The sequence below is a fragment of the Sceloporus occidentalis genome, unplaced genomic scaffold (assembly GCF_023333645.1).
Source record: "Sceloporus occidentalis isolate IW3139 unplaced genomic scaffold, rSceOcc1.0.p SCAF_94, whole genome shotgun sequence".
NCBI lineage: Eukaryota > Metazoa > Chordata > Lepidosauria > Squamata > Phrynosomatidae > Sceloporus > Sceloporus occidentalis.
Window position 1 is genome coordinate 508,250 of NW_028317074.1, and position 135,802 is coordinate 644,051.

The 135,802-nt window shown below is 40.8% G+C and overlaps 4 protein-coding genes across 6 annotated transcripts; 1 reads left to right on the plus strand and 3 right to left on the minus strand.

Moving 5' to 3' along the window:
- Window positions 1-9,871: 9,871 nt before the first annotated feature.
- Window positions 9,872-14,517, minus strand: LOC149284356 (thyrotroph embryonic factor-like). Its single transcript, XM_089496785.1, has 4 exons — window positions 14,394-14,517; window positions 12,374-12,662; window positions 10,445-10,691; window positions 9,872-10,087 (listed from the first exon to the last, which is right to left on the minus strand). The coding sequence occupies exons 1-4, from the start codon at window positions 14,515-14,517 to the stop codon at window positions 9,872-9,874; spliced, it is 876 nt and encodes a 291-aa protein (XP_089352911.1).
- A 20,023-nt stretch (window positions 14,518-34,540) lies between these two features.
- On the minus strand, window positions 34,541-56,116 carry LOC149284357 (zinc finger CCCH domain-containing protein 7B-like). Its single transcript, XM_089496786.1, is given in 22 exon segments — window positions 34,541-34,708; window positions 35,474-35,610; window positions 36,061-36,169; window positions 37,713-37,818; window positions 38,328-38,427; window positions 38,834-38,848; window positions 42,103-42,174; window positions 42,977-43,158; window positions 43,421-43,521; window positions 44,980-45,179; window positions 47,509-47,670; window positions 48,566-48,710; window positions 49,323-49,372; window positions 51,099-51,384; window positions 52,534-52,700; window positions 53,489-53,531; window positions 54,177-54,230; window positions 54,569-54,649; window positions 54,736-54,894; window positions 55,187-55,384; window positions 55,933-55,972; window positions 56,064-56,116. Coding segments are annotated over 22 exon segments (2,628 nt in total).
- Window positions 56,117-78,123: 22,007 nt separating this feature from the next.
- On the plus strand, window positions 78,124-87,523 carry LOC149284358 (ran GTPase-activating protein 1-like). 3 transcript variants are annotated; one of them, XM_089496819.1, is made up of 15 exons: window positions 78,124-78,235; window positions 80,405-80,532; window positions 82,108-82,167; window positions 82,265-82,444; window positions 82,725-82,859; window positions 82,950-83,108; window positions 83,376-83,489; window positions 83,576-83,675; window positions 84,365-84,449; window positions 84,867-85,053; window positions 85,652-85,768; window positions 86,100-86,202; window positions 86,288-86,376; window positions 87,168-87,289; window positions 87,454-87,523. In XM_089496819.1, the coding sequence occupies exons 1-15, from the start codon at window positions 78,124-78,126 to the stop codon at window positions 87,521-87,523; spliced, it is 1,761 nt and encodes a 586-aa protein (XP_089352945.1). The 3 variants fall into 3 exon arrangements, with proteins under 3 accessions (XP_089352945.1, XP_089352946.1, XP_089352947.1); XM_089496820.1 differs by having other exon boundaries at window positions 84,867-85,047; XM_089496821.1 differs by having other exon boundaries at window positions 84,867-85,032.
- Window positions 87,524-109,404: 21,881 nt separating this feature from the next.
- Window positions 109,405-122,275, minus strand: LOC149284359 (small G protein signaling modulator 3 homolog). The gene is made up of 16 exons (XM_089496774.1): window positions 122,156-122,275; window positions 121,864-122,059; window positions 121,535-121,680; window positions 121,113-121,340; window positions 119,619-119,673; window positions 119,228-119,355; window positions 118,753-118,908; window positions 117,502-117,556; window positions 116,406-116,455; window positions 116,025-116,177; window positions 113,306-113,376; window positions 111,784-111,832; window positions 111,273-111,358; window positions 110,897-111,019; window positions 110,030-110,096; window positions 109,405-109,476 (listed from the first exon to the last, which is right to left on the minus strand). The coding sequence occupies exons 1-16, from the start codon at window positions 122,273-122,275 to the stop codon at window positions 109,405-109,407; spliced, it is 1,755 nt and encodes a 584-aa protein (XP_089352900.1).
- Window positions 122,276-135,802: the final 13,527 nt, after the last annotated feature.

Here is a 135,802-nt window from a genome sequence, read left to right on the forward strand (position 1 = left end):
GGAAAATGCAGTTTCTATTAAATTTTACAGGATCATTTCTTGGCTACTGCAAAGAAAACATGTACCTTTAATTTACAAGGTATAGATAGTTGTTTCAGTTGTTAAAGCAAGAGTGCATACTTCTTTTCCTATTGTGAAGAAGCGAATCTGTCTCTTGAACCTGATGGTTACTAGACATGACCAATAGTATTGGTAGATGCGCTCATTCACACTTAAAACATTTTCACAAATACTATTCTTTGTAATACTCTTTGTAATGTGGAACGTGGCTCAAGCTAAGACTCTGTGTACTGTCTTATGTGCTATCTCTCTGTAAGTTGTGGGCCTCTTTTGCTGCCTTTAATATATAGTCCTTTGAAAGATCTGCTCAATGGATGGTTATATCTAGTAAAGTTATATATGTGCTCATAGAATGGGTCCCGTGTCTTTTAGTAAAAAAAAATCATGGGTAGAGACTGGAAAAATGTATTCGATAAAGTATTTCAATAGAGAGGTAGTATAGCTTTGCAGTTGCAGATAGACGGGCATTCTCTGCATTGGGAATTGGTCTTTGCATTGTTAGAAAGTTAGTATCTTCCACAGAGAAAATCTTCGGAGACTGGTAAAGGATGCAATCCACTCATTGTCCTAATGAGAAATGGGTCCTGTGCTTTACCCTGCTGGAAGGTTTATGAAGATGAATTGTGTTTTGCCAGTTGAGCTTTACATTCAATCTAGTTGTTTTCTGAGTGTTATCAGCGTTATATAATATGGGGTTGCTCGTATTGTGTCTAAAGTACAATATATCATGTATGCAGCGGTGATATTAGGTTTATCTTTGGGACAAACTCCTGGTCTTGATGTGGGACAGTATCTTTGTGTTGCTGTCAGCCAGTTGGTATGTCTGAGTAATGATGTCCTGTTATATGTCTGGAAGATAAAGGCTTTAATCTTATCCATAAAACTGATATCCATTTGTTTATTTTCCTGGGTTCTCAGTATTACTGGAGATAGCTGCCACCTTCTGTCTGTGAAGCAGGTAAAGCCAAGTGGCTGCTTCGGCCGCATTGACCCCTTGCCGCCCACTCTCACACTAAGGGACACGTACATTATGACACTGACCCTTTTTGAAGAATTTTAAAATTGGACCCTGGAGAGCAAGCACTTTTGTGTCACATTCATTGCCAGTTTTATTTATATTTTTTTCGTGTAAAGTTTAGAAAAGTTGGTTTTAATATGTTGGCCCTAAGTGTGCAGATTGAATCTGGACAAGCTACTGTATCAAAAGCTTTTTGCGCATATATGTTTATCTCCAGTTTGGAGTCTGGGGTTGCTGGGTGTTGTGATGTTGTCACTGCAGACATGGCTTTTCTGACCTCTAATGTAGATTTTTGAAAGGGTTTGTGGATTGTAAAACCTCAATGCCTGTTTGTGGATTGCTGTGTAGAGCTTTTTGTAGAAAGAAGCAAAGGCCTCATTTATGGCTGTATCACTGGGTCTTGTTTTTTGTTACATGGCAAACTTGGTAATAGAGTGTCAACTCAGTCTGCTTTCACTCCTGAGGATATATTTTTGGGATTATCTACCCTCTTTTATGCAACAAATGGTCATCTACTGTCCGAGGAAGTCTCTGAATGTCTTCAAATGATTGTTATTAGTGATATAGATAGAGAACATACTAGCTTGTGGCCTAGCGTGTTTGTTGCTGGTTGCTATGATGTTGTGGAGGTCACAATGTTGTCTATTCTCGAAGATGTTGAATGTGTATATAGGCATTTGTACTGTATACAGGGTGCAATACTCACTGGAGATTTATAAAATGCAAAGTGCGTTAGTTATGTCATACATTCTGATGTCTTGTTTTGTGGTACTTGTTCTGTCCATTACCAGATCCAACATTGCTCATATAATGACGAAACATTTCAGTAGAGTTGCTGGTACACAGAAAATCGCTAAGCAGTCATTGTATAGGAGATCTGCTGATAATCAATAGCATGAGTTAGGTTAGCTGCAGAGCAGAAAAAGAGTTGGTTAAAATATTGGGACACACTGCTTTCAGTTCTCGTCCATGGCCTGTGATATGTACAACAGCTTGATTAAAAACATACCTTATTGCTGTTTTATGCTAGCTACTGTAATATCCATGCACCACTTAGCTGGAATATTACTTATTGAGAAGGCGTTATTTTGCTCTTTAAATGCAAATGCTCTGAAAAATACCCCTCGTCTTATATTCAAAGTTGTCTCATAATCTGACCTCAAATAGAGGTCTTACTATAAGACTAAGATCCAGTTCCCTTTCTGCACTGCAGATCCTCCTGTCTGGCAGCCGGTGAAAGTCTGCTCGATGTGCGCAGACAACCTGTGCTACTACCCGGCACTTCTTCCAGTGGAAGTACCCGCCAGCAGCAGTGGAGGTGGTCTACGCGCATCGTGCAGATGTTCGCAGACTGCCCCCACTAGACAGCAGGGAGTCTGAAGCATGAGAGACAAGTCTGGGCATGCATTGGTACGCCTGGGGAGGGCAAAGTGGCATATAGGGGGTAGAGTGGCAAATAAAAACAAGAATTTTTTTTCTCAGTTTTTTAAATATGAAAAAAAGTTTGCATTTGAATTAATATATGCTCCTAAAGCTTTTTCCCTATAGCTTGATCCATATTGGATGCAGCTATAAAAGTATTTAAAAAGTATAAAAAGTACTGATGCAAGTGAAAAAAACTGATACAAGTAAAACGTGGTAGTAAAAGTCCTAAAAAAGTAACTCAATGCGTTTCGCCATGTAGGCTTCATCAGGAGGCAAAAAGACCTCCACTAGAGAGAAGATACTACTCCTGATGAAGCCTACATGGCGAAACGCGTTGAGTTACTTTTTTAGGACTTTTACTACCACTTTTTACTTGTATCAGTATTTTTTCACTTGCATCAGTACTTTTTATACTTTTTAAATACTTTTATAGCTGCATCCAATATGGATCAAGCTGGTTGTTAATTAAGAATAAATACTTCTTTTTACTATACCTCCTATGTGGACAGTGGTTGTTTTGATACACCACACACACATTGATATTTAACCGTTGGACCCATTAAACAGAAGAACATATGGATGTAACCAGACCATCACCAGATATTACGGGCATCTTGACACTTGTTTAAGTGTAAGTATATCTCCATTTGTTGCGTATCTAGCGCTATACACAATAATACACTATCGGATCCTTTTCTGTTTTTCCCTCTGTATATATTCCTGTATATGGATCCCAAGGCTATCTCTATGATGTACTGAACAACACCAACACACTGTGAGTGGGAAATCTGCGATACGCAGGCCACAGTACACTTTTTTATACTCCTACACTATATATATTTTTTTCTCTGTTTTACTTTTCATTGAATGGAACACACGAGCACCCCCTAGTGGACTTTTAACTTTATGGAACCTCAGGTAAAGTCTGGTCCTAAATTAATGTGAGGTTTTGACAAAATATGGGGATGTGATTAGAGAATGTTTTAAGGTGAAATTAGAAGAGTTCAGTTGCTAATCAATTTGCCTTTGGTTTTCCCACTCTGCAGGTATAAACACAGAATGAACCTCTTAATGTCCAGAGGGAGGGACAACCCTTCAAGCCATGGGCCCCCAGAGGTTTCCTCCACAGGGGTTTTTTCCTCTCCTGAGTGCTTAAGGGTGACTCTTCATGAGTTCGAAGGTGGTCAGCTATGAGGCCTATTTTAGTTTACATATTCTAATTAAAAAATCGTATTATTTAAAGGAAGTAAATGCTCATTAAAATACAATTCGTTTCTTTGTCATTGTTTTTATGCAACAGACTGTCAGCTGTTACCTCTAGATTAAAAACAACAATACTACCGGTAATATATACACACAAATATTTGTGGCATTAGTCACAACAACTAATTATTCAGGATGTATAAAAGGTATCTTAAGTGACCAATTCTCCCTGTTGCACCCAGTAAAGAACAGAGTTTGTAAAGCATAAATAGAAAAAAATACACATGTAAAGTATCACAAAAGTCTGTATCCATTGAGTTCTGTTGGAGGGAGCGGAATACATCATTTGGAAAGATGCATACTTTGAAGACCACTTTAGGATACAGAAAGGGTTCTATATCCTCCCCCTGAGCGCCCTACATAAGCGGATGTGCATGGAATTTTGTGATTGCATTCTTTTTCATTCCATCTCATAAGCTTGTAACCAACAATATTACCCTATTGTTTGTGTCTCTTCTGTTTTCAGCTACACAACACTCTATGATATGCAAGAGTATTTCAGGCACTGTTGTGAGTGCAACTGACACTATATAAAATTTGTGGTTTTTTTGTATACACCCTACACCATTATTGTTTTTTCCCTTCTCTTACATGAGCGCCCCTCAACAGAATCTATTTTGAATCAACACCTGGAGAGAGGTGTTTTTAAGGTGGCAGCTACAAGAGACAGAAAGGAAAGTATTGAATTTTATCTATTTTTCACTTTGGATTGTACTAAGTTTTTTCCAAATCACTTTTTAGATTTAATTACTAGAAGTGGCCAGAAGGTGGCAGAAGAGGACTGTAAGAATGATAAAGCATATAAATGAAGCATACTTGAAGAGCATAATGTGTAATGCCCATTTTAAATATATAAATACTACAATACACCGCATTGTAATGTGTAAGTAACAAATACTGCGGCTTTCAATTGGTAATAACCAATAGCTGTACTGGAAAACAAAATGGGAAATATCCTATTTGTGTGATATCTCAAAACCCATGGGAATCATCAGAAATGACATCTCAGTAACGTGAACAATATATGCTGAAAATTTGGAAAAGAATTAACATTTTATAAAATGACTAACTGAAAAATATAAAGGTAGAAGTAGATACACAATGCATGAAATCTGAATAAGCAATCTTAATCATTGGAATAAATTGGCACCCCAAGAATGGACTGGTGAGTGCAAATAGGCCACTTAAAGACTAACACAAAGCCGTCAGTTTACTCATGGTCAGTCGATGGGTACCCCTAATTTTTCTTAAATATTAAAGGAATCCCCCAGGTGATTGAAAGAGCAAAATAAGTATAATCATAACTAGAATAGCATCGCACAAAACAATTTGCAGAGCAAACGTGGAGCTTATTCTGTGCAGCAAAGACACGCAATGCTGTATCAGTTTGCTGCACTGGGCAATTGTACATTTAACAATCACCAATATGGAGTTAAGCAATCTGCTGTGTCCCCAGTGCAGTAATCCTGAGCACAGGGTAAAAAACTTTACTTTAGGGACTGTCCTTTGTTACTGCTGCCAAAGAATGGCTGATGACAGAAGCAGGGTGTAAGGACACAGAAAAGGAGACCTAACTTAAAAAGGATTCAATAACGCAAATTCAGAAGGAAGGGTACCCTTAAATATATGCCATGTTACCTTCCATTTGCTTTAATCATTGCTAGGGGCATAGGAATAATTGCAGGACTACTTAACTATACTCTAACTGAACAGAGGTCAGACTAAAGATATGTATTTGAGTGGGTTTGATCTGCCTTAATGTCAAAGCATTTTAGCATCATCAGCTTATCGAAGGAAACAATCTACCTAACCACTCTATGAGAGCGACCACCTCTACATTTTTGTTTTGAGGCACTGCAGCAGCAACTATTTGAAAAGAAAGTAATAATTGATCGCTTGGAAAGCTTGTTTTATCCTCGACATGCCATTGGTCCTTAACAGTATGTTTTTCTGTGATGTGACACATAAATCGGTGAATTAAAACACATTTCCATTTTTCTTTGAGGGCAGTTACCCTTTATTAGACCAACACAAACATGTTCATATAAATTGTATAAAATGCAGTTTAAAAAAGGGCTACACGATACATACTAGCCATTTCTTATATCTTTCTCTGTACATTATTAAACTGCTATTGTTACACAACGTGTAGATATCTTCCAAAATGCTAAAACCTGAAATTAACATGTATATGGCATATTTCATTCAAGACATTTTTTTTTTATATACCTGATGCACTAACATACAAAGACACTTTCTAATAGCTTTCTTGAAATATTATACCAAGCAAACCCAAGCACTCTGTCATAAAAATCTCTAAACCTTGCCATGTCTAGAACTACAATTTAGCAATTCTAAGTTTTTGGTTCTTTAATACACAAAGTTAAAATGTAATAAGACAGGGTTTAAGTAATGCGTCCATAAAGTATGTTAATATATACTAGGAATAACCAAACATTCTTCTCATTTATTATCCATTCACTTAAAACAATAAAGCATCCGTATGTCAACGCAGTTAACTTAAACCTCAGGTGAATTGGAGCCAAACAAAACCTTCTGATTAAAATTTGGGGGGAGGGGAGGCTTTTATAAAGAGAAGAAATATACCAGTGAGCGAAGCCTTATTTTGGTATGCAATACCCACACAGCGACATGAAAGGAAACGTCACTCATGTAGCTACCAATAATTTGTTTTAACGTTTGTGATTATTTTAGAAATATCTGGTATAAAAAAGGGCTACTCATACTTAAGCTTCCTCATCCCTCTTGGTTTCTCTTCAGCCCCCTTTCAAAAAGAAACCAAATAAATCAGAAAGATAAGTTCACTGTTGCCGCACAATTCAGGTTTTTAAACACATACAGAATCACCATTATACTGTATAGGTATATTCAATAAACTGAACTTTAATATGTAGGTTGTGTGGCATTAACAGACATTTAAAAAAAGTTATACAGTTAATAAAGTTTGGATTTAATAACAGTCCATATCATTACTCCACACAACACAAAATATATGTATAGCATGTCTAGATAGTTTCAAGAAACAAAAAGTTTGTTTAGTAGCAAAAACATGTTCTCCAAACAAAAACAATCGACAAACAAGGGGTGCCTATATATTTTTCCACATTTGATTGCATCTACTAAAACATAGGAAATAATCAGTTTTGTCTTGATATATATATATATTAGTTTTAAACTACTTTTTTGTTTTGTTTTGTTAAGCTCCACAAAACCACCAGAAATATTACCAAAATGTTTTGATTTGGTAAAGATGCACTTAAAACCGCAAAGTTTACCGATAGGTAGGTATGTTACTGCAACCCCAAAACACCTTTGTAAGGGTTTATTAAGTTTAACATCCATGTCATCATGGAAATGCACCCATTGCCAAACCCCTTTTCAGCTCGGATTCTGGAAATATTTATTTTAGGCACACGAGAACTACTGCGTCAAAGCCGCATGATAAAAAAAAAAAGTCTAAATGGATCTCAGCAGGAAATAAGACATGGATGAGACATCAGAATGTCTGCGTTCATGCCAATACACACCTGGCTCTACCGACCAATGAAATGAATGCCATTTATTTGACATATCCCCCCCCCCTCTGCAACAGCACTGTTATCTGAGCCAATCACAAACCCACTGTAACATGGCCCAGCAAGCTTTACGGTCACTTGAACCAATGATCTACAAAAGGTTATACTTCCAAAAACCGCCATCTTCTACATGAAGGGTGTTCAACTTATTTGCACCAAACAAACTTCAGATAAATTGTACTAGGTGGAAAATAACCATCTGCTAGGGGTCCATGACCTTGTTGATAAACAAAGTGGCAAATTCCATTATATGCTATGAAAGTATGTAATTTATGCAATTATTGTGCATGATGGCAAACGTACCGAATGACAGTAAAGAACAGGGGGTACATTGATTGAATTTGCACCAGTGAAGTAATAGAGGCTGGTGAAAGCAGGACCTAGCCCAACAGACTAAAAGGGCTGTAAAGGAGTCTGGGAAGGAGATACTCACTAAACCGGTAACAAATGGTTATTTTCCACCCAGTATTTAACTGTACTGAATAATTAAGCTACATTTTACTTCCAAATTGATGCCGCAACATAGAAGTTAATGTACACAAGCAGCAACAAATGCTAAAAATGGAAATGATCCGCTTACGACACTTTTTATTAAAACAGGTCAGAAAAATATCCCTGAGAGATTTGGATATAGATTTTCATAGCCATATCCACAAGACTTGCTGCTTTGACAAGATTATTAAGTAGACAGACGCGTTACTGCTATTTCAAAGAGTGTAGAACACATTACAGTAGTTTCTAGTCCACTTGATAATTTTTTTTGCCCAAATGCAACTTTATTGTTAATTGCCTTATACACAATCACCAAAGTAGTAGTTTTTTTCATGTTCCAGTCCATCATCCATCCTGAATTAGAGTTATATGAAAGGAAGGGGGGCCCACCCCCCACCCATGAAAAATGCATGTAAGATGAGAGCAGTATTCCTTTTTCCAGTCATCAGCTTCCTCAAAACAGGTTTATTCATCTTCGTTTCCAGTGACATTGATTCTTGGTGATTAGGACTTTCATTCCGGGCAAGAACTCTTCTGTCTAGGTTTTATTTTTACTGCTGTTATCTGAGAAGTTGCTATTTCAATTGAAAAAGTTGGTTTAAAAACAAAAATAAATAAAAATTGAAAGATGTCACTCTGATTCGATGAAGTCACTTTAAACAAAAGCAAACAGATGTCAGTATGAGATTTATACACAGAGGTTACAATAATGATATAAATCAGGTAAGATTCTCATTGATTCATGCATGTTCCAGTTTCACAGGAAGTTTTCTAACACAATATTTAATCCCCGTAACAATGGAAGACCAACTGCCCTTTACACTTAAAAAGCAATCTTTAAAGTCACATGACATTTATTTTTCAAAGCATGTCTCTGTAGCTATGTATCTATAATATTTGGGCATGCAAAGACAGGGCTTGACAAAATTTCTTGTTAAATTTTAAAGAATTTTAATAATCAGGAGAGGGCAACATCCACGAGTTCTACTAAACGAGTCATTAATAATAGGAACCAAGGTGTTAGGTTGTTGAATATGTGGACATGGCTCGCCAATCACCGTAACAGGGAACACCGGCGGATCAGTGAACTACAGTCCGCGGCTCTCCTTCAAATTTACTCCAACAGGGAGAAGGCAGAGATGGTTTAGGGAATGGGACACGGTCACAGAACCCTACTAGTTGGTTGTCAAGCCAAGGACCTCCAGGCCACATTCCTTGGGATTTAACTGATGTGATTTCTCAATAATACCTATACCTTGTGCTTTCTGTGTAACGGTTTAGCAGATTTTGTGTAAACATAAGGGTTTATTTTAGAACTCAGAAGGGAGGGAGTAATATTATAAAACCTCGGGTGCTAAACTTAGGGCTAAAGTTATATTATTATATACAACCACAAAATGTGATTAGACATCAGGTGTCACAGTACATATCTATTGCTTATTTTAATGTGTAAACAGGGTTTTTATGAGCATTCTGAGCTGTGAAATTGAAGATTTCATAAAAGGAGAGATCCACGTTAAGAATAACAGTTTAAAGAATGTACTTTAAACAGATTGCAAAAAGGGATAGCACTGTGAATTGCAGTGTAAGGTTATAGAGACATTTAACAACACTATGCATGAGCCAAATAATTATCTTGATATTAAAATCAAAATACATTTTACCTTCAAAATTTGTGATATTAAAAAAATGACAACTCAAAGGTCAGGGCCTGAAACAGATTTTCATTTTGCTCCTATTAAAAACTTTTTACAGTAAAACTTTGATATGTTTAAGATGTATCAAGATGGCAACCCATAAAACGGGGCTCTAAGTTCTATCTCCCAACATGTATTTAATACATTAAACAAAGGAGTATTTCTGGGTCTATAACGGAATATAGACCATTACCACTTCCTTCCCAGCTTATTGATCACTTAGCAGGTAAATGATCAAGGACTGTTTCTCGAACAGCACGTCGTGTAATCTTGGTGACAGCTGGATAAGGAAGGAAAGGGGTTAACTTTTAGGAGGATGCTTACAGGTGTCCATATGTGCTCTCATATTTGGAGATTATGTTCTTGCATTTGCCCAGATCCTTGCGCAGCTCTGCTACCTCCAGACGCAGCGCTGTATTCTCTTTTTCGAGGAAGGCCGCCCGGACAGTTATCTGATTCTCTTTTAGTCGGCGGGCATCGCGGGAACGTTTGGCAGCCACGTTGTTCTTCTTCCGTCGGTTCCAGTATTTTTCATCCTGTAAGGTATGACAGCAGGTTAAAAAACTGTTCCGCAAGTAAGTGTGGAAACGAAGCAGAGAAACGGTAATTACGTAACTACAATCAGCACAGAATTATTTGGTAACAGAGGGTAAAATAGGGCATTTCTCTATAGCAAGATGGACGTAAACAGCACTTAAATGAATGGAAGGTCAAATACAGCCAAACATAAAACTAGGGTTTTATACAATAAGGAATTTCAACAGCCCTATAGACCAAACTTGTGATCTACACAACTGGAGGTTAACACGGTGCCAATCATTCTATATGTATACATAAAAAAATAAAAAACACTGGAAGAAGTGTAACTTAAGGCAGCCAGATAATGAATGTACCTTCATATCTTCTGGCACATAGACTTTCTTAGCTTTCTTTATCATAGGTTGGGGTTTGAGTTCCTCCTCAGCAAAACGTCTTTTTCTAGGATCAAATAGTTCCCCTCCTGGCACGCTGGAAAGCACCAAGTCTGTTGGATCAGGCTCGAAGTTTACGTCCACCTCTACTTTATCCGGATCAACAGGACTTTGAGGTTCATCATCATCATCATCATCATTGTCGTCGTCGTTGTCACTATCATCACCATCCTTTGAGGCAGGTTCTGCAATATGACAGAGTCAAGTAGACATTAAACACTAAGTTCTACCACACAGCGGACAAGGAATACAATGAAACTTGATACAGTGCGCCCTGTAAAATAGGGCTGCAACTAACGATTTTTAATAATCGATTAGTTGGCCGATTAATCGGATAAAAAATGAATTTTTTTTTAATTTAAAATGTAATAAAAAAAACGTACAATTTACACTTTCATCTCTTTATTGCAATGGCCTCTCGCTATTCACCTTCTTATTTTACTGACATAAAAGCTACAAGAACCCAAACACGGTGTACAAAGTTATTAGTAAATATTAATTCATATGTTAACTATTTTTCATATTTAATAAAAACTGAGAAAAAAAAAGCCTTGTTTATATTTTCTTTTATTTACCAAACTGCCCCCAGTTATGCACATCTGACCCCCCCAGCTTGCCACTCTGCCCCATATATGCCTTATACCTCTTATATGCCAGAGATTCCACTGTGCCCCTGATATGCCTTATCCTCCTTATATGCAACTGAGCCCCCGATATACCTTTTACCACCAGATATGTCTTATGCCCCCCTGATATGCCTTATAACTTCCAATATGCCACTCGCCCCCATTTATGCCTTATACCTCCCTATATGCCACTGTGCACCCTGATATGCCACTCCGCTCCCCATAAATGCCCTGCACCACCCTGAAATTCTCCCTGATTCACACTCTGCCTCCCCCAGATATGCCACTCTGAAATTCATTATACCCTCCCATACTCCACTCTGCCTCCCCCCCCTCCCATACTCCACTCTGCCTCTTCCCCCCCTCCCATACACCACTTTGCCTCCTCCCCCCTCTCCCATACACCACTTTGCCTCCTCCCCCCTCTCCCATACACCACTTTGCCTCCTCCCCCCTCTCCCTCCCCCCCTCCCATACACCACTTTGCCTCCTCCCCGCCTCCCATACACCACTGCCCCCCCTCCCATACACCACTGCCCCCCCCGTCCCATACACCACTTTGCCTCCTTCCCCCTCCCACACTCCACTCTGCCTCCTTCCCCCTCCCATACTCCACTCTGCCTCCTTCCCCCTCCCATACTCCACTCTGCCTCCTTCCCCCTCCCCCTCCCATACACCACTCTGCCTCCTTCCCCCTCCCATACTCCACTCTGCCTCCTGTCAGCAACGGAGGTTCACAAAACACAAGGGAGTCGGGAGAGAGGCAGAGCAGTGTATGGGAGGGGGAGGAGTCAGAGGGGTGTATGGGAGGGGGGAGAGAGACAGAAGTGAGAGACCGACCGACAGTGAGGGGAATCCAGGTCCCCTGCAGCGTTGCGGGGGGGGGGGGGGGGTGTCTGGATTCTAGTGTTATAATCCGATCTCTGTTTGAGGTCGGATTATATAAGGATAAAAATTATATAATTTATATTATATAAGGATAAAAATCAAATAGTTGACAACGATTTTCATTATCGATTAGTTGTTTCAACCCTACTGTAAAACCAACCCAATAAACAAAAACAAGAGGGTCTCTTGTATGTTAAATTGCAGGCAATATATGTTGCTGTAAAGGTTTCCCATTATGATATACTTGATATTTATAGAAAAAATAAATGATACCTCTTAAAATGCATACAACTCTTATATGGTGTTGAAAAAGTTACCTTGTGCTTTAGAGGTCTGGAGCAAAACAGAGGGCGACACAGGTGAGGCAGAAGAGGATGCTGGCTCTTCTTCATTCTCCAGTTCAGCTACAGACATGAGTGGATTCTGAACACCTCGGGCCAGCTGTGCGGGACTGCCTGGGATGCCGTTTTCCAGTAGAAACTCATCCAGGTCCATGTACTCCAGATGAAAAGATTCTCCATCATATGGGATTGTTTTGTCCCAGATGGTGGGCATGAGTGAAGCAGAGGCCAATAGAGCATTTTCATCAAGGTCATCATCCTTATCCAATTTAGATTTGTCTTTCTCTACAAAGGGGAACATCAGAGTATGAGTTATTCAACCACCAGAGACATGGCATGCACATGCCTCAATAAACAGCTTTACGTGTCTGAGGAACTAAATATCATAAAAAACAAAGGGCCCATCTAGGATAATACTTTACTTGGTTAAATGTCTGGATTAGTTAAAACAGTACTGCCCATAAAATACTCTGTTGAATTATGTAATTGAGGTTGTACAACCAAGAACCATATACAGGGCTTTATATAAAACACGATCAGAGGACTGTGTTCAACATAAGGCATAACATTTTAGCACGAAACAGGACTTGAGGATTCATCCAACCATGCTTGTGAGCAATAATTCAGAAGTCCATAAAGCTGAAAAAAAACGCATAGTAACGGCTGCTGATGCTAGACTCTACCCTTCTCATAAATTCATAGTACAACAGACTAATTAAAAATAATCAAAAAGTAATTATACCGCAACTACCATAAAATTGTATTCTGCCAGTAAATGAATGAAACGCGAGACGCTTATGATGAATTGAGGTCAATGACCGGGAATTTTCCCCGCAAATCAGCTTCATCTGGGATTAGTTCAAAAGAGGTCATGAAACTCAACCTGTCAAAAACAACATGGTTGCATCTTGCAGAGATAAGATTGTTGAATTTTTACTGCTACATTCAACCATATAAGTGTTTAAGTCGCCCATACTGTCCCTTTGCATACAGCAGGTGCCAGGAAAGTAAAGGTTAAAAGATCCCCTTAATATAAGATATTTTTCTCTATTTGGGGGCACGTGAAGAGATGAGTTGGCACACGTCTTGCACATGCGCAGTTACCAAGGATACAGCCATGCATGTTCTAAATTAAAAGTAATACCCTTAAAAGTCTACCCCCAGTATGAAGCGTCTTCCCCAGTGAACCTGGGACCATAAGCAGCATTTGCAATGTCTTACAGTCTAATTGTTACACGTGGTTTATGAATGGAGGACACATTCATTCCGCAGCCGCATTCATTCAGCGGGTACAACGCGGCACGCTTGCCTTTCACAGGTAAAGCTCTTTATGGCGTCCAGATACTACGGGGCAGCACAGGCGGCTTCATACTCCAATCGGACAACTCCATTCAAATGAAATAGTGCATTGTTCATGTCCATGATTACTATTTATTGTTGTATATAGCGCCATCATATTCTGCAGCGCTGTACAATGGGTAAACCGGACATAAGTAGCATACAACATAACAATTCGACAGAAGGGGCAAGGCCCTGCCCAAAGGAGCTATCTAAAGAAGAAATAAGTTACTGCCATGTCCTGACTCCCTTCCACCCAAAACGGATAAAAAAAAGCAAGTGTTGTTTCTGTTGACAATATCTACAGATGTAGCGGCTGGCTTTATGTCAGCTGTCAGTCTACTTATCAGGGTTCTGAACCCCTGCTGGGGCCGCCTCTCTGTGGGTAAAAGCACCCTGAAGCCAGCGTTAAGATGTAAACGGGATCATTCTCCTTCGAGACACCCAGGCCTGTGAACCTAAAAGCTCCCCGAGGTAATTGCCGCCCTGCGCTAAACGAGCCTGACATGCAATTGAGTATCGGACAGTCGGCCATGGTTTGTCCAAAAATAATTAGAACTCGTATGTACTAAAACGTTTTATTTATACGACACGGCCTACAATTCATTTGTCGTGACCTTGGCAGTCAACGGGTTAAAGAGGCGTTCTGGACGGGTTGCAGTGTTTACGATCTCTCACCCGCGTCTCCTGCATCCACAAAGTTCTCTATTAACTTCCTCATCACCAATGGGAACGAAAGGCCGTGAGGAGCGCCCGGGACGGCGGGGGGAGAGCCCTTTACCGGGGAATCAGCGGACGACATCGCGAAAACCCGCCAGAAAGACACCGGAGATAGAGGGTCTCCAAAGCTGCAGCGATGACTCTGAAAACTCGAACACCTGTTGGCTTGCTGGAAGATAAAATGCTTATGAGCTCCAGGGATTCTTCCGCACGCAGCCAATCAACGCAAACCTTTAGGTCTGACGCAAACCAAGGGCGAGCATGCGAGTCTTGACGGCGTCACATGGGAGCCCCAATATGGCCGTGCAAGGGCCAGGTCTAACTGCTTATTGGCTAAAACCCACTAGTGCTCATTTACATGATCCACAAACGAGGATGCTTATTAGCAGAGGAAGCCATTTATGCGCCACAACCCCGCCAGAATCACGAGACTGTGCTCACGTTCTGCCCCGAAGCGCACACACGTTTCTAAGCCCGCCCGTCACTCCATAGCGAATAACATTAGAGCACAAACGTGAGCGACACGGGCGTATTTCGACAGGCAGACTGCGATTGGCAGGCCGAGCTGCAATGCCCACCCCTTGTTTGCCAAACACAGCAGTCACAGGGCGGCAGCCGCACGTGTAGTGCGGCTAAAACTCACGTGACTTTCCAGCCAAAGGGGGACTTTACACCGGGAAGAATGTCGGAGATATCTGTAGTTGTAGGTACTAGCATAAAGCCGTTATTGCCGCGTCTGCTAATGGCATTCGTATGCGGTTCATGGATCACATACACACAGCTTATTTCTCAGAAAAAACTGCCATGAGACAAGTGGCCAAAGGTCCCGAGAAAAGAGAGCAGGCCATAGAGTGTCAAAACCTCTAACGTAAACTGGGCAGGCACAAAGCCGCCGTTATTATTATAATTTGTTATTCAATAAGCACGTGATCACACACCTCAGCTTCCTCCCCAATCCTTGGAGGCCCTCAGAACTATGTTCTTGTAATTATTACACATTCTTTAAAGTGACACAAGGGTAAAATGAGGGTACACATCAAGTGAACACCTGGATGTAGAGAATACACTGTGCCGTTACTGTGCACACACAAGAGGAACCACACCTAATAATGCAGATGCCAACATGAAGATCATCTGCCAAAGGCTGCTTGAGGAAGCATCGCCCTGGCACCAATTCATAATACCTTAAGATTAAGGAGAAAGCTGTAGACAGAGTCCCAACTGTCTGTGAATCTATTAAAACACATCCCAGGTGATTATTCATGGTGCTTCGGGTGGCTTGTGTTTTCCTTATAACCAAGTTTCAAAAAGGAACTCATTAAGGTTCCAATGTTTTTCTTGACCACCTCCACCCAGGGGAGGGCTGGCAGCCTAAGGCCTGGGGGGGCAAGTCTAGTCAAGTGGCCCGTTGTGCCACCGAATCAGCACACCATCCATGCCCATCTTTTCTAACGCATATTGATGTAATGTGATGGGACCAGGAGTAAAAAAAATTATGTTTAATACATTAAAAAACAGCTAATCGTAACAAAAAAGATAAGCATCAAGATAACATTAACAAATTACAGTCCAGAGTGAGCCAATTTTGTCCCCAAACAGCCCGCCCTGACACCAGTACACGCTCTGCCACACCGACACCTAAACACACACCAGGACAGGCTCTGCCACACCGACACCCAGACACACACACACACCAGAACAGGCCCTGCCACACAGACAGCCAAACACACAGACTCCAGGACAGGCTCTGCCACATCAACACCCAAACACACACCAGGACAGGCTCTGCCACACCGACACACACACACACACTGGGACAGGCTTTGCCACACAGACAGCCAAACACACAACACCAGGACAGGCTCTGCCACACTGATATCCCAACACACACACCAGGACAGGCTCTGCCACACTGACACCCACGTCCAAAATGCTTTCCACACTGGTTTGCTGTTTGTTTGTTTTTCCCCCTTGTGTATTGATACCCCAGCCAGCCCCCCCCCTTTGGTTTTAATGTATTTCCCCCCCACCCTTGTGTATTGCCCATGTGGATATGTGCACCCAGCCAGCCCCACTTTGTACATTATGCCCTTTGTGTATTGCCCCATGTGGATTTGCGCCCGCAGCCAGCCCCCTTTGTACATTATGTCCCAACACCCTTGTATATTGATTTATGTGATGTCCCCAGCCAGCCCCCCTCCCTTGTGTATTGATGCCCCCCTTTGCATTGTCAATGACCCATGTATATTGAACCCAGCCACCCACCCCCACCTTTGTGTATTGATTTATGTGGTGCCCCAACCACCCTGTTGTGTACTTATACCCCCTAGCCACCCCCATTTTCTATTTAATTGTTGACCCATGCAGACCCCCCTTTGAATATGGCTCCCCTTCTGCCTATTACCCCAACTGTTTTTTTTATTCTTTTTAATACGTTTTTGCTGTCATCCTTCACTGCTGCTGTGCTCCAGCAGCTGTCACGAGGAGCTGTTCCGTGTGACTCCGCCCCCTTGAGCGGGCCATCACATTGACAACGTGACGCGTCTCTCAAGGGGGCGGAGTCACATTGAACAGGACACTGTGCGGCACTGTGCAGGCACGCTGGCCGCTTAATGATTTTAAAGCGGCCAGCATGTCTTACCGCCGCTTTAAGACTCGCAGCCACATCGGCTGCAGTGGCATCTCGGTGTGCCGGCCAGTTCGGCCGGTCCACCGCGGATGCTGCGGGCATTAAAGATGGCCCTGGCGTGGCCGAATCGGTCACTTAAATGGGCGGCTGCGCGGCCGTTTAATGTAGATTCAGGGCGGCCTGGGGGGCAATTGCCCCCCTGCCCAGCCTGCCCCTGCCTCCACCCAAGTAAAGCCACATTGTCCCTTGAATACCCCAAGATGGTAGCTGTAACCCTGGGTTATTTCTCACTTCCTTGGCAAAAATCTGTTCTGATGTTTCAGATGCAGTGCAGCCAGATTGTATATAAACAAAAGTTAAAGGGAAATTCCAGCTAAATTGAATATAATTTAATAAAGAAGACAGCCAAGTGTCACCTTTACATTAAACAAATCATATATAGTTCATAGAGGGATTCATCAGAGTTATCACTGCCAGCCACCTCAAGCTGAAACTCCAGCGATGGTTTCTGAACTAGACCTAGAGTGGCAGGTCCCAGGGTACGGCCATGTGCTTCTGATCAACAGGCCAGTTACACGGGAGATTTCTGATCTCCCCAACCAGCCCATATACACTATGGCGGGCTGTGATGACTGGGCATGGAGCACCGACATATGACATCACATCCAGCTTTCCTGCCAGCGACTGGCGGGGAGCAATATGCTCAAGTTCTGTAGTGGCAGCGTTTTCACCAGGCCTTTTATTTATTCTTTTAACCGTGATGAATGCATATTAAAGCTCTTACAAAAGTACCTTTATACAAATGCTCCTTGGTGGGGCTGTATGGTGCATTAGACTTCCTCTGTAACAAACACTGAGTACTGCAGTAATATTGCATCAGCGCTATACTGCGGTATTCCTGGTGTCTTGTTACCGAAATCTTTTGTTGAAAGAAGTAATGTTTCCTGTCGTCTACTGAGAAGAACAGTCTCCTGACTTTTGCTCCAGACTAAGCCGTGTATAAATGTGACCAAAGCACGTGATAATGGTCTGTGAAAGGCTCCTCTGTAAAAGCTTGTGTCATGATTAACTCATATAACGTAGTGGATGCATGGAAGGGTAACCCAGCAGAGGTGGTTAGTTTCTTTGTTTAAGCATTCAATGAGTTAATCTGAGGTTGATGTAAATGTGTTTTTGTGCATGCCCTCTGTATCAGTTCTGGCTAGAGGGGTCATCTTCCCAAAGGACCCCTGTGGTGATTCATGGCCTAACAGATAAGGACCCTGAGTTATAGGAATTCCATTCCTATCTTAAGTGGAGGGGTTTCCATCACCTTTACCCCACCATAACTTATTGGCACATCAAAGATGGGACCCGATTCTTGGGGATGGTGTCATATAATCAGTCATGTGGTCAGAGGGGCGTTTGCTTGCAAAAGTCTGATTTAGGGACAATGCAGCGACCTCAAAGCAGAACTCCATGATATACTCTGATCGGAACAACATCGTAAGAAACCATCTGGACTTAAGGGGTTCCCACAGGCCTACTTATTGGAGAAACTCGTGAGTGAGGGTCCTGTGTTTTGTATGTCTTGTTTTTTTTGTAATTCTGGCACTGTGTAATCTTTGTCTTTTTGTTATTAAAATATTCAAAATCTAAGTCTGTCTTTGGGCTCTAGTATTGATATCCACGAACCCTAAGAGAGGATAACACGTTACCATATTGTTATTAAGTTCTACAGGAGATATAGATATAGATATATAAAGGTTCTAATTCGGATTTCTCACGAATCCGGTATCAAAATCGTGAGTGGTGGCAGACTACCTGGGGGGATACAGGCAGGATTTGGAGGTTAATTTGGTGTAACTTATGCCTTGTTAAGGGGTCAAGTTAGTAAATCCAGAGGCCTGGTGCTATTAACCCCTTCATGCCCACGCCCTCCACACAGTCACGGCTTGGCAAGTAGTCCTGACCGTGACTTTAAATCCATACATTATGGATTTACAGCATTTGATTTTATCTCATCTGTTCATAAAAAATGCATTAAGAAATCTCCCTGCTTGTCCTACATGATAAACTATTCTCTCCCCTTTTAAGCATCATTGTATATCAGTGTTTAAAGGGACACTGCAGCCATTTATTACAGCTGAGAATCTGAGATCTGTCCTTTCTAACTGAGAACGTTGGGCATGAACGTTACTATTCACCTTTTTTTCGGACGCTCAGTGCTGGCATCATATTCCGTAGCGCTGTACAATGGGATTACTTGGGAGTATATACGGTTAAACCATTATTGCCTCATCGCCTGGCATGGTTTCAAGCTAGATCCCCTCCCTGTACACCACACCCTCCCCATTCTCTGATTCCACACCTGGATAAGGCTCCATAAGTAGGTCAATGAGATGAATGTGGAGTAAACACCACCCTGCCCTGTGTGGGATCATAATGTACCAGTGACCTAAATAAGCATGTGGCTACACCCACAATTTATATTTATCTTCAGTATTTCAAAACTGGCTGCAAGGCAAGATGGTATTAATTCAATAATAAAATTCCATCTGCTACTTAAAAAAATAATAATTTGACCTGTAATAAATATAAAGTCACGGTCAGTATTTTTTTTTTTTTTTTTTTTTTTTTTTTTTTTTTTATTAGGGGCGTATCAGACTAAGACACAATGCAGAACTAGCGGCAAACGTATAATTTCAACAGGAAAGCTTTCCTGCCGCAAGCAGCCAGCTAGCGGCTCAAACCGCTGAGAAACAGAAAAGGATTGAGGTTTGACTCTCTATATCAGTTCTTGTCTGCGGTCAAATTCCATGTTTCTATGAAGCAGGTAGAGAAACAGGAAAAAGCAGGTTTGAACCAAACATTTTCCAGAAAAAGTCAGGCCAAAAAAAAAAAAAAAAAAAGGTAGATTTGTGACATAAGGCACACAATCACAATATAAAACACCTTGTGTATAAGTATGTTTTACGTTTTTGCATGCAAAAAGAAGTGCAGTATAGTATATACCACTGAAATATGTGTAAAGGCTGCTATAGTATCCATCCCCCAAAAGTACTAGCAGAGCCATTTTATTTTCAAACATATTAGCACAACAAATACAAAGCACTGCAGATTTACATTTGTTTGTATGATGTCACAGCGATACAGTCGGTGTTCTGGGGAACTCACATGTAAAGCAGCACCGGTGGAGCAGGTACAGGTTATTAACAAAAGGATTCCCTTGTGAGTGAAAAGAGGTCACTGGGTACAAACTCCACACAAGCCAATGTAGCTCCAATCGAGGCAGCTCCTTTACATATATTTATAGAAAGAGGTTACTTTCCGGCTATATGTAGATCAACGGGCCATACTCGTGTACACCAGCAAACATCATGTATATGATCCAATGCAATACACCGGAGAAACACAATGAAAATAACTGCACCATGGTCGGCGACCACGTTATTGATTTTATTCAAATATATGCATTCTCTCCATTTAACAGACCTCACTTTTTGCCTACAAAAATATGGATGAGTTTTTTGTTTTAACAATTCCATTATAACCCTGACTCCTTCTGCCACTCCTCTCACATTGGCTAGTTTATCACCACCTTAAACTGCTGCGATCAGCACCTTATCACTTAGATGGAATGTTAGTCCAATAAAACGGTATTGCTTTATACTGCAGCGCTCATTTTTTATCCTATATTAACGCGGCTATATAATTTATACACAGTAATAATTCAGGGCAGTATGTGATTCATACACCTTGGGGTATATTTTCTAGGGTAACAGCCCTCCATCAAAGACCTTAAAGGCAAAGCTTAATGAAAGTTTTAAAACCTCAGCCCACATACCTTCTGCCATAGCCTGCAGACTTTTGGAAAACTACACTCCACCACAACAAAACATAAAGCGACCACCCCATGGATCCTTGTGTTTTAACTCCGGAGCAAAGACATTACATCTGTGAAAGGTTTTTAACAAGTATTTGTTGTGACTTCTAACACTCCACACCTCCATGTACACGGAAATCATCTAGATAGATGGCTGTCATTAACTGTGTGGGGTAAAATGAAGCGAGGATCGCTCTAGCAGTGATTACCTGTCCCTTGCTGGGGGAGGGGGTAATCCAGCAGCGATTTCAGCATTTCTGGGATATCCAGGAACCCTTTGACGGTCTCGGTCTCAGACATTTCGGGAGAGCAATCAGAATCAGCACACTCGCTGTGAAGCGGCGATAGAATGTAGAAGGCGAGAGGCCGGGCTCATCGCCATTGGGTGACCAGAGGGTCTGCCCCCCTGAGAGGGTGAAGGGGCGGGCATGGTGCGGCGAGCCAATGAGGAGACAGGAAAGAAGAGCTGTTATCTAACAGTTATTGTGTAAGAGACGTGCACGCGAGTGTCCCGGCACTGACTGCACAGTCCTAGTTCCACGCATTACGCTACAATATTCCACTTGTGGCTGGAAGCAGAGGGTGCAGTGAAAGTCATGCCAGCCACGCCTCTGCCACGCACACGCCGTAACACCTCGGGTGTCGGTATATTATTTCCCACCCAGTGATTTATTCTTATTAATAGATGAAAATATAGAGTATTGCTTGTTTGTTTGTTTTTTTAATTCTGCCTGCAAATTATTGTTTGACGTATATTTTTAATGGATATATTCATTTATAAGAAGTGATGCTTTGTAATTATGGGCACATGCCCCTTTCCTGACCATAGTGTCCGGTCCTTATAATATAATTCAACAGTGAATTCATATCCGCAATCAGCTGTTCTGAGGGTTCCAATGGCAGCAGGTGATCTACCCCTGGTAATGCCCTCGGCAACAATAAATCCCCGTACCTCACTGCAACGGATAATTATAACAGTTATTGACAGGTTGTCAGGCCAAGTAATTAAATATGGCTACTAATCATCTATAGCAATAACATGTCCAGCATTAGTTCCAGTACAGGCGCAAATATAACAGAGGTCCTCTAACAGGATTAGTTACATATTCACCCTACATTCTCCATGAAACATCTTGAGACCACGTGGAGAAACAAATTAGCCTATTAGAAAAATCCAACACTAATCTGCACCCCCTTTAATTTTCTATCCATATGGTTCGTTATTAAATCACAAGATCGGTTCCACTAGTTGTTTGATTGACAGCCTAGTGTTTGAGAGTACACAGAGAACAAAACCTTTGCCCCAAGTCCTGCCTCCTGAAATCTCACATGTATTCTTCACGTGTAGGTTACCACATCGCACTAACCTGCGCTACTATTCACGTTCCTCCCCATAACTCAATCCTCTTTCATAGAAACATGATACCTACAAGTTCCTTCTAGAAAGAGAATCTTTTTTCATTACTTTTTTTTTTTTTTTTAATTCTCATCTGTGTGCTTCTTTTCTATTTCTTTTGACATTTTTTTCCAATTTAATCAATTGTTTTTCCAATGTAATAATTTTTTCCCCCAATTTCCCTTTTGTAAATGGTATAGCTGAGTGAGCCATAATGGGCTGGTGCTGTCCTCGAGCCCAGTACCTGGCTTTTCCTGCCTCTCCCAAAGGCAAGGTGAGTAAGTGATTGAAAAAGTGCAGTGGATTATAAATACGATAAAACAAGGTCTAGCCGTTATTGCCATAGCTGTTGGATAAATCTAAGAATAGGAGTCATGAGCTATAATGGTGTCAGGCCCAAACATATTGACATTGGGACCAATAATAAATTTAAGCTGACAGTAATCCTATTTTTAAACAAAAGCAACCATACGGGAAACATTGTCAGGTCTGGTTGACAATCCATTTCCTTTCAGGGATAACTTTTAAAGAGCTATTGAAGAATATCACTCCATGATATACATCCATAGGTTGTATGTGTAACAACAGACGGTGAGCAACCGTCCCCATGACTAAAGGCCTAAAGTGACTTACCTAGGTTGCCATATTTAAATAGGAAGACAGGGACTTCTAGAGCCAAGCTGGTGTTTTTACCAACCAGACCAGAAATACGACAGCAATGGGGGCTACCTCTGGACTCACAAAGAGTTATAATTCAAACCCCCGCTGTGGGAAAAACACTGGGCACTACACTTATTTTTGGGCATTAACAATTAAAGTGAAGCTTAACGTGTAGATTCAGTTATGGGCGATCTAACACCCCTACAAATGCTAGCCCTACTTTTGCTTTGTAAACATATAAAAGGAAATATATGTAAAAGCAAGCCCTGAGAAAACAGAATCACACATATATACCGTATTGTCTCGAATATAGGCCGCACTTTTTCCCCCCACTTTAAGTCTTTAAAGTGGGGGTGCAGCCTATATTCGGGGTCTAGCGCCCGACGGCCGGGACATGCAGTCCCGGGCGCCGGGCAGGCAGCAGGGTTAGGATACAGATCCCCCGCAGCGGTGCAGGGAACCTGCATCCTACTCTCGGATGTGCTCAGACAGCCTCCCCTGCCAGCACTTCCCACGGGGGGAGTGCCGGCACGGGAGATTGTCCAAGTGCATCGCGCAGACGTTCACCGTGAACGTGAACGACCTCCGCTGCCGGCACCTCTGCTCGATGTGCTTTAACAATCTCCCTTGCCGGGAATTCCCACGGGGGGAGTACCGGCAAGGGAGATTTTTAAAGCACATCTTGCAGACGTGCCGGCAGCGGAGGTTGTTTCTGCTCGCATCGCCGCTGCCGGTGAATGTCTGCGTGAACAATCTTCCTTGCCGGTACTTCCCACGGCGGAAGTGCCGGCACCGGAAGTTGAAGTGTTATGTGTAGATGTCCCCCGCCGGCCCCGCAAGACCCCGTGGAGTCTGCACCCTTAAGTCTGGTGGGGGGGGCACCTTGGAGACAGAGTGGCAGCATATCTGGGGGGGGCAGAAACCTTTTTCATTAAAAAAAGCACCTAACTTTTAGGGTGCAGCCTATATGCGGGTGCAGCCTATATCCGAGCCAATACGGTATATACATATAACGGATGTGCAAGAAACTGCATTATTACACACAAAGTTATTTCCCATAAAGCGATGGATAGACAAACTAAGGCAGAACAAAGAAAATAAGTGACGTCAATATGGGCATGTCTAAAACCAGTCTCACTCTGAATTAACAAAAGTGAAAAGATTCCAAAGAAATGTGTGAATGCTAAGTAAAGACATGCAGATAAGGACACAAAATATGTCACTAAAATGGATTTCTTAAGGGTCCTTCATTTTCAATACCTACTGTTTCAGCATGGGCTCCATGGTATGAATTGCATGACCCTCATCAACAAGGGCTTTGGGTCAATTTTAGGCATGCCCATACTGGTATAAGCGCACATTAATTTGTTTGTGCTACTCTGCTTAGTTAAGGGCTTTTGTCACGTTTTTGATCACCATAAGCAACTTGTAAGGCAGAGTGAGACAGATTAAGTCATATCAGCAAATCCTTTAGGAATGAGAGGAGCACAGGAGAATAGACATGAGGTGGAGTGATATCAAGTGTAGGCTGGCTCATGCCGCTCCTAATTCTCCAAACGGATGGCCCACTTGTGGAGACGGGCTTCACTCACTGGCCACTTTATTAGGTACACCTTGCTAGTACCGGGTTCGACACCCTTTTGCCTTCTGAACTGCCTTCATTCTTTGTGGCATATTTTCTTCAAGGTGCTGGAAACATTCCTCAGAGATTTTGGACCATATGGACATGATGGCATCACGCAATTGCTGAAGATTTGTCGGCTGCACATCCATGATGCGAATCTCCCGTTCGACCACATCCAAAGGTGCTCTATTGGATTGAGATCTGGTGACTGTGGAGGCCATTGGAGTACAGTGAACTCATTGTCATGTTCAAGAAACCAGTTTGAGACGATGTAAGCTTTGTGACATGGTGCATTATCCTGCTGGAAGTAGCCATCAGAAGATGGGTACACTGTGGTCATAAAGGGATGGACATGGTCAGCAACAATACTCGGTAGGCTGTCGCATTTAAATGATGGTCAAATGGTACTAAGGGGCCCAAAGAAAATGTCCCCCACACTATTACACCAGCAGCAGCCTGAACCATTGATACAAGGCAGGATGGATCCATGCTTTTATGTTGTTTACGCCAAAGTCTGACACTTACAAATTGAATCGAGACTCATCAGACAACATTCTTCCAGCCTTCCATTGTGCAGTTTTGGTGAGTCTGTGCGAATTGTAGCCTCAGTTTTCTGTTCTTAGCTAACAGGAGTGGCACCTGGTGTGGTCTTCTGCTGCTGTAGCCCATCCGCTTCAAGGTTCAACGTGTTGTGCGTTCAGAGAGGGTATTCTGCATACCTTGGTTGTAACGAGTGGCTATTTTAGTTACTATTGCCTTTCTGTCATCTCGAACCAGTCTGCCTATTCTCCTCCATCAACAAGACATTTTCGTCCACATAACTGCCGCTCACTGGATATTTTCTCTTTTTCCAACCATTCTCTGTAAACTCTAGATATGGTAACGCGTGAAAATCCCACTAGATTAGCAGTTTCTGAAATACTCAGACCAGCCCATCTGGCATCAACAACCATGCCATGTTCAAAGTCACTTAAATCCCCTTTATCCCCATTCTGATGCTTGGTTAGAACTTCAACAAGTTGTCTGGACAACATCTACATTCCTAAATGCATTGAGTTGTACATAATAAAGTGGCCAGTGAGTGTATGGCGATTAGTAGAATGTGATAACTTTCATTGGAACATAAAAAAATAGTCCACCTCTGGAATCATCCGGGTCATGACAGCACCCCCCACAGCAGCAGGCACCTGAGGGGGGCTTCCCCTACCAGATTGGCCTAGGTACCCCAAAGGTGTTACTTTATTTCTGTTAAAGCCATTTTCAGTTTTCAATAAATTTGAGACTGGCTTTTCATACACGTTGCGTTGGACTTTATTGGTGATTCTGATATAGATTTGTATTTGACCATAAGAAGCTCCAGCCAAAGCAAATCTTATGTTCTGTACATTTCATCATGGACTGCATTATAAATTAAACCTTGTGGGTGCTGAATATGCCCAAAAGCAGGCTTAGTGGGTAAGTTTGTTAAGTTCCAAACATACAACATTTTTGTTTCATGCAGAGATGATCTTCTCTGGCAAATAGACACAGGGTTTGAATTTACAGTACCTGTACCAGACATACCCGTAGAACACGCTTGGTAGGCTGGGGGTAGGTTTGTCACATTCTATGCAAAATGCTTTTGATCCCCAAATACCTGCATTCACAAGTTGAATTTGCTTGTACACTGCTAGGTTCTATGCAACACTTTTCAGTTCCCACAGTGGCAGTATTTTTTTCTTCTACATAGCAATATACCGAACATAGACTTTGCTAGCAAAATGTATACATAATGTGCCATAGTTACCTGCAGGTTAACTTGTCACCTGACTATGTGTGGCAGTGGCCATGGCCACTGTCCACTTTGTGTCTGTCAGTCAGTGCCACCAGGGATATGCTGGCACAGGGTTGGTGGGCAGACACACAGAGCAAGACTACACTCAGGCCAGGGCCAGGGAGGTAAGGGAATTAAGACACACGAAAGTATGAATCGGGGCATGCTGGGGGAGGTTATGAATGTGAAATAACGCAGGGTATAGAGATGGAGGTGGGTGGTTTTGGTGCAATAGAGAGTGATGATGGGGGCAGGTATGAATATAGTGGTTGGGGCACATGACTTATATGAGTTACTATGTGAGTGTGTGTGATGACGAACAAGGGCATTCATACATACACACACACTCTCTAACCACCTTACTCAATCTAAGACCTTACACCTACATACCTCTTACACACCTTCTCTAAACACTATACACTTACACACATTCACACACAGCCACTCTACACATTAGACAAAATCGTTTCGGACAATATTTTAACTTTCTGCACTAAAATAAACTACTATTACTTTATTACTTAACTTGAAGTATTGTATATGAGTAATGACTATAAAGCTCAGCCTCTGCTAAGGTAACTTTCACTGCATCACACTCCAACTCTTATCAGTCTGCTGCTACTGACAAGTTAAAATGGCGTCAGCACACTTATACACCGATCAGCCACAACATTAAGTCCCCCTTTTGTCGCCAAAACAGCCCCAAAACATGCCCGTCGAGGCATGGACTCCATTAGTATCTGGCAGTAAGACGTTAGCAGCAGATCCTTTAAGTCTTATAAGATGCGAGGCCGGGCCCCAATGGATTCATCCTGGCCACCTTCTTCCATTGGTCCGTGGTCCAGTTCTTATGCTCACGTGCCCTTTGCAGGCGCTTTTGGCAGTGGAAAGCATGGGCACCCTGACTGGTCTGCGGCTACTCAGCCCAATTTGCAACAAACTGATGCACTGTGTGTTCTGACACCTTTCTATCAGACCAGCATTAACTTTGAGTTACAGTAGCTCGTCTGTTACATTTGATCACACGGGCCAGCCGCAACCCCAATGTTCATCAATGAGCCTTTGCCACCCATGAATCTGTGCCAGTTCACCGCTTTTCCTTCTTTGGACCACTTTTGATAGGGACTAGTGACTGCAGATCAGGAACACCCCACAAAAGCTGCAGTTTTGGAGATTCTCAGACCCGGTCGTCTAGCCATCACAATTTGGCCTTTGTCGAAATCACTCAGATCCTTACGCTTGCCCATTTTTCCTGCTTCTGACACTTCAACTTCGAGGACAAAATGTTCACTTGCTGCCTAATATTTCCCAACCCCTGACAGGTGCCATAATACCAAGATTATCAGTGTTATTCACTTCACCGGTCAGTGGTCATAATGTTATGGCTGATCAGTGTATACCTTATGCTAGTCACTTCCCCTTGTAAATGCTGGTTGGTCATAGAGTGACAAAACGTAAGGAAAATCTCCCACAGATTGTTGGACTCATCAATCACAGCCATTAACACCCCTCGTATTTTTGGCTACTTCTACCTATCAGTCATTAATATGTACCCTCCTATACACAGTCCCTTTACCTCATCAAAGAGCACCGCAATATTCGTTAACAAACAAGTTTGTATGAATCTGGATTCACAAATCTACTAGAAATACATACACATTTTTAATTAAAATTGTAAAATGTATAGGCATTTCTGTTATTCTATATGTTTCTCAGTTGATCTACACTTAAAATGCATGTGATATTCAGTTTATCTCGGTTTCCATAATGTCATTTAGTTTATCCCTATTATCTAAACCTGCAATACAGGGCTTGCATGTGTTATTTAGTTGATCTCTATGTTTTCATGCAGTTCTAATTTGATCTACACCCACAATGCAGGGCTTGCATTTGTTAATAAGTTAATCTAATTTGATAAGCAGCCTGCAAGCTTGCCAATGCCACCTCCTACTAAGTACCACCTAGGTCTAATGGACCCACGGTAGGTTCTGGTCTACTTCTGAACCATTTAAAGTAGGGCTGCAACTAACGATTATTTTAATAGTTCGCCGATTATTTTTTCGATTAATCGGATAAAAAATGCAATTTTTTTTAATTTAAAATAATGTAATAAACGTACAATTTACTCTTTCATCTCTTTATTGCAATGGCCTCTCTCTATTCACCTTCTTATTTTACTGACATAATAAAAGCTACAAGAACCCACTGTGTTTCTCAAACTAGGTTTTAATACAAAGTTATTAGTAAATAATAATTCATATGTTAACTATTTTTCATATTTAATAAAAACTGAGAAAAAAGCTGTTTATATTTTCTTTTATTTACCAAACTGCCCCCAGTTATGCACATCTGACCCCCAGCTTGCCACTCTGCCCCCATATATGCCTTATACCTCCTATATGCCAGAGATTCCACTGTGCCCCCGATATGCCTTATACTCCTTATATGCCAGTGATATGCAACTGAGACCCCTGATATACCTTTTACCCCCAGATGTCTTATGCCCCCCTGATATGCCTAATATCGATATGCCTTATACCCCCTATATGCCTTATAATCGCCCCCATTTATGCCTTATACCTCCCTATATGCCACTGTGCACCCTGATATGCCACTCCGCTCCCCATAAGTGCCCTGCACCACCCTGAAATTCATTATACTCCCTGATTCACCACTCTGCCTCCCCCAGATATGCCACTCTGAAATTCATTATACCCCCCATACACCACTCTAACTCCCCCAGATATGCCATTCTGCCTCCCTGAAATTCATTATACCCCCATACACCACTCTGCCTCCTCCCCCCTCCCATACTCCACTCTGCCTCCTGTCAGCAACGGAGGTTCACAAGACACCAGGGAGACGGGTAGAGAGGCAGAGTGGCGTATGGGAGGGGGAGGAGCCAGAGTGGTGTATGGGAGGGCGGTAACGGAGGCTGTCTGTGCGATGCAGATCCCCACCAGCTGACAGAGAGGAAGATCCTCTGCAGGAGACCTCGATTCTCTGTCAGTCGGTAGGGGTCTGCACAATGCGCACAGACAGCCTCCATTACTCACATTCACTTACGCTGAGGCTTCTATGAAGCTGCAGTGAAAGTGCCTGTCAGCAACGGAGGTTCACAAAATACCAGGGAGTCGGGAGAGAGGCAGAGTGATGTATGGGAGGGGGGAGGAGTCAGAGGGGTGTATGGGAGGGGGGAGAGACAGAAGTGAGAGACCGGCCGACAGTGAGGGGAATCCAGGTCCCCTGTGGCGTTGCGGAGGATCTGGATTCTAGTGTTATAATCAGATCTCTGTTTGAGGTCGGATTATATAAGGAGAGGAGTTTTTCAGAGCATTTGCTCTGAAAAAAACCCCTTTTTATAATCTATAAAAATCGATTCGACTAATCGATAATGAAAATCGTTGACAACGATTTTCATTATCGATTTTATCGATTAGTTGTTTCAGCCCTAATTTAAAGCACCTATCCCTACCCTTCTCTCCCTTACATGTACACAGATATACGCATAACATTCACCTCTAATGTCTTCTGGAGCTGTGTCCCCCCAAGCAGTAAAAGAAGAGTGAACCAGCATCCAGCTGTGATGTCCATACAGCAATGCAGACCACTCGGTCAATCGGTTTGATCAATCATGTGTTTTTTCTGAACAAACCAAACACTTAACAGTTGCCTCTTTTACTGACATTATCCAAGGTGCCTGCCACGGCACGCGCTGAAGAACGGAATCAGTTTTGGGAGTAGGAGGGTGTCAGCCTGGAAGCCAAGAGCGAGAATAAACTTTTTCGAGCTTAAATATGCCTCGAACAGACTTTTATTCTAATGTCAGCATTCATAATGGAAATAAACAATGACACCATTATTGATGTTATGTCTTCCAAAAGCAGCTTGCTGCAAGCAATGTTACTTGCGTAAAAGTATTATATGGCAATACACCACAACACTGGCACATCTCCAAAACTATTATGCTGTTTGTTTATGAGGCATTCTTTCTTTACGACATGCCAAAGATATTTGCCCACCTTGGCAGTTCTCCTATTATGTTGCATTACAACCTGTTAACATTTTTATTTTGATTTCAAGTAATGTACATAAAATAGCCCAAATTAGTGAAGTTAACTGAAGAAAATTATTTTTTTTTAAAAAAAGTTTCCTTCTGGAAAGGAGTACCTAGAACAGTTCACAATACTGTGAGTTTTGGCCAGGGATCTGTAAAGTGGTATAACCACTTCCCTCTCTCAGCTACTAATGCCGCTAGCTATAGAACCCTGCACACTGATTGCTTTTTCTGATACATTGTTTGATTGCCTGCTTGCCTTAAGTCGTGTGTGACTGTGTTGCCCAGATGCTATATTTTGCCTTTTTATTTTTACATCCCAAGTGCATTGTTTTACATTTATCAACATTAAACTACAGCTGCCACACTCAACCTTCCCTCTAATTTACTTAAATCATTAGCAATTTCCCATCAGGAATGTTTACCTTGGTGCATCATCGACACAAGACAGGCCTTTTGTAATATTGGTAATAAAATAATTTTAAAACATGGGTCAAAATAACGAGGCACCCCACTAGTAACAAAACCTTACAGCCTTCTGTCTCTTATCACTCAACCATTGCCTTATCCATGCCTTACTCAAACACTAATTTATTTATGTTTCTACCATGGGGCAGGGTCAACACCTTACAGAAATCTAAATTAGCAATATCTACTGTTCCTCTTATTTCCTTTATGCAAAGGTAAGACAATTCACACCTATGATATATGTGTGTGAAACAGTAAATACAATTTAAACAATAAAACAGTATTGCCCCACAGTAAATAGTTTGTCGAGACAAACTAGCAAGCCATGACATTTCAACAGAAAAGGGCCAAAGGGGGGTTCAGAAGGCTCAAGGCAACCGCACAGCTATGATGATATGGCTCAAAGTAGGATATTTAGTTTTTACAGAGGAGATGCCTTAAAATGGCAAATGAGGCAGTAAAGGGGACAACACAATGTTTTATGGTGCTGCAAATTATTTAGATCAGCTACAGGCTGAATTTCCTTATACATATAAGTTGTTGATAGTTTTATTGTACCATGAGATTCTCTGTATTTTTATTTTACATATATTTTATTGAACTGTATTGGATACTCCCCTGCTCTCTAGATGAAAGTTGAGTATAACATAGCTTTCTGGATTAAGTGCAATCTAGTAGCGCACTTTACCACTTGCAGTATATTGGTACCTTTTCTACACCTGGCGCTGTGTATATTTCCCTTTTTTTAATTTTTTTTTTGTAATTATTTTACTTCTCCAGGCAATGAACCCATATGGTTTCTAATCTTGTACACCATTTACATCCGGATATTTAATAACCTTTACATTAATTTCACAACAACTGACATTAAGAATTATTGGCTCTGTTGGAGTCTTCTTTGGGAAACTGTACTGTAATTCAAGCCAACTTTTAATCTTCTGGTGTTCCTGGTTAAATAATGAGATTATTTTTAACTGTATAGCACAGAGATGCTAAACCAGCCTGGTCAACCTGTAACATTTCATTGCAGCCAAAATCGTAGGACATATTTGTTAGATATCTACCTAGAAATTTATAAATGCATATAGGAACCATATATTGGTATTTAGAGAACAGGCTTACCCTACTCCAATATGGAAGACAAACTATCTAGAACTTGGATGCAACCAACAGCAGGTACATCCCCTACCCAAGAAGAGAAAGGAAAGGCCCAGAGAAAAGGATTCCTTTTTTTCCTGGAGAAGGATATTACCTGCCTGGACTTCACTGTGAAGCTGGAGGGTGGTTTTTTTTCCCATGAGTTTGGTTTAGCTGGGTCTGTCATGGGGTTCATATCCCCTGTGACCTCTGTCGTAAACCTGCTGGTGTGATTGTGAGATAGAGTGGAGTAAATGTATTTTCTTGGCTACATTATATAAAAAAAAAAAAAGTAAAAACATGTTAATGTCCATTTATGACTATATTTCACATACCAAATTTATAACTCATGTAAAACTCATTTCCAATCTGAAAAAAATATAATTCCAGTTGATGCATTAAATGATAAATAGAATTTATCTTTGAAAATACACATTGCAAAAAAAAAATTCATATTGGTTGGTTAGAATATTATCAAAACTCTTGGCTATATAAGTAATCTCCAACACAATCATACAGACTGCCAAACAAAAGGCACAAGATATAGGTAAATTTAATTATGATGAACACTTTGATGGTAATAGTTCCCCCTTTCACACTCAAATGTGTTTTTGTCCCCACAATGCAGATATTTCCATGTGCTGAATACAGACTCTTAACATATTGTCAGGAAAACAAAAAATAATATAAACATGCTTATTCCTGCTAATCAAATTAAGAAAATATTTAATGAAAATTAATTCTGGTGTATTTTGTATGCTTCAAATAGTTTCTTAATTATATATGTAACATGTTGTCTTATTGTGAACTGTAATATTTTCAAACACTGCTTTAAATTTTAGTACAATACACAATACAGGAAAAAAAATCCAAGAAAGAATTGTGAAAAATCAATTATGGAATCTCTTCTTAAAAATTAACACACAATAAATTCAGACATATGAGATTACAGCAGGATTAAATTGAGTTTTTACTTAACAAGAACTAGATCCGCTCGTGCGATGGGTTTTTAGAGAACAGTTCAGTTCTTGGATGAGTAAAGCCCCTGATTCAACAGCACATGCATAGACTCATAAGAACAATACCAGAATACTACTTGTGTTGCTTTAAAGATAGGGACGTTGGACGCCATTTTTCCTAGGCTACAAACACTATGCATGTTCAATAGAACACTCAAGACACAGGTTATTAAACGAGGATGTTAACAGACTGGAATTTGTAAACCATGTGGCTATTTAACAGCCGCATTAGACAGTTTCACATCATTCTATGGGAATTTATGAATAATAGCAGTTAGTGTGTGTATTCTTTCTTCTTCAAATGGGTTAAATGATATATATAGAAATGGCAATACTTCAAAATAAATTCATCTTAAACAAAATATCACATTTAGCATAGACAAAATAGGTATTTAGATGTTGTAGGACTGCTTCTATAAAACGCATATATTTTGTTTATCTGTGAACTTTCTAGCCAATAACCATGATTGTAATTCTAGATCTCATTTGGAAATCCCACACTAATGAAAGGAAGCAAATAATAGCTTTGATTACCTCATTTACATGTTCTCCTCTAAAATGTAGGGCTTCGTGAAGCAATAAAAGAAAACCTGTTAAATCTCAACTTTTACCTATACATCGAAACTACTACCATTTATTATTAATATTTTCTTTTTTTACAGACTCTTTAAGTTACACAATTCTCCCACTACTACCAAGTGGCAACTCCTAAATTGCTCTGATGTTTAGACCAAAGTTATAACACACATGTATGCACGTTAATTCAGGAACCAACCCTAATTATGACAAACTGCACTGGTACAAAACAATGGTCTCAATACTGTGGATTGGAAAGAAAGAAAGAAAAAAAGCAAGATCAGAGACTTAAAACTATAGATCTTTGTTTTGAAGCAGGGGCATTTGTAAGACTCATGTTCAGCAGGGGCCCCTAGAGAAGGATTACGATGGTTTTTTGTCTTTTTTTTTTTTACTGGTGCTGATTCCCGCTGCCTCTGTTCTCCATTCTTCAACATCCGTAAGTTGGAAGGTGCATTTGCGAAAGTCACAGCTACTTTGTTCCAGGAGCATGTCTTTATGTGCTTTGGAAACCCTCTGCTCCAGGCGTTCTTTCAGTTAGCAAATGGGAAGCTGGCCTTACTGTAATATCTTTGGGTCTCTGTACCAGGAATGAAAGTAGAAAAAAGGTAATTTGGGATGCAAGATCTACAAAACTGCAAGCCACAGACAAAGAATAAATTAAGTCATCCCAACCTTGAGGTGTACCACATTTTTTGATGTGATGACTACCATTCTCTATCCAAAATAAAATATAAGTAAAGGGAAAATGTCCCTGATTCTAAATGGGGGCTAGGACAGAGTTTTGGGTCTATTTTTTCATATTTTGCCTAGCATGAATTGATTTCCTTAACAAATGTTCAATACGATAAGTCTATAATCTCACCTTTCACGAAGTTGGAATTCTCCAGGGAGAAATCAGAAATTCTAAGTGCTTTCATCTTTTTCCACAGTAGCTAGTTTCTCTTTATGCTTATCCGACTGGATATGCTTCTGCCACTGCTTTTCACTATTGCTGGTCTTTCCACACAGATAGCAATGGAAACTAGTCTTTTCAGGGAAAACACGAAGACAAATGTTGCTGTTAATCTTTTAAAAGGTATATCACGATGGGTTTTAATTGTACGGACAGGGTTTCTATAGGAAACCACAAAGAAATAGGACTTTGCAGAAAAGAGAACTATGTAACAGGTGTCCACGTCAACCTGTGTTCAGGTAATGGAAATGGACTAAGCACAATTGCCCATCGTATGCAATAATTATAGTAAGGTTTGGAACCCAGATATGTAGAGATAAAGTGTAAAACACAATGTGAAACAATGTTCCCCTCATGCCTACACCACAATCTGTCATCCCATCCCTCTAATGTTTGATTTGTATCCTTGAACTGTAATTATCCCAAACATAAAATTTTGTAATATATGTTCTATATTTGTACTGAGCCAGAGAGTCCCTGTAAAATCTACCACTCACTTATTGCAAGCCAGTGTTTTATTGAAATGCTTTGGTTTTATACGTTTTATAGCTTCTTTCTATTTTATTCTTTTCCCACCCTTAATCTGCCACATAAATGTTTTCTATTTTTCCCACCCCATCTTTCCTGTGTATTTTACCAAGGAAATATAAGCCTCTCATCCCTATGTAGTGTTGAGCCTTCCACATCAAGCAAAAGGCTGTTGTCTCTTGGACACTGTAATTCACAAGCAATAGGAGAGAAACATGTACAGATATTTGTCTGTATATAGTATTAATGGCAGCTCCCCTTCGCCTTGAATGCCTATACACGGTTTAATGGTTGTAGATGAAGAAAAGTACCATATCATCTGCATAATCTGTTGGCATCAGGATCTGCTTCTCTGCTTCCTTCTGAGGAATGGGTGCTCCTGCCACAGCTTTGTCTGCTGAGCCATTATTCTTTGCACTTAACTCAAAAAGCAGCTGAAGATCCAAGACTGGAGAAGGGACAGCAAAGCGTTAGGAAAAATACTTTACAAGATGACAAAAGCCAACGTAACAGCACGTGAAATAAAGAATACATTTCTAGCTATATATATATAATATATACATACATATACACACACACACACACTTTTTATATGTATCTATCTACCTATAAAGTACTGTGCTGGCGACAAAAAAAACATTCCAAACAATAAAATTCTTACTACTAGTAAAGACCTTGATAGAATGTAACAAATCAACATTTCCTTACCGGAAAATGTAAAATTCAGTGTAAAGAATCTATAAGTACTATTATAGGTATTATATCAAGAAACACCCCAGAAATGATTGGCAGCAAAGGTGCATACCTTGCCTCTAAAAATAAATACTAATATTCTTCAGAACTGTGCTCAATGTGCACTTAATGAAGCATCCACATCCCATCAATTAAAACCACTCACCCTTATTCTCCTTCATAAACGTCCACATATCCTTCTCTTCTGTGCTGTGTGCAAAGGTGCAGTTCCCAATATAATGGCATTTTCTTCCATTCTGAACATGAACACAAATCTGTGTTTGGGGAAAGATGGGCAGCAAAGCAGTTATCACACTATAAAAGCCAAGGGCTGCACACTACATACAGGACCTACTTGCCTAACCCACTTCACCTCAAATATCAACTATGACATCATGATTTGGCAAAACAGCACAGAATAAAAAGATTACGGTAAGTCTGCAGCCTATTCACTGTTACAGAGCAATATTTTTTTATGTACCTGGATAACGGTTCATCCTGAATACATATTTGTTTCCTCTTTTCCAATTTTTTAAGAAGTTACACAAGTTTTAATTTGGCATGTTTGTGCACCATATGCCTGTCAGGGCCGGCCCGACAATGGAGCCAAGTGGGGGTAACCGCTCCAGGCGGCACTTTTTAAGGGGCGGCACTTTCCCGCCCCTTTTTTTTTTTTTTTAAAGCGAAAGAGAAAGAGAAAGGGGCGCCAAGTGGTTTTCGCTTACCAAGCTGTCAGTACCCGCTCGGCGCCCCTCTCTCTCTCTCCTCTGCGGCGAGTCTCCCTGTTCGGTCTCGGTGCCGGCTTGTAATGCTGAGTGCGGGAAGATCCGGCCCTCAGCATTACAAGCCGACACCGAGACCAAACAGGGAGACTCGCCGCAGGACTGCTGAAAGGTAAGTACAAGGGGGGGGGGGGGGCGGCAGGGACTGAGGGAGAGGAAGGGTAGATAACGGGGGGGGGGGGGGGGCGGCATTTTAAAATTCGCCCCAGGCGGCATTTTGCCTTGGGCCAGCCCTGATGCCTGTGCACTATACAACACAAGTGTCTTGTTAATAGCAGTTACGTGTACGTGGTTGGAGACTAAATGTAGTGACACAATAGCCTTTTTGGTACGTATCTAAACTAAAAATCTGATTGCTTGCTTGCTTGCTTGCTTCAGAGGGTACCCAACATTTGTTGACCTTGCGGTAATAGTGGCAGCTTGCACCGTGTAAGCTGCAGTGAACACAGGGCTCCTCCTGAGGTAAGCAGGAGTGTGTATGTATATGTGTGTCGTTTAGAGTAAATGTGTTAGTGTATGGCAGAGGAGTGTGCGTGTACGTGTTTAACGTTAGCATTTAGAGTTTGTGCTGTTAGTGTGTGTGTGTTACCGCATAGTGTTAGCATGAGTGCATGTCAGGATATGGCGTTAGAGTGTGTGTATGTTAACGTATGGTTAGCTTAAGTATGTGTTAGTATCTGGTAACGGTGTGTGTGTGTCAGTGTAGGGTGCTTAAGTGTCAAGGTTAGTGGTACAAGGGAGAGGAGGGAGATAGTGTGTGTACGCATATGTAAATGTATGGCGTTGGAGTGAGTGAGTGTCAGAGGGAGTTTGCACATTAGTATGCTCATGTGTTCTCTTTATGGGGATGGAAGAAATGCTGCATTGAGGCCACACTAACCCTAGGCTCACCCTGTCTGTTAGTCCGATGGAATTTCCGTATGAGGAAGACTGCTATAGTACTGAGAGTTTGTGCCATTTTTTTACACTGGCCCAAATATAAGGCATCAATGAATAACTTTACACACACACGCGTGCGTAAATCCAAGACTCTTACATCATACTGCTGCGGAAACAAGCGAACAGATGGCAGGGGTCGGACAGGCATCCACTTTTTCTTGGACTTTGACATAACAAGCAGGACTCTTTTGTCTTTTGACCAGCTTCCAAGAAAAAACAGGAAGTAGTTTAGTGTTTAACATAAAATGAGTTTCATAATGAACAAAGAATACATGTAACATTTGCATTGGTGCACTTATTGAACAAATTCCACAGTGTAATATTATCTGGTTTTTTTTAATTCTGTTTGTTCTTCATGAGTAAAAATTTTTTTACTTCTAAGGCACATATTGAAAGGATCTGCTACCGGTACCAAGCGCTGTGTAGGATTAGAGTGATGCAGACCAGATGATTACATTTTTTAAAAAGATTTTTTTTCTTCTACCACACTGTGTTTCTTGTAGTATTATCTATACATGTTCGTGCATATAACAAGCCTCTAGTGTGTTACACATTGCATCCTTGGCCACGGAACAGGGGGGACCACAATAAAAACACATCCCTTCCATTTGATAAAAAATGTTTTTCATAATCCAGGATTTGCAGAGATCACAGAACTTTTAACCAGGACACTTATTCTTGGAAGATATAGGGATACATTATTTTACCATACCTGTGCCTGGCTTTTGCTGTGCAGTATTTGCCATCTCGATCAGCTTCAACTTCTCGGCCATTCCGCAAACACTGCCCACAGACAAACTTCATCTTCATATCTAGGGGCTAGTGACGGGAAATGTGAAATGTTACCGGAAGAGATACAAGGCAGCTGAAATCGCTCCTACATGGAAAGGATGTTATCCTCGACTGTTGTTCTTTCACGTGAATAACAAGCAGCATATACATGGAATACTTGTATACAAATGCATACAGAATTACACAAGCTGAACCGGGTAGACAGAAAGTCAAACATATATAGTACATAAGACTAATGATTAATATAAGAACATTTACACCTGTACAACAAGATATTTAAAAACATGAGCAATGTAAAAAAAGAGATAAGTGTACCCTGAACAACCTGCAAATCTGAAGAATTGGAATGGGCAAGTTGCAGAAAACAAACAAGATCTACTTTTGTACATGTGTAAACATAATATGTGCATTATGTACTGCGTGTACTTACGCATTTAGTTACTACCTTCTACGCCAATAAAAGGTGTTATTACCACTATACACCAAAGTCCTATAAGCAAAGATTTTCTCTCTTTTAGCTAAAATTACAGTGTTCTATACACTGTTGATTAGCATTCCTGGCTATATCTCATCTTGTTCCAAAAAAAGTCCTTTATCTGCAAGCCTGGAGGCTGCTGTTAAGTTTTTTTTCTAAAATGGGAGCCCCAGGCATTGTCGCCCCCCCCCCCCCCCCCCCCGTCCCATCCACTGGAACAAAAATAAATAAAAAGTTTTAAAAAAGTGATCGGTCCCCAAACTTTGTCTTCTGAGGCCGTAGTCCAACAAGGGGATGTGCCACCCCTTCCTTCCCTCCCCAAACCTAAGCCTTGGGAAGGCCGCATCTTCTAGGATCTCCCCAAGAGGAGACCCACTGAAGTCTTCGGTGACCCAACAATGCTTAACTTATTTCCGAAAACAAAAGAACACTAGTGCACTGATTAAAAAAACCCAAAGCGTGCAGTGAGCAGCGCCAGTGCCATATGCAGGTCCGAGGCAACGGTCCGAGCACAAACAAGGGATGACCTTCTACTTCCAGCTATAACAAGGCTAATCTACTCTCAGCTAGGGCTGCAACAACGAATCGATAAAATCGATAATAATCGATTATGAAAATCGTTGTCAACGATTTTCATAATCGATTAGTTGAATCGATTTTTATCGATTTATAAAATTATGTTTTTCAGAGCAAACGCTCTGAAAAACTCCCGTAGAGAGATCGGATTATAACTGTAGAATCCAGACCCCCCGCAAAGCTGCAGGAGATCTGGACCCTCCCCTGCCACCCGGTGAGGGTCTGTGCAAAACACGCAGATATCCTCCGCTTCTTCTCCCCTCCACTTCCCGCCGGGGTCTCTATTACTGAACCCGGCGTCACGTGACCTTCCGGTGCGGCTTCCATCATGGAAGCCCCAATGGAAGCGGAGGGGAGAAGCGGCTGTCTGCGCGCATCGCACAGACCCCTACCGGCTGCCGGAGAGGATCCAGGTCCCGTGTAGCGCTGCAGGGGATTTGGATTTTAGTGCGCGATGTGCACTGTGTACTGCCACTTCCACCTGCCCCACCAGGGGTTAATATATCAACAGAAGAAAAACAGGACAAGTAAGCAGCACTGGGTAAGTATCTTTATTTTTATGCTCATTTGCCCTGTGTTTCTTCTGTTGATGTATTAACCCCTGGTGGGGCAGGTAGAATTTTTGCGGGATCTATTAATTATGTGCATTTGTGGTTTTTTTTTGATGTCTATAATATTTGATTTATTGTCCATATATTTATATTGTATTGTGTATTTTTTTTGTCTATATTTAAATAAATATAAAAAAATAATTTTAGTGATGTCAGTTTTTCTTATATCGGGGTGGCATAAGACATATCAGGGGGCACAGTGGCATAAAGGGGCTATAAGGCATATCAGGGGGCACAGTGGCATATAGGGATAAAAGGCATATCGGGGCATGGTGGCATATCAAGGGTAAAAGGCATATAGGGGGCTATAAGGCATATAGGGGGCTATAAGGCATATAGGGGGCTATAAGGCATATCAGGAGGGCACTGTGGCATATATGGGGCTATAAGGCATATCAGGGGGCACAGTTGCATATCAGTGGCATATAGGGGGCTATAAGGCATAAGGCAATTATTATGTCAGTAAAATAAGAAGGCGAATCGTGAAATGCCATTGTAAATTATAAGTTTTTATTTTAAATAAACGAAAAATTTGCATATTTTTTTTTACCCGATTAATCGAAAAAATAATCGGCCAACTAATCGATTATGAAAATAATCGTTAGTTGCAGCCCTACTCTCAGCACATTATAGCCAATATATCTGAAAACAAAAATAGGCTGGTTTGTGAACAATACAAAATTACTCTGTGTATACTGATTTATTGTCGATTGCAGACAGATTATCTTGGTCATTAGATTTCACCAGTTAAAACGACTGAATTAGTAGCATTTTAATAGATATTGTGGCAGATGCCTGGTTGTTTAATCTCCGCAGGACTAATAGTCTTCAGACTAATACAGAGACGGGAAAATCTAGCAACTCTTAGATCAGGGGATGAGACTAAACGGACCTTTACACAACTCCTGATATTTGTCAAAAACCCTTATACATCAGACCAGCCAAGAGGCATTTGTCCCCATGGCCCGACATATCCTTAGTATACAAGAATCAATCATAAAGCCCTGTTAGATCTCAATGCGTATGGAATTCTGTTTCCCAAGTCGAGGCGAGTGCACTACCCAACTAAACATTTATTTTCGCACTAAGAAGTATGTATATCAATAGACATTTATGCACAAGATGTTAAAAGGGTTAATGCTCTTGGTGCCTCTGCCAGAGAATGTGCTTCCGCGAATGTGAAACAGAATGCAGTGTGTGGAATAGGTACATCCCCGGCCCTGCAGGGTGGGACAGGCTTCACACCGTGTAACATGTAACTTTATACCACCTCTGCAGGACCAAGGAATATCAAGCCTTTCCCTGTCAAAAATGCATAAGACAAAAAGGTCCAGCATGCTTTTTTTAAATAAAAGGGGAATTATGTATTCCAGATCTATCTAGATATACGATTAAAATAACATTATGCATTCATACTGCTACGCTAGTCTTTATGGATCATATTAATGTTATATTGAAAGGATCTGAATATCTCAAAACATTCTTTATTGTAACCCGGTGCAGTCATGTCCAGCAAATAATGAATTGTGTCTGGCGTGTCTTTTGTCTCTCACTCTCTCATGTAGTTTCAGTCGATGGAACAAAAAAAGCTTTTGTACTACAAATTGCTCTTTTTTTTACCAAGTTATGCATATGCAAAGAAGCAGGGGCAAGAAATATGGAATGCCCTACATTTTAAGGTGATTTATTTATGTTGAGGCTAAAATGGACCCAACTGATACAAGTATGAGCATAAATATAAGAGAGACTAGCAAAAACACACAGAATACCAAAATATAAGCAATGGAAACAAACCCAAGTCTTGTTTTACCTGTCAAATTCTAAGTTTCTATGTTTACCCAACATACCATAAATGAAAAACAGTGTCCTCCAATAATGTATAGAAGCCGATGGAGCCACGCACGAGTCCAATCTGAAAACTATAGCAAGTCTTGGACTGCAGCGTCCTAAATTATTAAAGCGTCACTTTATTCATTGCCTAGTCTTGGAAGTAGCCATTTATATTAAATGAAAGGCAGGCATTTGTCAAGTACAAACCTTGGCTTTGGGTTCAGACACTTTGTAGATTTGCTCAGAGTCTTGCACAATGGCATCATGTGACATTCCTGTTATGAAGAGACATGAGAAAGGTTAATGACTTGCACATAAGAACACCTTGAATGACACATTCACTATGCTTTCGATGTCAGTGGTGAAAGCATTATTATACTTTTTAAAAACCCCATGTCTTCCAAAGGTACCATTACTATATATACATATTATGCAGCCCCTATTAATTTTCTGTTCCATGGTAAAAAGCTCTATTACTTTGGTGATGGCTTCCAAACTAAAATGCATAGGTGTAAAATCATGGGTGTAAAAATGTACTACACACAAGAAGTAATGATTTGCACTGACATATATGCAAACGTGAGGAGTACACAATGCCATTTGCTGCTTGTACAATCTCAAATTATTGTATGCATAAGCATGCAGAAAAATGTGGGGTTTAGAAGAAGAAAAAAATAAAATAAAAAAATCCCAGCACTAAACCCTTTACACTCTTGGACTTAGCATCTCATAGGATGAAAAGGAACTGAGGTAGGTCATACTCACAAGCCACCGATTATTATACTTAATATGAAGGAAAACATTGGAGTGTTTCTAGCTTAGTGGTTATTAAAGGTAATCACAAAGGCACAAATTGTATGTACCCCAATCCTAGTCCTCAGGTAAGTTTGGTTGGGAAGCAATGAGAACGGACTTGTGTCCAATGCTTGCTGGCACATATAGACATAGTATGAATTGGGGAAGTTGGTTATTCTGTTATTCTATTTCTAATTCTGCTATGCTGTGAAGGGGTACTGCACACTCTGAACTTAATATACTCCGAATAAAAAAGGAAAAAACGAACTGTTAGTAAGGTACCATATTGCCTCTGCAACTTCCAGACACATAGTTCAATATGGCTGTGTGCAAAATTGCAGGCGTCTTCTTGGGTGCAACCACTCTGCTGATCGTGTCTACACATCTCCATCTGGAAACGCGGCTGCAGCTGCCGAATCTTGGAGTACCTTACAGTACTCAGGTTTAGCACATGAACCAGACACCTGTCCATAGAAAGAGCATTTATGAGCACAGGACCGATACTAAAATAGTAACTAGCTACATCAAAACATATTCCCCAGCCTATGAAGTGGTTTAGCATTAACCAAAACAGTGCAGGTTTTCTCTTAAAGTGTTAACAGAACGGTAAACTAGTAAAAGCCGTGGTTTGGTCCTGTAGTCTAAACATCTGCATAAATAGGCTCTTCTGGACCATTCTTACTAACTAATGTTAGATGCCAGCAGGGGTAGGCGTGCTATACTTACTTGTGGTCTGAGAAGCGGTGCTGGGTGTCCGGGTTTGTGCAGAAATCTGGTTTCTCAATACTTCTCTTACTGATGATTTGTGGTTTGCTGTCAAAACAAGCCTGAAATAAAATAGCCGAGATTCAGAGTTCATAATGCTATATAAACAGGGGAGTCTGTTAGAGAAAGCAGTAGCCAACACAAGATGCTGACAGGTCACTTTATCACAAGATGATACAGAAGAACCAGCTGTTGTAACATTAAATGAATAATGCAATGGGTCGTAATTTTAAATTTCACTAAATGTATGTATTAAAATTAACCATAGCTTGTGCCATTTGTTCTTCAAATCGCTGTTAATTTTAGAAGATATTTAGAATGGGATTTCTATTTGTTTTCATGTTTCTTCACCAAATCCGATGCAACAGGGTCAGCTTTTGATTAGAGAAATCCTGAAACTCTTTCTGGGCAGGTTCTCTACAGCTGTGGCGACTATGAATTACTGATTTTGGGGGCATAATAGCAACCAATAAAGTGTTCCTGCTGACTAAACCTTTTTTAACGTGTGCATTTTTCTAATTGGAAATTAGATGTGTGGCCATCCTTCCCCCCGTGTTAATTGGGACCTTGTTGAACCCGGCCAATTCAATTTACCCCATCAAATCATACATTTTTTAAAAGTAGACACCCCATGGGCATTTAATATGCCAGTATTTTAACTCTTTCCATGCGAGAATTGTTTTAAGCTAATATGCTAATTCTAGGACTTGCTCACAAAAATATATTTTTTATATATATATATATTTTTTTGCCTTTTTTTTAATTTTTTTAACATTTTTTTTCAACTTGAAGGTTCCCCTGATAGTGACATCAGTGGGAAATTATTTTTACATTTTACTGGTTTTTTACTATTTTTTTCCAATTATTAATTTTATTTTATTTTTAATTTATTTTTTCTAATCACACTGTGATTAGAAAGCTGAGCTCCATTGACTTGCATGGTTGAATGCAGTACTTATATTCAACCTGCAAGTGGAGCCAGAGTTCTCTAGAGGGTCAGGAGACCGTCTAGCGAACCTTTTCATCTTTATTTTTTTTTTTTCCCATCTTGCTGATGGCGAAGATCACCGGCAGCTGCGGCTGTGACCGCTCTCCGGAGCGGTCACAGTCCATCCCCAGGTAAGTGTTTAGTGTCGCTGGATGCCTCCTGATCGAGGCATTCCAGCGACACCATTTAAGTTTAGGAGGCGATCATTGATCACCTCCTAAACGCTTTTAAAACGGGCGTCCGCCGCCATACATGGCGGATGTTGACGCCCCGGGGAGGGGCCAGAGACGGCCCCTTTCTGCCGATAATGGCGTTGCTGAATGCCTCGAGGTCGAGGCATTACAGCAACGCCGTTTCGGTGCAGAAAGCGTAAATAGATCGCTTTCTGCACCCGTTTTTGTCGTTATCGACTTGAATTTCCGTGACGTGCCCGGACCGGCAATTGTCATCAAGGGGTTAAACAGATTTAATATTTATATACAAACTTGCCACTGTGTGCAGAAAGCATTTGCCAATCTGTATTCCTTATTACCAGGCACAAAAAGATGAAAGCGCCTTTCTGTTCCTGCAGCAAACGGGCCACACTGCCTAACTTTGCTCCTCCAAGTCCCTGGAAAAGCTGACCGCGCTGCAGAGTTCCTTTTTTCTCCTCGTTCCACACGTCTATCTCTTCCTGGTAATATGCAAAGGTGCAACTGTCCCCGTATTTACAGTCCTGCCGGCTCTGAATATCTGCACATGAACAAAATATTCAAGCAATTAATAATTACTTTTGGAATTAACATAATATAGTGTTATATTAAAGTAAAAAAGCTTAAACATATATGAATTAGCTAGAAAGTGATAAGTATTTCCCCAATTGGAAGGAATGACGTCACAAACTGTGTATAAAGAAACAAATTAACCCCTTAATGACAATTGACGGTCCGGGCTTGTCACCTGAAAACGAAGGATTAACGACAATTGACATGCCAGGACCGTCATGACTTTAAAAGGGTGCAGAAAGCAATCTTGGTTCGCTTTCTGCACCCAAACGGTGTTCTTTTAATGCCTCGACCTCGAGGCATTCAGCAACACCGCGATTGGCACTAGGGGCCGTGCCTGGCCCCTCCCCGGGGCGTCAACGTCCGCCTGTTTGAAAGGTGTTTAGGAGGCAAACCTCTAAAACTTCAATGGTGTCGCTGGAATGCCTCGATCAGGAGGCATTCAGCGACACCAAACACTTACCCCAGGACGGGCTGTAACCGCTCCGGAGAGCAGTAACAACCGCCACTGCGAGTGACTTCGCCAGCCGCAAGATGGCGGCGGCCCGGTAAAAAAAGATAAAGTTGAAAAAGTTTGCTAGATGGTCTCCTGACCCTCTAGAGAACTCTGGCTCCACTTGCAGGTTGAATACAGGTACTGCATTCAACCATGCAAGTCAATGGAGCCCAGCTTTCTAATCAGTGTGATTAGTAAAAATAAATAAAAACATAAAATAAAAATTATAATAAGAAAAAAAGTTTAAAAAAAAACAAACAGTAAAATGTAAAAATAATTCCCACTGATGTCACCACATGTGACCTTCAAGTTCCAAAAAATTTATTATTTTTTAAAAAAAAAGGCAAAAATAAATATATATCTATATATTTATTTTTTCCCCCTAAAATTAGCTTAAAACAATTAGAAAAATGCACACGTCCCAAGTGCGGCCTTTTAGTTCCCCCAAAAAACGACAAACCCATACATGTGGGGTTGCTGAGCACATATTGGGGTGTCGTGTGACAGCGACATGTACCAGGAGCTGTGTGTGGGGGAAAATACACAAAAAATACTACTGCAAACTGTGAAAAAATGCTGGTGGTAAAATGTGTGCATGCAAAGAGTTAAAATACCAGCATTTAAAATACACTGGGGTGTCTAGTTTTCAAAAATATATGGTTTTATTTGGCACACTGAAATGGCCGGGCTCAAAGATGTACCCAAATAGATGTGGATCACCAAATGCCAAAGTTCAACACTGAAAAATGCGCATGCCCCAAATGTGGCCCTTTTGCCCCCAAAACAGCCAGGCAAAATCATTCAAGTGAGGCATCGATGTACTAAGGAGATGTTGCTGAACACATATTGGGGTGTTTTATGATAGTGACATATACCAGAACCTGTTAATTCATACCTGAAGTAAAATGTGTGTGGAAAAAAAATGTCTACCACAAAGTTTGACAAAGACTGGCGGTAGAATTAGTGCATGGAAAGAGTTGAAATTCTAGCATTTGAAATACCCTGGGTTGTCTTGTTTTCAAAAATATATGGTTTGATGGGGTAAATTATATTGGCCAGCTTTAAAGATACCTGAAATAGCACATGGGGGGAAGAATTACCAGATTTGGAAAAAATGGTTTTGAAATAGCAAAAAACTACCTGTACTTATTGCCACATAACGTGCAGAAAAAGGCAAAAGAAAATAAAAAAAAAAAATTGGGTATTTCTAAACTCAGGACAAATAGTAGAATCTATTTAGCAGGTTTTTTCATTACCTTTTATAGATGAGTAAAAGATTTTTAAACAAAGTTAGAAAGCAATTTTTTTCTAAATTTTTCACCCTATTTTATTCTTTTTTTTAATAGTAAATAATATGATACAATCAAAACAATCTAAAGAAAGCCCTTCTTGTCCTGAAAAAAAACAATAAATAACTTGTGTGGGTTCAGTAAACGGGAAGGAAGAAAATTACAGCTAAACACGAGCAGCGCAGAAATGTTAAAAACGGCCATTGTCACAATGGGTACAAAAAATAAAATCAGCCTTTGTCACGAGGTGTTTTTTTAAAACAAATTCTAAAAAATAAAGAAAATTAAATATTTTTGAGTCACTTTTACTTTAATTTATGTTGAGCAGTTTCCATATAGAAGTAATTCCATTTAACTTGTTTAGCTTTTATACATGGTTTACATTCATGTTTTTTAATACAATACAAAAGACCCTATCAAGAAAAATTTTTAAAATATACAAAGGTCGGATATTTATTTATTTTTTTTTAAATATGGCCGAATCAGAAAAGATCACAAACTTTTTAACTAACCTTTGCACAAAATGTAAGGACCTAAAAAGTTAACTTTCATTGGCCTTGGGCGAATCCGGAGCCAGGTCTTATTTTCGGAGTTCTTCATGCGGGCCAGCAGCAGGTCCTTTTTACATTTGTGTTCGTATTTTTCCTGGTGCATATAATCTAAAGCCTTGGGGCCTGAGGGAGAGGACAAATTGAAAAATCACACTATAAGACGCGACCTATAAAACGCGCCATTTAAGTTATTTAAGGTTCCTTATAACTATACTGCATGCACGAGTATGTTTTGATAATTTCATTTGTGTGGGTTTTTTCTTATTTATATTGTTTAGTGTGCAGTCACTCCTAAAACACATCACAGTGTGCGCTGAACTACTAAGGTGTTTCAAGGTTATCTACATCTATATAAAATTGCAATGAAAAGACCCAGAAAATTAGTGTTAGGTGTGAGACCAGATGGTGTTTTGGCAATTCTAAGTTTTTGGTTTTTTTTACTGAAGCCTGAGCCAAGGTTATGCCTTATGAAGTGCCAACCCCACAGATTATATTGAAAGAAGGGCTCAGTTGGCCCTGTATTATGCATCAAGGAGTATTGTTGATCTGTGAATTATGGAGGTCCAGATTATCCCTTTTTACAAGAAGACATTGTTGGCATTCATAATACACAGTAAAGGTGATAAGCTTAAATTGCAACTCCTCTTGCAATCCCTGTACCAGATGCCCAAGGTGGGGTGGGTTTCTAGCGCCCCGGGTAAGTTAAGTGCCCCCCACCATAGTTTTAGTTCTCTCTTTCACTTTGCCTACTTCTGTACTAATAGCTCCTAGCCATTCAAAACATTGCCTGCGGGAGTCAGAAACGGCTCTGTGCAGGCTGTAGCACTTATACTACTCTATCAATGCATGCATGATCTGAGTGGACTTGCTCTCTAACACAAGAGAGAACCTATTAGAGTGGCACCCCCACCTCCAAACCAGCAGAGACTCTGCTACTCCATATGGCGGAGCTAGCTCTAGATCATGCCATTTTAATGTCTGCAGTCAAATTAACGAGACAAGATTGAACAGTCAGTACCTGTCTTCACGTAGCACTGTTGACATGCCTGTTTGAAGTCATAGGTTTGAGCCAACGGGTTGTTTGGCACAGTAGGAGAGACACTGCCTGTGTGCACCACAGGGTCTACCATACGAGACAAGTTATTAAATGTGGTCACGCCGTGCTGTAGGATGGAAAATAAAAGATGTAAACAAAAATGTTAATCTATGCGCATTGATTTCTTCCAACGCTCTTATTTTGCATGTTGCTTGTATTTAGAAAGCATGTCCCACAGGGGGTACTACAGTGTGCCTGGGACACCCTTGAACAGCAAATGAAGTACTTTCATATAGATTTAGTTACACAAAAAATACATTGAGAGGAAGCTGCAGCTCCCAGTTCCCTCCTTGGGATGAGGTTCTAGGCTAGAAAGCACTCCCATTGAAATCTACTGACAGCTTTCCAAGCATGAACACGGGGGGGTCTCATTAGACCCCCCCTTCCCATCTGAAGCAACTGCAGAGCCAGTGCTGGAGATGACTGGCAGGAATAATATAATGTGCTTGGGGTGGGGAAAGAGAAATGCATATGGGGGATACCGCCTCTATTCAGCACAGATACATTCAGAGCTGGGAAGACAGGAAGGTACTAGAAACATGACAATCTGCTTCGAGTTACAGTGCCTGCTTGCAAACCACTTGTATTTACATTTTTGTTTAACCATCTGAATCTCCAGACTGCATAGGTCGCCTGTCACATACGCATATCCGATTGTTGAGGTGTTAAAATTACTCACCTTGTTATTCTTGCATCCTTTCGATAATGATGATTCCAAAACTTTGGGGTCTGTACAAACAATAATAATAATAAACAAGTATTAAAAAATAACCACAAGTAGCTACTAAATTGCATATAGTATGTATATGCAGGTGAAGATATTTGAGTAGCCCCACATTCATTAACAATGCAAACCTTTGGACAGCTAAGAAATGGCGTATTATCTATTTGTGATAGAACGGTTATCTGCTTTTTCAATGGCGAGAAGCTTAGGCTGGGTGGATATGTAAATATACATTATAGGAAATCCTATGAATTGCAAAGGGTTCTTTTTAAGTGTATTTTCAAGTTATATATAACAATGGCTAAGAATGGATTTTCATTGTAATGGACTAGAATACCAGTAAAGTCGCTGCAAGAGCCTCCTCAATATTAACTTTTACGTTTGTGAACATCTTCATCAGTAAAAACAGTTGACCTTAATGGATAATATGTAGTTAATGTGATTTTTTTTTTCTTCATAGGCCCCAGTGACTGCAAAACAATGCAGCCAAAAAGGAACAACTTTTAACAAAGTATCGTCTTATTAGAACATAAAAAGGGCTATAAAGAGCGGAGTAGATTTGCAAGAAATACCCAATGTTTTTATGCAAGCCGTAGGGCAATAAATACAAGTAGCTAAATCCGGTCATACTGCACCTATATCCTATTTGGGACATCTACGAAGACGGCAAATTCAATTTACTACGCACAAACCATATATTTTTGAACACTAGACACCCCAGGGTATTTAATATGCTGGTATTTTAACACCTTCTATACAGGATCTTTAAGAACATACAGCGCCAATTATAGGACTTGTTCATAAAAATAAACTTTTTTGGATTTTTTTTTTTAATACAATTTCTTGCAACTGGATGGTTCCTCTTATGATGTCATGATGACATCACTGTAGTATTTTCAAATAAATAAAAATCTAAACAAATTATATATATATATATATTTTTTTTTTACTATTTTAACATTTTACTATTCACATGGAAAGCTGGGCTCCTTTGACCGGTATGGTTGATTGCAGCATTCCAGTAATCAACCTGCAGGGGGAGCACATCGGTCTCAAGAGGGACCAGACAGACCTTTTTACTGGGCAAAGAGATCACATACCGTCCAGGAGGGTTTTTTTTGGTGTTTTTTGCGTTGCTTATTGCCTTGACATTGAGGCATTTAAACAACACCGGCTGAGCTTAGATCGTAATTGTTGATCACCATATTCCAAAGGGCGAATGCGATTGCTCCAGAGAGCACTGATACAGGTATTTAACATTTTTTTGGGTGTTGCTAAATGCCTCGACATGAATGCATTAGAGCAACCCTGGCTGAAAGAAGAAAGCAATCAATTGCATTCTAAACTAGTTTAACCCGATGATGTGTCTGGCACGTTTATTGTCATCAAGAGGTTGACGATGTGATCTCGATTCTTGAATACAAACTTTATTGACTACTAAAGATGTGAGGTGGCACACCCCAACCTATTTCTGTTGGCTTGCATTTTCAAGGGTAATGGCATAATGGTGTTTGGATTGATTTGATGTCTGATTACTCAGTACATATGCCCCTTTTGTGGAGGACAATCCTTTTGCATTTTACTAATATCTTTTTCCTAAAAGAGTGAAATACTTCAAGGTAGGGGGTACATTATAGATCTAGGATTATAGGTCGCATGCATGTCTTTCAGTGTAGCCAGTGCACTCTCTGTAGACCCTATGAAGATTCATTTGGTGTAATCAACACTTACCATTTTGGAAAGTATCCAGACAATCAAGGGTTTCTCTGCTCCTTTCAAAGCTGTCTAAAGTGTCTAGACGCGGCTCTGCAATCATTAGGAGATTTGTTTGGTAGGCAGACTTCAGAGGGAGTGCTGTCAACTTTCTGGAGTCCAACAAATCAAAAGAAGCCGGGGGCAATGGCGAAGGAGCAGGTTGTACAGTAACACCTAGGCTGGGGAGTAAGGGAGTCCCAGCCGGAAACACTGGTATTAACTGAGGTATCTGGCTGGAGAGGGCCGAAGTCTGCTGTTGGAGCTGTAAGAGAAGTTAAAGAGATTATCCCTTTGATTACATATGTGCTTCAGTGACAAAGGAGAACAAAGCACTATGATTTTATTTCCCCAAAAGTAGGTGGATTAAACTGGCACACGCAGAATTGTTGAGTATATTTTCCGGTTTTAAAGGTTCCATGGATCTACAGTTAATCTATATGGTATTGGAGAAAAAAGTATGGTATCTTGTGGATTAACAGAATTTCAGTAACATGAGTTTTTATTATCATGTATTGATTTATATGGCCCCTTCATATTCCACAGCACCAGTGTTTCTCACCCCTATACATGAGTAACATTTACTGCAATTCTTATACTGTGGGACAAAACAGTTTAAGCTAAATAATATGTTGACTAATTGTGGCTATAGCTATCCCTCAAAATAGGAAGATATAGTAATTCTAGAGCAGTAGAAAAAGGGTTGCAATCACCACCAGAAGTGCTTTTTTTTTTTTAAAGTAGTCCCCGTTGTGTATATGGATCTAATCTACTACTATCCATTTACTAGGGTTTTGCAGCGCAAGGAGGTTGCCACCTGGTGATGGGCATCACACGAGAGTGCAATTATTCATTCAATATTAAGCTTTTAAAGCTTTGGGTATACACATAAGAGTGGTGTAGGTTAGCCAAATTAAACTTGGTTTAAAAAGTTACTGCATCATAAAAGCTAAACCTGTAAACAGTGTATTTAATCTAACAAAATGTGTTTTTGTATAATCAAAGCTTATTTACAAAGACATGATTGCTGCTATAGAACATTTAAAAGGGATAGTCTGGTAACCCCTGCTCTAAAGAACAATGCATATTAACACTGTTAGTACTTTAATATGCTTTCATCCATGATGGAAAAATTTAAAAAAGCAGATGACCTCCTCCTGGGAGGTCCGACATTTGTTGGATGCCCCAAATCCAGTCCACAGAGCTCACTGAGACATGGCTGGAGCTGACTGGAGAAATGGGGAAAGCTCCTCCAATGCATTTGCAAAAAACATTATGAAGATATAAAGGGTCCATGCAGCTACCACAGACAAATAATTCTATATGATGGCTGGAGTACACATTTAAAAACCAAATCCCTTGCAATTGACCTCCACTGCCAATTTTTCACAAGTATCCACTGTGATTTCCTCACCAGTTCGGAGTCCAATAGAGAGTCCACATCATCTCCGATAACCTCACAGTCATTGAGAGTAGAGGCTGGAAAATCTGCAGCAGGCGAAGATGCAGCAAAATCAAACCCTTTACTGTTACAGTCATTCCCCAGAAAGGATGGAGATTGATTTAAATCCAATGACAAATCTGCAGAGAAAAACAACACATGGCAAAGATCAAATGTGAATTCCTTATAGGTCACGCCTGTGTATCTGCACATATACTCAATTCCTCCATTTAAAAGTTACATTAATCCAGTTATGGAATACAATTTAAATGCACATCAAATTGAATTGTTCACTCCACTTCTCAGTTCTAGAACAAATTTGGGAACATGAAAATCACAGAAAAAAGTACAAAATTAGTTGCATCAGAATACAAAAATTAGGTAGGTCAAGTGACATCTCTAGAAAATGGAGAGGGGGGTGTAAAAAAGAATACTAAGATGGACTGGAAAAGTCAGTCTTCTTGTGATTATTTGAATGAAATGTTTGTGTTTTGTTACATGTGGAAAGTTAATAAAGTTCTTGTGTTGATGATTCACTTTTTAGCTTTTTTCTTTTTTACCCTCAGACTCGTGAAAAATGAAATGACACAGGGGAAGCTATTATAAACCTAAATTTAATCCTGGACAATAAAACGTGGCAATCCCTGCAACTCTTCTTTACAAAAGTTTTAAGAACTGCAGTATACGATATTGTAAATAAAAGAAAAGGCATAAAACAAAAGTTCACAATATTTTGCATAATATAAATTATTGTGGAAATTACATGTTAAAAAGGCTACGAGTCACACATTTTGTAATTACGCTTATGTAAAACAAATTGCGTTCACTATGTGATGGTAAATCAGGTAAGTCCTAAAAAGTGGCATTTTTATGAGCACACATTAACAAATAATGACTTTTTTTTTTTTATACAACTTTAGAAGCTTACCTGTATAAATATCATCTACAGATTCCAGGTTATTAGGGGAAGACTACATAAAAAAAAAAAAAAAAAAAAAAAGTTACTCACTTAATTAAAAACAAACATTACGCCAGTTTGCCATTACCAATGATTTCAAACCATTTAGGGTTCAAAATGATCTTGGCCTCAAAACAGCTGCATTATGCCATAATCTTAATGTGCCAAAAGGTGTTGCTTGAAGAAGGCTGCAAGCAACCACACTTTCCTACCTGTCTTAATCCCCCGCGTTTAATGTACCATCAGCTCCACAACATAAACACATGCAATCTCTCATTCTGGTTTCTGTCTATAGGACTACTATAGACTTACTGCTGGAAAACATCCCCTGCCTATTATAAATGCAAGTATTTTGGTAATCCATTTTATTTACTCTGAGATATCAATATCCCGGTGATAGAGAAAGGTTGATACATTTTGACCTTGTAATAATTTTGAAGTGTATAAGAGTTGACCTCAGCTATGGTAAGGAAATTGTACATGCTCAAAAACACTAGGGGCCCACAACAGTTAGCTTGCGAGCTACAAATAAATAATTGCTTACAGCAAAGCAGATAAACAGTACTCATCTCGAAAGGACGTATATTTCATTGATGTTAGGAATAAAATATATACGCACGCCACACCCCAAGAGAAGAGAAATGAGATGAAATATTACCTGACCCCCAACTGGTAAACCATTGCCGATTAAGCCAAATGTTTCGAGTTCTTGCTGTGGGAGAGAGTACGATTCATTTAATAAAGAATGCATAAATTACATTAAAAAAAATAAATTCAAAAGATATAATCTCAAATTCTTGTGTCATATACTGGAGCAGACAAAACACACGTCCCAATAAATATGCCTCCAATACACACCACTGGAAATTAGCTGTGTACTGCAGTTTGGTCAAACTTTTTGACGTTTAATACAAATATTACTCTTAGCAACTAGAGAGTACTAGAGAAAGAAATAAAAAAGGGAAAAGTCTAAATTCTGTGATTTCCCATGTGGACATATAAAAAGGATGCTCTTTGCATCATAGTCACAAATGCTAAAAACGTTCATACCTGCGGCCTCTTGTACGCCTTTCGTTGTTTTAATCCTAATTTCTGCACAAGATCTTGTGCCAGCTGTGTCACACGTTCGTCCTGACGATCAAATGACAGTAGTTACTTACTTCTCAGACTAGCAAGCAGACATAAAAACCATAAACCATAAAAAAAATGCAGCATACCTGCACAAGTGCTAGCAGACTATGGCTGATACAACTATATGCCTCCTGCTGCCTCCCGATCTCGCTGAGTGCTTTGGCTTTGCGGTACAATGCTCTCTTGCTCTCTTTGTCTAAGCTCAGTGCAGTCTCACTATCTTCCAGTGACTTCTCAAACAGACCCTAAACAAAGATATTAGCCAGGCAAAGTTAGTGACATATACTTAAGCTTGCATCACCTCCCACCATCACTTGCTGGAACCCTTTGTCCTCTTTATAGGACAAAATAATGTAAGACAGCATGATACTAATGTTCTTTTAAAAACAATAAAACAAATATGCATTGGATTCAAAAAGGTGCCTCTGGTTCCATGGAAGTGTGTTTATACACTTCCCTACACAAGTAGCACCAAGTGTACTATAATGTAGGTAAAAACACAACTTTGTGGGTATTTAATCATGATTGCAAACTTACCATTGAGTAATAGCAGCAGGATCGGTTCACGTACAGCTTGCACTGTAGTTCCTGGGGAATGTTTAGCTCCTCGGAGGCTGTATATTCCGCAACAGTCAGTCCTTCTGTGTACTGTGCCAATGCCAGCTTAATATTACTTTCTCGATACAGTTCATTGCCTTCTGCAAATAGGTTTCGGACCAGCTGCTGTAAGAAGGCCTGAAAAACCAGAACAAAAAAAAAGGAGGACACCAAATTCAATGCCAATTCTCTGGAGCCATTCTCCATTTGACTCCACTCACATAGTACATATCTTTATTTGCATACCTGCTATTTGTCACCCAGCTTAGGTAAGTAGTAGAATATTAAACTGTAACTTACTGAATTATTCTACAAATCATGCAACAAAAGAGTAAAGTAATGCTTCTAACAAATTATTTTCATTAAATACTTATTTCACTGTTCAAGTGATGGAAAGATGTAGTCATGTACAAAAAAACAAACATTCGAGTCATTCTTCGTAAAGCTGTCAGTCTGTTCTGGACACACACACACATGCAGGGAATAAAAATATATCTAATATATGTATATGTAATGCTTTTGGACACAGGAAAATAGATTATGAATTTGGTAACATGGCTACAATAAAACCTCAGATATGACACCCTAACTTTCCAGTGACCCACAAAGTAGCATCTACCCAACACCAGCCAGGCCAAAAACATTTGCTAAGAAAGATCTCATATTACGAAGACTCCAAAATTTACCTCGTAATCATCTTGACTTCCATGAAAAGGTATTGTGGATCTGTTAAAAATAAGAAAAAGTGAGTAAAAAATCCATAAAAATCAAGGCATAAGCAAGGTTTTATGAAACCATATGACCACATAAAACTCACTGAATGAACTGCAAGCCCTTTTCAATGTCTTCTTTCCGTTTCTGTCTAGCCATAAGAGCACCTGTACATGTAAAAAGACAAAAGTAATAATTTAATACCCCAAGTATGACCACTTCTAGCATAAAGTTACACCTATAATCATACATTTATGTTCTGGATCATTTATGGCTCTCTAAATCCATACCTAAATTTGCAGGTAGTTTAAATGAGCCATGATTGTCCAAAGTAACCGATCTCCAGAGTCAATAACCAACATTTGTACATAAAATTGACAAAACATCACTGTAACCAAAACAAAGTTAATGAATGTAGGTTAAACCATATAACAACCTGGTGCAGTAACATGTAAACAGAATCTGAGAGCTGCTAAGAACCATTCAGCCCATATGGAAGGGGGTTAATGAAGGAACCGGTGAAGTTAATGATGAAAACCGGGGAATGAATCAGACCAAAGGGTGGGCGGGAGTTTATTTAATTTGCAGACAGGAGGGTGGGAGGGGGGTTAATAAGGGGATGAGAGAGACCAACTTATCAATAATTGATAATAAAAAACAATTTTACCCCCGACAACTGAGACGCCAAACATGGCATACCAAAATCACACGCTTTCTTTAGTGACGCTAGGTCACAAAATCCAAATCCAGCAAAGACTTTACTCTGCAAATTCATGCTTCACACTCTTCTATCGTCCGCTCACCCAACAACCTATCTCCTTAACCCCATTCCATCACAAATCACAAAGTCTCTACCCTCATCTCTTTGTCCAACATCCACCTATTTAATCTTTTTCTATAATATGGAACTGTACCAACAGACTTCAAGCACGTGCTAATCACATCCATTCTAACAAATCCTTCTCTAGGATGCCTTCTCCCTGACTAACTACCTCCCTATCTCTCTGCTTCCTTTTACCTATAAGTTGCTTGAATGGATTGTGTACAATCGCCTTACTAACTTCCTCTCCTCCAATTCCCTCCTTGACCCTCTACAGTCTGGTTTCAAACCCCTTCACTCTACTGAAACGGCTCCAATGACTTGCTCTCTGCCAAAGCAAAAGGTCACTTCTCCCTTTTAATACTCCTGGATCTCTCTGCTACTTTTGATACTGTTGATCACCATCTTCTTCTTGACTCGCTTTCTTCTACAGGCATTAGAGATACAACTCTTTCCTGGATATCCTCATATCTGTCTAACTGTTCCTTCTTTGTCAGTTTGACCAGCAAGACATCATCACCTCTTACACTTTTGGTTGGTGTCCCCAAAGGATCAGTCCTTGTCCCTCTGCTGTTCTCTCTTTATACTTCATCTCTTGGCAAACTAATCAACTCCAGTATCATCTATATGCAGATATACCCAAATCTACCCGTCTTCTCATGATTAAGTCTCTCATCTCCCGTATTACCAACTGCATGTCTGCTATTTCTTCGTGGATGTCACAACAATCTTTCTAAAACTCAACACATTATCTTCCCTGCTTCCATCTCCAGCGCAGTAACTGAATTCTCTATCACCATTCACAACACGACTATCTGTCCCGCTAACCAGGCTGGTTGCCTTGGGGTCCTCCTTGACTCAAACTTCTCCTTCATACCTCACATTCAGTCCCTTGCTACATCCTGCCGCTTGGAGCTAAAAAAAACGTTTATTGTATCCATCCATTCTCACCAAAGAACAAAAAAAACCCTCTGGTCATTCACGTATTCCTGTCCTGACTATTGCAACACTGGTCTCGACTCTCTCCTCCACGGTCTAACCTAAATGCTGCTGCTACGCTTATCTTTCTTGTATGCCGCTCTTCCTCTGCTTCCTCACTCTTGTGAAATTCTCCAGTGGCTCCCTATTACACTAAGAATTAAATTTAAAATGCTCATTCTTCCAATGGGCTAAGGCTTTCCTCCTCACTTATAACCTCTTCCTTTCCCCGTCTACCAGACTACACTCAGGCTGCCCCATATCTCTGGAATCTTCCACCAAACCTTCAGCATTCACCCTCCCTCCCAACATTCAAGAAACATCTCAAAACCTACTTCTTCAGAGAAGCCACACCATCTTAGCTGCTAGAACCTCCTTATCATTGATACAACCACCACACTACCTCTCACCCTTTCTCTGTGCCTTATGTTTGTCACCCAATTCCTTCAAGATTGTAAGCTTGTAAGATTTTAGGCTGTCACATTCTAGTCTTGTCATACCCCTTGAAAAATATATGTATTGTAAGAAAGGCTGCATAAATTGTTGGCACTATATAAATACATATGATCAAAGTTCCACTTCTGCTGGAAGGCTATTCCATACACTCGCTACCCTTTCAGTAAATTAATATTTCCTGATGTTACTTTTAAAACCTTGTCCCTCTAGTTTAATACTATGTCCTCTTGTTGTGATAGTATTTCTTCTGTTAAATGCACTCCCCTCCTTTATCATGTCGACTCCCTTTAAGTATTTAAATGTTTCTATCATTTTACTGATAAATGGCAAGTGAGATTCAATGTAGACAAATGTAAAATTATGCATTTTGGGCATAATATAAATGCAATGTATCATTTAAACGGTGTTTCCTTGGAGAAATCTACAAATGAAAAAGATTTGGGAGTAATTGTAGACAACAGACTGTGCAGTAGTGCACAGTGCCAGCGAGCAGCTGCAAAGGCAAAAACAATATTGGCATGTATTAAAAGGAGTATTGACTCACGGGAGGAAGATATTCTGCCTCTTTACAGGTCCATGGTAAGACCACACCTTGAATATGCATTTCAATTCTGGGCACCTTTTCTTAAAAAAAGACATTATGGAACTAGAGAAAGTTCAGAGAAGGGCCACAAAACTAATAAGAGGAATGGAAAGTTTTAGTTATGAAGAAAGGGCAGAAAAGTTACATTTGTACACATTAGATAAAACGGCGTCTTAGAGGGGATATGATAATGTTATATAAATATGTATATAAATCTGTTCAGGGCCCATACAAAGGGCTCTCTAAAGGCCTGTTCATTAACAGAACATTACAAAGAGGTCACCCGCTAAGACTTGAAGAATTTAGATTTAATCTATGACAGTGGAGGAGACTTTTTACAGTAAGGACAATAAAAGTATGGAATTCAGTGCCTGAAGAGGTGGTGCTAGCAAATACATTAGATGCCTTTAAAATGGGCCTGGGTACTTTTTTAATGAAGCAGAACATAGAGGGCTATGTATATTAGTATAGGAATTCATATTTATTTAGTGCTTGTTTATCCAAAGAGAAATCCATTTGGAGCCAAGAAGGATTTTTTTCCCCCCAATGAATGTACAATTCGTAATTGCTGACATGAGGGGTTTTTTTGCCTTCTTTTGGATCAACAGCGGTAAACAAGGAATAGGATAAGGGTTGAGCCTGACGGGCACAAGTCTTTTCTCAAACCTAAACTACTATAAACTAAATCATATCCCCCTGAGTCACACAGATGTTACAGGGAGTGTGGCTACGGGTAGGGCTTTATCAAGACTTTTTATGTGACTTTGCGTTCTCTAAGATAGTTAAGGCATTTAGAACAATATTGTGTTTTATTTACACAATTTCATTTAACCCCTTAATGACATTTGCCGGTTCAGGACCGTCACGGAAAAACGGTCACTTAACGACCTTTGACAGTCCTGAACCTTCAAACAATTAAATAAGCTTAGAAAGTGATCAACGATCACTTTCTTCGCTTAAACGGCGTTGCTGTAATGCCTCGATGTCGAGACATTCAGTAACGTCGAGATCGGCATCAGGGGCCATGTCTGGCCCCTTCCCAGGGCGTCAACATCCGCCATATATTGTAAGTCAATGGAGCCCAGCTTTCTAATCACAATGTGATTAGTAAAATATTTAAATATAATATATATATATATATATATATATATATATATATATATATATATAGGGAAAAAAAGCTAAAAAAAAAAAAGGTGCTAACATTTAAAAAAAATTAAACATAGAAATAAAATAAATAAAATAAAAACACTTCAAATAACCAAGGGGGGTCTAATTTAATAAAAAATGGCTTGATGGGGTAAATTGGAGTGACCGGGCTCAAAGATAGGGCATAGGTACAGACTGATCAAATCCCACATTAATGTGGGCTTTTTTTTCCTCTAACAACCCAACAAACCCATGCATATAAAACAATACCCCACGTATCACTGCACTCGGGAGATGTTGCTGAACACACATTGGGGGGTTGTTTGATTGTGACGCATACCAGGAGCTATGAATTCATTCCTGAAGTACAATTTGTGTGGAAAAAAAAATACAAAATTAAATTTTGGCAAAGGCAGGTGGTAGAATCTCATGCATAAAAGGGTTAAAATACCAGCATTTGAAATACTTTGTGGTGTCTAGTTTTCAAAAATATATGGTTTGATGGGGTAAATTGAAGCAGTCGGCTTCAAGGATGTTCCAAAGAGGAGATAGAGGCAGAATGACCAAATGACTACCTGAATTACGCATGTCCCAAAAGTAGCCTTTTACCAGCCAAACAATCTGACAAACCCATGCATGTGGGGTATCACCATACTCAGGAGATGTTCCTGAACACACATTGGGGTGTTGTTTGACACTGACATATACCAGGACCTTTATATTTATAACTAAATTACAATTCGTGTGGAAAAAAAAAATTACTGTTACAAAGTTTGACAAAGTGTGATTGTATAATTAGTGCATGGAAAGAGTTAAAATACCAGCATTTGAAATACCCTGGGATGTCTATTTTTCAAAAATATATGGTTTGATGGGGATTAATTGAGTTAAACGGCTTCAAAGATGTTACAAAGAGGAGATGGAGGAAGAATGACCAGATTTTGAAAAAAAGGTTTGGAAATCATAAAACGCTACTTGTACTTATTGCACAATAACTTGCAAAAAACAGCAAAAAAAAACCATAAAAACATTGGGTATTTCTAAACTCAGGACAAATAGTAGAATCTATTCAGCTAATTTTTTTACTTCCTTTTGTAGGCGAGTAAAAGATTTTTCAAAGAAAAGTCATAAAAGGTGTTTTTTTTTCAAATTTTCACCATGTTCTATTATTTTTTTTATAGTAAATAAGATGATATGATCAAAACATATGGTATCTGAAGAAAGCCCACCCTGAAAAAAACAATATATAACTTATGTGGGTACACTAAATGGGTGAGGAGAAAATTACAGCGGAACACAAGCACCGCAAAAGTGTTAAAACAGCCTCGGTCCCACAGGGTACAAAAAGAAAAAATGAGCCCGGTCCTTAAGGGGTTAAAAAAACATTTCATTTTTCATCTAGGTCAAAAGAGTCCTTTCTAAACAACTGTGAACCCCAATGGGGAGACCTGAATGTAGCGGGTTCACGTTACCTTGCGTCACAAGGATGTCTATTTATAAGTGTGTGAGAGAGCATAGAGGTGTATGTGTGAGTGGTGTGTGTACATATGTGTTAGTATGAGTGTGTGTTAGCATGGGGAATTTTGTGTAAGAGGGTTTACATACATGTGCTAGAGTGTATGTTGGAGGGGCAATGGGGCATGGATGGAATATGGCACAGATAAGCTATTTGGGGGTTAGGACAGCACTGATAAGCTTCTTGGGGGCAATGTGGGACATGCTGTTTTGTAAAGTTATGGGGTTGGTAACTTCCAAAAGGCTGTCCTGTAACACCATACATTGTAATAGCCCAGGGCCAGAACAATACACAAAAATACACTGCTCAGAAGGCTTCAGGACTAAACGAAAAGACACAGAACAGCACAGAAAGTAAAAGAACTTTCTGAGACCTAATTGTGTGCCACACCTCAGACCACGTTCAAGTCTGTCACTAGCCACTACCAGCTCAATGCCCAAAATATAGGACCCTCATTCAAGGTTTGTTAATGAGAAAGCCCAGGATATCAACAGGTGCCAACTGACAGACCTAATGTAAGCTTCGCATAAGAAGAAACATTCATAATATTACTTTCATTCATATATTCAAAATACCTGACTCGTATAACCAGCCCACGCCAGATTACCGGCAGAGCGGGCTTCCCCAGCTGTGAGGCGGCAGCGGTCCCGCTCTACGGCCTGTACATCCCCGGGCATCCGGCAACACGCACAGCGGCCCAGCAAGAGCTGGAACAAGGCACGTCTGAACCGCTACTGCACGGCACCACGTACACCACACTGCCACCGGCAGCCACACACTCCAAACCGGCAACCGGTACTCTCCACAAAACTCACACCGGCCTCACAATTAACTTTTTTGTGACTAGAAATGACAGTAAATCTCAAAGATGCCCAAGAGGCTGAATGACAAAGGAACCCTGCTGCTTACATTGTCAAGTAATTGTGCTGGGGTTAAATAGATATATATAGACATAGTTTTAGGGGCAGGAGGGGGGTTAACGTTATCGTTTCTCTGACTGAAAGCAGCCAATGCATGAGACCTCACGTTACCGGGACATCCCCTTCCCTACAAAGGCTTTGCCCTATACTTCTCTCCCTCTACTAACCTCTGGCCTACGGTACGTACCCCTCCGTACTCACAGTCTTGGAGGGAGCAGGACACATAGGAGAGAGTGGCGGGAGCTGGGATATGCTTGGGATAAGAAGCCCTTTGTGGCTATGCATTAGCCTCCACTCGGATGCAGCTTCCTCCCATGTGTCTGTATTTTTTTTTTCTACTTTCGTTTCCAGGTCTTACACAAGGAAAGGCAGCGAAAAACTGAGCGAGGCTCCTCCTCCATTGCCGACTAAACTGTATGGGTCCTAAAACACTATATCTTGTCTTCCTGTACATTTCTGTAAGCTTTCCTTTATAGTGTGTGTGTGATTGCACTTTACAATGTCGCGCTTGCATCGCCACTTAAAACACGCTTCATTTTTGTCAGCAAAGTCATGCATATTACAAAAATAACCAACACATTGAATTCCCATGAGGTTCAGCCAGACATACTACTTCCATGATGCTGGCTGCGCATCATGGGAAGTACAGGTAACAGTAGATAAAGTTGCAGATGTTAGCTGTAAATTACAATTTCCGTGATGCAAAGCCAGCCAGGTGTCCACCATGACTAGGCATCGTGGGAGTTGTAATTCACAACTAACACCTGTCACATCATCTGCTGTTAACTACAGTTCACATGAGGCTCAGCCAGACATACTGCTTCCATGATGCTGGCTGAGCATCATGGGAAGTGCAGTCAATAGTAAAGCTGCAGATGCTGTGAACTACAATTCCCATGATTCTCAGCCAGCCAAGTGTCCACCATAACGCTGGCTGAGCATCACTGGTAGAGTAGTCAACAGCAGCAGAGATGTTAGTCTCCCCCAGGACCCTTACACACACCTGCCCATAAACTAGGGCTGCAACAACTAATCGATAATAATCAACAATGAAAATTGTTGCCAACGAATTTCATTATAGATTATTTGAATCGATTTTATCGAATATAAAATGAGGGTTTTGCTCTGAAAAAAAACTCCTCGTTTTATAATCCGACCTCAAATAGAGGTCAGATAATAACACTAAGATCCAGATCCCCGCAGCGCTGCAGGGGACCTGGATCCTCCTCTTTGGCAGTCGGTGAACATTTGTGCGATGTGGGCAGACATCATCCGCTACTGCCGGCACTTCCACTGGGGCTTCTGTGATGGAGCACTTGACCTTCCGGTGCTCAGTTATAGAAGCTCCAGCGAAAGTGCTGGCCAGCAGAGGTCGTCTACACCCATAGCGCAGACGCTCATCAGCTGCCCCTACTAGACACCAAGGAGTCTGGAGCATGGGGGGGTAAGTCTGGGGAGGGCAGAGCGGCATGTCAGGGGGCACAGTGGCATATAGGGGGACATAAGGCATATCTGGGGGGTAGAGAGGCATATCTGGGGGGTAGAGTGGCATTTCTGGGGTATAAGACAGAGGACACAGTGGCATATCAGGGGGTATAAGGCATATCAGAGGGCACAATGCATATCTTATATCAGGGTATAAGGCAGTGGTGGGATTCAGTGAACTCTACATTTTTTCGCTGAATCCCACCATGCACAAACCGTTTCTTAATTACCCTATTATAGCCCGTGGTGGTGTGGCCTATAATCGGGTTTAGCGTAATTGGTATCTCCCGACACCTGGGACATGTAGTTCCGGGCACCGGGCAGGTTTTATTTTTTTTGCTTTATCATTTAGCCCTGATCCGCCTGTGCGATGCAGACAACCTCGCTGCTGCCCGCACTTCCCCCGGGGCTTCTATGAAGGAGCACCGGCGTTACATGACCTTCCGGCGTTGCAAGCCCCAACGGAGGTGCTGGCAGCAGCGGAGGTTGTCTGAGTGCATTGCGCAGACTTCACCCGGCTGCCTGAGACAAGGATCCCCCGCAGCGCTGCAGGGGACCTGTATCTTCCGCCGGGGCTTCTATGACGGAGCGCCAGCATAAAAGCCCCGGCGGATGCGAGCAGCAGCAGAGGTTGTCTAAGTGCATCGCGCAGACGTACACCGGCTGCCCCCACTAGGTAAGTCGGGGGGGTGACGTATCAGGGGAGCAGAGTGGCATATCTAAGGGGCAGAGTGGCATATCTGGGGGGACATAAAGCATATCAGGAGGCAGAGTGGCATATCCAGGGGGGGCAGAGTGGCATATCAGGGGAGCAGAGTGTCATATCAGGAGGCAGAGTGTCATATCTGGGGGGCATAAAGCATATCAGGGGAGCAGTGTGTCATATCTAGGGGAGTAGAGCGTCATATCAGGGGGGCAGAGTGGCATATCTGGGGGGGCAGAGTGGCATATCAGGGGGGCAGAGTGGCATATCTATAAGTAAGTTGCATTATTAATTAAGGGGGACCTTAAATGGCTATTGGCTTTCCAAATGTCTGTATATAACCCATGCGGACTAACTGCATAATAGATACCAATAATATTAAAATACATGTATTCCTGTTCATTAGATAAAACACTGTGTAACCATTCCACCAATGTGTATTTTTTCTTTAATAAAAATAAATGTATCTTTAAAATAGCACCAACCTTTAAGGGTGCGGCTTATAATCGAGCCAAACCGGTATAATGGTAGTTAGCATTAATTAATAAATTTATGGTAATTAAAAGTATGCACTGGTGCTTTTTAGATTGATTGTGATTTTTTGTTATGTGACTGGTATTATTCTGGTAATAATTTGCTTATGCTTTTCTTTATCATTAATAAAATACACATTTATTATTAATTGTAATTGTATAAATTAAGTGGTTAATATAATAATTAGCATTAATTAATGGTAATTAAAAGTATGCACTGGTGCATTTTAGATTATTGATTGTGATTTTTTTATGTGACATGCAATTGATAAAACATCAAAAGAGGCATCATAGATTTGTAAAAAATATATATATACTATACAGTACATTTTACTTATTTATGTGGGACTGCCTGAGTCTGTGTGTGTGAGAGAATTTGAATCCCACTAATGGTATAAGGCATATCTGGGGGGGGGCAGAGTGGCATATCTGGGGGCAGAGTGGCATATCTGGGGGTATAAGGCATACAGGGGGCATAAGGCATATCTGGGAGACAGTGTGGCAAGCCTGGGCTCAGATGGGGTGGCAGGTTGGGAAATAAAAACAAGAAATGCATTTTTCTCAAAGTTTTTTTATTCTGCTGTTTGTTTTTAACATCTAGTTTGTTCATTAAATTATTATAAACAAAAGATTTACACTATTTTTTTTATTGGCCAGCTAATTGATTATGATAATCGTTGGTTGCAGCCAGTGGCGTCGCTACAGGGGGGCACGGGGGGGCAAGGGGGGGCAATTGCCCCCCCCAGGTTAATCCTTGCCCCCCCGTTGCCCCCCTGCCGAATTTGGAAAAAAGTTGCAATGTGACTTTAAATCCCGTCTTTTTTTTTATTTTTTTTAATGCGGAGGAGAGAGAGGGGTGCCTAGCAACCGCTCGGCGCCCCCCATTCTCCTCCACGAGGCCTCTACCTCCGTCGCGGTGCCGGCATTTCATCTTGAGCGCCGAAATATGACGTCATATTTCGGCGCTCAGCAGTGAAGCAGCGGCCACCGCAGCAGAGAACGAAGACAGAAGCCTTGTGCTCCCGTCGCTGGACCTAAAGGTGAGAGAACTACAAAGGGGGAGGGTAGATAGTGAGTAGGGAGAGGGGGTTAGAAAGTGATAAGGGAGGGAGAGGGGGTTAGAAAGTAATAAGGCAGGGGCGTCCAACATGCGGCCCGCGGGCCAAATGCGGCCCACGAGACCTCGAGGTGCGGCCCGCGTAAGATCGCCAGCCAGTGCAACCGATCTTACGCGGGCCGCACCTCGAGCATGTACTGGCTGACTTGGCATGATAGGAGTGTGATTGCTAACAGCAATCAAAGTCCCATCATGCCTAGGTTCCAGCACTTACACATCCGACCAGTAAATGCTGGAACCTAGGCATGATGGGACTGTGATTGCTGTTAGCAATCACACTCCTATCATGCCAAGTCAGCCAGTACATGCTGAAACCTAGCTAGCTGCCCCCCTTGTGTATTGATGCTGCCAGCAGTATGGGGTCTGCACATCACTTACAGCCACCCTGTACCAGCATGTACTGGCTGACTTGGCATGATAGGAGTGTGATTGCTAACAGCAACCACAGCAAGCACAGTCCCATCATGCCTAGGTACCAGCATTTACTGGTTGCCTGGGTATGATAGGAGTGTGATTGCAGTGTGGACGCCAGGGCTGGCTTTGGGGTATGCAACCTGTGATCTATGCGTTTAATTTAGGGGGTTTTAAATATACCTTTTAATGACGTGTTTTTTTGTGTATTCCAATTGATCTATACCTGCAAAGCTGGGGTTGTGTGTTATTCTGTAGATCCATATCTGCTATGCTATGTTTCCATACATTATTTATGTATACCTGCAAATACAGGGTTAATATGTCTTATTCAGTTGATTAATACCTGCAATGCTGTTTCCATGTATTTATTTGATCTATACCTGCAATGCTACGTTTCATATACTATTGTATACCTGCAAATACAGGATGTGTATGTCTGATTCTGTTTATTTGAGATCACAAGTGAATTTCAGTTGATCTATACATGCAAAGCTTGGTTTGTGTGTTAATGTGTTGATCTATACCTGCTATCGGCAACTGGGGCTAATGTTAATATATATGGGCAGCAGGGGCATCAATACACAAGGGGCAAAAACACTAAGGGGGGTATAAACGACAATGCAGTGTGAAAAATCCATCCTGATGTAGACGTCTGTGACGTAGATTGTGTCCTGCTGTTTGTGTGTTTTTGGTTATCGGTGTAGCAGAGCCTGTCCTCGGTGTGTGTATAGGTGTTGGTGTGGCAGAGCCTGTCCTGGTGTGTGTTCGGTTGTCAGTGTGTCAGAGCCTGTCCTGGTGTGTGTGTGTTTGGATGTGGGTGTGGCAGAGCCTGTCCTGATGTGTGTGGGTGTCTGTGTGGCAGAGCCTGTCCTGGTGTGTGTGTGTGTGTGTTTGGTTGTTGGTGTGGCAGAGCCTGTCCTGGTGTGTGTGTCTAGGTGTCGGTGTGACAGAGCCTGTCCTGGTGTGTGTGTCTTGGTGTCGGTGTGACAGAGCCTGTCCTGGTGTGTGTGTCTGTGTCACAGAGCCTGTCCTGGTGTGTGTGTCTGGGTGTCGGTGTGACAGAGCCTGTCCTGTTGTGTGTGTGTCTGTGTGGCAGAGCCTGTCCTGGTGTGTGTGTGTGTTTGGTTGTCGGTGTGGCAGAGCCTGTCCTGGTGTGTGTGTGTCTGTGTCACAGAGCCTGTCCTGGTGTGTGTGTCTGGGTGTCTGTGTGGCAGAGCCTGTCCTGGTGTGTGTGTTCAGTTGGCAGTGTGGCAGAGCCTGTCCTGGTGTGTGTGTTTGGTTGTCGGTGTGGCAGAGCCTGTCCTGGTGTGTGTGTCTGGGTGTCGGTGTGACAGAGCCTGTGTTGGTGTGTGTGTTTGGTCATCTGTTTCCTGGCACTTAATTTACAGTAGGAATTATTTAATTTATATTTATCCAGAGATAAAATGCCCTCCTGAAGTTGTAGTGACTTCAGAGGACAAAACGTTCAAGGCCCTGAAATCATTTAGTGGAAAAGTTATTTATTGTGTTATAATATTTATTTCAAGGATTAGTTGCACTCAATTGTGGCTTCAGGCTTCCGATGTTGAATGATCAAGTATTATTTTAGCCCAATAACAAAAGTATAATTCCATAGCACATTAGTTTTGGAAATTATTAATGCCCCCCCAGTTTGACTGTGGTATCTTGTTTGCCCCCCCTATATATTGTTTCTAGAGTCGCCACTGGTTGCAGCCCTACCATAAACACACATATACACTGCCTTTACACAAGCCTGTCTATACACACTGCCTTTACACACACCTGCCCATAAACACACAGACAAATACACTGCCCTTACACACACCTGCTCTTAAACACACATATACACATACCTGCCTTTACACACACACATATACACATACACTGCCCTTACACACACCTGCCTTTACACACACATATACACATACACTGCCTTTACACACTGTCACCGTCGCGGGTCCCGTCGCTGGCGGACGGAGGTCCGTCCGCAGCTCACGGAGACCTGATGTCTCTGCCGCGGGCTCCGGCGCTGGCGGACTGTAACCCCGGGTTCCGTGGGCTGCGGGCGCTCCCCCCGCTCGCAGTGCGTTGATGCTCGGGGCGCCACTTGTTCCCGCCCGGTACGGGAGAAGGAGGGGCTGTTTGGGGAACTCCTCAGCTCAGGAGTTCCCAGGGAGTTACTTACCTCCCCTCTGGTCGTCCGTCACTCCTCTGGGGGCGCAGCTGTGCTGCGAGGCAGGTCCCGGGGAATTGATGGACGGCTGAGAGGCGTGGCCATGACATCAGCTGGAGGTGGGGCTTGAGAGTGGCGCCAGATTTAAAAGCCAGTCTGTGCTACTCTCAGGCACCCTGTTGTCGTCTATTCTAGTGCTCCTGTGTTTTGCTGCGAATTGATCTGTGTTTTGACCCTTGCATTGCCTGACTACGTTTTGCCTTACGATTCTGTACCTCTGCCCATGATTCCTGTGTACCGACCCGGCTTGGCTGACTACCTCCTCGTGGTTTGAACCTCGGCTTGTCTGACTACCTGCTTCGTTACTGACCTGGCTACGCTGACCATTCTTCTGTGATTAACCCCTTCTGTTCTGATCTGCTGGTATACCGCATATTGCTGTTCACCTTGCATAGAACTCAGCGCATACCTACATTCTGTCTACACAGAGGCCTCCTCACTGTTGGGATCATCTAAGTCCTGGATTATCGCTGTCGAGGGCCCCTCTCTCTTCAGCGGTTCTCTGGGCAGAAAAACTTCTGCGGTGAGTGCCTCAGGTGTAGCAGACGCGACACATACACTGCCTTTACACACACATACACTGCTGTAAATATGGAATGCGCACATAGACAAGTTTTTGTTAATGATTTCTTTCTCATCCTTAAGTAACGAGCCAACATATGTTTTCTTGTAAGTACGCTAGGACAATATCTACTCTTGTGTAAATAAGAACTTTTGACCTTATTCTATATTTGATGTAGATAAGTTGTACCCACTATATGCTACGTGTTACATTTTTCTTTGTGTTTGTTTTGTAGCAGCCTCCCCGAAACAGTATCTAAACCTGCTCGCAATAATGAATAAATTGAGAAGTGACTGAGAACGAACACTTTTTGTGTGTCTGAATTATTTACTTCTCCCAGATATCTGCGCTTGCCACTCTGAAGGTACTGCAGATTTACTCAAGAGCTCCAGGGAGGCTTTCGGCTCAAGAGAGGTGTCCCCCATAAGACTGCCTTTATACACACATACACATACACTGCCCTTACACCCACCTGCCTTTACACACACATATACACATACACTGCCCTTACACACACATATACTCTGCCCTTACACACACCTGCCTTTACACACACATATACACATACACTGCCCTTACACACCAAATACCTATACTGCTCTTAAACACACCTGCCCATACACACACACAAGCTTAAAAACACACATGTATACACATACACTGCCCTTACACCCCTTTCTCCCCATATTTTACCTCTTCCTACATCCTTCTTCCTCCATCCTAAATCCTACATCCTGTGGTGGGAGCGCGAGGTCTGTGACTTCAGACCTTGCTTTACTGCTCCCTCATCACTACACGCCGGCTATGGATGCAGAGCACGGGGGTACGACGTTATATCCCGGTGATCGTTATTATTTGCCGGCACGTAGTGATTGGGGAGCAGTAAAGCGAGGTCTGAAGTCACAGAGCTCGCGCTCCCTAATGTTGAGGCGACTAGAGGGAGATTGTGATCTCCCAACTAGTCCTGCAGGCTGCAGCTGCGTCCCCTTACAGCTGCACCCGAGGTGGGTACCGCTCTCGTCTCACCCTTGCTCCGTCCCTGCAAAGCAGGACAGAGGAAGGGATAGGCGGGACAGCAGGACAGAGTCCCAAAATTGGGGCCATCCCATCCAAATCAGGACAGTTGGGGGGCATGATATATATATATATTTACTCACAAAGTCCAATGCACACCATTCCAAATATTCTAAGCCTGGTGCTAGTAACCAGCAGTTTCCATACAAAGCACTCTCAAAGGATGGTCAGCACTTTGATGAAAGTCAGCAATGACTGAAACGTCGACTTGACTTTGTTTGAATAAAAAAAAGTTGTTAACTTGAAGACCTGGAGTGCTGACCATCCTTTGAGAGTGCTTTATACATATATATATATATATATATATATATATATATATATATATATATACAAATAGTAAGTGAACCTTTTGTATTTACATGTTTTTCTTTTGATGGTTTGATCTACATCTAAGTCACAAGTATAGAGAAACACGATATGCTTAACACACAAACAACGATAATCTTTTATGTCTTTATTGAACGCACCCATTTAACATCCACAGTGCTTGTGGAAAAAGTTAGTAAACCCTCGGATTTAATAACTGGTTAAACCTCCTTTGACAGCAATAACCTCAAACAAGCGCTTCCGGGTGCTGTGTATTAGACTTACATAATGTTCGGGAGGAATTTTAGATCATTCTTCCTTACAGAACTGCTTTACCTCAGCCATATTGGAATGTCTGACGTAAACCGCTTTCTTGAAGTCATTCTACACCATCTCTTGTGGGTTAAGGTCTGGGCACTGACTGGGCCACTCAGATTTTCTTTTTTTGAACAAATCTGTAGATTTACTTTGATGTTTAAGTTCATTGTCCTGCTGCAGTACGCAACTTCTACTGAGCTTCAGGTGGCAGACAGACAGCCACCCTGATATTAACTGCAAGGAGGCACATGACTACCTTGATAAACTTGGGAATGCTTTTCACTTTGTAGCGCTGTACACTTTATTATATCCTTCAGAAGTTTGACACTAATAATCTGTATAATATATTATAGATATATTTGAGTACTACCATTGTAACAGACTAATACAGTGAGATATAGTGATCTCTTTGGTTACCTCCCTAATTATTGTCTTCTGTTTGTGGTTGCTAAGTGGATTGAAAAAAAGTGGTTTGATATATATATATATATATATATATATATTGATTAACTATTGTTGTGGTATGATATGTCATTTTGAATTATATATTTTGGTGTTATCTGAAATAATTTAGGATCAGATATAAAATATAGGGTATCTCTTTGGTTACCTTTCATTACCTCTTCCACAGCTGGTAAGAGCCAGGTCCAGATGGGTTCACCATTACTTATTATAAAACATTTAAGTTGCTTCTTCTACCTCACCTTACCAAATTATTTCACTCCCTGGCCAGGGGCACCAGACTTACACCTCAGGCACAAGAGGCCCACTGTAAGGTTCGTCTTACCAGGAGGAATTTGGAATGCAGGAATGGAACACACTTGCTCAGAACAGAACACGCACAAGGGGCCTGGTGAGGGTAACAGGGCGCTTGGCAGTGTAGCTGTAAGCACGGGTGGTCAGAACGTAGCCGTTTAGCAGACCAGGGTTGGGATGCTGGACATACACAGGAGCCGTTGAGATAGCCAGGGTCAGGAAGCCAGAGGTACACAGAGTCGTTAAGGATAGCCAGGGTCAGGATGCCAGAAGTACACGGAGTCGTTGGGATAGCCGGGGTCAGGATGCCAGAGATACACAGAGTCGTTAAGGATAGCCAGGGTCAGGATGCCAGAAGTACACGGAGTCGTTGGGATAGCCAGAGTCAGGATGCCAGAAGTACACGAGAACCGTTAAGCAGACCAGGGTCGGATACCGGATAAACGAGATATAGAACTTGAAATACAGGAGGGGCTCACGAGATACGGGAAGCACCAGTATAACTGAGCACTGAGGAAACAGAAAATTAGGTTTAAATAGCCTGGGGGGGCGTTCCCCGACGTCCGCGACGTGATCGCGTCCTGCGTCGCTATGGCGGAATCCAGTCGGCGGTCAGCCACATAAATATTCATGAAGTGGCCGCGCGCGCGAACAGCTGCTTCATGTGCCAGTGAGCGGTGCAGGCGTTTCTGCCGGGAGGGAGAAGAGGACGTCCGGGACCCGTTTAAGGTAGGTGCCTTACACCCACATAGTGATTATCCCTAAGCCTGGTAAAGACCCAGAACTGTGCCCCAGCTACCGTCCGATCTCTTTATTAAATGTCGATATCAAAATTCTAGCGAAGGTCTTGGCAAATAGGCTGAGATCAGGTCGGGTTTGTCCCTGGCCGCGAGGCTGGCGACAATACTACCAAAATTCTAAACGCTATTCACTGGTCCAAGTCTCGAGGGGTCCCGATGGTCCTTCTCTCCACCGACGCGGAGAAGGCCTTTGATAGGGTGGGGTGGCCATTTCTGTTCTCCACCCTTCGCCAGATAGGGATTGGGCCTAATATGATGGATCTTATCACAGCTTTGTATCATACCCTCTCCGGCCGTATACGTGTTAACGGGGTCCTTTCGAGCCCGTTGACTTTATCTAATGGCACTAGGCAGGGGTGCCCCCTGTCGCCGCTCCTGTTTGTGTTGACTCTGGAGCCCCTACTCAACGCTCTCAGAGCAGCGGTAGACTTTGAGGGTTTAAAGATGGGTCAAACTCAGCATAAAATAGCAGCTTTTGCTGACGACCTGTTATTTCTGGTCACAAATCCTCGGACCTCCTTGCCTGCTATCAAGAGGGAGATAGACATATTTGGCTCTCTGTCTAATTTCAAAATTAATTACACTAAATCTGACTTACTTAATGTTTCTGTGTCTGCCGAACAGGCAAAGACTCTGCAAGCTGGTCACCCATTCAAATGGGGCCGAGGGAACACTCTTCGATATCTGGGAGTCACGGACCTAGCTAATACTTATAACCTCAACTATGGAGTCCTGCTGACCTCCTTGAGGGCCGACCTTAAGTCTTGGGCTGCAAAACGCTTTTCATGGCTTGGAAGAAATGCCATTCCCAAAATGAATGTGCTACCAAGGGTGTTGTACCCACTCCGGGTTCTGCCAATAACTATTTCCAAGCACTTTTTTAATCCCTCAAATCAATCCTATTGGAATTTATTTGGCAGGGGAGGAGAGCTCGACTTGGCTATGAATATCTAATTCGTCCCAGGGATAGAGGAGGAATGGGACTTCCGGACCTCGAGACATACTACAAAGCTGTGCTGGCATCTAGAGTGGTGGAGTGGACGCGTCGGCCCTCGGGATGCTGGATCTCGATGGAGCAGAATTACTTTTCTGCTCCGTTGCCAATGGTGGCGTGGCTTGACAGGAGACGATCACCCCACGATCCCACCCACGCTGAAAGTGTGGTCGGGGTTGACAGGGATTCCTGGTTTGATTCACTCTCCTTCGCTCATGCTCCCCATCATATAGAACCCTGCTTTTCCACCTGGCCAACGCGGAGGTGCGGTGACAAAGTTGTTTCCACCGGAGACGAAATACCCGCGTTTGGGTCATATTCTGGATAAGGGAAAATTAAGCCCCTGGGTACTCTGATACCGGAGGGCTCTCGGACGTTTGCAACCACATTTGCATATCATCAGCTTAACCATTTTGTTAACACCCTACAGCGATCTGGATCCCTGCCCCTAAATATGTCGATGGTGGAGACTATCTGTTTTCATCCCGAGATTCCCATTAAATTAGTCTCAGGGTTGTATAGGGAAATACTTGAGAAGACCACAGACACTGTGCCCTACTTTATGGGGCTCTGGGAACAGGATATAGGCTCCTCCTTTTACGGAAGATGACAGGGTCAAAATCTATGCTCTCACTCAGAAGTGCTCTGTATCCGCTGCCATACAAGAAATGGCATATAAGGTCCTCATTAGATGGTACCAAGTACCCAGCGATATTCATAGAATATTCCCTGAAAAATCTGACCGATGTTGGAGATGTTTGGAGGGGAAGGGGACATACATACATACATACATATATGGTGGAGCTGTCCGCGGCTGGCATCCTTCTGGAAGGAGGTGCTGGATGCCCTGAGGGCAGTCGCAGACCCGGGGTTTGTGGCATCCCCGGCTTCAGTGTTGATAAACCACACACATAGATCCCTAGGACACTACAAGAAATCACTGACAATACAAATGCTCAATGCGGCTAAGGCTCTGATTCCTAGACAGTGGAAGCAAACATCAGTTCCCACAATGGTGGATTGGAAGGAGGTGGATAAAACAAGGTGCATGGAGGCCCTGGTCCAGGCGTCTAGGGGAAAGGGGCAGAATGTGAAATGAAATGGCTTGTGTGGTGCCACTTTTTGGATCGGGGGGCGCCAGGGACAACGCCTGGTGATTAATATATGAGAATCTAACTTACTGGAGGCTTTAATTGTTTCTTTCCAACCGAGCAATGTATTGTCTGGTTTACATTAATGCTGTATTATTCCTGTTTCTGTAAAAATCCGGTTTTCATGATCTTTCTGAGTGTCATGTTGTGCTTCGATACGATCTATCACCCGGGGATGTATGTCACTTTGAGCAATGTTTCTGTTTCTCTGTATATTTTGCGGAATGTATCACCCTGGATGCACGTCACATTTCATGACATGTATGTCTATGTTATTTGATATGTGGATTTTTTTGACAATAAAAAAGATCTTGAAATAAATAAAAATGGGAAATGGCTAAAAAAAAAAAAATACAAAAAAATATAGGGTATGTCTTTATATTACTATTGTGGGTGTGGTCCTGATTAATAGCGCCACAATTTTTGTGTATGTGATAGAATATTGGTTTTGCCTATTTTATATCCTAAATATGTCTTACAGTAAGGTGATATACCAGTGGTACCAACAGGATTTTGCCAGAATGTTCCTAGGTAACAGACATGCCGGGGACACCATGTTGCACATCTGGTGGGACTGGGGCAAATTAAAAAAACATTATCAATGTTGGTGTAGATGTTTAACTAGAACAATCCCACAGGTGGCATTGTTGGATATGTCCCTTCCGAGTATTCCTTCAGGCACAAGAAAGTTAATTACACACATATTCCTGGCAGCCCTCATGGGTATTCCTAGAAGTTGGAAAAGTCCACCCCCTCCATTTCTTAACACAGTACTAGCGGTCCTGAAAAGTAATACATATGAACCTTCCTAATGCCGCGACCCTTTAATACAGTTCCTCATGTTGTGGTGATCCCCAACCATAAAATTATGTAATTATATATTGTGAAATATGTGTTTTCCGATGGTCTTAGGCGACCCCTGTGAAAGGGTCGTTCGACCTCCAAAGGGGTCGCGACCCACAGGTTGAGAACCGCTGGTCTAGATGGACCCTTTATCAGTCAGAGGGAAGTGGGGAAGATAAAACAAATAAAAGAGGAATTTTCAGATACTAGAATGGTGAAGTGGGTTTAATATAGACACTGGATAACCGCCTTGGTTAGTCTTATTCTTCTCCTTGGAGACAATTCTGCAGATTCGGTTTCATTCCACATACTCTCTTTTATGCTTAGACTGGTCAATACGGAGTAAAAATGTCAGACCTTATCCCGCTATCAGTATCTGAGCCCTGTCCCATTATGGAAAAGCTGTACGTGGAGGATACATTTAAGGAATGCAAGATTTCTTCTTCATAAGAGTGGTGACTCACCAACTGTTGCCTTAAGTAGCCCAGGATGCTCTTATCTCATTATCTTTCTTTAGTTCCTCTCCCTTATTTGGTCCAATAGTTTTGCTACATATTTCCCTTCCTTTTTTTGTCGCCTTTTTATAATTTGTCTTTATGGAAATGAAACTGCATCTCTTAACTATGTACTATGGCATATGAAGAAACGTATCGCATTCAAGAGGAACCGTAAATTTGTTGAAAGCTGCTTGGCCACCTATGTAATGCTATATATACACACACTCTGCATTGTGATTAAATGCTGCAATGATATTTTTTTTAAAGTTGAATTAGTTTTTAATACTTCCAGCTTCCATTTACATTGTATGGCCAAATATACTACACATTGTGTAATGAAGTTGTGTAAATCAGTAACAGGTGACGTGCTGTAATGATATCGTTCGATATTTATCCTTATTCCAGGGAGGTATTTAACAATCATATAATCTGTATCACAACTTCCCTCTTTCGCTGCGAAGTCAAAATGGCGAAACGCCATTTAAATAAAATGTTCGTTACTACTGAGATGAGCTTGCCTCTTTTCCCCGCTAAGCATTAAGGGGGTTGTAGTCTATTATTCGGAGGCTATGGCGCAAAGATGCTTTCGCGATCTTGCTCGTTGAACTACAAATCCCAGAAGGCAGTGCATGGCGCGTTTGTTCGATGTAATCTGCCGGTTCAAAAAAAAAAAAAAGATCGGTTCGCCATCAGGCATCAGCAGCGTGTTCGGTGACAGGCCTGGGGATTACCGAAGGTGTATCATAATTAATACAGCCTCCATAATCACAGGTACTGCTTCCAAACTATGTTGTAGATAGGGTGTATTAGTCTAATTTACCTAAAACAGTAGTTTTGGCGGGAGGATGAGTTCGCGCTGTCACTTCCTTATTATCGAAGCAGTTTTTGTTTGAGGCCTTGTGTGAAAGGACGACTATTCATTTTTGTTCAGTGTAAACTTCATTTTTCAGGCGTTCCAAGCCTTTTCCTCATTGAGTGTGTGTAAAGTGGTGCGTGCTAACATTAATAAAGTCACGCTCACACTTAAACCCATATAGAATATTGTTAAAGGGGAGTAGGCTAGATTTACGTATGGATGTGGTGCACATCGAGGGGTTTTATGTTAACGTCCCGTCCTTTTGACTAAGGTTATTCTTTTTTTTATATCATAAATGACTAACCGGGATTATTCTGGGATAAGTATGTTATGCACCCCCATTTTATACACCCGTTTTTGTAATCACTGCTTATGTTATCATTGTAATTCTGATCTCAGTATAATACAACGTGGGCTTCCAATCAATGCTTGTGCATTTATATTTGTAGCCATTAGGTAAGTGCTCCATTATGTTCCAGTGTTCGCATTAACTGTTCCTTGAACAACGGAGCGGGTTTTAGTGTAATATTTCTGCTGCCTCTAAATGCCTCCTATGTATAGCCACAATAAAATGTATGTAATAGTAAACAAAAACCGCAGGGCACGCTCTGGAAGTCCTTTCATATTGACCTTTAGCAGTAGTCACAAGGGGACAGTCCAGGCATCATGTGCGCTTTAATGCACGCACTGCGCGCTGGTCTGTCTAAACCCCGTGCGCATCTCTGGAAAGTCCTCTCTTTGACTTCAGCTGAGCGCTTTCCTGACGCTGAGTGACAGCTGTGAGCAGCCAAGCAGTGTCAGGAATCGTCTGACTATGGAGGAGGAAGACAATGTGGAAGAATGGATATTGAAGTACTGAAAACTATAATATGCATTCTTCTGTGGGGGTGTCAGAGACATTGTATTGTTCCTTTAAGTGGCTTTGCGTTTCATATTGTCATATTGTATTGTCTTATGTACATAGTAATGTAGCAATTTAGGCTGGAACAAAGAGGCAGAAAGTTCAACGTTTGTAATGCCTTTATGCTTCAGGGTGATATTACCTGTTGTGCAGGTACTGATCTGTACATCTGCCGTCATTTTATCAGAGTAACCAGCAGCGATGGCATCTGAAGACATCTCTCAGCTTGCTGATTCCCTGGCAAAGACACAGGTGGGAGGAGGAGAGCTGAGCTTTAAAGGAAAGACTCTGAAACTAAACACAGCTGAAGATGGTAAGAACTTTATTTGCTTTGTTAAGAAAAGAATTAGCTGTACAATTGATGAGAATGTTTGCGGTTGAATGGTATTTGGTGTTTGCAAAACCACGCAGCAGTTTATTATGTCTGTCCAATAAAATTTTTTAGTGCAGTGGCCACAAAATGCTGCAGGAAAATACATCTGTGCTTTTTGAGTTAAGAACTAGACCCCTAGACTCCTCTCCCAACCAACATCACTGAAGCATGTAATGTCCTTATAGGTAAACTAAAGATGTTTCACTTGATAACTTTGCTCATTTACTTCTGCCTTCCTCGTAGAAGACAGGCCTGCTGGCTCTAGTGCGTGGGCATTATGGGGCGCTCCAATTGCATTCTCCATGCAGGGATCGGGAAAAAATATTAACATGGCTGGTCTTGTTACTTTCTTTGAATGCTAGGGAATAGGGCTGAAACAACTAATCGATAATAATCGTGTATGGGAGCCACCCTCCCACACGCCACTCTGCCTCCTCCCCCTCCCATACGCCACTCTGCCTCCTCCCCCTCCCATACGCCACTCTGCCTCCTCCCCCTCCCATACGCCACTCTGCCTCCTCCCCCTCCCATACGCCACTCTGCCTCCTCCCCCTCCCATACGCCACTCTGCCTCCTCCCCCTCCCATACGCCACTCTGCCTCTCTACCCGGCTCCCTGGTGTCTTGTGAACCTCCATTGCTGACAGGAGGCAGTGGAGTATGGGGGGGAGGAGCCAAAGTGGTGTATGGGAGGGGGAGGAGGCAGAGTGGAGTATGGGAGGGGGGAGGAGGCAGAGTGGTGTATGGGAGGGGGGAGGAGGCAGAGTGGTGTATGGGAGGGGGGAGGAGGCAGAGTGGTGTATGGGAGGGGGGAGGAGCCAGAGTGGTGTATGGGAGGGGGGAGGAGCCAGAGTGGTGTATGGGAGGGGGGAGGAGCCAGAGTGGTGTATGGGAGGGGGAGGAGCCAGAGTGGTGTATGGGAGGGGGAGGAGCCAGAGTGGTGTATGGGAGGGGGAGGAGCCAGAGTGGTGTATGGGTGAGTTATTGTGGTGTATGGGGGTTATTATGAATTTCAGGGCATATAGGGGGTATAAGGCATATCGATATTAGGCATATCAGGGGGGCATAAAACATATCTGGGGGTAAAAGGTATATCAGGGGGCTCAGTGGCATATAGGGGGTATAAGGCATATCGATATTAGGCATATCAGGGGGGCATAAAACATCTGGGGGTAAAAGGTATATCAGGGGGCTCAGTTGCATATCACTGGCATATAACGAGTATAAGGCATATCGGGCACAGTGGTATATCAGGGGGCACAGTGGAATCTGGCATATAAGAGATATAAGGCATGTATGGGGGCAGAGTGGCAAGCTGGGGGTCAGTTTGGTAAATAAAAAAAAATTTAAACAAGGCTTTCTTCTCATAGTTTTTATTAAATATGAAAAATAGTTAACATATGAATTATTATTTACTAATAACTTTGTATTCAAACCTAGTTTGAGAAACACTGTTTGGGTTCTTGTAGCTTTTATTATGTCAGTAAAATAAGAAGGTGAATAGAGAGAGAGAGAGGCCATTGCAATAAAGAGATGAAAGTGTAAATTGTACTGTTTTTATTAAATTTTTTTAAATTGAAAAAAAATTGCATTTTTTTTATCTGATTAATCGGCCAACTAATCGATTATTAAAATAATCGTTAGTTGCAGCCCTACTAGGGAATGCATTTTGGTTTCTTTAAAAATCTATTCCAGTAATATCTTTTTAGTTTTGGTTAGATAAGTTCCGTCCCATTTGTACGTAAGTGTTTGTAAATCACCAAGAAGCCACAACGCTTTGGGTCCGTTCACTAAAAGGAGAGTTGTGCTTCAGCACATTGGCTTTATTATACATTATTTATCCCCAGTGAGATTCTGTTGCAGGAAGAGCTTGGCTGTCCCCGTGTAATCTATAGATTAATCAGCACGATTACTTTAAACTATCTTTACATGTTCAATTAGGTATTTTATAGGGCCATCTCAGCCATTCAGGGTGGAGGAACTTGGCTTGTGCTTGCCCTTCATAGTAATTAGTGAAGTGCAACTCTATGGCAAACTCTCAACCTAGTGAATAAACCCTTCTGTTCTTCATTGGAATTTACTGATTTATTTTTCTGCCTTAAACTTGTAGCAGAGGAGGTGATCAGAGAGATCGATGCGTTCGAAGGGCTGGAGGCTTTGCGACTGGAAGGAAACACTTTTGGTGTGGAGGCGGCAAAAGCGATAGCCAAGGCTCTTGAAAGGAAACCAGATCTAAAGGTGATTTAGTTGAATTGTCACACCCTTAAGTGTGTCGTGTTAACTATTTTGTTACCTTAGAGACAAGGCGAAGGTAAAGCATTAAAAGACCTATTTTGTGTGCATAAACGGTGGCAAAAAAAGTAAGTGAACCCCTTTTTCTGCATTGTTTTAAAATGTGATCTGATCTTCATCTAAGTCATTTGTGGAGAGAAACACAATGTGCTTATGCCAATAACACACAAACAATAATAATCTTTCATGCCTTTATTGAACACGCCTATTAAACATTCACGGTGCTGGTGGAAAAAGTAAGTCATTCCTTGAATTTAATAACTGGTTGAACCACTTTTGGCAACAATAACATCAAACATACGCTTCCAGTAGCTGCGGATCAGATCTGCACAGTGTTCAGGAGGAAATTTAGACCATTCTTCCTTCCAGAACTGCTTAACCTCGACCATATTGTTAGGATCTCTGGTGTGAAGAGCAGATTCCGTAGCGCTGTTGCAATCAGTACACGAAAGCAAACTGGTACAATAGCAGAAGAGGGCCCGGCTCTTGCCAGCTTAGAGTATAATCGGTGGTGGAGGGGGAAGTAAAACAATAAGAGGACTGCTTGGATGGGTATGAGCTGGTAAGGGTCCGGATCATCTGAACGGTTGAGGTTGTTGATCGTTTAGAGGGCTTGATTAGGATGAGGGCTATGAGTGTTGGAAGGAAAGGTTGTACGCTTCTTGATAAAGGTGGGTTTTCAGAGAGCTTTTGAAAGTTGCGTACAAGGGGAAGAATGGAGGAGGGGATTACATAGTGTACAGCATGGGTAAAATCCTGAATATGGGAGAGGAAAGAGGTAGTGCTGTGTGTTCTTCCCAAACAATTCATCCTTTTTGGGGGGGCGGGGGGTGAGCAGTGGCTTTTTCTGGTGTTTTGCTGTGGACTCCGATGCCTGTTCAATTTTTTTGCAAATGGTAGACTCATGATCAGAGATTGCAGCCTGTTCCAATGTTTCCTTCAGCTGTTACTCTACGGTTCTTTTTTACCTGTTCAAGAATTGTGCCTTTGGAGTCGTTATGGCTGGGAGCGCCCACTTCTAGGAAGAGTAGCCGCAGTACTAAATCGTCTTAGTTTATAAACAATTTGTCTGTGGACTGATGAATATGTAAAACAACAATTCCTGATTGTAGTTCTGAGATTCATTTTTGTGAGGCATGGTTCACATCAGCAGATGCGTCTTGATAATATAGAAGTCAAAAATGTTTTTTGGGTTTTTTTTATGTCAAAGTAGCTCTAAAACGCATTTCAAATCCTGTTACATTGATTGGACTGCTGACTCCAATAGAAGAGACTAGCCTAAGGGTTTACATACTATTTCCAACCCACACTGTGAGTGTTAGAATGATGTATTTGATAATTTAATATTTAAAACAGATTGTGTTCATTATTGTAACTTAGATGAGGATCGTATCATATTTTAAGACGAGTTTATACATAAATGCTGGTGATTCCAAAGGGTTCGCTTGCTTTTTCTTGCCACTGTATAATCCTCTTCATGTTAATATATATCTTTTTTTTTTCCCCCTTCAACTTCTTTAGCGTTGTCATTGGAGCGACATGTTTACAGGGAGGCTGAGGTCTGAAATCCCACCAGCTCTGGTAGGTATTTAATCATTCTAACAGCATTATTTTGTTTTTCCTTGTTCCTGGACACGTATTGTACTGAATAGCCACTGAACCTGTTTGTTCGTTATAGATTTCTTTGGGTGACGCGTTGATAACTGCTGGAGCACAGCTAACAGAGCTGGACCTTAGTGATAATGCATTTGGACCGGATGGAGTACGGGGCTTTGAAGCACTTCTCAAGAGTCCTGCCTGCTTTACTTTGCAGCAGCTTAAACTGAATAACTGTGGCATGGGCATTGGTGGAGGAAAGGTAGGTGGATAGCTAGCACCTCTTAAATGTAGATTTGTCTCCAAAACATGTTGAACCAAAAGGACAGTTTACCGTCATAGTTTACAAACATATTGCATATTAAAGTGTAGTTTATAAAGCATTGAGCATTAGCGCAACCAGATTGAGTGGTGTCAATTGCTGGAACTGCTGTCATAGGGTTATTTTTTTTTCTGTACTGTTTGTAACCTGTTTTACAAACGTAAATTTTGTGTAACAGAATTCTGTATAACTCGAGTATTTGACCTTTTAACTTTTTTAGATCCTTGCTGCTGCTTTAACAGAGTGCCATAAAAAGTCAAGTGTTACTGGAAAGCCTTTGAGTCTGAAAGTGTTTGTGGCAGGTAGAAACCGCTTAGAGAATGATGGGGCCACTGCGTTAGCAGACGCTTTTCGGGTGTGTATCAGTAGTGTATATTAATGTCTCGTGTATCTTCTATCTTACAATACAATGAATCCTCAGTGATGCAATTTTTTTATTATCAAGTTGATTGGTACCTTGGAGGAAGTACACATGCCCCAGAATGGCATTAACCACCCTGGAATCACAGCATTGGCAGAATCCTTTAAGGCCAACCCTCTACTGAAGGTCATCAACCTTAATGACAACACATTCACAGACAAAGGAGGAATTGCAATGGCAGAGGTAAGATACTTGTAATGCCCTCAGTTTATTTATCCTTTTTTGTTCTTACCGTTAAGTGCACCATAATCAAATATACAATTACATTGTTTCCTTCATGAAAGGGGAGCTCAGTGGTGTTACCTTTGCTCTTCTGTGTGGGGTCATCTGTTCAGTTTCATTCTACCCATAGTAATATAAAATGCTTGTCTTGTATGTTCTCATGTAACCATGGTGTTTTTATTTTATGATTTGAGATGATGAATAAAAATAATTCTCCATTTTATTTAGGCTCTGAAGACACTTCGCCAGGTGGAACAAATTAATTTTGGGGATTGTTTGGTGCGTTCCAAAGGAGCATATGCTATTGCTGGTGCTTTGAAAGAAGGATTACACAAATTGAAGGTATGGGGTTTTTTGTTTTTTTGTTTTCTTTTCCCCCTAATATGACCAAAGTCCTATCCTGAAATCTGAATTGCTCTTCGTTATAGGAACTTAATCTCTCCTTCTGTGAGATTAAAAGAGATGCGGCTTTGACATTGGCGGAGTCTGTGGAACATAAATCTGAACTGGAGAAACTGGACTTGAATGGTATGTTTGACAGGGATATGGAGGAAATTAAAGGGACACTCTGGTGTCTGACAGCCTTATCAAAACACTTTGTATGTACTTTTCATATGCATTGTTTAACCTCCATTGTACCATTTGCATGCCACCGATCAATGATGGAAGTAAATAAATGGGAGCATATGCACACAAGAGAGTCTGAGTGGTGGTTGGTATATCATGTGGGTGCTGGCAGTAGGAGATGTGTTGGGCCAAGGCAGCTGTCCCTTGTCACATGATTGTCAATCAGTGTTCACATGTACTGTGACCACTGTGCTTCCCTAAACTCAGCTATCAGTGTTTAATCTCCCCGTCTCGCCTTATTCTAATTGTAAGGCAAGGAGAGAGTGATAAGTGTGTATAATTTATGTTGTTCCTAAGTAGTGGGGGTTCATTATTATTATTTGTTTTATATAGCGCCATCAAATTCTGTAGCGCTGTACAATGGGTAGACAGTACATAACAAGTAGCATGTAATATAACAAACAGACAACAGGTGAGGAGGGCCCTGCTCAAACGAGCTTACAGTCTTGTTCATCAACCACACTTAAAAAATTGTTAGATTTGTTTAAATTAAGCATGTCCAGAACCCTTGGGTACCGAGGGAGTAACAGTACCTAGGTATGCTTATTAACTATTCCAATATTACAAGTGCATGTGCTTTTGTATTGTAGGAAATTGCCTTGGTGAAGAGGGTTGTGAGCACATGCAAGAAATTTTGGATAGTTTTAATATGGGCACAGTCCTGGGATCATTAAGGTAATTAAGGTGTATACTTCATCTATCCTAATGTTTTTCTATAATTTCTGTAATTTGAGTGCTCTTAATGCACTGGCTTTTCCCTGCATTATACATTTTTTTGCTTGTGCTATTTTCTTCTAACAGTAGGTAGCTGTTTTTGTTTTGTTTTGCACCACAATGCCCCCCTCCACCCCTGCCACAAAATTATCAATTGGATCGACAAAATTAGATTTAATAGTAAATTTTTTAGCACCACACTGTGTGGTCCCTTGATGGGCAATACATTTCCTTAATGCTATAATTTTCCCTACACTTCACAAAATTCTGTGTTGGTGTGAATTACAAAACATTTATGCTAATTTGGGGGAAGGTATTAAAACCTGCATCATGACAGTGAGGGTGCTATTTTAAGAAATTATATTCACCATCATGCAGTGATGATGAAGGCGATGATGATGAAGAGGAGGAGGATGAAGAAGATGACGATGATGATGACGACGATGATGATGATGAGGAAGAGGAAGAAGATGATGATGAGGAGGAGGAAGGCAGAGATGAAGATGACCAAAAAGAAGAGTTGTCCAAGAAAATTACAACAAATGTATGTGAACAGCAGGTGCCTGTAGTCTGTATATCTGTCAAAACTGCCTTCATATTCTTGCTTTTCTTGCCAGTGAAGCATTACATTCATCTTCTGACCACTAACTCTAAAAGTGTTGTTTTTTTTGACATTCTCAGTAAGCAAGGTCTTAATCAACTGCACCAAACAGGCTACTGACTTTGTGATCAAAACCTCAATTGAACTGTCAATGACTGTATATAGTCATTTGAATTTAAAGACACTTTGCGTTGGTTTTATGAGACCTGAAGTCTGTCCCTGAGTTCAAACAAGGTAGAGGAGGGGCTCCCCTTTACTAATCAGAAATGTTTTATTAACCCCCATTAACTGTAGACAACGAGAAAATATAGGCTAAATCTGTTGGTTGCGTGCAGCCAGTGTAGTAATGGTAACTAATCTTTACTAGCTGCTTTAATTTCTGTTTTTGTGAGTTTATGTAGCAGTTGGTTTTCTCTTTAAACATTTTTTAAACTGTAGTGTTGTATCACTATTTCTGTATTCCAGGCTCCAAGTAATGCTTTGGAAATTTAAAATTGTTCAACAATGCTCTTAACTTTAGTATGTTGGTAAATGCATAAATTTCTCTTCAAACTTCCCCCAGGAGTCAGCACCTGTTTCACCTCCCCGCGCTCCTGTTGATGCGTCCACTTTCCTTGGCTTCCCGTCTCCAGAAAAACTTTTGCAGATGGGTCCTAAACGTTCCCTCATAGCACAGCAAGTAGGTTTGATCCCTTTGAGAAAGCTTTTATCTTCTGATCACTGTGCGTTTCTGTTTGTAAAACATATAAGTTGGGAAATCTGCTACTTAAATAGCTCTACATGGTATTACCTCAGTTCAATAAGTACAAAACACGTAAAGCACCAAAGCACTAATGATTTTGTCCAGTCGCCGGCAGTAATAACTGATTTTTGCCAGGGTTACCATGATCTATCCAGCCTTAGTGATGTGTATATATATTTAAAGAGACATTCCAGTATCCCACATCACACAACTTTTCTGCAATGGCGCAAAGTTGTTCGCTTACGTTCTAAAACCTCTGTTCTTTCAGACTGATGTTGCCAATGTGGAAAAGGTAGTACAGACGTTCATCCAAGTTTCTTCAGTGTACAGGGATGATGGTGCTGTGAAGGCAGCTGTGGAGGAAACTGTAGGTATGTGGGTTGTTCTCTTAACTGTTCTGTTTTCTTTAGAAAATTGTTTGTTACAATCAGTATTTTTGTTCATCTTCTGACCTAGATACCTTGATGAGGAAGGCTTTTGATAGTTCTTTATTCCAGCAAGACGCATTTATCACCAGTTTGCTTGTGCGTATGGGACTTCTTAAGGTAATGCATTTTGTAGTGAAATAATATATGCTATCGGAACTTTGTTTTGCTCGCAAACCTGTGATTGCGCATGGTAGCCTATTACTGGTGGGTAAGGGCTCCAATTGAAATCAGAGCGCCAGTTGTGTGCTTCCAGGAAAGCTCTCCTTGAAATCTCATGATATAATAGTATGCTGGTAAGTTCCATTTTAAGCAAATAAACCTTTAGGACGCAACAAACCACCAGTGCCAATAGCAGGGGTTCTCAAACTGCGGCCCTCCAGCTGCTGCAGGACTACATCTCCCATAATGCTCCTTCAGCTAAGGGGCTGGCTGAGGAGTATGGGAGATGTAGTCCTGCAGCAGCTGGAGGGCCGCAGTTTGAGAACCCCTGGCCAATAGTGACTATTGGGTCAAGAAACTGCCAAAGGGACGCACCACTTGAAATTTTTTGTTATGCCTCCCATGCAAATGATTTGAAGGATTCCACAGAGTAGTACCCCTTGTATGCACATTTACTTTTATATGCTTTAATTGTTCAGGGAGCACCCTGGGACACTGAGTTGTCCCTTTTAAATAGGCAAATGTTAGTGTTTTTTGTTTTTTTTTATTCTAAATAGTCTAGTTTTCTACTGATGTAAAAATGAAGAGACTAATTTCGTAGTACGCTTTAGCTATTTATCCAATTATTTGTCTGGTAGTGTCGGTATTTGCCATACTCAAATGAGTACATGGTTTTTATGTAAACATTAAGAAAATGTTTAAATACATTGGTTCAAATGGCCTTTATTTTTTTCCCCTTCCAATGACAGAGCGAAGACAAAATTAAAACCATCCCACATTTGAACGGTCCTTTACTGACATTAAATCATGTGGTGCAACAGAATTATTTCCCCAAGTCTCTGGTGCCTGTTCTTCTGGCTTTCATCTCAAAGTAAGTGTTTCGCCCAGTTAAACCAAAACCTTTCCCAGAGGAGAGCTTTACATGTGATAAGTAGTTCTAACTTTCTTTCATAGACCTAAAGAAAGAACTTAACTCTTCATGTATTCCTTGTTTTGGCAGTATTGGCAGCATCTTACTTATGTCTTTGTTTTCAGGCCTAACCGTGCTCTGGAATCAAATCCCCAGGCCCGACACACTCTCCTGCAAACACTTCACAAATTGTAACCATCTCCAGTTGCTCTGGATCACCCGACACAAGCTCTGGTTTGCAAGATGTGGATGTGATGTGAGAACTTGTCTTGGAGACTCCAGAACACACGTCTGGAGAACAAGCTCCTTCTGCTCTTATCCCCAAGCCCCTTTTCCAGTATTTTTGTTTACATTTGTTGAACATCCTTTTTCCTCTACATGCTGACCTAGGTATTTTGGTTTGAATCTCGGGAAAAGCCCCAAAAATAATAATTCTAGGTTACAGAGCAACTTTCTTGAACCAGTTCAGTGATCTGAAAACAAAGGGTGCCTTTCCCAGCCAAAAGACTTAAGATTGAAAGATGGCATTTTCCCCAAGTAAATGTTTGATTCAGATTTTTTTATGATATGTGTGCCCGTTCACTCGCCTGGACCATCAGCCAGTTGGTAGGGCTTTTGGACTAGTTCTTGCATAATGCTAGTTGTCAGTTGTGTGTTAGTATAAAGGGAAGCTAGTTAGCATCGTAAAAGAGTGTACTCTGAAGAACTGTAATATTTCTGATTTACTGAAATGCTGAATTACTGAGTGGTAGCTATAAGGCTACATCTGGCTACTGTGACTTTTAAATCGTGATCGATTAAATATGACATGCTCTTATACATTTAAAGATGTATGGACATGGGGTGCACCCAAGTCTATTCTGGGTAGATCTAAACATTTTGTCTGTCCAAATGTTACATTTTGGTTCCCCACCTCTGATATGACAGAATTGATTTCCTATAAAACTGCCAATTTTTTATAGTTAAATTATAGAAACTGGGAAAAAGACCGTAAAGATATCAAACCCATCTTATTTATCTGGCATTGTTATTGACCAAATCTTGTAAATAACCATGTAATGATACAATTATTTCTGCCAGTTTTTTTTTCTTTCTCAACAGTGAAACTCCATACTTTTTAAGTGGTGATCAATTATTTGGAGTATATATATATTTGGGTTATAATGAAAGATTAATATACATTAAAATGCATTTTACTATTTTCTGGTGCATAAATTACAAAAGTGCACTCCAAAAAGCTGGAAAATTGGCTGGCAAGAGGTATAGATCAAATGTCTTAGATTAATTAATGATACTTAATTAGTAGCATGTGCATAGCATTTATATTCTATTCACTAGTTGCGTGCATTGCGTAATTGGGTATGGGTCCTGCTGAGCAGCAAATGTTTTGTTTTTTTTTTTTACGTGTACATTTGCTAAGAATTTGTGTAGTGCAATCTATAGGTAACAAGCCTGTTTATCAGCACACCGTAAATGTTCATCTGTCATATGAGAATGTATGTAATTCCTTAATATAACATATATTTAAATGTGAAAGGCTTTATTTCCATCATTGCTTACTTTAAAATCAAAAAGAGATCTTATCGTGGACACCATAAACTTTGAATTGGGACATCTCACGGCCCTTAGGATTTTTGCTTAGTGTTTCTCAGGATCAACGGAATAAGCCGTGCTCCTGACCACTGATGACATCAGTCATCCTTTTAAAGAACCCCCCCTTTTCCATTTTCTGTTGTATAATTGCCATATTGGTCAACATGGGTAAAGTCTTCACAAATAGTAATGTGTATGATGCCTTAATACTATTTTGTAGTTTTCAAAGTAGTAGTAGGACTTTTAACCCATATTAAGCTTGTATTGTTATGTGAGGTTTTAATTTAATTTTGTAATTTTTTTTTTTTTATATAATTACTTAATTGCTGCTTTTACATTTTACATCTTAAAATATTCCTTACACTTTTGAGCAAGAGTGATATATGTGGAATGGGAGATAATCTTTCACATAATCAACAGGTTGGCCTGAAAATCATAGTAACATAGTAACATAGTTCATAAGGTTGAAAAAAGACCAAAGTCCATCAAGTTCAACCTATATACATATTGTGTCCCTACTGTGTTGATCCAGAGGAAGGCAAAAAACCCTTATGAAGCAGATGCCAATTGCCCCATACCAGGGGGAAAATTCCTTCCCGACTCCAAATATGGCAATCAGAATAAATCCCTGGATCAACGTTCTGTCCCTATTAATCTAATATCCATAACTTGTAATATTATTGCTTTCAAGAAACACGTCCAGGCTCCTTTTGAACTCTTTTATTGAGTTTACCATCACCACTTCCTCTGGCAGAGAGTTCCATAATCTCACCGCTCTTACTGTAAAGAACCCCCGTCTGTGCTGGTGTAGAAACCTTCTTTCCTCCAGCCGTAGAGGATGTCCCCTTGTTATAGATACAGTCCTGGGTATAAATAGGTCCTGGGAGTGATCTCTGTACTGTCCCCTTATATATTTATACATAGTTATTAAATCCCCCCTAAGCCGTCTTTTTTCCAAACTAAATAACCCCAATTCTGATAATCTTTCTGGGTACTGTAGTCCTCCCATTCCCCTTATTACTCTGGTTGCCCGTCTTTGAACCCTCTCCAGCTCCACTATATCTTTCTTGTACACTGGTGCCCAGTACTGTACACAGTATTCCATGTGTGGTCTGACTAGTGACTTGTACAGGGGTAGAATTATTTCCTTGTCGTGGGCATCTATGCCCCTTTTGATGCACCCCATGATTTTATTTGCCTTAGCAGCAGCTGCCTGACACTGGTCGCTACAGGTAAATTTACTGTTAACTAAAACTCCTAAGTCCTTTTCCATGTCAGTCGTCCCCAGTGTTTTCCCATTTAATACATATTCCCAGCCTGGATTTTTCTTCCCCATGTGCATAACCTTACATTTATCTGTGTTGAACCTCATCTGCCACATCCCAGCCCAAGCCTCCAACCTATGCAGATCCATTTGTAATCGTGCGCTGTCCTCTATTGTGTTAACCACGTTACAGAGCTTAGTATCGTCTGCAAAGATTGATACTTTACTATGCAATCCCTCTACAAGGTCATTAATAAATATATTAAAAAGAATAGGACCCAAAACTGACCCCTGTGGTACCCCACTAGCAACAGTCACCCACTCAGAGTATGTACCATTAATAACCACCCTCTGTTTCCTATCACTGAGCCAGTTACTTACCCACATACACACATTCTCCCCCAGCCCAAGCATTCTCATTTTATGTACGAGCCTTTTATGTGGCACCGTATCAAATGCTTTGGAAAAATCAAGATATACGACATCCAGCGATTCACCCCGATCCAGTCTTGAGCTCACCTCCTCATAAAAGCTGATCAGGTTAGTTTGACAGGACCGATCCCTTGTAAACCCATGCTGATATGGAGTCATACACTTATTTTCATTGAGATACTCCAAAATAGCATCTCTTAGGAAACCCTCAAACAGTTTACACACAACAGAAGTTAAACTAACAGGCCTATAATTCCCCGGGTCACTTTTTGTCCCCTTTTTGAATATTGGCACAACATTTGCTATGCGCCAGTCCTGGGGAACAGACCCTGTCACTATAGAGTCCTTGAATATTAGAAATAGGGGTCTGTCTATTACATTACTTAACTCTCTTAGAACGCGGGGGTGAATGCCATCTGGACCTGGTGATTTGTCTATTTTGATTTTTTTTAGGCGGCACTGCACTTCTTCCTGGGTTAGACAGGCGACATGTACTGGGGCAGTTATCTCATCCTGCTGTATATTACCTGGCATTTCATTTTCCTCTGTGAATACAGCAGAGAAGAATATATTTAATAGATTAGCTTTTTCCTGATCCCCGTCTATAACTTCTCCCTCATTACTTTTTAAGGGGCCAACGCTTTCATTGTTAACCTTTTTACTATTTATATAGTTAAAGAACATTTTGGGGTTTGTTTTACTCTCTTTGGCAATGAGTCTTTCTGTCTCCAATTTTGCTGCTTTTATCTGATTTTTACATATTTTATTTTTTTCCCGATAGCTTTTTAGTGCTTCCTCACTGCCTTCCTGTTTTAGTAGCTTAAATGCCTTTTTTTTGCCATTTATTGCCCCCTTTACATTTTTATTTATCCACATTGGTTTTCTCTTGTTCCTGACTCTTTTATTCCCATACGGTATGTACCTTTCACAGTGAGAATTTAAGATATTCTTAAAAATCTCCCATTGAGCGTCTGTACTCTTGTTTTTGAGGACATTTTCCCAATTTGCAGTGTTAAGGGCTTCTCTTAGTTGATCAAACTTTGCCCTCCTAAAGTGCATAGTTCTTGTGGCTCCTCTAAGAGTTCCCTTATTGAAGGACAAGTTATAATGCATCATATTGTGATCACTATTTCCTAGATGTCCCCTGACCTGCACATTAGTTACTCTGTCAGGTCTGTTGGTTAATATTAAGTCCAGTAGGGCGCCCCCTCTGGTCGGGTCCTGTACCATTTGGGACAGATAATTATCCTTACTTATAGTCAGAAACCGGTTTCCTTTATGAGATTCACAGGTCTCGGTTTCCCAGTTTATGTCGGGATAGTTAAAGTCCCCCATAATAACCACCTCATTGTGATTAGCTGCCTTGTTTATTTGCTTTAATAATTGATCTTCTGCTGCTTCCATTATATTTGGTGGCTTATAGCAAACCCCGATCAGTATTTTATTATTTTTCTTTCCATATATTTCTACCCATAATGACTCCACATTATCATTTCCCTCACATATATCATTACACCCGAGTCAATAACATAACATTAATCGTAATCTGCTGGTTAGAAACATGTATCGGAGACATGGGAATTACACTGTACATCTCATACCATGTCTGTTACCTTCCCCAAACACTGAGGCATTCCACATCCAGAGAATCTTACGTTGTCTGCTGGGCTAGTAGCCCAGAATGTTTTTTTTCTTAGTTTTTAAAATCTGGTTCTCATGACATTTAGCAGTCGGTACTGTTATGTTAGCCTTAGCATAGCATGTGTTATAATGCAGCAAGATCTCATGTACACTTTTTCAAATTGTCTAATAAAATATTTCATCATTGTATATGGGTAGTACAGGTACGATATTCTTTTGTAGAAAGTACACTGGCTCTGCCCTTCTATGTTATGCCCCTATCCCTTTTATCTAACACAGTCTGTCTAGTAAGCTAGTAGGCCATTATCTAGTTGCATTTCTCACTGAAATTATGGATGCTAAAGCAAACTGCTGTTACCAGATATAGTTTTGGGCCTGTTCTGCCTTTTTAACACGGTGGTCGACACATTTGGTTTGGATCTAGGAGCCAGGTGAAAAATGTTGGAGCCAGGTTTTTCCCTCCAACTTTTTTTTATTTTCAGTCATTTCTCTCTTCTAAGGTGCAAGCCACCCGCCACTGCTTCTCAGGGTCACTAACGAGGGAGCCTGGGTGCCTCAGCGTTACCCTATAGCCAAGCAGCTAGGACTAATATACACCAGTACCAGACACACCTTCCAGGTGCCAGGAAGTTATGTCTAGTCGCCATGGCGACCAGATGCCTAGGATTTGTTGAGCCCTGTTTTAACATCTGTATTGCTCTAAAGGATTAATTGCCACAATTTAAAAGTAAAATTTAATTTTTATTTCAAACACTAACGTATGTCGTATCACAGTTCACCACTTCTACTTTCTGCCCGCAGCCACCCGTATGTCCCACTTCCCAGACCTGTATGCTTTACTTTAGATCTACTTACTAACACCCTCCTTCTCTTTAGATGCATTTCTCATCATCCTAATATAAATTGTATTTACACGATTGAGAAGCAGAGGAAGAAACCCAAGAATGCAAGGTTTAGATTATCTTGACATGTGCCAAGATGCTTTGTCAGTGCAGCTTTAATCAACTTGCCTGCACTACTGCTATATGCAATGCAAGCAAAGCAGGGACGTTTCCATTTCGCTGGGCAGCAGTGAAGGCAACTCAGTTTCATAACTGCTGAAAAAATAAAAAGTGCTTCCCTTTCAGAGACTTTGCAGTACTAGGCTTAAAGCAGTCAGTCCAGGGACAGGAAAGCATTTGAATCGGAACATTTACAAGACATACATTCTGCCAACGAGCTCCAGTGCTATCCTATAGGTGCAGTAATATCGTAATCCTCTATTGTCTTTCCATTATGTGCCATTGCTCTTTTTTTTTTTTTTTTTTTTTTAATTAGACGATAAATAACTGCAGAATCAACCCACTTTGTACAGGGAGGTGTTTAGAGAAAAATCAGTGGGCTACCTTAATGACTTTACAACAGTTATATGAAACAAAGCAAATGTATATATAAAAAAATAAAACAACTGGTTTACAGTTTATTTCCTAATGCTTTAATGAATAGCCCCCATTCTTAATCTACTGAACACAACTTAAGTTTCATTCACAAGTTACTTTCTTTCTGCTCCCAGATGAGTTTCTAGGTGTTATACAACAAGAACAGTGAAGGGAAAGTGCAGACAAGGTTACTTGGTGTTTGTAGGAGAGTTGAACATTTCATGTCTCGGCTCTAACTACGTTATGAAGGGCCAACCCAAGTAAGCTGAACTCATATCATGCATAGAGATGTCAAGGAGCTCAAATGCTCAGCTCTACTGAATCTTAACAGCTTAGAGTATAAAGATTGTGGAGTTGTATGATTTATCATTTGACTAGTCATTGAAAAGGATTTTTGCTCCTTTCCTACTCTTTTTTCTGTCTTGCACTCTCCATTCTCTTTCCTCTTCTCTTTCACTCCTTTCTACCCTCTCCACTCATTTCTCACTTTCTGTCTTTTCTGTTCCTCCTCCTCTCCCTGTTTTCTTACTCTCCCTCCCATATTTTTCTCTCTCCTTTCCCTCTTTCTTCTCTCTCTCTCTTCAGCCTCTCTACACTCTTTCCATCATCCTTTGCAGAGCCGGCCTTAGGTGTTCTGGCGCCCTGTGCGGACTACTCCTCTGGCGCCCATCCCCAGCGGTCGCACAGGTCGCACACCCCAAAGGCCGGCCCTAATCCTTTGTCTCTCCTTCCTCTTTTCACTCTCAATTCTTCCTTTGTCTCTCTACCCCCAAACCCTTTGTCTGGTCACAATCTCCCACCCACCTCTTACCTGACATTTTCATTGTCGCCGCCCACCTCAGGCTACCATACTGTCAACAAGTAGCTCTGTCCACTTTAGTGCATAGCGTGTGCGCTCTGGTTGAAGCTTACTTTAAGCCACGCCCACCATGACGCATAACAATGGTGATATATAATGTCTTGTCACCGTGGAAAATGTTGTTCTGTCTGCCTACTCCTACTGCTTCCCTTTTCTGTTCTCCGCTGTTCGCATCTATCTACCACAGTCCTCTGGTGACCGCCGCTCCCGAGGTTACTGTCTAGCTGTGGCTTCCTCCACTCTCTGCCTTTACACCCTGTCTCATAAGTCGAGTGAAGCTTAATTGGCATGGAGGGGGGGCTTGATGGGTATGACGTGTCATTCGAGTACTGTGGTAGGTATGAAGGAGTGAGCTGTGATGTGGAAGAAAGTTAGGACAAAGAAAATGAGATATGCCACTGAAGATGAGGTTCATGCTCTTCTTTGTTCCTGTCATCCAATACCTATACTAGTGTGGCCGGTCCATCATAACAGTAGCACTTTTACCTCTTATGCAATACACTGTAATGCTTTCTAAAGCCGGGACCTCCTCACCTGTTGTTTTTTATAAGTCAAATTGTTATGTTGTATTTTACTTGTTATGTCCTGTACAGTACTATGAAATGTGCTGGCGCTTTATAAATACTAGATGTATGTTTCATCTAAAAACTGATAGGGTAGCGTTTAACAAATTTTTCGTGGCATGATTAAAAAAAATCACGTTTTGTGTCAGCTTGGCAATAGGAGAAAGAAACCAATTTTCATAAGTTAGTCTCTAGTCTCTTATCACCTAGTTTCTGGCGCACTATATTTTTAATCAGTGGGTAAACATTTATTAACAATCAACTAAAGGGAGGCATAATTTGCAACTGAAGATAAAGACACAGATTCTGTTAAATTACAGTCATACTTATCATTATCCATTCCCCATAAACTTGCTGCAGTCACATACATTTGTCTGTCATCTTCAGTGTTGTCATCCGTGCAATATAGTTTATATGGGTCGGATGTTTGCTTTCCGACGCGATCTGCTTCCTCTTCATTGTAGTAACGTTGAAAGTTTATTTTATGTGAGCGTAGGGTGTATGCAATAAATACAACGGCGGCCACCAACACTACTGCAGCTACAGAAACACCAGTGGTCACAAAGGGTGATGTGGTGGTCTTGGAGGGAGAATAGACCTGCTGTGGCTGCTCAAGAGCGCTTTTTGTTTTACCATACTCACACTGCGTAGGTTTTGGGTCAAGGCATTTAAAGATGTCTATGCTTTGTGGTATAATGCAGACTATGTAGTTGGTGTTGGCGTGAAGATGATAAAGTTGAACTTGCCTGAGCTCTCCAGTGACATCTAATGTAGACTCCTCATCCCCGGCACTATAGCGTACTTGAAATTGGTTGTAATAACCAGATACAGACCATGAAACTTTCAGAGATTCTTGCCCCAAGGCAGCCACAGAGACATCGGAAATGTGGTCAGATAGACATGGGTCCCACAAATCTACATCTACTTCATTGGCTAAAGTGGTAGACTGAAATAACTGTTTAGTTGTGGAGGTTTTGAATGCTATTGTAGTTTTAGAAGTAGCTGCCATTGTAATTATAGGTGTCTGTGTTATTTTGCTTCCATGAGGAAAGACGGGAGTTGCAGTATTTACAGTCACTTCACCAAATCCTGGACAGGTGAGCAGGTCCAACTAGAGAGAACAAAAAATATAATGTCATATCCAGGTTCACAAACCTTTATATCAAATAACCAAATCTCTAATTATGTGTACTTAACTCTTTTGTGGAATTTACATTCTTTATATTTATTTTTAGATTCTATCTAAGGTATTTTTGGTAGATTATAGTTGCACTACCTGAGAAATAGACTAACTTTGCAGTATAAAAGAAATCTAAAAAGGAAAAAATACTAAAATCTATCTCTGTTTGAAAGCAACAAAGTGAGGAACTTACATGTACAGAAATAAGATTTTTGCCCTCCAGTGCTTTTGGGCTCTGACATTGCACTTGCTGTTCTGGGTCCTTTTCCTTTTTTCCTGCAAGCCGCGTGTGCAGCGTTATGATTGAGCAATCACATCTCCAAGGGTTGCCAGTTAGGTACATTTTTGTGAAGGCCTTAAGCCGAGAAATAGGAAGGTTTTGCAAGCTGTTATTTCTCAGATCCAGAACTTCTAGCCTGCGTAGTTTAGAAAAGCTCAAAGGACTCACGGTCTCCAAACCCACCCCGTCCAAGTACAGTTCTGTGAGAAATCTGAGCCTTCTTCCAGTTGAACCTGCAGACACTCTTTTAATGTTGTTACCACTCAATCGCAGCATCTGAAGACCTCTTATAGAAGAGAGGGATAATGGTATGCTGCTAAGGTTGTTCATCTCAAGGTTCAGCCTTCTGAGATATCCCATGTCCTTAAAGGAGTTTGAAGATATGTTAGAGATGAAATTGTAGCCCAGGTCCAGCCAGTGTAATCCAGTCAAACCAGCCAGGGTTTGGTCAGCTAACTCATAAAGCATGTTGTGGCTTAGGTGTAGATTACTTAGTTCTGTAAGATCTGCAAACAGACCTGTAGAAAGAGAACATTTTACATCAGAGGTGAGCACTGTACTTAGAATGTAAAAATTAATTACTTTTTAACAGCTCTTTTTTGCATATAAAGTTTTTTCAGACAGCTGCACATTAAACATTTGTATATGTCCTAGTTCTGCTGTCATAGCCTAAGCTACTAGACAGACACCTTGACTCCTTATGATACCGCTTTATGGTAACCAGTGACGCTGTGAGGTTGGGTGAGTAAGACAGAGCTATTCTAACAAGCAAGACTTCATTATCATTATTATCTTTTATTTATATAACATTAACAATTTCCACAGTGCTACATACAATACATATATTCAAGAGGTATGACAAGACTAGGATTGACAGACTAAGACAAACCGATACATTATGTGGAGAAAGCCCTACTCGCAAGCTTTCAATCTTGAGGGAATGGGGTGAGGACAAACATAAGGCACAGATAAATGGTGAGAGGTAGTGTGGTGGTTGTATCAGTGACAGGGAAGTTCTAGCAGCTAAGGTGGTGCGGCTTCTCTGAAGAAGTGGGTTTTGAGATGTTTCTTGAATGCTGGGAGGGAGAGTGAATGCTGAAGGTTTGGTGGAAGTAGGTTCCAGAGATATAGGGCAGCCAGAATGAAGTCTTGTAGACGGGAAAAGGAAGAGGTGATAAGTGAGGAGGAGAGCCTTTACCCATGGGAAGAATGTAAGGATCGCGTAGGGGAGTATTTGTTTACGAGGGCAGAAATGTATGGAGGAGCAGTGTTATGGAGGGCCTTATAAGTTAGTACCAGGATTTTAAATTAATTTTTAAAGGTAATAGGGAGCCAGTGGAGGATTTCACAGGGTGGGGAAGCAGAAGAGCAGCAGCATGCAAGGAAGATAAGCCTAGCAGCAGCATTTAGGAAAGACTGCAGATGAGAGAGTCGAGACAGTAGAACGACAACCAGAAGAGTGTTGCAGTAGTCAAGACGGGAAATAAGTGAATGAACCAGAGTTTTTGTGGATTCACGGGTAAGGAATGGGCAGATATGTTTTTAAGGTGCAAGCGGCACGATGTGGCGAGGGGCTGAATGTGAGGGAGAAGGATGGGGAGAGAGGGGGTAGACAGTAAGAAGGAGGGGAGAGAGGGGATAGATGGTAAGAAGGAGGGGGAGAGAGGGGATAGATAGTGAGAAAAGGGGGTAATAAGAATATTGAAATAAAGTCAGAATGAGTGAGAGAATGAACAAATTAATTTGTGTATGAATTGTGTAAATGAGTTGGAGAATAAATGAATTAATGTGTGCAAGAATTGTGTGAATGAGTGAAATAACTAATTAATTTGTGAGAATGCATTTATAAATATATTTAAATTGTGTGAAAGAGTGAGAGCAGTAGCGTACCTAGCGGGGGCGGGGGGGGGCGGTCCGCACCGGGTGGCGCTCATCAGGGGGGTGCCAACTTGGCGGCACCCGGCACCCCTCCAGAGACGGACAGTAATAAGTAAGTAAGTCCGCCGCTGGAGGAGCAGGCTCGCAAGGGAGCGGTATCGGAGGTCTTTAGCAGACCTCCGGCTCCCTTGAGTGATTTTAAGCCGGTTCAAGGATCTCCCTTGAACCCGGCTTAAAATCACTCAAGGGAGCCGGAGGTCTGTTAAAGACCTCCGATACCGCTCCCTTGCAATCCGCGCGGCAACAGCTGCTGTGCGCCGGGGTTTGTTGTCAGATCCCGGCGCACAACACTGAAGCCGCGCCCACCGCTGTCCGTGCCCTCTGAACCGGAAGAAGACAGAAGAACTTGAGAAGAGAAGCGAAGAGGAGGAAAAGGAGCTGTAAGGCGAAAAGAGGAAAGGTAGGAAAGCATTCAGTGAGAGTGACAGTGGTATATGTGTGGATTGGTAAGTGTGTGAGAGTGATGGGTGTTATGCTGTACCATTTCCAATGTCTTTTTCATGATATAATTATGCTCTAAAAGTACATCATAACTCCCATCACTCTATACTGTTAGTGGCAGAGCTGGGAGACAGAGGCCTTGCACCCCCACCGCAGGACTCCTGAAATTTAACTGAACTTCAAAGAGGGAGAGAGTAGATAGTTGGGGGGGGGGGTAGATAGGGAGAAGGGAATGAGACGGTAGATAGGGAGAAGGGAGTGAGAAGGGGTAGATAGGGGAGAAGGGAGTGAGAAGGGGTAGATAGGACAATCATACTCCTATCATGCCAAGTCTGCGAGTACATCCTGGAATCTGGGTATGCCTGGGCATTATAGGAATGTGATTGCTGTTATCAATCATATATATATATATATATATATATATATATATATAATATTGTTATTTAATTGTTTTATCCTATTTTGGTGTGTTACTTACTTTAAATAAAAGTGTTAGATTTTTTTTATGGTGTGGGGGGGTCATATTCGGTTTCAGCCAGGTAAATGCTGCATTTTCGGTTTCAGTCCAGAATTCGTTTTGGTGCATCCCTACTACTAATGAAGTGGTAGGCCTACACCACATCAATGTTTGGCTTAGTATATAGTGATTGGGGTTATGCTGCACTATTGTCAATGTCTGGCTCAATGTACAGTGATAGGGATTACGCTGTACCACCGTCAATGTGGGCCTCAGTATATAGTGATAGGTGTTATGCTGTTCCACCGTCATTGTCTGCCTCAGTATATAGTGGTAGGTGTTATGCTGTACAACCATCAATGTCTGCCTCAGTATATAGTGATAGGTGTTATGCTGTACCACCGTCAATTTCTGCCTCAGTATATAGTGATAAGTGTTATGCTGTACCACCGTCAATTTCTGCCTCAGTATATAATGATAACAGTAATGCTGTACCACCTTCAGTGTCTGCGCCGGTATATAACAGTAGAAGCTATGCAGTTTTAAAGTGTGTGTGTGGGGGGGTGCCACATACAGGATCCGCCCCAGGTGCCAAATACTCTAGGTACGCCCCTGAGTGAGAGAATTAATGATTGTATGAATTAGTGAGTGACTGTAAAAGCGTCTGTATTATAGATGTAATAATAATTGATTTTTGGAAAGGCAAAGATGGCATGGGCAGTGTGTTTATGGTATTAAAGGTGGCACAGGTAGCGTGTTTTGGGGCAAAGATGGCACAGGGTGGGCTGTTTGGGGACAAAGATTGCAAATCCTATGTGTGTTATCTGCATGCTGGTCAGGTTCAGATCTGATCTGATCTATGCCTGAAATTTAGGAAATGTTATCTATACCTTTAATGCGGAGATTTTGTGTGAATTACAATTGATCTATACCTGCAAAGCTGGGTTTTTTGTGTTATTCTGTTGATCTATATCGGCTATGCTATGTTTCCATACATTATTTATGTATACCTACAAATACGGGGCATGTTTGTCTTTTTCATAATTTTTTTGAGGGGGTAGGTAGGAGGTTGGTTCCAGTGTATAAAAAAAAAAAAAAAGAGGTGAAAAAATGTACCCAAACAAAACTTCCGCTGTGTGGCGGTTTTCTGAGAAAGAAAAGCCGTTTTCATGATGTTCCTTTCGCTCCTCTTTGAAATTATTGCCGGCACACCAAGGGACTTGAAGGTTTTACTTTGGCACACCACTACCAAAAAGTTGCCTACCCCTGCTCTAGAGGGTCAAGGAGGGAGGAGAGGAATTAGTAACGCGATAGCACACAATAAGTTCAAGCAACTTAGAGGTAAAAGGAAGCAGAGAGACGGTAGTTATTGCCATCTATTATTAGATGAGAAATATAAATACAATTTTGTTTGCGTACCTGGTTGTATGTAAGTGATCTTGTTTTTTGACAGCTGTAGGTATATCAGGCTGGTCAGATTGTTGAATGCTCCATCCTCAAAGCTGCTTAACTCATTACTGTCCAGGTACAAATAGTGAATACTCCTCAACTCCACGAAGGCATCCGACTGTATGGTGCTAATGTTACAGTTGCTGAGATGGAGGCTTCTAAGCTGAGGCAAGTCCCGTATAAATCTAGGATGAAGTACCACAAAATGGTTGTGTTGGAGGTGAAGTTCAACTGTGTCGTTGTTCAGCTGAGATGGTGGTGATGTGAGGCTAGCATTGGAGCAAAAGATGTGTTGCTGGGGCAAGAGGCAGGTACAGCTGTCAGGGCACTGGGCCATAGTATTCACATTTCTGGCGATCATCATCAGTAGCATCAGCATCAAGCATCCCATATTGAAATGCCTGAAAAAATTGTGCACTATATTTAAAGTGAATCATTTAACATGCTCACACAATAACAACATTCTTGGATATTGTTTAACTACTGAATTCATTTCATGGATTATGATTATAAAACATGTCTTTATGTACAAGAAGGCAGCAGGACATCAGTAACACATTTTTGAGCTTACAGGGAAACTAACTACAGCAATACATGACAGAGGCAGAAAAAGAACCTGATAAATAAAGAATGGTTTTCTTTAACAAATTGTACAATCCTACTATTAAAGAGCAGAAGTATCAATATTTTCCAGAAAGAAATTAGTACTTATAGCACTTACCATTTCAGCATCACCATCTCTTATGTCTGGAAACCTAGTCTTATATGTTTTGTATCATGTGGGATCTACAGATCACAGAACTCACTGATTTTTCTTTCCTGCCAAGTGCTTTCGTAAACCCAAAGGAGGTGTGGAAAGGTCCAGATATATTTCCTGCTATTTCCTGCTATTGTTAATGGCCTCTTTAGTGAAGGGAAACGGCAGGAAAGAAATAGTTTGCTTAACTTATTTTCCTGTCCATCAGCCAAGTGTACTATTATGATTTGTCATTCCTTGAATATAACAAAACTTTTTAGAGTTTCCTACAATATTTGCATCAAAATTCCTAATTACTGTAATGCATTTTTCTACTTTTAAAATATTTGCCAAATTTTACACCTTGAGCTTCTTCTGCAATATGGTTGGGTTTTATGATCCTATGTAGGCAGCAAAACATGGGAGCAACTTCCAGGCTAAAATAAATCTAACAGTACTTAGTTACCAGAAATGGGTTTGGCCCTCAGACTACCCCAACAATACCACAGACTAGTAAATTATTGCTTCTATTGGCCTATATTTCTCCAAACAAAGTAAAGTCACCTCTCTTGCAAGGTAGAATATAAGTGTAATCAATTCTCTGTTTATTGCACAAGTAGGTAATAAGATACAGAAGTGTCTTACAAGATGTGTAAGACAAAAACGTTGTAATAACAATAAATTCATGATAACAACAACAGCGTATTATATATATATATATATATATATATTACCAAAGGTAAGTGTGAGCCTTTTGGACATCACAGAGAGAGAACAATTCCACAATATAAGCAGGCCAAGGTATTTAATGTGTTTGTTGCACCATTTAAATGGCAACTTAGTCTGTATCTGCATAATCATAACGGGCGGGAGGAAGAAAACCATGATCTCTGACTTTGACAAATTAATTTTGTAATTTAAGAAAGCGTGGAAACGGTCGAGTTCAGCCATCACCTTGGAAATAGGCCGGAGGGGATTGGCAAGGGTCAGCAAAATGTCATCTCTGAGATTGCGAGACAATTTTTATACCCATAATCTCTGGATTAGAGTGGATAGCATTCGCAAGAGGTTCTGTTACCAGAATGAATAATAAGGGAGATAAAGGGCATCCCTGCCTTGAGGTAGAATATAAGTGTAGTATTTTCATGTTGGCATAGAGTTTATTCCCAATTTGCCATTTCAAAGAAAAGGCACCAGCTATTAATCTGTGTCCAGGACACTATGAATGTTCCATGCATGCTGAGGTTAATCTTAACGGTCTCGGGAAGGCAATGATGTTTACTCAAGAAAGTGGGGGTTTGTAGAAGGGTTGTACCTACAGCTTGCAGAACTCACTTTCCATTATAATGTACCAACATCATTGAGCTTCTTCTCCAGGAAGGACTTGATGAGCCCTGTATTATATATTGTTAATCACTGACATTTCTTTAAAGCAGGCTTAGCAACTGAACTGTGTATCATGCAATAGAATAATTCAAATCATCTAGTCTGCCACTTTTTTTCTAATGTACACTATTTTTTAATTTGCCGTAAACTTCTGTTTACATATTAATTTCAATATATATCAAATATTAAAATATTTAAATAGAAATATTTGATTAAAGTGTAAAAATAAAGCAAAACTCTCTCCCTGTGACCCATCTTAACGCTTAAAGCAAGCCCACTACTTCTACTGTAACTGCCTGCGACCTTCTTTGCTGGAGCACTGTGAAACAATGAGACTATATTTCATTTGTACCCGTCACAGGGAAAATGTGTTTTATTGTTCTAGCTGTTTTCCTTTGCAGAGCATACTTCCTGTACATGGTCATTTTAAAAATATACAAAAATATATAATGCTGATTGATGCTGCTGCTTAACAAGGCACACAACACTATAGTGTGGTTGAAATGGCAGATTGCATTCATCTGAATTCTAGGGGTAGTTTGTCCAGTAATTTAGGTTTGATGAAAATGTTACTTTTATAGATCAAAATATATACCAAAATTGAATAAATATAGATAATTGTATGGTTGTTTGAGCGGGGCTCTCCTTACCTGTTGTTTCTGTAAGTGAAAATTGTTATGCTACGCACTATTTGTCATTACCCATTGTACAACACTATGGAGTATGATGTAGCTTCATGAATCAATAAATAATACTCCTTAACTCTTTTAGATCTGATTAACACATAAATCACTCAGTCTTGTTGTCTGACATAAGGAAACGAAGAGCCCCAGGATTCCGCAGTTGCCAAGCATTGTGGCAAACTCTCTTTATTGGGCTGGCAAGTGGAAAGACATCCACAAACATGAAAACTGTAACGTATATTTGGATATGAGCTAAATCAAATGGCGGGTTAAAGAAAAACAGCTCATAGGCAAAAGGACAGCACAAGTTTGCGCTGTATTCATCTGGACCTGTCACGTTCATTAGGTGTATATGTATACAGGTATATTTTAGATCTGATTAACACATACACAGGTATACAGGTGTACATGAGCATATCAGCCATTGGCTGCATTTATGTTATCAGGACCATCCTTTCATAGCCAGTTCGGTCCTGGTTGAGGCTTAAGATGAAAGGTGATGAAGAACATGGAGGAATGAAGATAGGGTTGTTGTGCATTATACATAGCAAATAGTGAAGGGAGATGCATGTATGGAAACAGGAATATCCAAGTGGTACAGAATAGAGGTCATGGATTACCAATCAAGTGAGGCTACAGGAGGGTAAATGTTATTATAGGTGGAAGAAGGGAGTGAAGGACATATGTGGGAGTAGTAGATGAGTGAAGGACTAAGGAGTTGTTATTGACAGTCACGGTCATTTGTTTATGAAAGGAAGAAAGGTAGAGAGAAGGGTAGGGGAAAGATTGTTTGGCACGGAACTTCAATGAACTCATTTCATTTAAATTAATTAAACAGAACAGAGAACTTTTGTTTCTTTTTAAGTCACACAATTTAGATAACTACCTTGCAATAAGCAAAGTAAAGAAAACACAAATTGTGTTATAACTACAGAATCACTACATAAGGGTAGGTATGATACCTATGATTTCACAGTATATATTAAGACAGGCATAAAGCTTAAAATGTCCCCACACAAATCTATATGTATGAAAAAGATGACCATTTTACTCTTCTTTCTGTTGGATCTACTTCAGATTGGATCCATTCCTCATCAGGCCAATCTAGCATGTTACTGTAACCAGTTGTCAGATTCACCAAGCTTCTTATTTTCAGGGTCTCAACTCAGTTCCTATTGAAGCCCCATCTTGGCCTAAATTTAGGGTGTCAACACATGCCACAAGGGCCACAGGAATACAGTATATCCTTTCATGATGGAACAGGAAAGGGGCTTCCCCACACTGGTGCCACAAAGTTGAGAGCTTACATTTGTCTAAACTGTAAGTAATGGACCATTATCCCCCCTGCTCCCAACATTACAGTAAGCACTATGCTGTTAGGAAGTGTTCTCCAGAAAGATGCTTTACACCATTTTAGCCGTCACTTGGCATTGAGCATTGATCTTTGGCTTGTGTACAGCTTCTTATCCATGGAAGCACATTTCATAAAGCTCCTGACACAAGCTCCTGCTGGTGCTGATGTTTCTTCCAGAGGCAGTGAGTGAAGTTACAGGACAGGCAATTGTTACGCACTACACCACTTTGTAACTGAGTTGTTAGGCTTAGATGTTTCACAATGATAGCACTTTGATAGAAGCAGATTTTGCAGGGCAGAAATCTCATGAACTTGCAAATGTAACTGAGCTACTGAGCCAATACATTCTACTGCCAATGTTTGTCTAGGCGACACCTACCTATGTGCTTGATTTTATACACGTTAGCATTAGGTGTGGCTGAAAAATCTAAACTTAATTAGGAGGGGTTATTAGGAGTTATATACACACATATCTATACAGCGATCAGCCATAACTTTATGACCACTGACAGGTTAAGCGAAATACACTGATAATCTTGTCAGTGGGTTGGATATATTGGGCGGCAATTGAACGTTTTGTTAGAAGCAGGAGAAATGGGCAAGCGTAAGGATCTGGATCTAAGGATTGTGATGGCTAGACTACAGAATCAGAGCATCTCCAAAACTGCTGCTCTTGCGGGGTGTCCCTGGTCTGCAGTGGTCAGTATCTACGAAAAGCGGTCCAAGGAAGGAAAAGAGGTGAACCGGTGGCAGGGTCGTGGGTGGCCAAGGCTCATTGATGTATGTGGGTGGTGAAGGCTGACACGTGTGGTCAAACCCAACAGACGAGCTACTGTAGATCAAATTGCTGAAAAAGTTAATGCTGATTCTGAGAGAAAGCTGTCAGAATACACAGTGAATCACAGTTTGTTACATATGGGGCACACCCCTGTCCCCTGCTGAAAGTACCTACAAGTGGATTGCCAGGTGCATATGTGTTGCTTACCTGGAAAATACATGACAGCAGCATGCATCCATGAAGGCCCTACCTTGCTGTCTTGGTCCCAGATACCACAGCACAGCTTCAGAGGTGTAGTGAAGTCCATGCTTAAACCAGTCATGGCTGTTTGGGGGGGGCAAAAGAGGAAACCTACACATTATTAGGTATGTAGTCATAAGGTTATGGCTGATCAGTGTGTGTGTGTAATATATATATTACACACACCGATTTATATATATATATATATATATATATATATATAAACACGCACAATGATTTTTCCCGCATTCCAACATGTTTATCTAGCTATAGATCAGCAATGTGCAGGTACGTTACCATTTAAATATGACAGCTACAAGGGGGTGGGCTCCTCACCTTTGGCTGTCAGAGATCAATAAGCAGCATTTTCTATTCAGTCATTGGTTCCATGTTGCTTGATCATAAAAGTGAGGCACTGAAAGGTTGTCTGTAAAATCAAGCTGCATATCAAAACATAATACTCTGAGGCACAACTAGTTTACAATTGCCTGCACCCTAAAACATGCTGTCAACATGTTACACCTTATTGTTTAACTGGTAGCCTTCCATCTGGAAGGAGAATAGGTCCATGTAATGTGGGGTCCAACTTGTTCACAGGTATCTGCAGGCAGGGGGAAGAAGGGGACCTGCTCCTACAATTTCAAAGTGGGAATTAAGTAGGGCAATTTTGTGGAAACTAGGCGACATGGGAAAAAACAAGTTCCTGAAATAAAGGTGTGAATTAAAGTGGTGGAATAAAAATGTCACTTTTTGGCTTTGTCCTATGCTTAGAAAAATGTATGTGGAAGCAAAGTTTGGTCACCTTCAAGAACCATTTGCAAGCGTTTTTCCCAGCAGACATTTGATTGCAACAATCTGGCTTAAATCATCAATGAGGAATGCCACGGGAGCGACCAGAATTGAATTAAAATAGCATGTCAGCAAAAAAAGGAGGAAAACAAACAAAGGGAGGAAAGTTGCAAAATGTTCAGTGTATTTCAGAAGAAAGTATAGTGACTCAGCAATTGAGATGAGAACACAAAAACACTTTACTGTGCGACATGAACCACTAATCACCACAAAATGCAAAGCATTCACAATTAAACATCTGTCGAGTAATTGCAAAAGTAAATACGACTGTTATTCCCCACTTTGTGTTGTGAACACGTACAACAATACAAATGGTACAGTTTCACCTACACTCTTATACATTTAGTGCTTTCATAATTGAAGCATCAGAACATCATTCCTTGTACTGTTGAATCCCCAAACTTTTCCAGAAATAATCATGTACATTTTGCTTCATTTATACTTTTTCAGAGACTGCCTAATTGCCATAAGACATATAAACATTTTATAGTCTCATACGTTTGTTAGAAGATAAATGCATTTTGGTAGATCTGGTTTCCACGCAAAACCTTGATAATCCCCTCAATGACAAACTTTGGTTCTAAATTTGGTCTTCTTTTTTGTTGAACATTGTATTTTATTTTAAAACAGACTAGACACATTTTGTAAAATCATAACACAAAATATATTTGCATATTTGAAAGCAGAAGTTTGGAATGGGATGGATCATTGTCCATCAATTAGAGACCCAAACCTAAATAATATTATAGTTTCCATGGCCATTGGACATAATGACACTCAAGCAACATATAAACTGTTCATGGGATCAAAAACAATATGGTTTACTGGTGTAAAGTATGGCATTGAGGCTCTATTTCATAGCACCAACACTAAACAAAATAATCAAGTCCCTGGTAGGGAGGCACAAGCAGAGTCATGCGACAGAATATTGTCAGATGGTGGGTTAATCTTTATTAAAAATATCCTGTATGGAATTTTAGAGAGCATTTAAATAAAAATATTGTGTATTACCCTCACAAATCACAATATTTGAAACAATAAGCCTTGACTAATATTCATCATATCATGCTATAGTATACTATAAGAAAATAGCCTGTTTAATGTGCTTACCCTGTATGTTCCCCAATTGCTGCTTGTTGTCCAAACATCTCTTAAAATGTCAAGCCACAACAGACTTCTTTATTCTTATTTAAACCCAGTTAATTAACAGCCATGTATTGAGGACATGCTATAAAAGGCATTAAAGAACATCCCAGGATGGCTAAAAAGCCAGTCTTTTTTGGGAAAGGGCCTACAGGATGTATAATTTTATCTGTTTGCGTACGTTCTCTAAATGCTTTTTTGAGGCACTCATACAAAATTATCTTCAGAGAAGACTTAAACGGATTTTTAATATTTGCATTTTATTTTAATAAGACATTCAGTTGTTTATCGCCCTGTGTAACCAAAGCTGTAATGGTTAGGTAAGAAAATCTAGAAGTAGAAATTAGTCATTTAAACAACATTATCATCAGAGACGTATGCATACAGAAGGGGAATTGTCGTTTCAAGAGGTTTTGCTTTATTTACCCTGTTTGAAATAGTTTAAAAAATAAAAATAATAGATAATTATTAATTATAATTTTGGAGTGTTTACCAAATTTTTGCCAAATACAATTCTCCATAGGGTTTCCCCACCATAATGCATGTTAAGGTCTATTAGAAGTAACATTGGATGTACAATGGATTAGGCCTGTAATCACGGTTGATTGTATAGCCACACTGATGCTGCAAAAAGCTAATATTTCTAGCTATAGATTGCTTTTTCCTTATCTGTAGATCACACCTTAATATTCTGTATACAGGGTTTTGTTTTTTTTTAAAGAAATACTGATCTGCTTACGAACGAGGGAAAATATTTCACAGCCTTCTGGTCCTTGAATGTTCTGCTCACATATGGAAGAATGTGGCTAATGCAGCAAAGGCTGAGTCAATTCACATGCCTTCGATGACAGGCATTGTGTGACGTATTAAAAAGAAGAATGAGGAAAATTCACTTTAACAGCCCAAAAGGCATTGTGGTTCATTCGTGAAAGATATTTGTAGAGGAGGTAGGAAAAGTGTTAACCAAAACAAACTCTTCATAACTCTCTCAAAATATATACTATACATATATAATCTATTATATACACACACAGCTATAGTGTTTTCAGAAGAACTTTATGGTTATTAAACACCTATTCTTTTGTTGTTTTGTTGTTTTACAAAACTTCCCTTCAGATAAACTCCATGTGGAACAAGACAACAAAGTAATGAAAAAAGTTGAATCCATGACAAAAAATGCTGTTGTTATCTTCCTCCACTTGGTCCTCCATTTCTTGTATCACACCATTTTACATTCATATTGGAGTGTTACTCCAAAGCAAGGGCGTATTAATAGTAGACTAATTTTGGATACTCTTGGCAGTAGAACATGGAATAGAAAAGTGCATTTTGGAGTTCAGTAAGGCTCTAGAAGTCAGTACGGCAAGACTTGGAGCACAAGGGTGACAACTGTCATCCATCAATGTCCCAGCTGAAAAGGTGATGTTTTACCAACATATCTTGTACGCCTTCCTTTAACGGTCTCTTCTCTTTGTCCTGGAAAAATACAAAACAATTGTGGATGCAGCGATTAGTCATTCATAACCAAGTAAACAGGGAAATATTAAACCTGTATATCATTATGTGATCATATTATATTGTTCCATTTCTATGCTAATTATAAGCATTACAATTTACAATTTATTTAGATGCCTAGCATTTCATCATCAATTAGTGTTTTATTTGATAACATCAAGGCACAACATTTTATAGTGAACATTCACCATACTGTATACTCTCTGAGGTTGATTTACTAAGTTAGGCTATGGCAGATGAGGTGAAAGTTGCAGCTCTTATGAAGGGCCAATCCTTGTTTGGCTCTGTATGATGGGTAAATTGGGATTTCCTAAAAGTCGAATGAAGTAGGGTCATTGCATTACATAGGGTCATCTCATCTATTCTTGGAGACACTTGCCAGGGCCGACCCTTCATAATGCATAAAGAAGTCAGTGATTTGAAACTGCAACTATCAAGCAAACTCATGCTTTAGTGACCATGTCATACACTAGCCTAATCAGTTCCATTGACCTTTATTTACACATACCTCTTTTTTCACAGGAAGTTCCCAATCAGGAGATAAACTAAAGGCAAATTTTGAAAGAACCCTAGGGAAATAGGAACATTATTAGTTTTACCCTCCACATAAATTTCACTTTTAGATAAATTTGACTCACCTCCACTCTAAACAGTAATAAGTTGTAATACATCCCTCCCCTCATCACATTTAACATACTTCTCCTCCTCCCATACCCCAAATATATTGACATTTATATAACAATTACCATGAAACACCACTAATTACATATAAACATGGCAGTGGTAAACAGACTCCTTACTGTTGCCGATCTCCCACATAAACATGTAGACTTTACTACTGACCAGTGGCGGAACTACCAGGGTCGCAGGGGTCGCGACCGGGCCCTGGAGTTCTGCCAGTCAGGGGGGCCCAAGCCCGAGCGGTTGCTGAAAACGACCGCTCGGCGCCCTTCTGTCTCCTCTGCTCCCTGCCGCCACCTGCCTCAGCGCTGCCCCGACTGCAGTGCTGGGAGCATGAGGCGTCTGTCTCGGGTGCCGGCACTTCACGCTGAGCGCCGGCGTATAACGTCATATGCCGGCACTCAGCTGTGAAGCCTTGCGCACCGCGGCAGAGCAGCGAGACAGAGGCCTCGCGCCCCCACCAAAGGTGGGGGTAGGGAGAGGGTAGATAGTGAGAAAGGGGGGGTGAGGGGGTAGATTGGGTTGGGGGTTGGCCTTAACAGATTCTCGCACCGGAGCCCTGAAGCTTCTAGTTACGCCCCTGCTACTGACTGTATTTGCCACTAAATATGTCTACTCCAGGACTCCAGACACTTTTGCCCAGGCCATATGGCACTGGTGCCCACATAGAATGATGAGGCCTGCATACCTTAGCTCACACTTGATCTGAACCCAACCCGGACTCCTGAGGAAAGACCAGGGCTGGTACCACTTCTCCACCGTCTGTAAGCTGGAACATAGAACTTCAAGCCACAAGTGGATTACCTGTTCACTATATCAAGACAAAAGTTTTGACACTAAGAATGTAAAATATATATATATATAAAATGAAGAGCTGGATATGTGCTAAAACAACTAAAATACTGAACTTCCACTCCTCCACACTTCTTGAGCTGAGGCAAAAGTTATGCTATATATATATATATATATATATATATAGCAGAGCTGCTAATATGTGAAAACTTAGAGAGCCTTAGATTGTTCAGTGCTGAGTGAAAAGTAATGATATTATGGAGTGCACTTACTTGAGTCCAATGCAAATGAGCGAACGCAGTTTGACATCCATTTGTGCATGTGCGGTATCATGACTCACATTCACAGACTGAACCCCCTAACAAGGATCGAATTAGAAGAATCAAACAATTCAGCAAAGCATACATTAATAATAAAATAAAAAAAGCAGCATCTGTATAATTGGGAAACCAAGTGATACTTATGATGTCATTATACAAGCCTTATTACTTCAAATGAAGGTTCATCAGGTCTGTTAACAAAAGAACATGGGTGTTCTCAGTAGCACTATATGAAGCCATACCCAAAGACTGCATTTTTGTCTTTCAGTGACCCAGCTCACCCTCTTTCCTGCTCCCTCCTCAGTTACCCCTGTAGTAGCTTCCTGTCCTACATCCATGACATCAAAGTAGGGACTACAAATGCTGACATATTGTTATGACATAGAAAGATTAAAACAGGCGAAAAACAAGTAAAAAGAGTGTTGTTTCTTTAACGATCAAAGACTGATAAAAGTATACCTACTCGATACAATAACTCCTCTGGAGTCAACACTTTGCCATCCTCATCTAATCTGCAAGAGACAAAATATAAAAGGTTTACAAGGCAGAGGCTCACCAGGAGTTCTTAGATGAGCTGTTGTAAAGGGTTAATTTCCTGTCCATTTTTTATGCTTTGCCACGGATGGATTAAATTACTTTTCAAGACATGTCCTAAAATATACAGACAAGATAGGGCAGCAATAAAGAATTTACAAGTTACTTCCTTATAACGGAGTATATAAAATATTGTTTCAATATATATATATATATAAAGATGTGCCAGCAAACGTGAACGAGAAGTTGGAATCCTATCAACCAGGCTATGATTATTCCAGCCCTGCTTAAAGGATTCCATAGCCTCGGTCCAGGCTTCAATGAAAAGCCACAATGCACCTCAGTTTCCCTGTGTGTGCTACTGAAAGCGCAGACCAAGACAAAGGATCGCATTGTTGCTTTAAAAGCATAGCAGCTACTATTCAGGTAAAATGGCACGGCAGCTGGTCTCCAGTGACCCTTTACGTTCTGGTTACTCTTATAGTCCTACATTCACACAGCAAGATGATATTTGCTTTATCAAATAATGACAAAAAGAAAAAAATGGCAGCATATCATGTAAATAAGCCAAGACTTATTTGAACATTTTCTTTTTTTGTTTTATCTATAATCTTCTATAATCTACCCAGTGCTTGTTCAGCATTTAATGTGTTAATACATTTCTTAACTGCACTCCTTGATTTGGCAGAAATGCTATTCAGAGCATTAAGTTACTGACAGATCATGCCTTCTTGTTGTTCTAGGGCACACATTCTTCCTGATTTGAACAAAAACTGATAATCACTGTTTTGAAAGACCCTCTCACATGATCAAAAGCAACTCACTTACATAATACATTAAATATTTATCCATGTGTTTACTAAATTGGCATACTTAACATTGGTTAAATTAAAATGACTAAAGATGTTTCAATGCTTCTGCTTCGTTTGGGGGATATCTGGGTGAAAAAGGTATTCTGAATCCTGACTAACTAACCTCCAACTAACCTGCATCGTGAAACTTATATGCACTTCCACACTAATCATGGACAAAATATCCAGACTGAACATTATGAAAACCATCAGGATAATGAGCCATTGGCAAGCAAAGCATCATGGGAGACAGAGCTGTACAACAGCTAGTGGCCCACATGTGGAGGCTACTTTATAAAGTCTATGGCCTTGCTCTCAGATCACAATAGAACTTTTGAAAAGTCCAGTCTCTACTCATTAACATTTTTATTATATATATATATATATATATAATATATATAGCGGTATCATATTCTGCAGTCCTGTACAATGGGTTCCATAGAGAAAAGGCTGTAAACTTTAGTTAAGTAACCCATAATTATTCCTATTATAGGATGTAGAACACCTTGTCCAAATATCTGTAAGAAACATGTTTACATCCTGCTTACGGTTGCCAAAACATAATCCATTTGTAAGACATGTAAAACTTGTATGTGATACCTGTAGGTCTTGCACAAGACAAGGCGTGAATACACAGAGTCAAAGTCTCTCTCCACTTCACGACTAGCAGCCTACGAAAAAGAAAATAAATAGTAAGAAGGGCTAATTTCGGCAGAAGAATCTGCTGTGCAGTTCACCGCACGGACATTAGTTAGGGCAAATTAGTTTATTTTTACACATACTACAGTGTTTAAAGTTCCTTTTCCACCTACTCTGCTGAATTTAATATTACTTTTAAATATTACTCTGCTGAATTTAATTTATTACTATTAAGGCAGCATAAGAAACATCAATTGATGGAACAGTCAAATTTTGTCATGTGAAATGTTGCTGTATTCATATTTTTGATAGGTTGTTACTATGGTAACTGATGATAAAGAAGTAAGATATGCAATGGCAGTATATTGTCTTTTTTGGCCTAAGGGTTATGATGGCATAGGCTGTTACTGCACATCTCCCATTCTGGGAAATATGTTGGAAGCAAAACACAAAAATAAAGGACCTGCATTACATAGGGAAAAAAAGAAAAGGTAAAAAAACACGGGTGGATGGAAAATAATATTTCATATATAAAAAAAACCCCAAAACTAAACTTTTCTATTTTTGTTTTCAGGTATTGTATTGTCAAGCCGATGAATGTGTTAATCTAACTCATGATCAAGATTGCTAAAGACCTTACAAATGACAGATCCTAGCAATGTTCTCTGGAAACTTGGCCAGACCCATCACCAAAACGATTGCCCAAGCAGGATAGCTTTAAAGGGGGCCGGATATCCTGCCTCCGGGGCCATAGAGCTGCACAGAGGACACAGCGCGTTCACCGTTCTATCATAAACATGCTTATTTCATACTTATTTTCATACTATACATACATACGTATAAAATAAACGCGTTTCTCGGGCTGACAGTGTGCGCTTCATACAGCCACATACAATTAATAAACTTTATTGCCACATCTTAATATAAAATTAAGAAAGTAGTATTGTAATGTGCATCTCCTTACCATATCAGGTATAGAAAAGGGTTTACAATATAAATCATTAATGTGGCATCATTCCATCGGACGTTTTTTACTCAAATTAAATATCATTTAATCGGTTCTGTCTTTGGGCTCTAAACTGAGCTCACAGCAGTTTATATACAGTGCTCACAACAAGGCTGCACAAAAACCATCCTTGAGGAAACAAGTAGGCCCCAATTTTTGGATATCCCGGCATATGGACAGGCCACTCATTCAAACGTTCATTAAACTGAGGCAAAGATTACACAGGGCCTGTTTGTGACCCCCGTGGACTGGAGTTGTGGACCTCTGGCTTGCTGTTGACTTTTTATTATACTAATAGTCCAGGGGTTCCTAAGCTCTCTTTTAGTGCATTAAAGGCCTTAAGTATAACCGGTGGTGGAGGAAATGTGTGTTTAGGTTGGGGCTAGCTGTGGTTGTTCTGTGAAGACCCTGACGGTTGGTAGCCATAAACCCCTTCATAGCCACATCCTAGCCTGGAGATTGGCTACTCTGACATGGAGGTTAAATTCTCTGAGAATTCTGGATCTGGTAAAGTTAAACTTAATATGTGAACAGAAAGAAGTTTGGAAACCACGTGTCAACCAATATAAGGTGAGTAAATAGAAACGGAAAGAACAATACTTCCCTTTAGATATGATCGGACTTTACAGCAGCAACCCTATAAACATCCTCCACAGAATGTTTGAAATATGGAACAAGCAAGACTTCTGTCAAGGGGCGCTTGAAATTCACGATCTTGTGTGACTCAATAAAAACAGATAAAAAATAGATAAAAAATAAACTATTTTGTTTATTTTTTATCTGTTTTTATTGAGTCACACAAGATCGTGAATTTCAAGCGCCCCTTGACAGAAGTCTTGCTTGTTCCAAAGTTAAACTTAATGCAGAGACATGTCCTATGCGTACCTATTTTATTTTTTTTTAAATAGGCTGTGAGGTGTATTCACTAAACCAGGAGTTTACTCACTCTTTTTGCTCAGTCAATGTTTTTGTTCCCCATGTGAGCCAAGATGTTGCTGCATGAGCTCTCTTGGAGAGTCCTGTTAGGGACTACAGTTAAAAAGCATATCTCTCTTTTAAGGGCAAGTACTAAAGGAAAGTACTCAGAGGTTGGGCAGACTGGATGGGCCTACTGGTTCTTATCTGCCGTCACTTTCTGTTTCTATGTTTTAATAAGAAATGTTTAAAATAATAAAACGTTCACTTGCTGGTGGTTGAAGGAATACAAGAGTTCCCATTGTCCTTGTGAGAACAATTTGCTCTCTCAACCTTCCCTACTTATTACAAGTAACTGGGGCAATGGAGTGCGGTAAAGAGGAGGAAGCGCAGATGTAGCCACTAGCTTATATGGTGCACACGCAAACATACATACACATTTATACCAAAAAAAACAACATGCATGAAGGAGTCCATGCCTCTGATAGCATCTCTTCAGGCAGAACAAAAAAGCAACAAATAGAACTAAATAACTAAGGGTTTGCCGCCAGAATTACAATGAGGTATCTTTCAATGCAAATGTTGGCACCAACACAAATCAGCGGCCCTTCTTCATCATAACAAATCAGTCTAGTTATCCTGCTTCGCAACAAGTTGCCCATCTAGTGAACCACAACTAACACAACTCAATGAAACTGGCATGCTACACGTTGGTTTAACATCAAATATTACTTGGAGGTATATGGACAGAGATCTTACCTCCTCTATAAATAGCCACGGGTGGCAAGGTCCTCCTAACAGGGATGGCTTCTTCAGGCCGTGTTCAAAGATTGCCTTGATGCTAGGACACAACGTTCCCCTGACCAGATCGGTAATACCTTCAGTCACTGAGTCATCCCCAGCAACTGAATACTGTTTAAAGAACATAGACAACATTTAATGTCAAATATGTGGAATAATGACATTCTAAGCTTTTACAAGACCCTGCCATTCATTAGGTTTACACAAAGTGAAACTTTCAGCTCTATGAACTGTTGGCATAATTAATTTGTTTCTGTCAATGGCTGGATGGCCTTCAAAGTTGTTTTACCACTGGAAGTACTGCATTTTTTTGTTGAAATGCTTTAAAACATATCTTACCTCCTTACTCCTTTCATCAAGAATCTCAACAAACTTAGCAGGAAACCAACCTGAAAAGCAAAACAAATACAGGACATGTATATTAAAAAAATAAAGGCATGTGTTATTTGGGACAAGGTAAGTTAGTCATAGATATCTAGTCTAAGACAAACTGCACATCTGATCATATGACAGAGATAAAAATATCCCAAAGCCCCTAAAAACATTTGCTTTTTCAATATTTACCATTACAAAACAAATAGTAAAAATAAAGAAAAATTAATAATTTTCTAAAAGCCCCACCCCTATTTATTTAGTGGTACAAACATGTAGACTGCAAATGGAGCCAATGCCGGTCATACTACAATAACAGCTGATTTTCTGCTTGGTAGTAGGGTCTGATCTCAGCAGATCAGCTGGAAGCACACTGGCACCTTATTCCCCGACTTTCTCTCCCGTTTGATGGAATCTAGTGCATTTAATATTAAACATGCAGCTCAGGAGCGAATTGGCAGCCTCCCCTACACTACAAAGATGTTTTTCTGGAGATGTATGAAAGTAATGACTGGCTCCTGGGGTTTTTGGTTTAATATTTTATTAGACTTTATAGTTGTACTCCTTCCTTGCTCTTCAAACAATCAAAAAAGGTCCTATCTGTCTGGCTCCCATGTTCTGCAAAGATTTTTTATGTCCCGAGGCACACCCAAATAATACAATCACAGCAGAATGCATTGTTCCCATATTCTAAAGTGAAATGTGGAGGATTTACGGGAGTAAACATGGACAAAGCAGTAGGTCGCTGCCAGCTATAGTTTATAAGAATAGTTTGCCACCTTGGCAGGAGAAACCAGAATTATAATTTTTTTGTTTGCCAGCTTGTAATTGATATGGTCTGTTTAATACATGACAAGTTAAACACAAAGCTGGGGTACTTCTTAACTGGTAGACTAATCTCCAGAGCAGGGTAACAGAAAGAGGACAGAGGAGTGAGACAAGATGAGAGTAGCAACAACCAACATGTAAAAGAGCTCAGGAGCCAGAGAAAAAAAAAAAAGAGTAGCAAAAGTAAATAAGTAGAAAATGACTGAGTATTTGTTCATCTCATTTTATGTCTTACCTCGGAGTCCATTCAGTTCCCCCACCCAGCAGTGTTCATCTTTCTGGGAAATGATCTAAAGGAAAACAAAGCAAAAAAACAAAATGATGTTATTATTATTATTATCCTTTATTTATATAGCGCCAACAGTTTACGCAGCGCTTAATACAATACATAAATTCAAGGGATATGACAAGACAAGAATTGACAGACTAAGACAAACCGATACATTTGGTGGAGAGAGCCCTGCTCGCAAGCTTACAATCTAGAGGGGAAACTGTCACCATTTTGTTATTTATCTATGTTTGTAAGGAATATGTAATTTGTCCCAAAATGTCAGAGAAATAGTAATTTTATAATGTATTTTATGTATCTTGCAACAAATCACCTATTTAAGAAGCTAGTTCTGGAGACTCTTGGAGATCGGAGCACAGCACATGATTGCATCACACGCAACACAGGGCGTGCCGTAATTGCGCAAACATTGACACACACACACACAAATATATAAATCTGTATCAACTATCATTAAGCATATATTGTGGCAAAAATAGTAAAATGCATCTATTTGCTGCAGTATTCTGGCTTCAGGTATGGTATTGGAATGTCAGCTCAAGATAGTACTCAGTGTCTCAAGTCAGGCAAGGAAGGGCAACACAAAACTATAGCAAACAATGGATTTACTGTAAATCACTCTGGGAAAACAGAAACTAATGAACAAACTTGTGCACATGGACCAAAAACGATTTGGACACATTTTTTGTTTCCTGCCCTTCTGGTTCAGACAGAATTCAGAGAATTTAAAAACGGAATTTGATGTCCCTCACCCTCACTCTCATTCTTCCTCTCCCACACTCACTCCCTACTTTCTCCTCTGACTGCATGTGTGTCCCGGTCTCCTTTTCCACAGCTCAGCTTCTTGTCCCGTCTACTTTCTTCAAACACTTCTTCCCAGTATCAGGAGTAACCATACAGGGTAGAAGTGGATGAAGACAGAAGACAGAAGAACAAGAAGAGGCAAGACAAGAAGCAGAGCTGTGGAAAAGGAGACAGGTACATGGTTGGAGAAGGTAGCAAGACTGAGGATAGTGTGAGAGTGAGAGCAACGGAATGCAAATTAAAATTTGCAGCTCTCTGCTTTATTTTCGTTTGTTTCATTGGGGGTCCCTCCTCATTTTCAGACATTTGTGCAAATGAACGTGTTTGGGAAGGCTGCAGTCAGTTACTGGCCTCATGAATACTACTGTCCTCAAACGTATAGCTAGATGTTACCGTTATTATATCATTCTTTCGGAATCCGAGCTCATCGTCATCGTGCCGCTCAAAGTCCAGCAATGCTTTAGCCCTTCGGCGCCTGCTTCTAGAGCAGGAAACATAGTTCTCATGGTCTCGTTGATGGCTCTCCATAGAGTAATCAGGAGTCATGTCCTGAAAGTAAAGATAAAGATTCAAAAAATCTACATGCTTAAAGCTATGACAACAACAGTTAACCTTTAAAATTAAGGAAAAACTAGATTGTATGAGTGAGAAATTGTTGTAATTTATTGCACTGGCCTGAACAGAGCCTACCCCTTAAACTGAGAAATAAAGCTATGATTTGCAGTATGTTTGGTGAAAACCTTATAATTACAACAGTTTCCTTCAAAACTGATATGTTTGAGAACAGTGGGTCTTATAGTCAGACCAATGCAGCAACTGAGGGATCTACCACACAAAAGACAAATTGAAGGGTTTTATTCCGACTCACGATGCTGCAGTTCTTGGGGTCAGTGCACTGAAAATGTCGAGCAACCTGCAGGATGGCCTCACGTAGATCTGCTACCAGTGCTGTCTGCTTGATGTTCTTGGACTTCAGGGCCTCAAACTCATCATCGCCTGCAAAAGACCAGCATGTTTACTAACATTCACAGTTGGAAGTAATGAGATAATCCCATGAAGTCAGATAATGTGAATAACACCCTTTACTGCTGTTGAACTGCCCCTCTCTCTCTCTTGCTCAAACATGGCCAGAGACATGTATTTCTGGCTTTGACTACACCATGTTTTAGACATTAAATAGTTGAAGCATATATTATTGTGTTTAAAAAGATCCTCAAACATTGGTGAGTCAATCATTTCAAGAATGAACCATCACTTACCAAATAATAACGTGGTGATCCCAGATTTCCTGCGTTGACTCTGTCTCCTCATAATCTAATAAACAAAATAATAAAAAAAGCGTTTTTTCCCCTGGCACACAAAAGAGCAATATTAAACTCTTTAACATAAGATTAGGTACTTATTAAAAATAAGAATTATTTGTTGGTAAGCAGTATTGTTTTCCAAAAAGACTAGATAGATTGCATTTTATCCAACTGATGTAGCACTCTTGTCTTACTGGTTCTGCATTGAAAGACAAGTCAATGGAGGTGCTCTAATTAAGATACCCTCTATCAATTTAGGCCAAAATCGAGCTCATCAAAACAGGAGCTGTGTCTGCCAACATTCTCCAGACAAGCAGTGACGCTCACTCAATGGTAGCAACTGGTAACTTCTAACCAAAATACTTTCTCACAATTAGTGGTGCTTATTAAAAATATTTTTTTGGATTCTTTATGGTAGCACTTTGAATTAGATGTAGCATCTGGAATGGAAGATACATTTTTTTCTAATTCTTTTTAAAGCAATAAGTGTTTTTGGCATGGCACATCAATGACAAATAACTGGTCAATAACTGGTCAAACAGAACAACATGTGTTCCAGAGATATACTATATGTATAAATCCCTAATTTTATGTTGGCACAAATTTATCTATTTTAATATTGAACATGGGAAGAATTGTCCAAGGTACACTTGCATAAAATCTTAAGAAATCTGCACATTTCGGCAACATTGTTTTCTAAATAATACATGCAGAACCCAAACATGGCTTATACTGTTGAAAGAGTTAGATGGAAACTCCTAAAGTTTAAAAATCCCGACCACCCCATGCAAGCAAGAAAGCATCAATAAACCATACAATCCTCAAACAAGCAAGGGAATCCAAAACTAGTTTCTATGCATTTGTAAAAAACCATCAACAATCCGCTACAAATGTGCACTTCCCCCAAAAAACTGAATTAAAATACAACTAAATTGTTATTCTCCAGCTAACATCATTCAATCCGCCCTGAGACAGGCAATTACACAAGTCACAAATATAGCTGAACCGCTTGTCCGGGGCAAATGGATACCATCCACACGCGGTGGCGCATATCCGACTCATGTCCCTATGTTAGGATGCTTGTGACTACAGTCTCTGGTATAGGCCTGACAATGTAGGGATAACACAGTATGATGAACAACCTGTCACATGTTTGTTCTGTTTCTGTCTTTGTCTTTAAAAGACCAGTGCAGAACAAGTTATCTGGGTTGCAACCTTTTAAGTGCAAACATCTTTGGGGAACAAATATGTATTCATTTCACTTTGTTTTAACAGTGTAAACATACATCCTACATTTACTGTGTGATTAATGGTGTTGCGTAAGAAAAGAGAATGCAGGCTTAGAAATCTTAGCAAGAGAATTAAAAAAAAAATGGAAAAAAACATTAATCGTACCGGTTAGCTATTTGACAGAACATTCTAACATACTCGCTGTGGAGTATTACTCACCTTTGAAAGATTAGTTACAGCAGCAGTCGTGTTTAGCAGCTGCCCCTGATCTGCAATGAGGTACGCCAGGTGTTTGCGTCTCTGGGCCTCAATCATGACCTCTGTAAGAGTCCCCGATATCATCATGGCCTCTCTCAGGAGAATATCTGGCTCTTCTATCTGAGATGGGATGTCTGAGAGAGTGTTAAAGATAGAAGCAGAGTTTTCAGACTGAATTAGCTCTTCCTCCTGCAGGGAAGAAAATAGGGTAAAATTACACACATTGTCAAGATGAACAGCTCTACCTGCATTGGTCTTATTCTAACAGTTTTCAGGGTAATGATCACTTAGCACTACTGCTCACATAGGGATATAAAGGGAGATCCCCTTAGGCATGTGTATCAAGTTGAAAATACTACAGTCTTTAGGGATGTCCCGATTACCTTCATTTTCAGCATGCCCAAGGTGGTTTGGAAGAGGACCAGGGAGCCTTGATAGAAGAACACATCCCAGATCCTTAACAGGAGCTTAATATGAACAACACTGGCAAATGCAGTGAGGAACCAGTGTAGCGTTATGAGAGACAGTTCTACATGTAGGGTAGACAGAAAACCTCATAAGTGACCAATGAGATGCAGAAAGCAGAAACAAAATGGCGAAAGAATCATGGTGGGAATATGACAATAATGCAAATAAATGCAACAAGCCAAATCCCAGAGGTGACCAATCTGTTTTATGTAACAGGTGCTGAATACACAAAGAAGAATCTCACCAATATCATGTTCTTGTAGTAGCTTATCCAGACGTGGGAGATACTGTACAATAAGGTGCCTCAATACCCGCTGGTCTGTTTGCACACCAAGTAGTGTGGTGCTAAAGTAAGAGGCTGGCACCAAGTCCTCTACAATGGCACTCATCATCCAGAATGCATCCTCTTCTTCTAAGAAGAGCAGCAAGCAAGCAGCCACCTGCCAAAGGGGCGACAGAAAAACAGGCTGAGAAACAGAACAAAATGAATAACCAAAAGATGCTCGGTGATCGCTCATTCATTTTGACAGACTTACCATGCCAGTGCCTTGGCAATACCCAATATCTGGATACAACCATGCCAGTCCACGCAAGACTCTCCTGAGTCTAGGAACACCTACACTTTGTAGGTTAGAGAAACAGGCATTGCTGGGCATAGTCCGAAGCAAATCCTTCTCGATCTGGAAGCAAAAGATATGTTAAATTAAAAACAGAACAAAAAAACACCTTAGCGGCCATTGGCCCCAATCACAATATGACTGAATCAGCTATGTATTTTAGAGACAGTAGCAGGTTAGAGCCTCTAAGAGCAAGAGTACCTGCTTAGCTGCCAGAGTCTCATCGTTGGAACTGTTCCTCACAATGTCTCTGTACGTCATTTCAGAATTCCTCTTTTTCTGCAGGGCACCTGAAAGTCTCATCCACAGCTGTGAAACAAACGGGAGCAATTACCAAACTAAGGTTTTCTTTTGTTTCTCTAAGTAAAATGCAGTAAATCAAACATGCATGATGTGGCTGTGGGCAGCTGAATTCCATCGTCCTCTTAATGGCTCAGGAGGATCAATTTTCAGCATCATCGTACAGGTAAAATGATCATCTCTTTTTTGTTTCACGCACTTTTTTATTTCATTGTGGAGTAGCCAAAATGGTTTCTTCACCACTCTTCTTAAATCCATGGCAGTTTCTAATCCAGTAACCCTTTTCCAGTAGAAAAGCACGTAGATAGATGTTGTAAAAGGATATTTTCTCATCTTGGAGAACAACGTCTAAGTATCTCATCTCTGGGTCCAGCATATTTTTATTCACAACATTAACATGGGCATTAAAGAATGTGTACTTAAAGTATGCCGAGTACAGAAAATACTTGGAATTTACAGAATATATACCTGTGGCCTCATACTGTGGGGGATTCCTGCCAGGACAAGTAATCGCAGCTTGTCCGAATGTGGGAGTGTGACATCAATCTTGTCCCAAGTTAGGTCTCCCACATCGTGATTGTGCGTGAACTCCAAGTGGGCCTGCCACTTCAGCCTTTGTTGAGGATCCTCAGTGAGTGGAATACCCAACAGCTTACTGGAATTAGGCTCTGCACCATCTGTAACAATGAGTTAAAGCACTTTAGAAGAATAATAACTGATGGATGAAGAGAGTGGGCAATGAAGTGAGGAAGAAAGGGGGGTGTAGTAGTAAACGTTTTTAAGAAGAACTACCAAAAAACCCGATATCCATTATGCTTACCTTCCTTATCCACTCGGAAGCCAAACTCGTCATATCGGAATTCAAGCTGTTCCACGGTTTTCTCCTTCTGAAAAAATGAATTAGAAGTTTGCGAGGACTCTCTGCAAAGCTGGATACTTTACATGTAAGAAGTCTAACTTTCTATCTCAAAATAGCTGAAGTTTATTAAATTAAGGCAAGTGAATCTGTAGTAAAGTGTGACAGGAGGCCATTGATGGGTTTACATCTCAAGAGCACCTACGCATAACTATGACAGGGGCCACCAGCCATCCCATTCAAAAGTGAAATATTGTATGTCCATGGAAAAAGGAAGACTGGGATGGAAATCCATAAACATAATGTGATGCATAGGTGTTGGGGCATCCCTGGCAGCATAATAACTGCTTCAAATCAACAAAGAGAAATCAAAACAGTCTCCAACACGACGCACTGCAAGTACCAGAAGTTTTTGTGCAGGTTATTACCTGGGTGTACTTGGCAAGTATGTCCTGTGGCCACATACTGGCCGTGAGGGCAGAGAATGGACCTCCAGGAGATGGAGTGTAGCTCCCTGAATAGAAGGGGCAGGAAAAAAGGTTTTAAAAAAAAAAACAGGTAAAATCTGAACCGGTCATGCAAATGCAAATGGTGTTAGGTCATATTAATTATTTTTAAAAGTAAAGGCTGTGTCAACAGCCACCGAGTGCATGTAATCGCATAACATACACCTACTTCTACCACTGGCAACCAGCCGCCATGGCCTTTGAAACAAAAACGTTATATATCTTGTTTGTAGCACACGATACTGATATGCCACTTCCAGAATTAATGCATTAATCTTTAGATTTAGTCTGTTTGTAAAAAGTTGGTTCTCTTTCATATTTATTGATCACATTACATACAATGGTGCCTTTAATAATAACACATACACCACACATACATATGGTGATAAACAGAGATAGAGAATTGACTCTACATCATGTGGAATGGTAGCAGGAGAAGAACTGAAATGATATTTGACAGTTCCCTTCTAATCTTTCGAGTTTGATCTTAACACAGTTCTCTGGCAAACATTGACTCCCTATGTGCTCCTGATGAACTCTCTTGGTGCTTACTCTGAGGCTCCACACCAGCCTCACAGAATAGCTTCATCTCGGCCCTGAAACCCCATGGTGTGCATTGCTTCTCTCATTAAGACTCAAACCGTTACAGATGAACTATATGTGCAAACTTAACACGTAAGAAGAGCCTTACCAGACATGGTGCCAGTCGGAATGCCGATAGCTCAGGATGAATATCTCTTGGTGTGATCAGCAAGCAGTACAGGTGAGCGTTTCAGGAGGCTGTCCCGACCTCAGGAGAAATACTGGAGGTGAACATGAGGCGTGGAGCTGGCATGAATATCTATCAAACAGTTGTACATAGAAGCAGGACCTGTGGGGGAACACAAACCTTTTAACGTTGATGAATGCTCATAAATTTGCAATCCTACCAGCTCTGTTGTGGTTTTATTGTATATCACCCTTAGGACTGTTTCTCTTGGGAGAGCTCGCTCATTGCAATGCGGCTCTACGTTAAGATGCAAATAAATAACTGCTCGGTAATACAGTAGCTGGAAAACATCGCCTCGTACAACTGAAATTAATCTTGACAATGATTTTTACAATTTTATTCAAGCTTACATTTAAATAAAAAACTCAATTATCCAAGTCAGCTGCAGGCATTACAATGCTAGAATGTGAGCTTTAATGGCAAGGATGGACAGTTTTAAAGCTTTACATACATTTGGGGTGATTTACTAAAGTGATTCTGGCGCAAAATTTAAAAGGGATCTTGTCATAGCAACCAAGAGAAACTTCTCATTAGTTTTTATGGTGCGAAAACCTCAGATCACATCCAAGATAAAACCAGAACTGACTACTAAAATGTACCCATCACGTGTTACTATTTTTGTAATTAAGTGATTTTGCCAGGTCTGGAATCACATTTGCCTTCAACAAATGAACAAACAAGCATTGTATTTTCCCTGGATCCCTTTGTGACGACTTTACCTAAACAACAGTTTAGGGTAAATCAATTTTTATTGTCTTTTAAAATTTTCAGGGAATGGTACAGAAAGAAAAAAATGGGGGGGGGGTAATCACAGTAAATTACAGAAGTAGCTTCCAACATATCAGTGTGCAGGAGAAAAGGCAATGATAACCCATGAGAATAAACATTCAGTAAAAACGGATCATGGGGCTAGGCATAGGTCCGACAGATAAAAAAATCCCCTGGTATCATCCTACCTCCTTTCTGCAGACAGAACAGTACACTCCAATTTTCTAATAAATTACCTAGAATTTGTTCCGTATTTAAACAATTCGGCTTAAGTGAGGTTTTGCTTCATACACCCCCCCGAAGGGTGAGGTTTAAGAAAAGTGGGCTGATTATTTTAAGCCACTACCAAAGTAAGCTGATCTGGTCTCTTACACGCACAGGTACAGCCGGTTCATACCTAATCTCAGTCAAGATGCCACTAAAGCCTGCAGCATGAACCTTCTCCCAGGTGCAGGACCCTGAAGCTGTCTTGGGGGAATGGACAGGCTAACAAAACGGCAAAATCTCAAACCTCGTTTGGTTTTTGATCAGTGTGCATAAAGGGAAATGCCTCTTAGCTGTAGAAAGTAAAGTACATATTTGTAGATACCTAGTTGATATATACACGGTATAGATGTAAAACTGATCATTACAATATTTAAGGGGCACCCCAGCCATCATATGCACTTCAATGCACATGATAGCTGCGTGGTCCCTTTAAATATTTTCTCTCTCTAAACGCATAGGGAGGAGTTCTACAGATTCCTCTCAAATGCATTTACCCCTTTCCCATCTAAATGCAAGCAGGCAATGCATTCGGCTGAATGCTTTGATCCCACTGCGCATGTGTAAAAATCTCCTATAGATTCCAATGGGGGCACTTTCCTGCTGCTGATTGACAGCTTCATTTGGCAAGATTTGTCATGGACAAAGAAAGCTTTTGCAGCATAGATGCATTTTGTGTTTCAGTTAAGCTCTTTATTTTCTTTTTTCAGTTTGGAAGAATACATATTAAAGTACTCACATAGTACTTTAATATACATTCTTCTAAAATGGACTACCCCTTTAATTTAGGGAGATCAGTGAAATTAACTCACTTCATCAGTGACAATAAGTAAAGCAAGTTAGCCAAAGTGAAACAATGTATGTTTACTCAAAAATCACAAAAAAGCAAGGTCAGTTCCATTTTCCCAAGACAAGACGTCCTCGTTATTTTTGTAGCGTGTTCCCTGCATTACTTTACTCTGTACAAAGAGTGTCTGCACTATGATATGCATTAGGCAGATATCCTCTCTTGGACAAGCCAAGCTGGCCTTGCGTATTTCATTTTGAACAATGGTATAGTTTTATTTTACTTCAGCTGCTACCTTCATGTATTTTCACATAAAACCGAACCTGTGTCAGTAACTTACTTCTTAAAAAGTATTTCACAATAATGTAAAAACCGATTCCATGCCCTCCTTAGAACAAGACTTGGCTGATCCCAGGATCAGCAGCTTTGTATTCTTCTACTGTACATTGATGTCTAAGAGAGTTTCTCTGTTGCTCTTTCCTCCCTCTATTCAGACCCCAGTGCCCATGCACAGCGCTCCCATGGATTTTAGTTTGGGATGCTTTCCTGCCACCGACTATGGCAACTGCAAGGCTGCAGCTTCTACCTCAGGTAGGCATTAAGATTTCCATTTAAGTTGCAGGCTAAAAAGCGGAAATGGTGATGGCCAAGCGCTACCATACAAAAGAGCTTGGTATTTAATGCTTCTCCTCATAACATTTTAAGAAGCTTCACAGTAGTAGAGCAAATAGAAAGTGTACTATGGCTGCCGATTATATCACACTTTCTAGGTGCCAATTTACATAGAAGGCCTGTAGCATTTTAACTCACGTAATGGACATTTTCTAAGCTGCTGAGTGAAGAGTGGCTCTTCCATGTCAGTATATGTTGGTTCAATCTGTGTCAATAGACCCACGTCCAGTGCTAAAGAATATGATGGTTCTTTATGGACTAGTAGTGTATTATGGCACGTGTGTAACAGACTCTGCTTCCCAACTTTACTTGCTTGCGCACACTGCAGCAGAGATCATATGCCATTAAAAACCCTCCGGGAATTGCAGACATAAAGGCGCTCTGAATAATGTTTCTATAGTTCATAGTACTTTTGGCGACAATGGAGGTTTTGTGCTCCTTCTGTAACCTATTGTAGACTTAATAACAGTATTATAGACTGCATTATTACTATAATAATACAGAAGGGGAGTAAAACTACATGCTGCATGTTATCCTGTGTGTACTATTGGGCCAATTCATATTCTTCACTTTGCAATGTACCACAAAAAGTGTAATCGCTTTGGTTGGCTTTAGAACACCTATCTTTCAGTAACACAATGTTCTGAGGCAGATGGGCTTGAAAATCCGGGACAGTTGGGAGATATGAAAAAGGGGCCAGGAGCATCCCGTACATTGTCTATTTCTGGAACCTAAAAAATAATAGCAGCTGCTGAACCGGCCCCATAAATTGATAAAATAGGAGAGCTAAAGTACTTATTGCAAAATAGAGTTTTTGGTAGGGAATGGGTTAAAAAAACAATACAATAAAGCTAGAAAACCCAGCTATGAAGGGGTCAAACTGGTTTTTCTTGATGGCCCGCAATCTCCTTAGAAACATGCTTGTAAGCAGACAGGGAAGGAGGTGTAGGAGATATAAACCAGAAGCTAATCAGCCCACGTTTATCTCCTGTCCTGTGGCTTGTACCAGCGAAGCTTTAGCCATGATTACAAACAAGAAAAATACACCATGGTAGCTCATAGCGGAACAAATCAAACAACAAGGGGAAAAATATTTTTCAGGATGATATAATGTTAAAAAAAGGCAAGACACAAAAGCAGCGCATGGTAAACAAAAGTAACAAAAAAGTAAATATTTTCCTGAAAATCCACAAAGCCCACTCAAATAAAGCTCCCAAATATGTATGGTTTTACATACATGGTACACAACATATGAAGAGGTAGGCACACAAAGGGTTTATTTGCCACAATTCTAACAAAGAAAATTTCCTTATGCCTTATTTTTGTGCTGCTCTGGTGATCTTCAACATCATTCTGGCCAAGAGCTCAGATGCCTTTTTACTTAAAAGTATATATTTATAAAAGTTGTGTTTGCCTAGAGATATATCACCAACTGGGATACAGGCAATCTTTTTAAGTAACCATAGAAACCAAACATACTATTAATAAGAACAGTTATTATTAATTAGTAGCGGTCTCTGTTAATAATGATGTCAATCGATGGCCCTCTACAACGGGCACACAATAAGTAATTCGTGTTACGCATTTAGACACAAGAACAAAAGGTTACGTGGGTCTTGTTCACATAAGCTTACAATCTAAAAGACAAACTTACGGCGTAAAATGATAAAAAAAAATTAAGTTCTAGTAATATGTGAGCGATGGGACATTGACTGGTTATGCTTTGCAGCACTTTTCAGAATACAGGACACAGGAGGGGAGAATAGGTTTCCAGAGGTTTGGATGTATTTGGAGGATATATAATTACTAACTAAATATATATTTTCTCTAAACAGAGAGCGCTGTATTGTGGGAATTACCATACTTTATTAAAACAATATATCAAAGAGATTGTTCTATAAAACCAGGATCACCAGTAACGTGGTTCTGCCAATACATGTAATTAGTATGATCAGTGACATGTAAGAGTAAGGCAGGGCTGAGTGGCGCTGCGTCCCTGCCTCTGCTAGGACATGCAGATAATGAACCATCCAAGTGTAAAGCAGGTGACGTGTCACTAGAACTCATTCGGAAACTCAGACGTGAAACAGCGCAGCCAAGTAGTACCCAAGAAGAGTGCCGGACCGTGGCTGCCATTTGCCCAGCTGTCCTGGGTCACACTGGCCTCCTTGTTACCGTCTTCTGGACTGACTTTATCTAACAGCTGTCACAATGCGTTTTTATTACCAAGTAACTACACGTCTGGTCAGCTGTCAAATCAGACGAAAATCACAAAGCAGCAGCAGATGGGAACACTTTGCCCACAGAGCTAACAATCTAATCTCTGTTAGAAGACGACACAGAAAGAGCAATGAACATGCCACAGGAGCACATGAACACACGGCTCAAAATCTTTCACAGACTTGACAAAGCCCTTGGTTGTATGGAAGGTGCTGAAAGAGGGTCTCTCCATTCTCACCTTTGGGTGGTAATCTCCTAAAGGATGCTTCTCGTTGGGTAGTCCGAGCCCAATTTCCCCTCCGCAGTTCGATAACACAGGATCGCATTCCCTTAGCTGCACATCCTGCTGCGGGAGCTCCTAATATTTACTCTCCTCCCCCTTCTTGCCTTACAGAAAACCGGCAGCTCTTCGTCAAACCCTTTGAGTGCTAGACCAGCATGTTCCAAACACGCTATCTCCGGAACGCAACGGCCAAAGCTCTAGAACGTACCGATTCATTACGGAGCGTGTACAGCTAAAGCCCCTTATTTCAATGTACTTGCTTATTCCAACTAACCAGCATTTAATCATTTCTTACGCGTTGATATAATTTTTATATTCATATAACCCAATTTATGTCATCTGATTAGAGCACCTGACAATATCACCTGTGGGAAAGCATGCCACCGACGATCCGGAAAGACCTAGCCATAAGTTAACCAGATATAAAGAACCACGAGGTATGTTTTTGAACACACAATACACTACTACGTGTTGCGTTAAAAGGAATTATGGTCCAATTGAGGTAAGGCGTTAAAGGCTGAACAGGTGCTGGAAAAATAGTCAAAGACCTGCTAACTTTCTGACAGCAAATAGACACACAAAAGGAAGGAAATTAAATTCTGTTCAAACACCACCTGTCAAGCAGGACCAGCATGTCCCTCCTTCTCACACCCGAGGCAACTTATTTGTAGTTTAACCAGTCCGCAGCGAAAGCCGCCCTTGGCAAACCTCAAAAAGTTATAGTATTGCTTTACAGATCATTTCCAAGACCTGCCCTGCTTGAAACGTGTTGCTTTGTATTCTCAATCCAGCCCATACTAGCTATACCCGAGTAAAATGAAGCAAAACAGGTAAATACAGAGAGGAATGTGAGGACAACAGGGTAAGAGTGACTGTTACAAAGGATTTCGTTTTCTTAGGTAGAAGTGGCTGGCACATTATGGCTGTTCTAAGAAAGCGACAATGAATATTTTATATATATATATATTTTACGTACTCTTGTAAAACATAGTGGGCACTATTATGTTACCATTACATTTATTTATATAGCACAAGCAGATTCTGTAAAACAATTTAAAGTTACACACAACTGGTACAAAAGGAGAAGAGGACCCTGCTCCGGAGAGCTTACAATCTAGTCGATTCTAGAGATAGGAGGGATATTCTAAAAATATAAAATTAGAGCACTTAACACAACAATTAAAAATGTTAAGTAATATTCCAAAAGTTTGGTTAATAATATTCAGCTACTAAAAAAACTAGCCACAAAAACGGCTTATTTTTGCTATGGAGTGGCACCGAGGCTTGGAGTCACTCCTATTGCTTGTGAACATTTAACTTAATTTAAGAAATTAAGTTAATTTAAGAAATTAACACAATTCTTCCTTTCTGTGTATAAATATGACCATGACATCATCACAATGCAGTAGATCAGTAGATGTTATACGTAAACCCCAAAATTCCTTTACTGTTTCTCAAAAAGTATTTCCCTACCCTACCCAAAAATGGACTCCCATAGAAAAGCCTCGCGGCAGCGCAGAACTTTCCACTGTTCCTATACTAAACAAAAAAGCACTAGAACATTCTAGAACATTAAATTGTAGCTTTACTTCACTTCTATGGAAATAGTGGGACTGTTCCTTTCGCACACTAGATGGTGCGCAATTAAACAACGTTTATACGGCGTCACAATTAAGTTGAGGAAACCAAGAACATTCTAAGCAGCTGTTCAAAAACCTTGCTCCTCCGTCCGGCAGGGTCAAACAAACACATTGAATAGATATGAAGAGAGTACATGTTCTTCTCGTTTAATACGCAGAACACACACACACACACACACACACAGGAAAGGAAGTGGAACAGAAGCTTTAATAGTAAAACCTATGAATAAATCATCTCATTGTGCAGCGCTGCCTCATACGATCGCAATATATTAATAACAAAAAAATTATAACTACTTAAGTCAAAAATCTTGCCATGCGCCACCTATTATCTTCATTTTGTTTAATGTAAAGACACAGCTACTGAACACATAGAAACTTGTGCAAAAAAACCCAAACAATACAAACTAATACACAAACTGTTTATATTTGGTGTAAAGAAACGTATCTCCGTGCTGCCGCATTGTTGCAATATCCTTGTTTCCTCCTAACTCTAAAGATTTTGGACAGGATATCCCTTTGTGGAATCGCAGGATTATCAGCTGTATCCGCTGCCCAGACCTGTCGCCCCACCGATCAGAGATCGCACCTGTTTGTTTTAAGAACAGATTTAATTTATCCCCACCTTCGCCGCTCCACTACTTAGCAATTCATCCAGAAAAAATAATGGAGCAATCACCATAGCAACTAAATAAATGCCCCTGTTCATTGCTCCATTTATGATACTTTGCACCATATTCTTGAGTCGGACATAAATATTTCTTTATCTTATATATATATATATATATATATATATATATATATCTTTATCTGTCCGCTGATTCTAACAGTAGCTTCGCAGGTTTTTGGAATGGGCTCAACGGTGGATCTTTGAAATAAATGAACCCCAAACTTTTTATCCAACCTTTGTTCCGATTCGCTACAAATAGGCAAAAGACTTGGTAACAGCGCTAGCGGTGCAGGTTAGCGGGTGCGCGGGTTATATTTAGGGCATTTCCGTTAGAAGTCATACATTATATTTCTCCGGCCGCACATTAACATGATGCGATCTACGCGGTGAGTTTATGAGGCAATAAGGAAAGAAAAAAAATCATCTTATGAATGCTTTTGGAATTTTTTAAAAATAAAATTAAAAAATTAAATGGAATGTCGGCAGGAAATGAAATTCTAATTAAATGCAATGCGTTCCAGCTTCCAGGTAACAGCGTGGATCTGGAGATTCAATCGCATGATGACTCCTTATAATATATGACGGATCGCTGCGGCTTTGAAAGGGTTTCAATAAACCAGGGACAGACGGCATTAGATGTGAGTCACAGTCGCGCGTCAAGAGGAGACCGTTCCTGCGTCACACGTCAGAGAGAGAGAGAGAGAGAGGTCCTATGAACACAATGTGCAGGAGCAGATGCTGCTTTCCTTAATGGGGGGGGAGCATTAATCCTGTCAATGGCCTGCAACATATCACTAGGCAACTGCAGCCCTGCTGAATACATTAGGAAAGGTATTCGTAGTTACCTGGCCGTGTGTGGCTCTGTAGCGTCAGACATACCACCGATGAGTATAACCCGTCTCAGAAGGCAGGTAAACCCCCCACCTCGCAAAAGGTTTTAACGGGAAATTACGACTGGCAGCAGAAGGACTCGTACTTAATATTAATACTTAATATAACAAGCGGCTTTCAGTTGCCATCATTTGCCATCTGCCTCATCCGGCCTTCCACATGAGACCCTCCACACACAGCCTGTCCACGTCAGACCCTCCACACACAGCCTGTCCACGTCAGACCCTCCACACATAGCCTGTCCACGTCAGACCCTCCATACACAGCCTGTCCACGTCAGACCCTCCATACACAGCCTGTCCACGTCAGACCCTCCACACACAGCCTGTCCACGTCAGACCCTCCATACACAGCCTGTCCACGTCAGACCCTCCACAGCCTGTTTATGTGGGCAAACCAACATCAGTCACTATCAGCTCTCTTACCAACATGCCACGAGAGCGCCACTATCAATTCTCTTACCAACATGCCACAAGAGCGCCACTATCAGCTCTCTTACCAACATGCCACAAGAGCGCCACTATCAGCTCTCTTACAACATGCCACGAGAGCGCCACTATCAGCTCTCTTACTAACATGCCACGAGAGCGCCACTATCAGCTCTCTTACCAACATGCCACAAGAGCGCCACTATCAGCTCTCTTACCAACATGCCACGAGAGCGCCACTATCAGCTCTCTTACTAACATGCCACGAGAGCGCCACTATCAGCTCTCTTACTAACATGCCACGAGAGCGCCACTATCAGCTCTCTTACCAACATGCCACGAGAGCGCCACTATCAGCTCTCTTACTAACATGCCACGAGAGCGCCACTATCAGCTCTCTTACTAACATGCCACGAGAGCGCCACTATCAGCTCTCTTACTAACATGCCACGAGAGCGCCACTATCAGCAGGGTCACTGGCAGCATGTGTGATTCCACGACGCCATGATTTAGTTATACAGTTACCAAAAGGGGGAAAAAAACTTTTCTGTAGATCTCTGTCTGTACAGAATAACATTTCCCCAGACAGGAGGACAACACCTTCAATAACAACCCCCAATGTCTCTTTTAACAAGGTGCCCATCAATGCACTGATCACAATGCACACCCTTCTGGCACTGAATGGGTTACGCACAATGCCCCCAGCTCAATGCAGGTGCAGCTGTGTCTGTCTCTGTCTGTCTGTGTCTGTCTCTGTCTGTCTGTCTCTCGGTGTCCATAGCGCTCTAACTAGCTTCTACATATATCACCGCTATGGATTTCTCCCTCCACCATCGGCTAGCATAGAATTACCTGTCATCTCGCCGTGTCCGCCATTCATTCAGGTTGGAAGCATCTCTCCGCACCTCTACTCGTGCATGTCTAATGTCCCGGATGTTTGCACGAGACCCCCTGGCAGTACCCGTCTCTCTAACAGCTGAGTCGTTCTCCCAGTCGATCGCAGTCTCTCCACTAGCACCACACAGGCGCTTCGTGCGTCATCAGTGCGCATGCGCGGAACACATTAGCCGGCTGCACCGGCATCATCGCCAAGGCCTCCGCCAGACATGCAAAGCATTGTGGGACTAAAGATGCTGTTGTCTTTTTAACTCTTGTACCTAATCAAAATTCTAGCAACAATGGGTAATTAACAAGCAGATATAAACACAGATGTCAAAACCATACATGTTAGATAAGCTTTGGATTGCTTTTATTGAAGGAATATGGCAATCTAGAACATTCTAATTAGTGGTCATGAGGGTATTATGAGAAAACACAGTCTGCTTAGCCAGGGGCATACCTAGAGTATGTGGCACCCCCTTAAAAATGTAAAGACACCTCTGCCCCTGAAACAGCCTGCCTGTGCCGCCTCTGCCCCTGAACCAGCCTGCCTGTCCTATTTCTGCCCCTAAATGCTTATACATTCATTCATTCATTCACTCATTCCTTCATTCACCCTCCTGCACCTCCTTACATCATATGCATATTTCACTGATCAGGGGTCATGCAGATGTCTATACACACTATGTGAAGAAACCAGGGGAAGTAGTAACACTGGTTTAAAAATAGTTTTCTCACAAAGTGTGCGGGCGCCACAGCGGTAAGCAGCAGGCCTGTGTTAGGCGACAGGGCTAGTCCCAGAGAGCATTACCTGGACTGACAGTAGGAAAGAAGTGAAAGCGGCTAAACTGTTCAATTTATAGCGCTATTTTTTATTACTAGAATCAGATTAAAAACACATTTTCAAAGAGCTGTATATTATGTATGTGTACTAGCTCCGTTACCTTAGCTAAACCTACTAGACAAACACCCTGACTCCTTATCATATTGCCTGTGGGAAACAAACCAACTGTTCATTGTTAACCCCTTAAGGACCAGGCTGTTTTTAATTGTTTATACCCTTCGTGACCAAGGCTGTTTTAACACTTTTGTGGTGCTCATGTTTTGCTGTAATTTTCTCCTCTCCTATTTTATAAATTATAACATGTTATATATTGTTGGATTTTTCAGGACAAGAAGTGCTTTGTTCAGATACCATTTTTTGATCATATCTAATTTCCTATAAAAACAATAAAATATGCAAAAAAAATTTTAAAAGCACCTTTTCTCAATTTTATTTGAAAAATCTTTTACTCATCTACAAAAGCTAATGAAAAAGCCTGCTAAATAGATTCTACTATTTGTCTTGAGTTTAGAAATACCCAATGTTTTTATCCAAGTTATAGGGCAATAAGTACAAGTAGTGTTTTGCAATTTCAACACCATTTTTTCCCCAAATCTGGTCATTCTGCCCCATGTGCTATTTGGGACATCTTTGTAGTCGGCCAATGCAATTAACCCCCATCAAACCATATATTTTTTAAAACTAGACACCCTAAGGTATTTCAAATGCTGATATTAAAATATGCACTAATGAACTCTTTCCATAACACACATATTTTGTGTTTTTTATCACATAAATTGTACTTCAGGT

What these genes read in the sequence shown, in the direction of transcription:
- LOC149284356 (XM_089496785.1), bottom strand. Translation starts at nt 14,517, where the DNA reads ATGTCGTCCGCTGATTCCCCGGTAAAGGGCTCTCCCCCCGCCGTCCCG. An exon ending in TGTGGATGCAGGAGACGCGG is followed by an intron (nt 12,663 to 14,393) that starts GTGAGAGATCGT and finishes TCCCCTTTGTAG; the next exon opens with AGAAAGACAAATCTAAATTG. An exon ending in GTGTCGCCCTCTGTTTTGCT is followed by an intron (nt 10,692 to 12,373) that starts CCAGACCTCTAA and finishes TGCCTCAAAGGA; the next exon opens with TGGTGATGATAGTGACAACG.
- LOC149284358 (XM_089496819.1), top strand. Translation starts at nt 78,124, where the DNA reads ATGGCATCTGAAGACATCTCTCAGCTTGCTGATTCCCTGGCAAAGACA. An exon ending in CTGAAATCCCACCAGCTCTG is followed by an intron (nt 82,168 to 82,264) that starts GTAGGTATTTAA and finishes TGTTCGTTATAG; the next exon opens with ATTTCTTTGGGTGACGCGTT. An exon ending in ACAGTCCTGGGATCATTAAG is followed by an intron (nt 84,450 to 84,866) that starts GTAATTAAGGTG and finishes ACCATCATGCAG; the next exon opens with TGATGATGAAGGCGATGATG.
- LOC149284359 (XM_089496774.1), bottom strand. Translation starts at nt 122,275, where the DNA reads ATGCCCAGCAATGCCTGTTTCTCTAACCTACAAAGTGTAGGTGTTCCT. An exon ending in CGTGGCTATTTATAGAGGAG is followed by an intron (nt 113,377 to 116,024) that starts GTAAGATCTCTG and finishes TCTTTTTCGTAG; the next exon opens with GCTGCTAGTCGTGAAGTGGA. An exon ending in CAGATCAAGTGTGAGCTAAG is followed by an intron (nt 110,097 to 110,896) that starts GTATGCAGGCCT and finishes CTATTTCCCTAG; the next exon opens with GGTTCTTTCAAAATTTGCCT.